At 37.1% G+C, this 125857-nt stretch overlaps 5 protein-coding genes, 1 long non-coding RNA gene and 1 other non-coding gene across 12 annotated transcripts; 4 read left to right on the top strand and 3 right to left on the bottom strand.

Annotated features, from left to right (window-relative positions):
- Positions 1–7331: 7331 nt before the first annotated feature.
- Positions 7332–7747, bottom strand: LOC105054339 (uncharacterized). Its single transcript, XM_010935834.1, has 2 exons — positions 7650–7747; positions 7332–7557 (listed from the first exon to the last, which is right to left on the bottom strand). Exons 1-2 carry the CDS (start codon positions 7745–7747, stop codon positions 7332–7334), a joined length of 324 nt encoding a protein of 107 aa, XP_010934136.1.
- Positions 7748–25034: 17287 nt separating this feature from the next.
- On the top strand, positions 25035–25141 carry LOC140852705 (small nucleolar RNA R71). The gene has a single exon (XR_012135607.1). It is a non-coding gene; the product is annotated as a small nucleolar RNA R71 (small nucleolar RNA).
- A 3656-nt stretch (positions 25142–28797) lies between these two features.
- Positions 28798–42113, top strand: LOC105053993 (T-complex protein 1 subunit alpha). Of its 2 annotated transcripts, none has more exons than XM_010935357.3 (17): positions 28798–29018; positions 29136–29200; positions 31161–31250; positions 31354–31440; positions 31554–31613; positions 31784–31834; positions 31951–32046; positions 32470–32535; positions 33192–33409; positions 34648–34744; positions 35634–35720; positions 39362–39496; positions 39604–39708; positions 40160–40288; positions 40372–40475; positions 41317–41407; positions 41726–42113. In XM_010935357.3, exons 1-17 carry the CDS (start codon positions 28946–28948, stop codon positions 41810–41812), a joined length of 1641 nt encoding a protein of 546 aa, XP_010933659.1. In that variant the 5' UTR covers positions 28798–28945; the 3' UTR covers positions 41813–42113. The 2 variants fall into 2 exon arrangements, with proteins under 2 accessions (XP_010933659.1, XP_010933660.1); XM_010935358.3 differs by lacking the exon at positions 41726–42113 and adding an exon at positions 41504–41641.
- Positions 42114–46853: 4740 nt separating this feature from the next.
- On the bottom strand, positions 46854–49138 carry LOC105053994 (uncharacterized). Its single transcript, XR_833541.4, has 2 exons — positions 48820–49138; positions 46854–47231 (listed from the first exon to the last, which is right to left on the bottom strand). It is a non-coding gene; the product is annotated as an uncharacterized lncRNA (long non-coding RNA).
- A 128-nt stretch (positions 49139–49266) lies between these two features.
- On the top strand, positions 49267–57243 carry LOC105053995 (uncharacterized). 3 transcript variants are annotated; one of them, XM_073245959.1, is made up of 4 exons: positions 49267–49603; positions 49690–49811; positions 51189–51273; positions 56956–57243. In XM_073245959.1, exons 1-4 carry the CDS (start codon positions 49455–49457, stop codon positions 57056–57058), a joined length of 459 nt encoding a protein of 152 aa, XP_073102060.1. In that variant the 5' UTR covers positions 49267–49454; the 3' UTR covers positions 57059–57243. The 3 variants fall into 3 exon arrangements, with proteins under 3 accessions (XP_073102060.1, XP_073102061.1, XP_010933663.1); XM_073245960.1 differs by lacking the exon at positions 56956–57243 and adding an exon at positions 55102–55398 and having other exon boundaries at positions 49269–49603; XM_010935361.3 differs by lacking the exon at positions 51189–51273 and having other exon boundaries at positions 49275–49603.
- Positions 57244–63908: 6665 nt separating this feature from the next.
- Positions 63909–65653, top strand: LOC105053996 (GATA transcription factor 4). The gene is made up of 2 exons (XM_010935362.4): positions 63909–64560; positions 64641–65653. The coding sequence occupies exons 1-2, from the start codon at positions 64228–64230 to the stop codon at positions 65316–65318; spliced, it is 1011 nt and encodes a 336-aa protein (XP_010933664.1). The 5' UTR covers positions 63909–64227; the 3' UTR covers positions 65319–65653.
- Positions 65654–67516: 1863 nt separating this feature from the next.
- Positions 67517–112509, bottom strand: LOC105053997 (uncharacterized). 3 transcript variants are annotated; one of them, XM_029267270.2, is made up of 51 exons: positions 112239–112509; positions 110086–110386; positions 109731–109959; positions 109275–109614; positions 109042–109155; positions 108826–108954; positions 108557–108739; positions 108271–108462; positions 107661–107798; positions 107397–107522; positions 107046–107290; positions 101299–101402; positions 100437–100531; positions 100114–100353; positions 99375–99551; positions 99130–99241; positions 98899–98996; positions 98650–98795; positions 98431–98539; positions 98192–98338; positions 97541–97588; positions 97330–97458; positions 96982–97221; positions 96771–96902; positions 96579–96664; positions 96374–96479; positions 96157–96252; positions 95839–95991; positions 91942–92124; positions 91613–91854; positions 91386–91515; positions 91174–91299; positions 89796–89840; positions 89529–89606; positions 89325–89441; positions 78319–78445; positions 78050–78153; positions 77842–77967; positions 77634–77720; positions 76739–76885; positions 76506–76655; positions 75139–75186; positions 74903–75049; positions 74767–74828; positions 73868–74021; positions 73574–73765; positions 73355–73459; positions 73003–73137; positions 72006–72254; positions 68073–68174; positions 67517–67917 (listed from the first exon to the last, which is right to left on the bottom strand). In XM_029267270.2, the coding sequence occupies exons 1-51, from the start codon at positions 112335–112337 to the stop codon at positions 67768–67770; spliced, it is 7320 nt and encodes a 2439-aa protein (XP_029123103.1). In that variant the 5' UTR covers positions 112338–112509; the 3' UTR covers positions 67517–67767. The 3 variants fall into 3 exon arrangements, with proteins under 3 accessions (XP_029123103.1, XP_010933666.1, XP_073101959.1); XM_010935364.4 differs by having other exon boundaries at positions 91410–91515; XM_073245858.1 differs by lacking the exon at positions 97330–97458.
- Between the last annotated feature and the right edge of the window lie 13348 nt (positions 112510–125857).

Here is a 125857-nt window from a genome sequence, read left to right as displayed (position 1 = left end):
ATTCTTTTTCTCTGGAGGTAGTTCTATCAGCTGCGGATGACTGAGGAACAGAGCATGCAGGAGCATCTCAACCACTTTCAGAAGATCCTCACCGATCTCCTCAGCATTGGCAAGAAAGTTGAGGAGAAGACCAGAGTGCTGGTCTTGCTAGCGTCGCTCTCCCCTTCGTATAAGTCCTTGGTGACTGCTCTTCTAGTGGAGAAGAGCACCATCAAGATGGATGAAGTCACCGCGGTGATTCTCCAGATCGAGATTCTCAAAAAGGAGAACCCAGCTTCGAGCTCAGCTGGCGGCAATTCAGCTTTGATGGTTTCTGAAGGAGCAGAAGATGGTAGACGGAGCGATAAGAGATCGCGACGAGGACGGTCCAAGTCTAGGACAAGGGACTTAAGCAAGACCAGATATTATTGGTGTGGCGAGTTAGGGCATCTAGCCAGAGATTGCTCTCAATTCAAAGATCGGATGAGGGCTACTGCAGCGACAGCCAGTGATGATTCAGAGAGTGATGCCCTGAAGATATCTGACGAAGTACCTACTTTTTTTCAGCAGTGAATTTTAGATTCTGCATGCATCTATCATGTATGTTGTAGAGAAGAGCAGTTTGACTCCCTAGAGAGCAGTGAGGGTATTGTTTATCTGTCGGATGGATCGAGCAGTGCGATCAGAGGTATTGGGATGGTCAGCTGGAGGATACATGATGGTGCAGTGAGAATATTGCAGGAGGTCTGATATATATCCAATTTCAAGCAGAATCTTATCTCACTGAGCAGATTGGATTCGAAAGGCTACAGGACGGTAGCTGGTGGAAAAATCTTAAAGGTGTTGCACGGTAACAGAATTATTCTGGAGAAAAAGAAGAAGATGAGAGAACATTATTACCTGATAGGGACCCCAGTATGAGATGGAGCTTCAGGAGCCAGGAGGAGTCCAGAGTGAGGTGAAGCTCCAAGCAGTATCGCAAGGTGAGATTCCTATTGCCGCAAGATGATACCCCGAGCAGGTCTCAGGTCAGGAGGAGCACAGCATACGACGGAGATGGGATCGAGCAGCCTAGCTCAACTCCTATGTTTATGCATCCATGATCAGCAGACGATTGCCCCAGGGCATGGGGGCGAGGAGATCCAGAAGCTCTCAGAGTTAGGAGGATGTCGAATGTCGAGTCAAAATGGAGATTGTTAAAATTTGATGTCTCAAGATTCGATCTATATTGGGCCTACAGCAAGGTCCGTGATGACAAACGAAGTCCAACGAGCCTAAGATCACCTCAAATGGAGTTTGGATGAATGAGATATGCTCGATTGAAGTTGACACGAAATTCGAATTGCGGCAGAGGCCGGCAAGACAGTGGTGGTGCCGCCACATATGGCAGCATGCGACCAGGCCGCAAGCGAGTGGCCCAACACACGAACGTGCGAGCGCATGTGCATGCGGAGCGCGGCCCAGGCCCATGCGCGCGGGCGCGGGCACGGGCACGAGCACGGCCCAAGCGCATGCAGGTGCGGCTCGTGCGTTTCTCTTCATGCGGTCCATGCGTAGTACGTGGATCGGCGGTCCACCGAGGATCTGCATGAATCGAGAGGGCATTTTTCCTCGATTTCTCACGGTCCACCATAGATCGGGAGCCGTTTCCTATTGATTCTTGCAGTCTACAAGGTTTTTTCGTGGATGCGATCGGACGGCCTGGGGCACTGCCGGTCAAGATTCGAGGATTCAAGAAAGTGTTTTGGGTGCTGAAAGGAGTCTATGGCCTATTCTTTTACGGATTTAAGGCTTTAAAAGCCCTGTTCCGTGAACAGAGAGATGTGGTGGTGTGCGCGGCTTCGTTCGGCAGAGAACCCTGAGAGCAGAGGCGAGGCACCGATAAGAGCAGAAGTAGAGGACTTCAGACAAACTGTTGGACAGCGGACAGCAGTCGCTTCAGAAATTCATGGGGTCTTCCTAGAAAGAGAGCTTTTGTGAAAGAGAGCTTTCTATGAGGAAGAGATTGGGTGTATGAAGGTTGAAGGTGTGATCTCCTCTTGTAATTTTTTTTCTCTTTTTTCTTAGTGAAGCTTGCATACCCCGTAGAGACAAGTCTTTTTTTGGCTGATCCATGTATTTGATTGTTTTTATTTTATTTCTTCTTTCTTCCTACTGTGACGTGCGGTATCGAAAAAGTCTTGAGAGGTGGTGTCCTGGTTAGACATCTACCAACAATACGTCCAAGATATCTTAGCTTTGTTGAGCTAGGCCGTGCTTAACTTTGGCGTGCGGATTTCTCCTGTAAACTACTTGTGAGAAATTCCAGTTCAAATTTGGTCTGAGCCCATCTTTTTCCCCGGCCTTTGAATTAGAAACACTTTTTTTTTTTTGATATCTATGGGCATTATATATTACCAAAAAGTTGTAGATATAAAAAAATATAAGATGGTCGTTTGCCTCGTATTATAGAAATACCAAATAAAAGCATCCAACGCAAAAACAAAAGAGTAAAAGGACCCTAGACACATAGGATACATAAAAGATAAGGAAATCTGGAGAAATTATTGGCTAGAACGGTTTTACCACATATATCTTGCACCATCCAATAACAAGCCAACACATCATTTATTAGTGTAAAAATTTTATCCTATTATCTAAATTTGATTGAAAGTTTTAAATGAAAATAATTTCCTTGTTAACTATGATTGGATAGTGGATAGCTTTTACTGTTTTAGAACGAGAAAAAGCTCACTTTCTTGAATGGTATGCTGGTTTGTTATTGAATGATGCAAGATGCATGTAGTAGAACTATTTTAACCAATAAATCTTCGAAAACCTAAGAACATACACAACAGTCAATAGAATTAAGCATAAAGATGTTCAGAAGAATGCATGATAAGCACACATGTTCAGAGATATGATAAGCACAAGCACAACACTAAAATATCCCAAGAGATTGGAGATGAAAAGCACAAACATGGCACCAAGACACTCGAGAGTAGTGGAGCTAGAAGGCGCCTGAGGTGATGAAAATTAGGAAAAACCTGTCACAAAAGCAAGCTGTGTGATAAGCAATAATCTAGAAACGTTATAAACTTAGGGCTCTGTGTAATTAGGAAAAGGGAGTGGAGTACCAATATATGGACCTGCTTGGAATTGTTCCCCTATACTCAATATATGAAGAAAAATTCCTTGCAGGCGTTATTTGGTCTCTAAGCCTCTGGAAGGGACATTAAAGCTGGTAGGACAAACCTTTAGTTAGGAGCGTTTGGTGTGATAATAAGTGGGGATGAAGATTACTGTATCTATAAGAATCGGATCTGTTGGCCCATCTAGCTTATATTTTTTAACAGCCCATCCAAACACAGTCTAGATCCTAGGATGCAGGCTGCAAGAAGGAAAAAAAATGATAAAGATCCTTTTTTTTTCTTCCTACATGATTTCGGCTGGGTGGAGCTTGGTTGATAAAGGATTATACTTGGATGGATGGCCTAATCTACGAATCCTACAAAATTCTCAACACAATTTTATAGAAATAGTTAAATAGAGACCCTAAGACATCCTGCAACCTGTATGATATTCTAGGTTTGGGGTTATCTTTTGAGCAGAAGAAGGATTCACCTTTCTTCGCATGAACATATATATGACACGTAAGTTTTGCTTCAGTTTTTGGGTGATAGTTTGCAGTCAGTTAGGCTCTTTGCTGGAAAATGGAACAATTCCTGCATCATCCGAACGTAGTCTACTTCTGATTTAATGCAAGTGGTAGAATTTGTGGTGGCCTAATTGCCTTTTGTCTCCTAGAGCTATATTTCCAATCAAGCAATCCAAAGTTGCAACCCATCATGATCAGGGTGGATAGCTTAGGATGAGATCATATGCCAAAAGTAAACTAGTGTCAAAAAATTATGACTGTCAATATGTTTGTGATAGAAAAGTGATATAAGATCTCATTCAGAAATTACTCATAGTTAGTATACAGTAGTAAATGAAGTAAAACAGATTTGGTCACACACATAGTTTATTAGTGTATTTTTAGTGGAGCAAGATTTGATGCTCGGTGGACTCTTAAGATTCATCCCAGCAAAAATTCATATTTGCACAAGTTTGCCTGCAAAATTATATGCATTATCTGCTAGGATGAATAGCAAATTGCCCTATATGTATTAAAACCACTGAATACCCAAAAAAAAAAAAAAAAAGTTTTGGACTGATCTTTTCCATTTCATACGTCAAGCTCAAATAAAAAAAAAAAAAAAGGATGCCATCACACAAATTAATTTACATGTTAGGGTGCTCTGGGGCTTGATCTCCAGTTTATTTTGTTTGCTGCGGTTTCTCAAAAATGGCCTCGAGAAAGAGGCTTTCAGTTTTGTGGCCGGCCAACTTTGTGGAAGAAGGACATAAGTATGGATGGTCCACCCACCCTCATTCGGGTAACAAGATTGCAAATATCCAAGGACTCGAGGGATCGATGATACAGTACATGAGGGGTTCCGGTTGGATCTTCCGGCCTAAAAATAATTGATTTCTTTCGCAATATCAATCATTAGATTGCACCTCGGTATGGCTTTCAAAGCATGGTATTGCTTCATGATCCACCATGGATGGAAGGAATCAAGGAAGAAGTTTGTTGTGCATTAATAACTGTACAAAATACGTACGGTCCGTTGGTGGACATCTTAATTGAAAAAGGGATCATGAGAGCTGTGAAGTGCTTACCAGTCTTCCTTTTCTAAAATTTTTCATATAAAAAGCTCTCTTTTTTTGGGTGAAAGCTCAAGACAGTCAGATAATATAATTTGATAAGATGTTACTTGAACAAGATGACAGGTAGGCAACTCTAACATAAAAAAGCTAAAAGATGACAAGAAACATAGGAAACAAACTTAACATCTACACAGTCTTTGAGGCCATCAATACGTGCTCTTACCTATTGAGACGGAGCTCAACCAAACCACCAGTCCTCGTGTTGTCGGCCGCACCCACTCTTCCATATGGCCATGAGACGTGCCAAACTTTTGTGTCCGCGTATAAAGTTAAAATAGTTGCAAGCAAAGATGTATTTTTGGATAAAATTTTTATAATTAGATTGATTATAAAAAAAATTATGATCAAATATATTTAAAAAATATTTATCAAAAAATAGATGACCGTACATACATAAATATTAAAAAAATAGATAAATTTTAAAAATATTTGAATAATTTAAAAAAATATCATATTATCATTTTTTTATTTTATAGATGTTCCAATATATGTACGTGGCAGACGATAATGGTTCAATCATAATTTTTACATGATCGATTCGATTATAAAAATTTTTTATGTATCCTTCTCGATTGAAATCTGCAGAACATGCAGTGTCGACAAAAATGTATTGAATTTTATATATAAAGGAAGAGAGACCTCTAATGGCTTCCCCCAAGGATGGTATTTTAGTTTTTATTTTATAAAAATTAATTATTATAATTTCCTGCATGGTTTTCGGTGAGTTAACCTGTTTCTTTCCATGGCCGTAGCCAGTTTCCTATACGACTTGATTTATCCCTAGTACTAGGGTGACCTCGCATAGCCTTGTTTTAAACCCGAAACATTCAACCTAGCTAGCTGAATTTGTCACTGGGATACGTCTTTATCCACTTATGGTTAAATGCTTTTTTGTCATTTGTTCTCTATGTAGCAACTTGATCATCTTAGTTCCATAATGTATCAACGTCTCCTATTTTCAGATTGCAAGAATATGCCGACCTCATTAATTGAACAAGTGCAGAAACCACGTGTGCTCGCTTCAAATCATATTTCAGTACTATTTTATTATAGAGAATATTTAGTTGGAGGGAGTAGAGATCCGGAATCGAAATGGATGACTTCTATTTTAACTGTTTGGTTAGTTGGGAGGAATCTCATTCTGATTTCAATTTCAGAATGGAATGAGAATGGCTCAATTTATATAGAACTCAATTTCTACTTTTCTTTATGGATTCAAATTTTTATTTCAATTTCGATTTGAATTTCGGTCACGAATCAAACGTTTTGGAAGATTTGATCATTCCGATTTTGATTCCAAACTATTTCGATTTTCATTTTCATTCTGATTTTAGTTATGAATCAAACACTTCTACAATGTCCTGATACGTGGTATGATATGAATATGCATGTTCGGTAACGATATAATATAGTATGCCCGATATGATACGGCAGTGATCAGTGTGACAAATTTTTCTTAGCAGCCTCCCTAATCCCACGGATGCATGTACAGATACATCAACGGTCGGGTATATATGCACATTTCTTAACAAAGGAGTGACAAATTTCTTTTTGGTTAAAAAAGGAATGATAATTTTTTAACACTCAAGAAACCAACATGGTAGATATTTGTCTATACGTAGCAAGCGCTCCATGTACAACGAACCCACGTGGGAAGCTAGAATCTACTACAGAATCCTGCATGGGGCGCGACGTACTTTTCAGGGTGGCAGATGGCCCCAGTATTTGCTGTTGGAGCCCCACGCTTCGGAGTAGAACCCGGCGTCTAGTTCTCGTGCCACATGACACCTATTTGTCGCATTTGTAGGGTTAAGCAGTGAATTAGCATAGGGTCATCAGTGATACTGCATAATTCGTGGCCAGGATTTCTTTCATTTTATTTGCAGCCAATTCAATCAGAACATAGATTCCGCAAAAGTTAAAAAGTGCTTAATTTCACTATTATAAAGTTAGTCGGTATAGAACTTCAGAATCATCGATCGACCCCGGAACATATGTTCTGTGGAAGAATGTGGGAGTGTCGGCACCAATAATGTTGTGCTCCTTTGTCTCTTAACAAGAGAGGTAGCATCATCATTTTTTTATGAGGGATGCTTTAATCTCAAGTATAGAATATCTTCTCTCTCTGGGAGATATCCTAACTATAGAATTAATGTAGATAAAGCTAGGAGCATGAATGGGAGTGATGAAAAGATGCTGCTGGATAATATTAATTTCTTACTCATTAAATAACGTGAGACGGGGAAAGATGAGGGGAAAAAGAATGTGGCCCAAAAATGGAATCGGTTTACCACATTTTGTAAGACTTATATTATTTATATACCCCTTCAAAAAAGATTTAGACCATTTAATTCTAGTCGGTCACTTCTTAGACAACTTGTTTAGAACAGACAACTAATCATGTCTAAGCCACTTAGAGTGTACAGATGTGATAACAAAACTATATACAATTTTAGTTCTGGCCGAGAAAGCAAAACTATGCACAACTATATATCTGACAGGATTTTTTCCTCTTCTTTTTCCTTCTTTTAGCACTCTTCTAAGTTGCATATTGAAGCTTAGAAGTACAGCAAACATGCACATCTTTGAGTAGGTCATCCTCAAGATAGCACATCTTTGAGTAGCTTGTACCTACGGCCAGCCGGCTTCGAAGAAGAAGCACTGCTCTTGCCCCGGCTCCTGGTCTCCTGCCGGTCTTCGTTCTCTTTGACCCTATCACCGCCGGCACCTGCCGACTTCTTGGAATATTGGAGCCTGTGTTTTTCTTCGCTCAGGCACCAGTCGCACAACCTAGTGGTCCTCTCACCATAGTAGTTGGTGCAGTAGCTGGAAGTTCACCAAGGAGATTATATATAAAGTTATGAAGTTTGGAAGAGCATCATGATAACAACAAAGCTAAAAGACGTGGGAATACATACGAGTGCTGGAAGCGGGAACAGCATCGGATGCATTGGAAGAGCTTCTCTGGGAAGCCGATGTCGCCGCACATCGAGCAGACGGTGTTGGTATTCGCCATGGCTATGTAACTTTAATTTGTAGCTTGGGATTGGAGAGATTTAGAGAGGGAGACACTTGGGGGGATGGAGGAAAGGGGGAGGAAGGAAGAGTAATAAAGCCAACAGAGGTTGCAGCAAGGGAAGGCAAATGTTGGTTGCTGTAGTAGATTAAGTAAAACATATCTGTTTGCATGGATATCCTCAGGTTGGAATAAGGAGTCTAGATTGCTCCATCTAGTCGTCAGAGAGAAAGCCTAAAGGTTGAGGTGGAAAGGCAGTTGGGTCTAATGCGGGTGTTGTACTACTATTAAGGTTCCAAGTGGACCTAAACAAGAGCCTGTGGACCTGAACACCTTTTATGTGCGCCGCAAGTTCGTTTGGTAGCTAGTTTCTATTATTCTTTTGTATAACAGCAGGGAAGCTGCAGGTTAATCCAGAAGAAGGCATCAGATAGATGGAAAGCTATATAGGTGATATACTTTCTAATCTGCCTCACACTCAAGTGAGATTGCCGGCTACGATGGAACTTTATAATCATGGATTGCTTGTTGTTCAAAATGAAAAGTTTATTTTGTTGAATTGGTGCTACACTTTTGGCACTTGTTTTATTTCATAAGGGCTTGAAAAAGCTATGTTTGTTTATCCATCCATCGACAGAACACTTGGCTTAATGAACAAAAATGAGCGACTGGACTGCTTAGTTACCTACTAAAATACATATGTATAAAAATAATATTTTTATAAAACTAATTTTTTGGTATAGTAATTCGTTAATTTTGACATAATACATTTGGATGCAGTAGATTTTATAAAAAAAATAAATAATTACTTCTAAAACTCATTTGTTTTAAATTATTTGTATATTCATTTTAATAAACTCATCGATCAAGCACCACATTAAAAAAAAAAAAAATCTGCATGAAAAAGACACATAGCTAGCATGCCTTTTTCATTGCTTGTTTTATCGACAATTCTTACCCTCTATGGTAAGGAAGTGGCACATTTGCTGTCCAACTCTTTTATGTCAAGTATGCCACGTTGAATGTTAGTAGCATTAGTAGTAGAAATATGCCATATCAAAGAGTAACATACAAGCTAACAAGAGATAGATGTGCAATATAAGTTGGGTCCAAAAAAAAAAACTAGCACCCATCATCTCCAAACGATCAATAGGCATCCAGCGAGCCCATTCCATTTGATTCATGTTTGATCCGGTCAAGTGAAGAAGGTGCAATGTCGGAGTCCAGAGTCACCCATTAGCCATCTAATTTTGCTGATGTTAGCTAATGCAGATCACATATACCATGAAGCGGCCCAACAACATGTTTGAATAGCATTCTCACATAGCTGCACGTAGCCAAAATTTCAACCCAAGTTTATGTAGAGATTATCAAATAATAAATCTTCTTGTTGAGCTACCCTAATTAAAGTACACTCATTGGGACTTGACCATGTTAGATGACCCTATGTGGCAAGATTGACACACCAAAACTTCATCAGTAGATTTACTATGACACCACAGTAAAAATTACTGGGAAAGGGGACATGACTGGTATTGGGAGCAAAACAAACTGAGAGAAGGAATGGGTTTTTGGCACCAAATTAAATGACAGATCCTCTGCAAGGACCACCAGTACCTACCAAGGACCCCTAGTTCCACTTCCCTGCGGGGAAAAGGTTGTCTTGGTCTCTGTGGTCTGCATTTGTTAGAGGGTCTTCCTTTCTTAGGGGTACTCCCTTCTTATCTCATGGGAGGGGGGCCCTGGTAAGCTCGTCTCTTGCCTTCAGCCTCTTTCAGCACTTGGTCGTGGTGGGCAGTCAATAAAACGCCTTTGGTACTGTCCTTCCTATTTCCTCCGGACTAGAGGAATGGGGGTCCTTGGCTGCTTTCTTCTTTGGTCAAGATGTCAGTGCTCTTATTTTACCATGTAGACGACTATATATCTCGGTTCTATGTTTTTTTCTAGGTGAGAGACACGGCATACAGGAGAGCTGCTTTTTTTTTTTTTTTAAATAATCAAATGTGGATCTTATCCGACTTACCAAAAGAAAAAAAAAAAGTGGATTGTACCTTGTTATGTTGCGTTCCAACGAAGTTTGTAGTGGGTTGTCCTCGAAGCCAAATCCCTTGTTGAGCAAAAAGGATCTTAGGAAAGATCGCGTTGATTCTTTTGAGAAAAAGCTATTAAACTCAAAAGGCCTCTCCGGAGTCTAGTCCAAATGTTAAAAGGGATATTGAGTGTGTCTACCAAAAAAATAAAAGGGGTATTGAGTGGAGTGCCAAACAAGAGGGACGTCATAAATAGAATGATCTCCCGTTGCTTTTATTTAAATATAAAAGATGATAGATATCATGGCATCGACAAGTCACCTACTAGAAGCAGGAGGATGGGAGCTAATCTATCTGAACCTTAAAATCTTGTACAAAGACTTTTTTTTTTTTTTTTTTTTGGGTCATGCTGCAAGCAATTTCGCTCACGTCTTCTTCAAAAGAATTTGATATACATAAGGGACGTATTTAAATCGAAATTGAAATTGTAGTCGAAATGATTATATTTTCTAATATATTTACTTTATTTTTATAATCCAGATCAAAATAATGATAAGATTTGAAAATCACATGAGAGGCTAGATTGAATTTTAAAATATCAAAATTTTTCATCATCCTCTAAAATTTAAATGAAAATAAGACTAACTCTAACAAAATAGTTAGAATGAAAGTTATTCATTCACATTTTTATTTTGAAACCCAATCTTTTTTGATCAAACACGCCCATAATATAATAACTGTGGCACTCTAAAGGCATTTACTATTAAATATAAATTTGAGCATATAAACAGCAGGGAGTGTGTATATAATTAGGTCTCCGAGAGTATCTATATATAGGTTCAAACAGCTACATGGTCTTGAGCTTTTGCTAAACTTGGCAATGAAATCTCGACTATCAAATACTTGTGGTGTCTCCCTAGATGGCTTCAATTTGATTCTTGGGAGCCTATTAGATTTGTTTTAAATGACAAGCATAGGTAAACGGCACTTGCCAGTGTTCATGGTTTATTCGTCTTCCAAATTCATGTGGTTTTTCTTACAGGTGGAGTAATGCAACAAATGCAACAGTAAAATATGGTCCATCATCAAATGATAGGAAAGAAACCTTAAGAAACATCCATAGCTTAACAAAATTACAAATTTTAAGAATAAAAGGACTAAGATTTTTTGGACAACATCACCTTTAAATTTAGGTTTACCTAACATTTATAAATGATCAAGGACTTATGGATGTGCCCGAGCCGACTTAATTGCAAAATATGCTGGATGACAGGAAAAAAAAGCTTTAAAAAACATTTAGAGCTTAACAAAATTATATATTTTTAAGAACAAAAAGATTACGACCTTTTGTGCACATCACTTGTAAATATAGGCTTGCCTTGCACATTAAGCAAGATTGGTCACATTTATAAATGACTAAGGACATATATATATGCGCAAGTCAATAATTGTTAATCAAACACCCAATACTTGATGGCTTTAATCTTATCAAGTCAGCATTCTATACAAACAAATATAAGATTGACTAAAATTCAATGCAACCTAACTTCCTAGTTGATTAATGTTAATTATTAACTTGGCCAGCCAAATTACTTTGAATACTCTTCTTCAATTTTTTGAAATAAAATTTCAAAAATTGATGGCAAAGAGATTAAAAAAGTAATGAAATCTAGAGTTTAAACACTAAATATCATCCTAAATCAAAAAGAGAAAAATATAGTTGAAACTCTAAAAATATATTAAATATATGGAGTTCCTTTTATATTTAGTTTTCGCTCTAAAAAGAAAGAAGAAGAGGGTAGAAGAGAGATATGGATGGCCTATTTGGAGCAAAGCACAAAGATTCTTCCAAACATTTTTGATAATTACTATTCAATAAAATTGTTTTCTTATCATCATCAACATCATCTTACAAATCTTTTGCATTAGATATTAGACTAACTACCAAGTCCAAATTCTACATGAAGAAAGCTCTATAAGAATGTTTTAATTGATTTTAGTATTTAGTTATCAACATGATGTCGGGCTATCAGTAACGTGAATGCTAGTTCTGAAAGGACCGACCTAAGGGTAATCGAGTACACTTCGATCCATACAGCACATAAGCACAGTGAAAACAAGATCATTTTGTAGAGGAAAGATAACTAGAACATATGTAGAATATAAAATATGAGAGATAATCAAGCAATAAAAATAATAGAAAAAAAACACACCAGATTTATGTGGTTCGGCCTGATTATTGGCGTATGTCTACAAGCAAGACTTCCTCAACATTCTTCTATTAATAATCCACGGCACAAAGAAGTACAAAGATTGGAGAAAAAATTTAGAGGCTCACACAGACTCTCTTCTACAGAAGAAAAAAACTCTTTTTTTTTTCAAAAGAATCTCAAATAAACTCACTATTTTTAAGCCTCTCGGATCTCTCTATTCACTCTACTGTTGCTTCTACCTGTGCCCTTTAAATAGGGCTTGGAACCTGGAGAAAACTGATCCAAACTGCAACAAAAAAGGACTCTGAATCAAGGTCGAAATCAAAGTCTTCTCTCTGTCGTCCGATCTGCATGAAATGATCCTAAAAAAATCTGAAATCAGTCCGAAATCAACCCAAAATGAGTCGGAGAACGTCATCAGCCATTCGATCAAAACTGAGAGAGAGAATAGCCATCCGATCGCACCATCGATCCACCAAAAATTTCATAAATCGTGAGAAACGTCGGAAAAACGGGTGTCGGTCCACCATGGACCATGAGAAATGTCCTGAAAATGGGCACTCGGTCCACGCACCCATTGTAGACCGCGATAACGTGGTGAGCCATGAAACGCTGCGCCATGTGTCTGTTGGGCCGGCCTACGTGCACTGGGCTGCGCTTGCACGTGGGTCTGGGCCGGGCCTGGCTTGGCTGCTGGGTCCAGGTCCGGGCTTCTTCATATGGGCTTCATCCTATCAATTTTTCCACTTGAAAACATGTGCCGAACTCAAACGAACATCGTCCTTGGAGGCCTTGCCAACCTCTTACTCCTCACATAGCTCCAAGATCAAGAAAAGCTTTGCTCCAATTAAATTTTCCCTGAGTCACCGACTTCGTCAACACATCCGTTAGATTTGCATTAGTATGAATTTTCAATAATGAAATTAGACTATCATCAACCACATCTCTCACAAAATGATATTGAATGTCAATATGCTTCGTCTGAGAGTGAAACGTCAGATTTTTCATCAAGTACAATGCGTTTTGACTATCATAATTCATCCTCATCACATCCTGCTTCACCTTGAAGTCTCCAAGAAGCCTTTTGAGCCAGATAGCTTCTTTGCATACGTGTGCCACTATAATATACTCTGCCTCTGTCGTTGATAATGCCACCACTGATTGAAGCTTAGACTCTCAGCTAATAGCACCGTCGCCCATGGAGAACACATAGCTTGTGGTAGATCTTCTCTTATCCCAATCTTCTGTAAAATCAGAATCAACATACCCAATACACTGCAAGCCTGCTAAACTGTAACAGAGTGAATGATCAGTCGTCCCCCTCAGATATTGAAGGATCCACTTTACTGCTGTCCAATGATTGCTACTTAGATTCGCCATATACCAGCTCACAACTTTCACTGCTTGTGCAATGTCTGGGCTTGTGCATACCATGGCAAACATAAGACTCTCTACTGTTGATGAATATGGTACCCGAGCTATGTCGCCTTGTTTGCTTTCCTACTGGATGATTGCTCTGCCGATAGTTTCAACTGAATAGGAAACGGAATAGACACCGACTTTGCATTCTGCATATTGAAGCACCGTAGAACTTTCTCCACATATCCTTTTTGTAAAAGCCAGACCTTCCTATCCTTTCTCTCTCGTAGCACCTTCATCCCGAGTATTTGGTTCACAGCTCCTAAGTCCTTTATCTCAAATTTTTTAACGAGCTGAGTTTTCAAATCTGATATCTGACTCCAGTTATTTTCTGCGACTATCATATCATCGACATACAATAGTAAGATATAGAAGCTCCGATCATCATAATCGCAGAAATATGTACAATGATCTGTCTTCAGTTGATCAAATCTCAAACTTATAATAAAAGAATCAAATCGCTTGTACCAATATCTTGATGCCTGTTTGAAATCGTACAATGATTTGTTCAGTCGACAAACCAACTCTTCCTTATCTTTTTCAATAAACCTTTAGGTTGCGCCATATAGATCTCCTCCTTCAAGTCACCATGCAAAAAAACTGTCTTTACATCTATCTGCTCGAGCTCCAAATCCATGACTGTCGCGATCGCCAAAACAGTCCGAATAGTAGTAAGACGAACCATTGGTGAGAAGATCTCATCAAAATCAATTTCTGACTTCTGAGCATAACCCTTCACCACTAACTGTGCTTTAAATCTCTCTATATTTTTATTTGTATCCTTCTTTACTTTATAGACCCACTGACATTCGATCAGACTCCTCTCCTCTGGTAGAACTACAAGCTCCCAAATCTTATTCTTTCGAAGTGACTCCATCTCCTCCTCTATAGCACAATGCCATTTTCTAGCATTGGTGAACTCACATGCCTCTTTGTATGAAGTTGGCTCGTCCTCCTCCATCAAAGCAATATAAGTACAAATATGATTAGCAGTAGGAATGAAAGAAGCGACATAGTCATCACACCTGACAGGAGGTCTAATATTCCTCTTAGGCCGCACAGACTCCGTTGGTGGCTATTTCAGTGAGATAGCATCCTCAGGTGATTGCAGAAACTCTGCGTCTAGTCCATTATCAACTACCTCATCATTCACTTGTGCTTGCTTTGCTTGCACCTCATCACCTGCATCAAAGAACTCAGTAGAAGTAATGGCTTCATCATCTTGCTTTTTCTTGATACTTTGAAAAGATTCTTCATTAAAAATAACATCTCAACTAACAACGATCTTGTGGATAGTAGGGTCCCACAACCGATATCTCTTAACTCTTTTAGTATAGTCAAGAAAGATGCACCTACGAGAGTTTCTGTCCAATTTTATCCTCTTCTCTTTTGGAATTCACATATATGCATCACATCCAAAAACATGAAGATGAAAATAATTTACTGACTTGTTGCTCTAAAGTTCTTCTGGTATTTCTAACCCAAGTGATTTTATCAGTGATCGATTGATCAAGTAACAAGCCGTGCTCGCAGCCTCTGCCTAAAATCGCTTGTCAAATTTTGTAGTGCTTATCATACTACATACCCTATCCATGAGTGTTCTATTAAACCTCTCTGCCACACTATTTTGCTATGGTGTCCCAAAAATCGTAAGCTGTCACCGAATTCCATATTCACCACAAAACTCATCAAACTTCTTGAAACAATATTTTTCTCTATTATCAGAATGTAGGCATGTGATTTTCAATTTTTTTTCATTTTTCACCGGAGCCTTAAATTTTTTGAAGGTTTCAAAGACATCGAATTTTTGCTTTAGAATATATATCCAAGCCTTTCGAGAATAGTCATCAATAAAGGAGATAAAGTAGGAACATCCGTCCGATGATCTATCAGGCAACTCTCAAGTATCTGAGTAGATTAACTCAAGAAATTTCTTACTCTACTACTATGATAAAGAGAAAGAGATCCTTCTTTGTTTATCATAGATGCAATCTTCACAAAATTCTAGTGGCATTGACTCGCACCCCAGAAGAAGCTCCTTATCTGATAATAATTGTAGCCCATGCTCGCTCATATGTTCCAAACATCGATGCCAAACCGTCGTAGACACCATCTTTGCACTTGCTACTGCTGCCTCTCCCACTTGAGTCTCGTCCACTGATTTATAAAGACCATCTATTTATACTCCCTTTATCACCACCAAACACCCTTTGGACACGTTCAATTGATCTTTCTATCCAATAAACTTTAAGCCTTACTTACAAAACTTTTCAAGTGACAGTAAACTCTTGTGAAGTACAGAAACATACCGTACATTAGAAACTATCCAAACTATATCATCAAACATCTTAATTGGAATATCTTCTACTCCAATCACAAGACAAGTTGTATTGTTTTCCAAATAGATAACTCCTCTATCTCATGATTTGTATGTATGAAACAACTTCCTAAAAAGAGTCATGTGAAAAGATGCCCTCGAATCCAAAATTCAATGACGTGCGAGCTCAGATCTCTCCAATACCGTCAATACATCCCCATCATCTGAAGTAGTTGAACCAATTTTACTTTCTGCTACATTGTCTTGGAAATTTTTCGATTCAGATTTTGTATCAACTCTTTTAGTCTAACAATCTTTCTTTACATGTTCTGATTTTTCATAATTCCAGCATTTCATCTTCTTCTTGCCCTTGGATTTGGATCTTGTCTTCCCTCGATCACCCCGTTTCCTTTCGAAAGGCCTGCCCCGCGCTACCATGGCCTCCCCTAAAGAGCTTTCTTAGCTAGATTTCCGTCTTATCTCTTCTGTAAGTAATGATGCAACAACTGACTCTATCTTGAGGGTTTCAATATGACTCAAGTTCATAACAAGATTATCCCAAGACTTCAACATAGAACAAAGTATAATGCTAGCCTTCTCTTCATCTTCAATTCTGACATCTAGGACTGCAAGCTTGCTCTCAATGAAATTGAATACACCCAAGTACTCTTGAACTGATGCCCCGTCCTTCATCTTTAGATGGTATAATTATCATCTTAAATAGATTTTATTTACCAAAGACTTTTCTTCATAAAGGTTCTTCAATTTTTTCTAAACCTATTTTGCAGTAGTCTCGATCTCGATATTGAACAATACTAAATCATCCAATGTCAAATAGAGATTCGCCATTGCCAGCTTGTCTTTTTCCTCATATTGTCCATCCGTCATCTCTTATGTTTGTATTTTTTTTCTTACAAAGCAATTTCACAACCATCCTTGATCAATACCGCCTGCATCTTCATTTTTCAAAGTGCAAAGTTTGATCTATCAAACCTCGATATCTCATATTTTGTTGTCATCACCTATTCCGTCATTATTTTAAATCAAATCAGCTACAAAAGTGTCTCTTTACTCTAATACTAAATTGAAAAGACCAGTTGAGGGGTAATCGAGCACACCTCGATCCACGCGGCATACAAGCACAGTGAAAATAAGATCGTTTTGTAGAGGAAAGATAACTAGAACAAACGTAGAATATAAAATAGGAGAGATAATCAAGCAATAAAAATAAAAGAAAAGAAAGTGCACCAAATTTACGTGGTTCGATCTGATTGTTGGCCTACGTCCATGGATAAGATCTTCTCAATATTCTTCTATTAATAATCCACGACGCAAAGAAGTACAAAGATTGGAGAAAAAATTTAGAAGCTCATATAAACTCTCTTTTACAAAAAAAAAATACTAGGGTTAACCTAAATCTATCCTAGGGTTAACCACTTTTTTTTTTTCAAACAAGTGAAACAATAAATTAAACTCAATCTATCCTAGGGTTAACCTAAATCTAGACAGCTCCTAACTTGTTCCAAGATGACCCTTCAAGCCTTCCAAGTGGAGATTGATCAACTAGTTAGCCAGGTAAGTATAAGAGGTGGGAGGTTCACTCATCGTTGCCTTTCTAGACACCAAACGAGTTGGCCAGGCCAGCAACTGAACCAATTTAACAAACCACCCTCAGGGACTTGCCTAGACACCAACTAATCAAACAACTCAAACTTGGTAGAACTCTTAGGGTTCCATGTCCTATTGAGCTCGAATTTCTTAAGGTTGACGTCTAATTGATTTTAAGATTAAAGGTCTAGGTAATGCAATATGATGGAGATGGTTTTTGGGCTAAGGAAGGGTAATGAAATTCCCACCTTATCTTGTTAATGGGTTGATGCCCTTAGATTAATTATGAAAATGCAAATGCAAATAAACAAGATGACCAAGAATGTAAAAGATTTTAATTTAGAAATTTTTTTTTTAATTTTGATATTTTACTTCACGATTATGAAATGTCTTTTGTTTTGTTTTATTTTATTATTTTTTTTTTGTGATTAAGTAAATTCAAATGATTAGGTCTAAAGGAAAAGTAATTAACTAAAAATAATAAAAGAGAAATTAGAAGCGTACCTGAGTTTTTCAGCAATCACCAACTAAATATAGAAACCTAAAAGAAAAAGAAAGAGAGTTATAAAGCATGAAGAACAAATATTTGAAAATAATTTAAAACGCCAAATCCTCGGCAACGGCGCTAAAAACTTGATGTGCAAATCTTAAAATTTGTAAATAAAACCGCAAGCGCACGGTGTGCAGAGTAGCACGACCAGCGAGTACGGGTCGATCCCATAGAGACTTGATTTAAAAATAATTTTTAAATCTATGCTCAAGCGAGCTTTAACGAAAATCAAAAGTCGAAAGTTTTTTGCTAAAGACAATAAGACTAAGGATCTAGAGTTTTTGAATCCACTAAATCTAGATTAGAAAATTCTACCTAGAATTTTTCTTATTGATCCTAACGACTACTCCTCTTGTCTTTCCCAAGCATAGATTATGAAGGGACTAAGGCCCAACAATAACCCATCAAGATTCTTTACAGGGGAGTAGTAACTAGGATCCCTTAGGATTTTCTCCTCCTATGCACTGAATCAAGCATGAACTATGAAGGGACTCTGACCCAACTGTAGTTCATCAAAAATTCTTGACAAAAGAGGAAGAAAAAGAAACCCTAAGAAAAAGAAAGAACCCTATATAAAATTTCTACTCATGATCTAGCTTCATCGCAAACCCTAGAAGGGATGCTTAGATAGACATGATATAAATCTACTTACAAAATTTAAATGCAGAAAAATAAACTATCCTAATTTCATAAATTAAACTATCCTAATTGCATAAATTTAAACTGCATAATTTAAACTAACCTAATTGCATAAAATTAAATTGCATAAATTAAACTATCCTAATTGCAAGAAAAATAAATTGCATAATGTAAAGAGATGAAATTGCATAAAAATAAGATTTTATATATAAAAAAATTTATTACAAAAACTTCAAAGCTCGAGGCTTGAGAAGAGAGCTAAAAACCCCACTATCTAGGGTTACAAGCTTGATCGGAAGGAAGAATACATAAAACAAGGGCCTTTGGGGGCTTTTTATAGGCATTTGGGGTTATAAGGTTTTCAAAACTTTAGATGTGGGACTAAGAGGTTTTAGAGGGTTGTTAGGGGGGTTTATGGTACGTCGATGAGTCCATGGTCCATGCGCCTGTTGCTGTGGATCAGGCGGCTAACCAGATCACCAAATTAGTTGATTTTTGACCAATTTTGATCTGATTTGACTCGAATTTGACCCAATTGAGTCTTCTTTCTTCATTCTTCAATTCCTGGGTCAATTTAACTCCATTTTGCATAAAATTTACGCCGTTGGAATCCTCTTTCCTTGTTCTTTCTATTGATGATCTCTTCTTCTGCAAAATATAATAATAAGTATCAATTTCTTAATAAAGTTAGATAATTTAGATATTAATTGATACTTTTTATATCAATTTGTGACATAAATCACACCCTCCAACTTAATCATTGCTAGTCCCTTAGCAATGTACCAAAATAAGATCATATTTCAAAAAGATCCTTCCTTTGCAAATTAATTTAAGATCGAAATTCAAGAAGTTTTCTAGTATTACTAAGTAATGTGCTTCGAATTAGAATCGGTAGTCAGTCTACTTAGAAGCTTTCTTAGAGTACACTTAAAGTTTTATAGCACTTGTGTGAGTGATAACTAACTTAGTATTTCAGTATTAACTTGTACAGGCCAATTGTATCATTTTTCATAACTTAGTTCGATTAATTTTCTATACACCCCAGATTAAACAAAGAACTAAGGTAGCTTTCACACTATTTTTTTTTTTTTTTTTTTTTGCTGAGCATCCTGGCCTTCCCACCACCGTTTGACGCGAATCTCAACACTTGACTTAGGTGAAGAGATCCAGTTACTAGGCTTAGGGTAATCCATATTTACTCTATGTTTTGTATTTTATTTCAGGCAGGTAGCTCTTTCCTTAAATTCAAATTTCTTCAATTGGGGTGTAGAAAAAATTATCTAATTTAAATAATACTCAAATCCTTAATTGGCCTTACAATTAACACCTACTTTACCTTGTTAGTGTGCATGTGCAATTGGAAGTGCTAATAGTCTTTAAATGACCTAAGCCACCAAGAGTCTAACCAGCTAATCTTCTCCGTGACTCACTACATTAGCAAATACTTTCTAACTTACTCTTATTTCTTTTATAGATTAATTTATTTCATATATATATATATTTATTTATTTTTTATTTTTTTTACATAATATATTAAATGCAAGAAATAACTCATAGTGGAAGGAAAAGAAAATGATAACACCTGATTTTGTTCAAGCTCTCCCCCCAACTTGACCGACATTGTCCCCAATAGAGTTTATCTAATTTATTTGTCCTAAGCAAACTGAAAACAAAGAAAGCATTAGAAATTAAATAAGCTGGGTTGCCTCCCAGAAGTGCTAAGTTTTATGTCTTCAGCCAGACCAAACCTCGAAGCAACTTAATCAGAATAAGTTGGTTCATAAAGAACCATGGCATCTTCAACAGTCTTGACAGGTAATTCCAAGAATGGTTTTAATCGTTGACCATTAACTTTAAAGATAACACCATTACTTGGGTTTTCAATCTCAACAGCTCCGTGTGAAAAGATTTTCTTTACTAAAAATGATCCTGTCCATCTAGACCTAAGCTTTCTTGGAAACAGATGTAATCTAGAGTTATATAAGAGCACATTTTGTCCGATATTGAAAGTTTTTCTTATAATTGATTGATCATGAAATGCTTTGATTCGTTCCTTGTATATCCTTGCATTTTCATAGGCTTCATTTCTAAGTTCTTCTAATTCATTCAATTGAAGCTTCCTATGGTTTCCAGCGTCGTTCAAATTTGTATTTAGTTGTTTGATGGCCCACATGGCTTTGTGTTCTATCTCAATAGGCAAGTGACATGGTTTACCAAACACAATCCTATAAGGAGACATTCCTAGATTGGTCTTGAAAGCGGTTCGGTATGCCCAAAGTGCATCAATTAATTTCAAAGACCAATCCTTTCTATTGGCACTAACAGTTTTTTCCAGGATCTGTTTGATTTGTCGGTTTGACACTTCAACTTGCCCACTAGTTTGAGGATGATATGGTGTGGCTAATTTGAGGGTGACATTATACTTTTTCATCAATGTTGCAAAAGGTCGGTTACAAAAATGGGTTCCCCGATCACTAATGATTGCCCTAGGAATATCGAAACGGGAGAGAATATTTTCTTTAAGAAACTTAATGACCATTTTGCTATCGGGTGTTCTACATGCAATTGCTTCTACCCACTTTGAAACATAATCAACTGCTACTAGAATATATTCATTTCTAAAGGAATTTGGAAATGGTCCCATGAAATCGATCCCCCAAACATCAAAAACTTCAACTACCAAGATTGGGTTGAGTGGCATCATGTGTCGCTTGGTGATTCGATCCATTTTCTGACATTGAGCACAACTTTTACAATATTCATGAGCATCCTTAAATAAATTGGGCCAATAAAAACCACATTGGAGAACCTTAGCAGCAGTTTTCTTAGACGCGAATTGACCCCCACATGCTTGATCATGACAAAAAGATAAAATATTCATGACTTCGTTATCTGGGATACACCTTCTAATAATTTGATCAGGACATTGTTTAAAAAGATAAGGATCATCCCAAATAAAATACTTCACTTGGGCAAAAAATTTATATTTATCCTGCTTAGTCCAATGAGAAGGTATCTTACCTATGGCTAAATAATTTACAATATCAGCAAACCAAGGTTCAGTAGACACAGACATGAGTTGCTCATCTGGGAAAGATTCATTGATGGGTGGTTCACTAGATGGTGTGACTGAAATTCGGGACAAATGATCTGCTACAACATTCTCAGTGCCTTTCTTGTCCCTAATTTCTAGGTCAAATTCTTGAAGGAGCAAAATCCATCTGATTAAGCGTGCCTTGGCATCCTTCTTTGCTAGGAGATGTCTAATGGCTGAGTGATCGGTGTAAACAATGGTGTGGGTCCCAACCAAATAAGATCTAAATTTTTCTAAAGCAAAGACAACGTCAAGGAACTCCTCAGTTGTGGTGTAGTTAAGCTGCGCATCATTTAAGGTTTTACTTGCATAATATATCACTCTAGGCAGCTTATTTATTCGTTGACCTAAGATTGCGCCCACAACATGATCGGACGCATCACACATTAATTCAAATGGTTCAGACCAGACAGGAGGATGAATGATTGGAGCTGATACAAGTGCATTTTTTAGAAATTCAAAGGATTCCAAGCACTCATGAGTAAATTCAAATTTGGTATCTTTTGCCAAAAGATTAGTCAGTGGACGTGCTACTTTGCTAAAGTTGGCAATAAACCTTCTATAGAATTCAGCATGACCTAAAAATGAACGTATTTCTTTCACAGATTTAGGTGGTGGAAGACTTGCAATTAGATCTATTTTGGCCTTGTCCACTTCAATCCCCTTTTTAGAAATGACATGGTCAAGAACTATTCCCTGTTTGACCATAAACTGATATTTTTCCCAGTTGAGAACTAGGTGCTTCTCCTTACATCGTTCTAGAACTAATTGCAGGTGATTCAGACACTCGGAGAAGGTTAGGCCAAAAACAGAAAAGTCATCCATAAAAATTTTTAAAAATCGTTCTATCATATCTGAAAACATGCTGATCATGCATCTCTGGAACGTTGCCGGTGCATTACATAGTCCAAAGGGCATTCGTCTATAGGCAAAAGTACCAAATGGACAGGTGAATGTAGTCTTTTCTTGATCTTCAGCGGCTATGGGGATCTGGTTGTAACCGGAGTATCCATCAAGAAAACAGTAAAACTCTTGTCCGGCTAGTCTTTCCAATATTTGATCAATAAATGGCAAAGAAAAGTGATATTTCCTTGTCGCAGCATTCAACTTTCTATAGTCTATACAGACCCTCCATCCCGTTTGGGTCCTAGTTGGGATAAGTTCGTTTGCATCATTTTGGACCACTGTTATCCCAGATTTTTTGGGTACTACTTGAACTGGGCTTACCCAAGAGCTATCAGAAATAGGATAAATTATTTCACTATCTAGGAGTTTCAGAATCTCCTTTTTAACTACATCCTTCATAACTGGATTAAGCCTTCTTTGGGCTTCTCTTGTTGGTTTAGCCTCTTCCTCTAAGTATATTCTATGTTGAACTATAGAAGGGCTTATTCCTTTGATATCTGCAATGGTCCAACCTATTGCCTCTTGATTTGCTTTTAGAACTGACAATAACTCCTCCTCTTGCTTGGGATCTAGGTTTGATGCAATAATTATAGGCAAAGTTTTTTTGGGTCCTAGATATGCATACTTGAGATGTTCTGGGAGGGGCTTCAGTTCTAAAATGGGTGCTTCCTCTATCGATGGTTTAGGTGATGAGTTCACCATCTCAATGATTGGTTCAGTAGGAAGTATCGATTCCTGATTAATCTGATTTTCTTTAAGTATTTCATTGACATCCTCAGACTCATGGATTAACCAGGGGTTAGACTCTAAGTCGACTTCATCATCACTAATGTCAATGGATTCATAAATACCATCTTGGACTACATTGACATCAGCATGAGAAGAGGATTCCTGTTCTAAGTTAAAAACATTAAGCTCAATGGTTATATTCTCAAAAGATAACTTCATTAGACCATTTCGACAATTGATTTCAGCATTGGCCGTAGCTAAGAATGGTCTTCCTAAAATGACAGGTATATATCCTTTAGGATTCGCAACTGGGTCTCTAAAACAATAAAATGTACAGAGAAAATGAAATTTTCAACCTTTATCAGAACATCCTCGACCATTCCCTTAGGGATCCTGAGAGATCTATCGGCTAACTGTAATGTGATCCCAGTAGGTTGAAGTTTTTCTAATCCTAGTTGTTCATACACCGAATATGGAAGGATATTCACACTAGCTCCTAGATCTAGCAAGGCCTTTTTTATATTGGTTTCTCCAATAGCACAAGAAATTGTTGGAGCTCCAGGGTCCTTATATTTAATTGGCACATGGCTAGATAGGTATGAACTGACACTTGCAGCCAAAAATGCTTTCTTTGGTACATTAGTGGTCCTTTTCCTAGTGCAGAGATCTTTTAAAAATTTGGCATAAGTTGGAACCTGATGGATTATATCTAAAAGAGGAATATTAACTTGGACTTGTTTAAATACCTCTAAAATTTTGTCTAAATGTTCAGATTTATTAGATTTCAGTCTGTTTGGAAAAGGAGCTCTAGGACTTTTAAGTACTGGACTAGGTGAATTTTCAGTTTCTGGTGCTTGAGGTTGAAAGGTAGTAGTTTTAGAAGGTGACTCGGCAGATGAGTCATCTATATCATCAAGTGCAACTACCTTATTGTCTATTTGTTTTTCTGATCTTAAGGTATGAATGGCATTTACACCATTAACTTGGTTTCCTTGTTGGGGTCGTGGACCATTTTGGTTCCTAGGATTTGGCTCATGTTGGCTAGGTAACCTACCATGTTCTCGTTCACTAATGGTCGAAGCCAGCTGACTTACTTGCATTTCCAGACGGGCTATAGCTTGGGTGTTATTATTTATGAGTTGACCCGTGGTTTGCATAAAGCTGGTATGTGTTTTCATCATGGCTTCTAGGCTTTTCTCTAAAGAGATAATTTTCTTGTCATTATCATGGAAGCCTGGCGGGTTGTTCATCACTGGGTTGGACCTTAGATTTTGCTGATTGAAATTTGAATTATCTACATTAGGATTCTGGGACCATGAAAAATTCGAGTAATTCCTCCAACCTGGGTTATATGTGGGTGCATAAGGATTGTTCAATGGTCCTTGATAGGTGGCATTCACCTGTGCACACTCATTCGAGTAGGAACATTCTTCTAAGACATGGTCTGGTGCATTGCACCCTTTACACATGGGTGCAGATATTTGATTTACATTGGCTGGTCTCTGTAATTCTAAGGCTTCCAATCTACGTGTTAAGGTTGCAATCTTGGCCTCTGATGCTAGGGTTGGTTGAATTTGATGCATTCCTCCTCTTGAAGGTGTAACTTTATCAGGTTCCCTAGTTGTTTCCCATTGTAAATTTTTCTCGGCTAGGTCTTCTAAGAATTGCCAAGCTTCAGTAGTTTCTTTGTCCATAAATTGGCCTTGGCACATGGACTCTAGTATGGTTCTTGAGTTTGAATCTAACCCCTCATAGATGATCTGGCATAGTCTCCAAGTTTCTATTCCATGGTGTGGGCATTGGGTCAAAAGATTCTTGAAACGATCAAAGTACTTCCAAAATGATTCACCAGCTAGTTGGTAAAATTGATTTATTTCATTCCTAATCCTAGCTGTTTTATGATGGGGAAAATACTTTTTTAAAAATGTTCTCACAAAGCCCTCCCAGGTAGTGACAGAATAGTTTGGCAGACTATAAAGCCACTTCTTAGCATTGTCCTTAAGGGCAAAGTTGATTAATCTAAGTTTTACCTCATCCTCTGTTAATTGCAGTTTCATGGTTGTACATACCTCCTCAAATTCTCTAATAAATATATAAGCATCCTCTAATCCTGTGAATTTTGGAAGCATATTTATGATTTGAGATTTGATTTCAAAATTGTTAGCTGTGGGTTGTGGCAACCTGATACAAGATGGTTGGATGGAGCCAACTGGATAACACAAATCCTTAAGAGTCATGGGTTGGATTGGTTCAGCCATTGGAACAACAGGAATTGACTCAATTCTAACTAGATGACCCGACACTCTTCTCCACACACGAGGTGTACGGTTCTCGATGTTTATACAATTTTTTTTTTTTTTCAAACAAGTGAAACAATAAATTAAACTCAATCTATCCTAGGGTTAACCTAAATCTAGACAGCTCCTAACTTGTTCCAAGATGACCCTTCAAGCCTTCCAAGTGGAGATTGATCAACTAGTTAGCCAGGTAAGTATAAGAGGTGGGAGGTTCACTCATCGTTACCTTTCTAGACACCAAACGAGTTGGTCAGGCCAGCAACTGAACCAATTTAACAAACCACCCTCAGGGACTTGCCTAGACACCAACTAATCAAACAACTCAAACTTGGTAGAACTCTTAGGGTTCCTTGTCCTATTGAGCTCGAATTCCTTAAGGTTGACGTCTAATTGATTTTAAGATTAAAGGTCTAGGTAATGTAATATGATAGAGATGGTTTTTGGGCTAAGGAAGGGTAATGAAATCCCCACCTTATCTTGTTAATGGGTTGATGCCCTTAGATTAATTATGAAAATGCAAATGCAAATAAACAAGATGACCAAGAATGTAAAAGATTTTAATTTAGAAATTTTTTTTTTAATTTTGATATTTTACTTCACGATTATGAAATGTCTTTTGTTTTATTTTATTTTATTATTTTTTTTTGTGATTAAGTAAATTCAAATGATTAGGTCTAAAGAAAAAGTAATTAACTAAAAATAATAAAAGAGAAATTAGAAGCGTACCTGAGTTTTCCAGCAATCACCAACTAAATATAGAAACCTAAAGGAAAAAGAAAGAGAGTTATAAAGCACGAAGAACAAATATTTGAAAACAATTTAAAACGCCAAATCCCCGGCAACGGCGCCAAAAACTTGATGTGCAAATCTTAAAATTTGTAAATAAAATCGCAAGCGCACGGTGTGCAGAGTAGTACGACCAGCGAGTACGGGTCGATCCCACAGAGACTTGGTTTAAAAACGATTTTCAAATCTATGCTCAAGCGAGTTTTAACGAAAATCAAAAGTCGAAAGTTGTTTGCTAAAGACAATAAGACTAAGGATCTAGAGTTTTTGAATCCACTAGATCTAGATTAGGAAATTCTACCTAGAATTTTTCTTATTGATCCTAACGACTACTCCTCTTATCTTTCCCAAGCATAGATTATGAAGGGACTAAGGCCCAACGATAACCCATCAAGATTCTTTACAGGGGAGTAGTAACTAGGATCCCTTAGGGTTTTCTCCTCCTATGCACTGAATCAAGCATGAATTATGAAGAGACTCTGACCCAACTGTAGTTCATCAAAAATTCTTGGCAAAAGAGGAAGAAAAAGAAATCCTAAGAAAAAGAAAGAACCCTATATAAAATCCCTACTCATGATCTAGCTTCATCGCAAACCCTAGAAGGGATGCTTAGCTAGACATGATCTAAATCTACTTGCAAAATTTAAATGCAGAAAAATAAACTACCCTAATTTCATAAATTAAACTATCATAATTGCATAAATTTAAACTGCATAATTTAAACTAACCTAATTGCATAAAATTAAATTGCATAAATTAAACTATCCTAATTGCAAGAAAAATAAATTGCATAATGTAAAGAGATGAAATTGCATAAAAATAAGATTTTATATATAAAAAAATTTATTACAAAAACCTCAAAGCTCGAGGCTTGAGAAGAGAGCTAAAAACCCCACTATCTAGGGTTACAAGCTTGATCGGAAGGAAGAATACATAAAACAAGGGCCTTTGGGGGCTTTTTATAGGCATTTGGGGATTATAAGGTTTTCAAAACTTTAGATGTGGGACTAAGAGATTTTAGAGGGTTGTTAGGAGGGTTTGTGGTGCGCCGATGGATCCATAGTCCATGCGCCTGTTGCTGTGGACCAGGCGGCTAACTAGATCACCAAATTAATTGATTTTTGACCAATTTTGATCTGATTTGACTCGGATTTGACCCAATTGAGTCTTCTTTCTTCATTCTTCAATTCCTGGGTCAATTTAACTCCGTTTTGCATAAAATTTACGCCGTTGGAATCCTCTTTCCTTGTTCTTTCTATTGATGATCTCTTCTTCTACAAAATATAATAACAAGTATCAATTTCTTAATAAAGTTAGATAATTTAGATATTAATTGATACTTTTTATATCAATTTGTGACATAAATCACCTGGCCTAGCTGCTGGGTCCGGGTCCGGGCTTCTTCACATGGGCTTCATCCTATCAAGTTCAGTTTAGCTTCAGAGCAGATTTGAGGAGTTTGCCAATATATCCAGAAGATTTTTTTTTGTACCAAACCTCATCCATCCCTTTATATATATATATATATATATATTTTTTTTTTTTTTTTTCTTTCAAGGGGCTGTTTAGTTGAAAATAATTTGACATAGGAAAATGATTTTCATGTCAGATTATCATATTTGGTATGAAAAAAAAAAGAGATGATAAAAAAGTTGGTAGACTTTATACTTATTTTTTGAAGACAGAAGGTAAAACAAATATCATGGGGGGTTGATATTTGATAAATTTTGGAGTGACAGTAATCTATACTTGACAAAAATACCCCAATAAAGCTGCATATATAATTATTGAATTTGTTCTTATATTTTTACAAATTCATTCAATAAAGAGCTTTTATAAAAAAATTAAGGTAGAGATGATATTATGTAAAAGATTATGTAATTATAGTCATTATATAAAAATTTATTAGAGATGACAATATCATCTTTATATTAAAAAAATTATTTTTTATGTTGAAAGATATATTTATAAATTTAGCTATATTCTTATGTGGATTTATCTCTAACCAAATGTAGTAATTTTTTTTCGATATCATTTTTTGAAGTAATTTTTTTACTAATCAAATATAATAAAAATAATTTTTTAATTATTTTTTAGATAAATAATTTTTAGAAATTAATAGATTATTTTATCCCAATCAAACGGACTTAAGTTCTCCAGGCTTCCGGAAATCTGAACCGGTCCGGTTCAGTTGCATTGATCCCATATGGCACTTCAAGCACCGGCACAGGATCATCCGCGCAAGCCTAGAGCCGACAGCTTCGCTCACAACGAGATTCCCCAGCAGTTCCCCGTCTTGTTGGCGGGGTCTGATGGTGGGCTCGGTTTGTTCTACCAATCGTAAGAGCGTTGCTACCAGAGTTTCTACAACTGGCGTTGCACGTTACCAACCTCTCACACCACATGGGTCCAACCCACTCTAGAGCCAGGAACCAAACGGCCAAACCCCACGATAAGCGCCAACCTGGCAACCTTCCTCTCCAACTCACCCGGGTCCAGTCCAGGCCCTCGTCTCCACTTTAGCCCTCTGCTCTACCATTTCCAGCGAGCCAAGCGCAAAACTAGGGTTTTCGTCGGAGACACCTCCCCCCTACCATCAGAGCTTTGGCAATGGCGATCGCGGGCCAGAGTCCCGACATCCTTGGAGAACGCCAGTCCGGCCAAGATGTCCGCACCCAGAACGGTACTCTTTTTCCCCTACATCCTAGGTTTGGTTAAAGCGCTGGGGCTATCCATTGTAATAGCTCCATTTCTTGGTCCTCCGCTTTGGATCATCTTGTCGATATTATTGGGGTTGCAGTGGTGGCGTGTCAAGCGGTTGCCAACATCGTGAAGTCGTCGCTGGGCCCGGTCGGTCTTGACAAGGTTAGTCTGCTTTTAGATTCCATAGTCATCATTGTTTGATCTGTTCTTGGAGAAAGAGAGAGATTTTTTACTTGTTGGATTTGAGATATCTAGGCTAGTAACTGGGATTCTCTTTGCGTTGCCGATATACATGGCATTGGATTCTTAAAGATCGCAACTCGTGGTTTGTGTCATGAACTTCAGCGGCCTAGGAAAAGTGTCCTTTAAGACAACCGGTGGAGACATCTCGTGATTTTTCGAACGGTTTTAATGCGTTTTTATTTTTTTTCTACCCAGAGATTTGAGTTATATAATAGCTGGAAAATGTGCATTTGGCTTAGTTTCGATTGCTGTTATTTTGTTTTGATTAGGGTTTAGATGGCGCCCCTTTATGTTGGAATTCACTCATGCAAATTGTCAGAGCATAAGTTGTCCACTCGTTGGATTTTTTTCTTTCTTGTGTTGCCTTTATGGACCTTATTTTGCTGATTATGTTTATTCTTTCTCTAGAAGTTTAAAGAAAGTAGGGGGTGCCGAGACTCTAATAAGTGCAAAGTTATATCTGATTAATATTTTGATATACAAATTAGTTGATTTTTTGAAAACTGAAAAAACTCATGCCAAACATTGCTTTAGATTATGTTGAAGGGCCATAGACAAAGAATAGATACAATTTGTATGGAAGTAGTGGAAGATTATATAGGACTCTCCATGTTAGAATATTTGGCCATTGCATAGGAACTAATGATGAAAGAAGATATATAAACTAATAAAACCAACCTTGAGTCATGAAAAAAGCTCATTATCTAAGCTTATTTCCACCATGCCATTTAGATCAGTCAGAAGGGCCAATTTCTTGCCCATACAGTTGTTTTAAGCCAAGCCGAAGAATCTACTTCTCATGTTCTTTTTAATAATTGTGAGAAACATATACATATAGAAAAGAAATAATAAGCTGGGCCATAGGGAAGAACTAGGAATTAAAGTTTGTACCATCTACAGTGGATACAAGCAGGCAATAACGAGTGCAAGATTTAGTTAGTAGACATTTGGAAGTTCCAGTGTTAGATTTTCTACGCTATAGGTCAAGTACAAGCCTTATGTTTCAGTATTCATATTATTAGTGCATAATTGCTTGTATGACGATGGGCCTTCATTCATGCGACTAGGAAAAGTGAACATGCAGGAGTTAAAAATCTAGAAATTGGACAAGACAGAGCAAACCTACTTGAACTGTGCTGGATGCTCTACCTTATGAAGAATCCAGTGGACCAACCCTTTTGGATGGTATTTTTATTCAAAATGAACCCTCTCAATAGGTGCCTTGAGGGAAAAACTTTAGAACCAGGGACTAGCATGCAAGGGTCAACAATGAGGGTATCTCACAACAATTTGCTTTGTTTAAGATTCATATAGAGTATAAGTAAGATTGGAATTATCAAAATATGTTTTTTCCTTGAATAATTTTTTTTTCCTTCGGCACTCTCTCCAGTTTCTCTAATTAGGTTGACTTCTCAAGAAGAGTTCTCCTTCCTAATTTCTCTCTTTTCTTCGGTTATTCTTCCCAACACCCATAGTCAGGTCCATTTAACATAGCATATCGTTACCATCTACTTTGTCTTCTAAGCTCATCAAATGAACTTGACCAATTGAATAAACACTGGGTAGATTGCACTTGCAGAACATAGTATGCAAATACTATTGATCTAACTCCCACAGAGACTAGCAAAGTTAGCACAGTGACAACGACATATGGTTTGAAGTGTAGTGTCAGCTGTCTCCTTTAATCTGATGGGACTGTGTGTTAATTTGAAACATATTAATCATATTAGTATCTTTGCAAGGTTTTTGCATTTAATATATCGAACACTCCTTTCTTTAGGCTGCTCATATATTCAATATATGTTTTTATATTAATCATTTTTGTTAAAGGTTCTTTTAGATGCTAGAAACTTAATTTCTTGTATCATGAACAAATTAGATGCTAGTTGATGACATTGGTGATGTGACAATTACTAATGATGGGGCAACAATACTCAAGATGTTAGAAGTTGAGCATCCAGCTGCCAAGGTAGACAATCTGAGATGTAATTATCCTTCTTACTTCTGTATTTTTCCTTGCTCATATTCACCAACTTAAATTCTCTATATTTGCTCCTCTTTTGGGGATCTAGGTTCTTGTTGAGCTGGCTGAGCTTCAAGACCGGGAAGTGGGAGATGGGACAACATCTGTGGTTATTGTAGCTGCAGAGCTGCTTAAGGTGACATGTAACCAGATCTTATGGTTCAGATTATGATGCTGTTATGTACCATAAGTCGTTTGGGAACATCATTCAGTATTTTGATGTATTTCCATATTTATATTTTGCCGCAGAGAGCAAATGATCTTGTGAGAAACAAGATTCATCCAACGTCCATAATTAGTGGCTACAGGGTGAGTTTTGTTCTTTCAATAGATGATATGTTGAGTATTGTTCCATTATCACCTTTTTTAATTTCATGTTCTTATGCTTAATTTTTTTATCTTATGGTTATGATCATTTGTGTTGAAGATTTATCTTTGTATCGCTAACATTTTTTTGATACCACTTGGTTGTCTATCAGCTTGCGATGAGAGAAGCCTGCAAGTATGTTGAAGAAAAACTGGCTGTAAAGGTATTAACTTCATTGTTCAATTAATATACTGGTACCTGTGATTTATTCTTTCTGAATTGAGTCAAAAGCTTGTGTAATGTTGTGACCCAGTCAATAATAAATGTACACGTCTTCAGGTTGAAAAGCTCGGAAAAGATTCCCTCATAAACTGTGCAAAGACAAGCATGTCTTCAAAATTAATTGCCAGTGACAGTGATTTCTTTGCAAATTTGGTGAGCTTGATGCAATTGCTTCACCTTGTATCTTAAGCAAGATGTTACCGTATTCTTCATGTTTTGGTCTTGTAATTTCATGTATCTTTTTTTATTTTTATTTTTTATTTTACATACTCCGATTGTTGGATCCCTTTCAACTGCCTTGCTTGATTATACTAGCATTTGGCTTCTCTTTTTTTCTTCCCCCACAGTGGGAAGGCATATCGGAGAGAGGCAAGGGATCCACTTCTGTTTCATTCATCAGGGTTTGGAAACCAAACACATAGAAAAAGGAAAAAAAAAATTATATCTCTACTATATATAGTCGAAAAAATTATTACTTTGTAGCCCTGAGGCTTGAGAATTAGTTTGCTTAGATTGTTTCATATTCAGGACTGGCGAACTTTTTGTTCTGTCACCCAAGCTTTGTTCTTTCTTTAGGTTGTAGATGCAGTTCAAGCTGTGAAGACTACAAATGCAAGGGGAGAAGTTAGATATCCGATCAAGGTTAGTTCCTAAAGAGCCATGTTTTCTTGTTTCATATCTTGCCTTTCCAAATGACGCTAATTGATATTAACAGTAAACAATCTGATGGATTTTGAATGATCTCAAGTTCTTCAGATTACAACTTTGGGTGATGTCTTGTTCATTGGCATATCTAATCGACATGCTTTCTTGGCAGTGTTTTTGGTGTTTCTTGTGCCAAACTTCAATGATTCACACATTTTGCTTCTCTATCAATCTACTTGAACTTGAGCTGCTATTTTTTGCTATGCAGAAACTTTTATTTTTAAGTCTTGAGCAGCCTGTTTATGAGATCCCAGAATCTCAGAATTTAAATATTGGAATTCCTAATACCTAGTCCTATGTGTGCTTTAAAGTTGTCATGGTGGCCATGCATGCTGGCTTGTTTTTTGTCTGATCTTGTACATTTATTCTAATCATGGTTCACTGTACTAGTGTGTACCAGCCTATATTGGGTGTAACATATGGTACCGTTACTAACAAAGACTTAGTACGGTGGGCGTACCGACTGTTGGTACATCAAACTAACCTCCGCACAGGGTGTACCGACACTGCACCAGCATAGTACTGGTACCAAGATGGTGAACCTTGATTCTAATACTATTACCTTGCATGTTTTTATTTTCTCCTTTCTGCAGGGCATCAATATCTTGAAAGCTCATGGGAAAAGTGCCAAAGATAGCTACTTGCTGAATGGCTATGCTTTAAATACAGGCCGAGCAGCTCAAGGAATGCCTACTAGAGTTGCACCTGCAAGAATTGCTTGTCTTGATTTTAATCTCCAGAAGACAAAAATGCAAATGGGTGTTCAGGTCTTAGTCACTGATCCTAGAGAACTTGAAAAAATTCGTTGGAGGTGAATTTTAGCTTGAATAGAATTCTTGTGCTTGAATTAAATTTTTGTGCTGCACCTGATTTAGAATGTTGTTCACAGCTTTTGTTCCACAAGTTATGCATCATGTAATATCTACACTTCTGTCTCTTTTCTCATTGGGTCTTTTGCTAATGCCATCTATTTTGCATTGCCGAATCATCTTTTGTTGTGGAAGTAGCCAATGGATGATAATATGACAGTAGGCAACTTGGCAAAGCCTATTGCAAAACCAGTTCTCTAGACCACACTAGGAATGAAGGGCCACATCCCTTTGTGGCAGGCCATGCTACAGGCATAATTGTCTTTTGGTGGGTGGAGATGAGTAACAATAAGTTTTTAGGCCATTTCACTGTTAGAATATAGTTTTAAACTGTGTCCAAATTGTAAAGCAACATAAAATATATGAGGTAAAACACAATAAATTCTACCTTATTGCAGTCCTGGTGGACTAAATGTAACTCAATGTCATCCACCATGGTTTCAGAAATACAAAATACTATTATTAGATATAGAAGTTAAACCTAATTAATTATATATACTATGTTGTGAGTTGGAACAGCTCGAAAAGAACATCAGAGGTAGTCCTAGATAGGAATGTTTGGTGAATGATGATTCATATAACTGACCCTCAATAGTTGGGATCAGGCTTGATGGTTATGGTTATAGCTACGATTATGCATCGACTATGTTGACTGTTGACTAATATTGTCATATGTAATGCTACGCTTGAGGGAGGTCTATGATCGTAATGCAAGCTGAGCATAACATAGCAATGTCGAAGCCTAAATTAAATCCACCAAGGTCATTATGCTAGTGTTTTTTTTTTTTTTTTGATTGTTTTAGTCATATGCCATATGTTTTTGTGGTATTACACTAGCAGGAGTTAGTAGTGAAAACAGCCAAACATCCATGGGTAAAGGAGAGTGGCCTTTATGATTTTGGAACTACACTCCAATCTGACTTGGTTGTCATAAAACTTTTCTTTGCATGCCATCAATGTGAGCCTCTAATCAAACTTCTTTGGTTCATACCTTTTACCAATTTCTTGCTATGAGTTTGCAGCCCCCAATTGGCTGTATTAACCATGCCAAGTATTTTTTATATGAAGTTGCTAGAACTACCTATTTTTTTTCATAGATGAATTTGTGTGTGCTTTTTACTTGCTTATTCAGTTTGTCATTACATCACTAGGAACCTTAATAACCTTTCCCTTTTTACAGAGAAGCAGACATAACAAAAGAGCGAATTGAGAAAATTCTAAAAGCAGGAGCTAATGTTGTACTGACGACCAAGGGAATTGATGATATGGCACTAAAGGCATGTTTTTTCTTTGGTTATTTATCAGTACAAATACATAAATACATATTTACATGCATGCATTTTTGTATTTACATTTTTTCCTGAAATTGGCAATAGTTCTGTCATACAATTGGACTTCACTTTGCTGCCTGGCTATTTAATATGTTTCTGATGCTGAGTATAGTTGTAAAAACTGCTTCAATGTGTTGAACCTTTGTTCTGTAAAAACTGCTTCAATGTGTTGAACCTTTGTTCTTCCATCCACCTCTTTGATGTTATCCCCCGAATAACATATGCTAAAGAAATGCAGTGATGCTTTCTGTGGCACAATCCATGGAAGCAATGAATATTTGTTGGGTATGATTTTGGTTGTAATTGTATAAGTTGTTGATGAGTGTATATGTTATTTGTGTATTATTACAACCCTTGGGCTACTTTTCTTGCATTTTACACCTGGTGAGGGGAAGAAACTGCATGTTTTCCTCCTAATATGTTAATAGTTTTGTTTTGCTACTTTTGGTGAGTTCTGCGAATGATTCAAGGGGCACTGTTTTTTTGCAGTCTTTGTTGAATTCCTTCTCTTTTTTTACTTGTTTCCCTTTTATCCTATTGATCTCTTTCTCTCTCTCTCTCTCATGCATGAACAGCCTCCGTGCTTCCTAAATCTCCTTTTTCCATGTTTATGAATAGCTGTTTACATTAGTAATGCCGCTTCTGAATCCTGATTGTTACTGTGGTTGTAAATGCAGACTTATTACCTACTATTTTACTTGGATAGATATCCATGGTGCTGCCTCATGAGTTTTTAGCTTTTGCCTTTCTGACTCTATGAACTAAGACACAGAAACATGCATACTTACATGATGATGCTTTTATGTTAAATGTTTTCACATAAATGCCATTGCAGTATTTTGTGGAGGCTGGGACTATTGCTGTGAGACGTGTTCGCAAAGAGGATTTGCGGCATGTCGCCAAGGCCACTGGTGCAACTGCGGTATTTTTCAATTCCTTCTGTTGCAAAGATACAAATTTTGATTATCTGATAGCTCCTATAATCAATTCTTGAAAGTTGGATTGCATTCTTAGAATGGGTACTCATAGGTTTTCTTTTACATTTGTTCTGCATATTTTTCACTGCTGCAGGATAGGTGCTTTTGTCTTTAAATAACTCTGCTGATGCTATGCAAATTTTGTCATTTGGTTGAGACATCATCTTCTCTCTATAATGACACATTATGGAAATCTTGTTCTTAAATATGCTACTATAGCCTAGTAGGTTTGTATTTGTAGGCGCTTAATGAAATAAATAAAACCTCTCTCTCTCTCTTTTTTTTTTTTTTTTTTTTCAATTTCAGATATCTTTTCAAGTCTTGTTGGGAATATTTTCTCCCAGTTTCATTTACCATGGATTTTTGAATGCCTTTTTTAAAAAAAGTGTCCTATGTCATATTTTCTTATTTTTGAGTAATACATTTGTTGTTCTTTTACTTGATAAGACTACTATATGCACAAAAGAGAGTTCACAAGATTTCACTTTAAGGAATCTGAAAAATCTATTCCAGGGTAGTTTCTGCCAAATATCAAGTCTTATGTTTTTATAGTTGTGGTTGCTTGTTGCTTAGAAAAAACATCAATGAGATACACTACATGGTAAGCTTTGTGAGGATTACTTAGCTGTGGTTGCTTGTTGCATAGAAAAAACATCGATGAGGTACACTACATGGTAAGCTTTTTGAGGAGTACTCAGCTTTCTTAGATTGAGATTTCAAAATATGTAGGTAGACTTTTTCTTTGGCATAACTGCTCTGCCTATGGTATTAAATATCAATCCTGCAATATATGATCTCAAATCTCATGCAGCTTACCTTAAGGACCCCGTTGCCTTCTAATTCTGCTACTTTTTGGTTTTTCTTTGCAAAACAATGAATATGTGCCTACTTGAGTATTGAATAATGTAATGGTTTGCTTTGTTTATTGATATCCCTTTATGAAGTAAAATTGATCCATTAAAAAATATTGTATTATTTTTTTGAAAAGTTTTTTTCGATATATGATAAATATAATGATTTAACATAAAATTTGCTTAAGTACAGTTTACAAATAAAATATATGATGGGAAGGTGATTTTAGGAAGACAATTAGATTTTAAAAACTAGCTGTCATTATTGCTTCATCACCTAACAAAACACTTAATTACTAAGTAGGAAAACAATGATCAGGTCATGGAATGCTGTACCGTGCCGAGCCGGTCGGTACACCCTGTACCGAGGCGGACCGGTAGGGAACCGGCACGGTTCGGCCGATTCAAATGGTATACTGATGGAGGAAGAAGGGAAAGAGAGGGAAAGTGAGAAAGAGAAAGAGAGAGAGGAGGAGAGGGAGAGAGGTGGGAGCCGCTGGAGGCCGGCGGTGGCCCGTTGTGGCCGGCGAAGGGCCGCGAAAGCATCCACAGCTCGTCGGTTCGTCCCATAGGGATTTGAAACGAGCGAGAAAGAGAGAGAAGGGGGAAGATCATTGGAGATGGGAGCGGGCGGCGTCGCAATCACGGATGCGGGCTTCACCGAGGCCGGGGGAGGGGGGTGGCGGAAGCGGCGTGGGCGGCGATCAACAATGAAGCCGGCAAACCATTTACCGACTTCATTGTTTAAAAGATTTTTTAAAAAAAATTAAAATCAATGAAGCTGGCCAACCATTTGCGGGCTTCACTTAAGTTTCGATTTTTTTTTAAAAAAATTGTGAAACAGGGGTGTCGCCTTTGTTTCACGGCCGCAGCACTGTGCGCGTGGACTGCACCGTTCGGTGGCCACGGCAGCTAGTCAGAGGCCGTCCGGCGGCCCCGCCCCCTCCTTCCCCTCTCTCCTTTTCTTTCTTCCTCTCTCTCTCTTTCTCTTTTCCTTCTCCTGGTTCAGGTCCGGTGCCTTCGTCGATTCACTGCCGGTTTGGTGCGGCATGAAATCATACCGAACCGTATCGTCAGCCGGCCGAAACGGCCGTCGGTACCGAGACGGCGAACCTTGGACCAGGTATTTAGCTACTTTCCAGTCTCTCAGCAATATGAATTAATGGCAATAATATTGAACATGTCGTATTGGGTGTTTGGAGTAACTGCATTGTGGTCTTTGGATTTGGTTAAGCTATTCCCTTAGTTATGCCGACAATTTTCTGCTAATCTCTAGAGTGGCATCACCATTATGTTCCTCCAAAACCTTAGAATCGATGCTCCACCTTATCATCCTGCATGTCTATGTTATTGGTGTTATACGAGCCTATACAGAGATTATTGGGTGAGATTTTCCAAACATAGAGAAATCTAACATAGTTAAGAGGCTAACCTTAGGAGCATTATCTCATCCTTAGAAACCTCATTGTCTGTGCAATTTGAAATTGTTGGATGTGATAAACCAATGCTGGAGAGGGACTCAATGCAATTGGATATTGGGTTATGGTTATGATATGAGTTTAGCAGGTTTGAGAGGGCAGATATAGGAGAGGGGGGTGGGAGATTTATTGGATGATATATATCTATAATGCATCTTTGAAGATGATAATACCTTCTGCCGAGAATGTTAGCCATCTTATCTTGTTAGAAACTTTCCGGTGTATATTTTGGTTTCATAGGCCATGGCATTGTGTAAAGATAAGATAATGTCCCATCCATGATTATTGCTTCTGTTATAAACTGCTGTCATGCACGTCTGTATTAACAGTCACCAGCAATATCATCAGCCTAATGGCTTACTGGTTTGCTTAGATAGCATTAGCCTATGCTGCTGTGGAAGGGTTTAGCTACTATGCTATCAATGATGTCTCTGGGATGACATTTTTTTCAAAATGCAAGGATGTTATCGATTATACGTACTTGAGGCAACAAACTGAATACCCCTTAGTTTGAGCATTAGGGCATGTAAGAAGGTCTTCTAAATTATTAAACATCATATTTGCTTCAAGGGAGAAAAAAAATGACCTGCTGAGGTGATTTTTTCTCCCTATGGGATTCGGGCCAGTCCACTCAAAAGGTTTCTTGAAAATATGAGCCTAATCCGCCTGTAATCCAATATTTTTAGGGTCTGTTTGGATGGCTGGACCCAAAATCCCATAGGATTCGTAGGTTGGGCTGGTACAATCATAAAAAATATTGAATTAGAGGCTGGATTAAGCCTATGTCTAAACCATCCAAGACTATCTTTTATATGGGCTGGTCTGAATCCCATAGGAAGAAAATAATGATCTGCCGAGGTCATTTTTTTCTCCTTATAGGATTCGGACCAGCCCACTCCAAAGGTTCCTGGGTATTGGGAATATAAGCCTAGCTCAGGCTTCTTTTTTCTAGCTTAGGTTCATGTGATTTTGGGCCTGGACATCCAAACAAGCCCTTAGCAGTGGGGCCATGAATCCTATGGGACTTTGGGCCCAACAATCCAAATAGGCCCTATGTTGTTTCTTAAGCTGAGCTTTGTGTCATAGTTTGCTTACAACACTTGCGTGTTCTGAAAACTTCAATACCTTTGAACTTTGTCATTGCTTGTACTCTCTGATTTTTTATTTAAATGTTTTATTTCAATCCATTATTCATGTGCTTAAATTGGCGGCCAGTATCTGGTTTATTTGTTAAAATCGGAAATTGATTCTCTACAGGTTTCCACATTTGCTGACATGGAAGGAGAGGAGACATTCGATTCATCATTTCTTGGATTTGCTGATGAAGTTGTGGAGGAACGAATTGCTGATGATGATGTAATCCTGGTGAAGGGTACTAAAAGTACTAGTGCGGTTAGTGTTCATTCACTTAATCTTTATCATTGACTTGGAGCCTGCTTGTTGTAGTCATGTCTGGACTAATGTGCGGCATTAAGCTCTTTGCTTTTCTTCTCCCTCAGGTTTCATTGATACTTAGAGGTGCAAATGACTATATGCTTGATGAGATGGATCGATCTTTACATGATGCATTGTGCATTGTCAAGAGGACCCTTGAGTCTAACACGGTAAACCTGACACTGATTTGCTGTTCCAAATTTTTTTTTCTCTGTATTTAAATACCAAAAGATTATTGGCCATACATGTAATATTTCCTCATTTAGAATCTGATAGAGAGAGAGGTGATAAAATCTAAAATTTATTTTTTTTAAAAGACAACATTTCTGGATTTTATGTCCAGGTTTACTTAAAAGGGTATGCCCCGTGCTAGTTGATTGCACTTAGTATTGTGTGTGAAATTGAGAGAACAGAAAATGTTCTCCGTTTAGAAGTTGATAGATCAGAAAAGGGAACATTCTGTGTGACCTTGCGTGCAATATTTATTTCAACATGTGTTTTAAAAACTGCTGTATCTGAGAGATTATTGAAGATCTAGGAGCATATATGAAGCACAAATATCAACTTATAATTTTTAGCATTCAACATTACAACAATTTCTCACATCAGTTGGTGATGTAGGTTGTTGCTGGTGGTGGTGCAGTGGAGGCTGCTTTATCTGTGTACCTGGAGTACCTTGCTACAACTTTGGGGTCTAGAGAGCAGTTGGCAATTGCGGAGTTTGCTGAGTCTCTTCTGATAATACCTAAGGTTATCTGCAGTTACATATCTGACTTTTTTTTTCCTGCCTTTGTTTTTTGATTGTAATAGAAGCATAAACTTGTCGGTCACAGGTACTTGCTGTGAATGCTGCAAAAGATGCGACTGAATTGATTGCAAAACTTCGGGCTTACCACCATACTGCTCAAACAAAAGCAGATAAGCAGCACCTTTCAAGGTATTGTGAAGCATCATAAACGCCCCTGCACCCCGGCGCCCGCCCCGCCGCCCCCGCCCCCCCCGGCCCCACCCCATCTCTCCCCCAACATAAAAAGAAGTAGATAAATTTTGTAGCTGGTGCCTTGGGGTAGTCTAATATGGATTTGGATGCAAGTTTTCTGCTCAAATACAAGGAAATGAAAAAAAATGAAGAGAATTGATAATATATTCAAGTTGCTAGTTTATTCTTATTTCTAATAATATGTTATGCCCCAGGTTTTATTAATCATGCAATTATAGCATATCAGACTACTTATATGAAGAATTCTAAAATTAAAAGGCTTGATCTTGTGTGAGCAACTGCAAGACCTGGTGGTTGGTTATCGTTAAGGAGTCTTATGTAATTTGCTAACAGCAAAATCTATTTTCTGATTTTTTTCCCCTGGAGCTGTGCTTGGGAAAACAAAATTATTGATCCAACTTGGCAATCTCATTGTCTGGAATTGATTGAAACGCTTGCACCCACCACCTTCTATCTGCAAGATTGCCTAGTCTTTTGATGCTTCCTTGATGTATTGAATTCATTTCACTTCATTCCAAAAATCATCTATTGGATTTGTTTGTGCTGTAATGGTGGGAATTTGAAAGCATCACTAGTGCTGAATGTGCACCAAAATCATGAAATTACTCATTATCCTGGAGAATTCAATCAACAATCAGTTCATTTTGGACTTATATATACATGAAAAATATCTTTGGTAATGTGTAGATTATCTAGACTCTAGAGAATATGCCATTCCTTTTATTATAACATTTATCTCTTTGCAAAGTTTCATTTGATACCTTTTACTTTTTTGCAGTATGGGCTTGGACCTATACAAAGGAACAATCCGCAATAACCTAGAAGCTGGAGTTATTGAGCCTGCAATGAGCAAAGTGAAGATATTACAGGTAAGCAAAATATTTCAGGCTGATGATGCTATAGACCATCAAGGATTAATGAGCTTCTGTTTATGAACAAATTTGTCCATGTAAAAATCAAATTAGGGATGATGCATATAAGTGAGGTGCTATGATGCCGCTGCTGGATTGCCACCCCAGTTCCAGTAATCGAACAAAGAGACTGACAACCATGTTGCCAATCAATTTGTTCCACAACCCTATTAACTTTTGTTGAAATACCTCATTCACAGCTTTTGGTTTAAGTGCACGGATACAATATTTTCTTGTCCCAGTTGTTGAGATTTTTTCAAAATGTTTTGGGTGCAGTTTGCAACTGAGGCAGCTATAACAATTCTGAGGATCGATGATATGATCAGGCTTGTTAAAGATGAGCAGCAGAATGAAGAAGATTAGATATTGGTTTGGTGGCCTTAAATGAACCAGATTAGCAGTTTTGTGGTTCTCGGTAGTTTGTTGTGATTCCACTTTAGAGATGGGAATTTTTGTGTCAGTGTCCGTCAATTTTGGTAATGATGATTGGGATGCTTATAAACTTACAGTTCCCATGCTGACACAGGAAAATGCTAAAGAAATCATCGCCATTTTTCAATTGTTATGTGAATCCTAGAAGTCACGGCTGAGAATTGTTCTGGTTGGTCTGTACTTCCAGGATTGTTATTGAATGGTTTCCTTAAATTGAATGATATTTTGGAAACTGTAATGCTGAATATATGCGATGCAACCTAACCTGTCAAGTCCCAACAAATTGACAATATTAGGCACGGCAACGAATAGGATTTGGATAGGATATTGTACTATTCATCTTCAAATTTGAACTTAATATCTTATATTTAAATTTTATCCGATATCCGATCAGATGAGAAAAGAGATATTCATATCGATACCCAATGAATTTGAAGATATTTATAGATAACTCATTTTTTTATATAAGTCTCGTATTCGTTTCATATTTAAAAAATAAATAATCAAAATAATTTTATACATATTATCAACTAAAATAGAATTACGAATTCAATATAGAACATAATTTATAAATTGAGATTTATAAAAATTAAATATAAAAATTGAATTATAATTTAATATAAAATATAATCATTAGATTTATTATTTTATTCATAAAAATTTAGTCTAGTGTTAAAAAAATAGTGAACTTGAATATCAAATTTTTAAATAATTTGATGAAATGACAACTGCAACTTTACAAGTCCTTCAAGACAAATAGTAGATTCTGCAACAAATAATCAAAAAAAATAAACATGTAATTAAGTAAATATATATAATAAAGTTAGAAAAATAATCATAAAGTGAAAATATTATTACCTGAATAATTCAAATGACCATTATCATCAACATCATCATCATCATCATTTGTAGCTAATGATCTATCTATTAATGATTCAAAATAAGATAAGTATATTAATATAATAAAAAGTACATAAATTAATAGATAATGTTAAATTTAATTTATCTTTCCTTTTAAAAGTCAATAATCAATTTTGAGCACACATCAATGCCTTAATTGTTTTTGCATGGAGTCGGCTTCGATGAAGACTCATAAGTCTACCACTTGTACTAAAAGCTGATTTAGAAGTAACTATGGACACAAAAATAGCAAGTATATCTCTAGCAATAGTTTGCAATATAGGACACTTGAGTCCATTTTGCTTCCACCACACCAAAATATTAAAATCATCAGACTAAGGCACACATCATTTTTTAAATAATGGTCCAACTCAGTCATAACTGTTATTTTAGCTTTCTTTTTATTTTGAATAAAAAAAAATAAAGCACTATCATCATAATCAAGTTTTGACTTAATGGTTGATTGTCCCTCACTATCTTTAACACTTTCTGTATTTGAAATGTTACCTGACTTGTAGCTCTTCAGCAAATCATTTAACAATGCCCGGATTTTATCAACATGCTTGGGAGCTTCTTCCTTTTCAAAGACTTGTTCAAAATAAAATTTAACCAAACTCATTTTATATCTTAGGTCTAAAATTGAAGCAACACTCATTATCTCATACACAATACCCAAATATTTATCATATTTGTCCAACATCTTCATTGCCATTTCATCAATTACTTCATCTTTAAACAACTATTCTCCTAAAGCCAACTTAATTTGATAATTTTTTTTAAAACACAAGTTGGCAGTGGGGTAGTTTGTCCCTAAAAGGAACTCAGTAACAGTGTAAAAAAGCTCCAATTTTTCACAAACTTTTCGAGTAAACTCCCAATCACTCTCACTAGGTGAATACTTATATTGAGATTCACATTGTCTCAATCAAACAAAAACACCCTTATATCAAATACTAATTTGAAGCATCAAATAAGTGGAGTTCCACCTTGTTAGACAATCCAAATATAATTTCTTATTAAAAAAAATTTTATAATTATCTAACAGTTTCTTCAAACTTTTTAACTCTTTTAGGAGTTGCAGTCCAATATGCTATACTATCCTTTATATTCTCAAGACTATCTTTTATCACATACAAACCATCTTTGACAATTAAATTTAAAATATAAGCACAACAACGCATGTGTAATATGGAATCAGATTGTAATAAGTAATCAGTTTGCAATTTATCTTTCGCAATACTAATCAAAGCATCATTCGTTGAACAGTTATCCAAAATAATAATTGACAACTTTGTATCCACATTCCAATCCAATAAACAATCAACCAAAATCTTAGCAAGAACATCACTAGTATGTGGACAAGGCACATAGATAAACCTATTAAAAATTTAATAATTCATAATCAAAAAACAATCACATAAGAATAAAATATTATAAAACAGCACTAAGAAAGTATTAAAGAATTCGGTACTTCAAAAGTTGGCTTTGTAAGGTCCACAAGTTATTAATAAAATATGTTGTGACAGCCATAAATCTCTTCTTTTGGGTTGAAGCTGTCCACATATCCGTTGTTATGGTAACTTTACTATCATTGTTCTTTAAGATCTTCATCACCTTGTTTCTTTGAAAATCATACATCTTAAAAATATCACTTTTTATAGTATTATGAGATGGACACTTGAAAAATAGTTGAAATGTATTGAAAAATTTTCTAAACAAATCATGATCCACCATCGAAAGAGAATATTCATGTACTATGATCATAGAAACCAAGTCTCTCCTTACATTTGCTTGATCAAAATTATGATTAACTATGTTCCCTTTAACATCCGTACTTAATAGTATTTGTCTTATGTCCTTTGTGCTTCTTTTTGGACAAGATTCCATATGTTGATATAAATGATTTATTTCATGCTTCGAAGACCCCCAGGTAACTTGTGACAATGATTACATTCTGTTTTGCCCACTCCATTGACTTTTTTCTTTATAAAGTGATTCCAAATCATACTTCTTTGCTTTTCATGCTCTACAGTTGAGTCATGTGTATCTACCATAGAAATCGGTTCAGATGAAGCACCCACGACATTCAGTGTAGATGTAGGAGTTATACTAAAAGTGAAAGTTTCTTGCAGTATTGAATGATTAAATCATTTTTTTAATCTTTGAGAAGAACCTCTATTTTTGAGATCATGAGAGCTAAATATTTCTTCCGACGTCATTAATAAACTTTCAATTTTTTATTTTAGAATCAAAGCTACTAATTACTTTTATTATAAAATATATGTTAATAATTATATAATGTAGAAATAGTTATGTATTAGATTCAATTGCTTTATTGGCTTGGTTGATGTATACTTGATGTATTTTTTTTTATTTTAAACTTAATTTTTATGAGATGAATTAAAAATAAATCACTATCATAGGATGAATTGAAATTGTCTATTTGAAGATAAAGCCATAATAAAAAAAAAAAAATTATTATTATTATTATTATTGATATTTTGAATAAATTTATTTCTTCATTTTATAAAGATGGAAGGGTATTATTTTTAAATAAAACAAGACTACCTCTATTAGGACTAATTCAAAAAGATAAAGAATTCAAAATTATAATATTTTTAAGATATTAAAATATTAATTATCTTATTTTATAATAAAAAATATTAAGGGGAAAAAACTTGAGATACTAAAAGATAATGAAAATGAAGAAAAACATATACAAATACAATTCAATAATTGATGGAACTAATATAATTATCACATTAACTATAAATTGAATATTTATATTTAGAGATAGATCATATATATATATATATTATATATATATATATATATATATATATATATATATATATATATATATATATATATATATATATATATATTCGGATATAGATTTGGATATTATCCATACTCATAAGTTCAGATCGGAAAAATAAATCACTATCATAGGATGAATTGAAATTGTCTATTTGAAGATAAAGCCATAATAAAGAAAAACAAATTATTATTATTATTATTGATATTTTGAATAAATTTATTTCTTCATTTTATAAAGATGGAAGGGTATTATTTTTAAATAAAACAAGACTACCTCTATTAGGACTAATTCAAAAAGATAAAGAATTCAAAATTATAATATTTTTAAGATATAAAAATATTAATTATCTTTTTTTATAATAAAAAATATTAAGGGGAAAAAACTTGAGATACTAAAAGATAGTGAAAATGAAGAAAAAAATATACAAATACAATTCAATAATTGATGGAACTAATATAATTATCACATTAACTGTAAATTGAATATTTATATTTAGAGATAGATCATATATATATATATATATTCGGATATAGATTTGGATATTATTCATACTCATAAGTTCAGATCGGATTTGGATAAAAAACAACACTACCCATATCTTACCTATACCCGTGCCACAGTTTTCGAGTTTCCCCAAATCCGAACCCAAACTCGATTAAACTTTATTTTTCGGATTTGATCAGATTTGGATAGAATACATACCCACCAGGTCGGATCGATTTTGCCATCTCTATTGATATTAAAAAATTTCCTCCAAATTTCATTTAACAGCATTATGCGACTGATTTGTTGACTGAATAGTTTGCTTTAAGTTTGTCTACCAAGTTCAGGGATGCTGTTAGAAGCCTAACTAATCTGTTGCTTTGCGAATGAGCGTGTTTGCTGTAGTGATTTTTCCAGATACGATTACTCATTTTGCATATCAATAGCCATCAGCAGAAGGGTACTTAATCACAGTTTTATTCAGCTTCAACGGTGGGATTCTAAATAAGTTTGAGTGTCCATTTGATGGTTTAGCTATAAATTATAATGGTCCTTTCATGAAATATATGTCAAGCAAACATGAATTGCCGAAGTACACAACAAATCATGTGAGCTTGGTTGATGAAGGTGATATCATTCAGATCAGCCACTTCAAATACACCTTCCAGTTTCGAACCACCATAGCAGAAACACTCCAAACATTCGTGCAATTCCAAGATAACTTCCACTTATAAGACTGTAGATCCCAAGCTTGGAAATCATCCTTAATTAACCAAGCAAACAATCTTGTGTCTTTATTAGTTTTCAGATGTGCAGCTAATACATAGAGATTCCCTTTTCTTTCTATGATCGAGGAACAAGCAATACGGTTCCATAACACCAGCAGGGAAACATCCAGCCAGAGATCCACCTCGACGTAAAGATTACAGCGGGTGGCATCATCACACAGTGAGCAACCCAAAATGCAAAACTCCATAACACCATGAAAAGAACACTGGACCCTCTTAATCCGTACCATCTCCTCCGTAAATTGAGCGCCTTCCTTCCAACATACAGCCTGCTTCTAAAGTGATACTTGAAGTGTTTTTGTGTTCTGTTTCAAGATGACAGCGACAAAAGCATGCCCAGCAAGCACTCCTAGATGGCCTGGGAGAAGGTACAACGAAATCAGTTAGCCAGCACCTCTTCAAAAACCATAGAACAATTTCTTGACAAATGAGCAGAGATAACAATTTCAAACATGGAACTTTGAAACACAAACTAAATGAAAGATACATCAAGTTTACAATTCTCCAACTAAAATAAAATAATGACATATTCCACGAATGCAGAGTCTTATGACAAAACAATAAGCATCATGAAACAATAACTAACTTGAGGTTTGGAGCCTAATCCTGGAATGAGTGTATCTACCAGAAGATCAACCAGCAGCAGGCACATGCGCGCCCATGTACAGCTCTTGAAATCCACAACTATAATCAGTCCCACCCCCCAACAACCACCCAAGAATTAAATACAATGGGCTAATCAAAAACTTGCACATATTTTGGGAATCAATATGCTAAAACTGTAAGTGAATGCATCTAAAAGGAACAGCAATTCTGTTTCCTCCAAAGAGATGCATACACTAAAATTTAAACTATAGGTGAGCCTACTACCATTCACATATAATAGCCTAGTTATGTGAATGGCTAACTAGCCACCAACTCTTCTTTAATCGAACAATTTGATTTAGATTTCTTCTTTTGACACTGTTGTTGTACCTTTTCAATTCAAAACCTATCATAAACTCTTCATTTTTCTACATATATAGCCTACTTGTTAAACTGTCCGTGGTTGCATCCAAAGGGAACCACAATTCAGTTCCCCCAAAGAGATGCAAACACTAGATTCTTATAGGTGACTTACTGACCATTCACACATAAAAGACTGCAATAAAAGCTGTGCAATGTGACTGGCTAATTAGCCACCAGCATAATTCATCCAAAGAGATGCATACACTAAAATTTAAACCATAGGTGAGCCTACCACCATTCATATATGACACTGTTGTTGTACCTTTTCAGTTCAAAACCTATAATAAACTCTTCATTCTTCTACATACATAGCCTATTTGTTAAAATGTGCGTGGATGCATCCAAAGGGAACCACAATTCAGTTCCCCCAAAGAGATGCAAACACTAGATTCTTATAGGTAACTTACTGACCATTCACAAATAACAGACAGCAATAAAAGCTGTGCAATGTGACTGGCTAATTAGCCACCAGCATAATTCATGTAAAAGATGCAATCTTTCATCTCAAAAGCCCATGTTCAAACTCCACATTTTTCTTTTCCCATCACCTGTTTGCTAAAATGTGAGTGTGTGCACCAAGAAGGAACCTAAACTAACTTTCCCTCACTGAGATGAAGACACAAAGGCTGTAGGTGAGCTCACCAACCACCCGCACAAAGATCACAGCCATAACATCCGAGGCATGTGACCGGCTAATTGGTCACCAGCAAAAGTTCTCCTGTTTTTCATAACTAATTTCTTCCTTTTAATCAATATCAATCAGAAAATCCAGTGAGAAAGTTGAAATCTTTACTTGTGTACCCATCCACTAAAGCTGATTGGGAAAAAGAAAAAGATTCTTAAAATCACTTGAAATCATAAAAGACATGAATTAAGAAGAAATAGAACTTTATGCTAAACAAAAGAGCCATTTTGCTCAGCGATAATTGATACCCTACTTTTCCTTCAGAACTCCTCCTTCTTGGCCTTGGCACTGCCAATCGATCCCCTTCCTTCCGTCGGAGCCAATGGGGCACCAGAAATTCGAGCTCGTCATCTCGGAATTCGGCAACGTATACGCATTATTCTACTCTTTGATGCACCGAGAACACGCCCCGACCTCTCGAGCACCCACGGCGACCGCACGGCTGGCGGGGAGGAGGTCGACCCGTAAATAACCATGGCGGCGCCACCGGGGCAGGCCATGAACAGCGAGACCAGGAGAGTCTCCCAGGGTTAGGGCATTATGATTTATAAAACGAGCACCGGGCACGTGCGTTTCAGGTGAGACTAAACGCGGACGGCCGTGATCCCATCATCTTGGCTTTTCATGTTATTTGATAAATATATTCTGTTATTATCTTTCCTTCTCCTTTTGTTTCTTGTCTCTTAACGTGTACCTGAAATAAAGGGGTGTGTATGTCAAAAAAGACAGCATCTGCCGTCCAATCTCTCCCGTGCTACAGCGGACTGCAGATCACGTCATATTCTGCGCTGTTGCTCCTTCCCGATCTCAAAGCTCTTCTCTCCATCTATTCGCTACATTCGACCTCTCTCCATCGACTGAACCCTAAACCTCAACCCTAATCTTCCAATGGCTTCGACCTCCATCCGATCCATAAACCGCATCGCTCAATCTTTCCGCAGTTCATTTGCCGCCAAATCGAAGACAGCCGCGCGATGCTTCTCTGGCGGATCCGCCGCCACCCCACCTCCTACTCGCCGGTTCTCGTCCTTCTCTAGGTCAGCGATTCGTAATGGCAGTATCCAGTATCTGTTTGATTTGTGGTCGTTATCCAATAAAGAAGTTGCGTTTTTTTTTTTTTAAGGTTGCCGGTGGAGTTGGGATGCTGCGGCGGATCTCTTTTGCCGCTGCACAGCGCCGTGGCGGCGGCGAGGTTGACTTCTCGGCTGAGCTTGACGTCTCGGAGTTGCCGGGCGCTCTCACAGGGTATCCTCTGCCGCATCTATCCCGGACTCTAATGATGTTGTTGTTCTATCACTATTTCGACTGCTCTGTGAGTAGCTCTGCTTTGAGCTCTTTGTTCTCCCATAAAGATTCCTGCTTGTCTCTTTCTGGCCAATGAGTGTAGCATTTCTCTTTGCTTTTGATATTTTTAAGTGAAAAATGGAGAAAGTTGCGTGCCTGTTAGGTATAGCACAGTTTTCGGTTGGATTGTGGGTTTACCTGGGTGGCAGATTGTTTGAGTCTTGAATTACGAATAAAATGGAGGTGGTAGATTATTAGATCCTTGGTAATTGTAGAATCCTGGTTGGATCATGGAACCTGAGTGCAATAGGTGAATGTTTGGAGATGATGATATGAAAAATATATGGACAAGACCTGAGGGATGTGCATAGTGGTATGGGTAGAGTGCTGATATAGGTGGGTCATCATTGGTTTGGTAGTTTGCAATTTTGCGCACACCAATTTGGTGTTTCTTTTCTCCTATACCAATGAAAATGCAAATTGCCTGGCATCAAAACTAAGTATTACCCCAATTCTAGCTAATGTCTCTTGCTGCTTCTCTGTTTTGGTTTATCGTCCAATTTGGTCACTTGCAGCACTTGGGGAAATGATCCTCCCCGACAGCACCCCTCAAAAAAAAAAAGAAAATAAAAAGGAAAAAAAGAGAAAATAAAAAAGGTAATCAGAGAGAAAAGTATCAGAATAATGTAAATAAAATTGTAAAACATAATGTAACAATTTTGCAATTATACATGTATAAATATACAAACATAATATCTCCTGTAGGTAAATGATCCTTCACTCATTATTATTTTAGCTTTTTAGAATATAGTAGTTTGATAGAATGATTTCCAAGGCTATGGAAGTCATACATATCATTTGATTTTTTTTCAAGTTTTTACCATTTTTTTTCAAAGCAATCATTCCTTTCATAACATTAATGGAAGGGAAGTAACTTGTGTTTACCTTGTTTGAGGTAGGAAGGAAAGAAAGAAAAGTCATAAGAAAACTTTAGAGCTTACCCTTTGATGTGTACATTTTTGGTTCTAGTACTCATCTGCATTGGAAACTTTTAGATAGAGAGAAGTAATTAGAGTGATGGGTGGTTGTGGATGTTAGGTTTAGGTGTTTTGTGTATGTAGATTTCAAAACTTTTTCATAACAAATAATGAAAGACTAGATTAAAACATTTTTAATCTAAGCATGCATAGATCTAATCTAAACACCTACAGATCTAGTTTATATGATGAAAATAAAAGAAGCATGCATCTGATTTCAATAAAAATAAACTAGTGATTGAATCACCTACTTGTAGCGCTACTTTTTTTCTTCGAGATCTGAATCTGAAGATGTCTGCAGGTTCCAATGAAGCCACATACGTCTTCGGTCTCTACAGGTATTCATACGGGGCTAATGTAGATAAAAAACATCTAAGATCACCGAGGTACTAGCTCTCTTTCAGATCTCGCTCCTTTGACTTAGATCTAATCTCTTTTTTCGACTCTTCGTCTCTTCGTAAGATCGAAGGAAGAAGATCTAATTTGGAAAGTTGTGTTCGAACGCCTTTCGCTAGCTTTGATCTCTCTCTCTCTCTGTTGGTGCACCAGGGGGGCGCTAGAAGGATGAGGCGCAGAAGCAGATGGGGCGCGTTAGAAAATTATTTCTGCGTAGGAAAAATTCTACATAGAAAAATCTTATTCCTTCTCTCTTCCACGCTTGCTAAATAGAGGTGTCCAATAACCTCTAACCACCCCAGATAAGATTATCAGATAAGATTATCCTTATCTTTGAATCAAATTCAAATCTAGATAAAGATAAAGCCTTATTCGGAGGAGAGAGAAGATCAGAGAAGAGGTTGGGTACCCTCTCTCTCAATTACGCAGAGGTGGGTGCCCTTTCTTTCAATTACGCACGTCAAAGAAGGGGACATGCATCCCCATCGCATCCCTCCTTTCTAGCACGAGAGAGGAGAGAGAGTCCTAGTAAATCTAGGACTTTGGCATCTAATCCAATTCGACTCATTTCGGATTTAATTCGAATCCAATTCGAATCCGGTTCGAGCCGAATTCGAGCCAGACTTAATCCTAATCTAATTAGGACTCAAATCTGAAACCCAAATATCTAATTAAACTTAATCAGGTCAAGTCTAATCAAATTAAATTTGATTTAATTCAATTAGGACTTGAACCTCAAATTGATCTCATCAAATTGTATTGCAACAATTGCAATTAAGTCTTCATTGCTAACTATTAGCAGATCCTTTACTTGTAACTTTTACAAATTGATTCAAATTATCAATCATATTGATAATTTGATCATAATCCAACCGTTTAATTTAATCAAACTCCTATTGTGTGTGACCCCATAGGTTCTCTCCTGTCTAATAGTGAGACGTATCATGATTTCTATCATAGTATCATCGAAACATCTTTTAATGGGTTGGAGTAATTTCAATTTACACCTATCAAGGATCATCCATCCATAATGATCCTAGTGAGTTCTCACAAGCTCTTAGTGATATCTAATAGCATGTGGTGGCAATACAGCAGAACAGAATAAATAGAATCTCTAGGTGTAGTTACCGTGTGATTCAGTTTCTCTATCGTGAGTTCTAACAAGATAGAGGTTATGAAAAATTCGTCAAACCCCAACATCTGTCACATGCAAGATTCAATTAGCTCGAATCCAAATCATGAAACTCATAAAAACTATTTTCGATCAATCATCTTGCTGTGGCCACAGACTTGAGAACTTAGTTTCTCAAATCCCATAGAACTACTCCTTATCTACTAAGGTCGATATATCCCATCTAGGTGCGCATCCTACTCCTATAATAAATCTATTGTAGTCAACATATACTATAAGGATCTAAATAGCTAAGAGACCATGTTTATGTGCAGTCAAACTACAGCAACCCTTCTGTGAGCAGTCGACGCATCGTAGGTCAAAGAATCATTCACACTACTACAGCATCGAGAAGATCAACTAATGAGTGAGTAGACATCCATCTATGTAATCTCTCGTATAGTCACGTTCGGTACCAATATTCTCCAACAATCATCCGTATTCTCGCTCAGTATCCCCATACTGTAGACTCGAGACTAGTCTATTTCGAAGAAAACGATCCGTACACCGATCTAACCGGATCAATCACCATCCCCGTGATGATCCATCGATCGAAAGTAATTTAGGAATTAATCACACGTTTCAAATTCTCAATTCTTGAGGATTTATGTCTTTAAGTTATTAATTCCTTCGATGATTCAAGGACACGTTACACAAGAATGAAAATGAAATTGCCCACTTTATTGATAAATCAATATTTTAAGTACAAATTTATGTCCTAAAAAATTACAATGTGTCTGCCATATTGGCTTTTAGGGCATACAATTGATAGTGGATTGTTGGTAATACCTACATGATTTAGAATGAGAAATTCTTTTTCGCTAGATCAGTTCTCAAAGTCCCCTTTTAGAAGAAGATATAACTACCCAATAAGATGATGATTACGTATTGTCATGAGAAATGTTATCTGTGTTATCTAACATACACGAAGAAACTGGAAAAAGCACGGAAAATTTAGTGATTAATCAGAAGAAAAAGCAGGATCCTCATTATTTTTATGTTTGAACAAAATGCCCACTTGTCATGAGGAAAAGATGGGTTGCACTTCGCCACGATCTAAGAAAAAATAGAGAATGAGGATTTACAGATTAGGAATAGAGAAAGCTCAGCAGATTAGGAATAGAGAAAGCTCAGCATGCATGATTCGTCAAGGTTTTCCGCTTACAATCTTAATTTTTATGCTAAGATTTTGAACTTTTGTGTTTGGGCAAATTTAACTTGACTTGGACCAACATTTTGATATATATTTGCTTTTGGATAGGTAGACTTAAAATTAGGGGTGGCAATCGGGTTGGATTGGACTGGATATGAGTTGGGTTAGATACAAGATAGATCAAAAATCTGTCAATCTGAACTCAATATGTTTATTAAACGGTCAAAAATTCAAACCTAAACAAGGCTATTTTATCAACAGGCAACCTAATCTGATCAACAATGAGTTGGATAAAGTTAAATGGGTTAAATAGGTAAGCATTGCCACCCCTACTGCCAAAATGATTAAAATCAGCAAAACAATATTTTTAAAGCTAAATGATGAAAAAAGAAATTTGTCAAAATATGAAAGATTTGCAATTTTAATTGAATATGACTAAAAGATCAAAGTTTGAATTTATGATAAATTAGCATTATTTGGTTTACTGTTAATTGATGATTTTTTTTCGCATAAAGTAATACTAATGTTGTTGAAACTTATACATATTCTTAATACTCTATCAGAACTTAGAAATATATGAAGTCTTCTATGGTGATTAGGACTACGCTAATAGGTTAGATATAAAACCACTAATATAGATGTTATCCTTGTTGGACAATTTCTCACAGAATTGTTTCTCAGACTAATGGAAATAAGTTCGATCCCAAACAGGCAGGTCACTTGAAAGTGGTCCAATCAGGTGGATGCCCATACCAGCTTCCCATAAGACTTGAGAGCAGTATGCTCTTTCTAGCTGAATATTCAGACCTTAGCATTGCTGGATATCCAGCACTAAACACTTTTCATTATGTTGTCACAAGTAACCAGTATATCTTCAAATGTAAGATCATAAGTGGTTATTTATTCCTAAAGTGTGTGCAGCTTAAATACAGTGATTATTTTGTGGTGTAAATTGTGGTGAGGCAGTTCGAATAGATGTATTAATAAGTTATAGTTTTCCTGTGGCATCTCTAATTTCTGTAGTTTTGCAAAAACTACAATTGAATATGGATATTAAACAAACCTGCATGACTCTATAATAACACTCAAGATGCTTCAAATTTCGATCAGTTATTTGTCATCTTTAGGTAAATGCATTCATCAGTCCCTCTTGTCTCCACGCTTGCCTATCATTTTATAGTCAAGTGTGTGAAGACTATTTGACAACTATAGTGAAATACTGTTATCTAATGTATTTTAATCTGGCTCAAGGAAGCAGATTAGTCAAGTGCACCTTGTAAACCTATGCTTCCGCAGCCTCAATATGCCCATAAACACATTATAAGATGTTTCTCTGGTATCATGTCAAACTTCTGATATGGACTTCTCGTCATGATCAAGGGCAAACTGAAATATAATGGGTCTCTTGTAGTTATATTGGAGATCACAACTTATTCAAGCTATTTCCTTCAGCTTGGAAGACCAACTTGAGTATTTACTATTTAGTTCCTGCAGGAACGTGAATTTGCTACTACTTGAAAGGAATAAAATGGGCGCTTGAATGCTTGCCAGTTTTTCTCCGCAGAATTCTCAAGCATGAATGTTTCTTTAATATAGCGGATTGACTTTGTACACATGTAACACACAAGTGAAAAAGACTAGTTGTGTATTTCATAATTAATCCAGCTTTTTGTGGGATTGTATCTAGAATGAGTTGTATTAAAATCAAGATAAGGATGCGAGACATGCTCTATTTTTTTTTTTTTTTCTGGGGGGAACAATAGCCCTAATTATTGCTGTTCTTTCTTTTTCTATTTCAATCTTCTGTTCATATAGATCACCACATACGTGTTGCACTGGAAAATAAATTTCACTACTCATTCATTCTCTAATGGAATGCTGCATAGCGTACTGTGGTTAGCAGAAAATTTTTTTGTAACTATAATTTGCATATGCCTACTTTCTGAAGGAGCCCATGTAAGATAATATATAACATACCTTCATTGCTTTAACGAGGGCATCATGTTTTTAAGCTTCTATGATCAAAGCTTATTTCTGTAATTATGAAGTCATTGTATGCATAAAATTGAAGGACGGGACTTCCATCTTCACTTGTCATACAAAATTCATGAAGTCTATGAAGGATCATTGGTCATCCTTATCACATTCTTCTTACTAAAGAATTTGAATCCATCCTCCAATGCCAATCCACTGTGATAAAAAATGTGCATTTTCAGAAAAAAATAAGAGTGCCTCAGAAGTGTCGCCACTGATTTTCAGTAATACTTTGTCCATTTTGCCTCACAACCTGCAACTCAACGTCTAAACTCTTCCATTCTTTATACATGTTTGATGTAAAAGCATGCTTCTTCTAGAAGAATCTTTACAATTTGAATAGTTATGTTACATTTAAGTTCAATATTATGGTCTATCTTCCTGATAGATTTTGCCCGTCCGACTTCTGGGTCACTCTCCTGTCAACTCACAGTGGGAAATGATGATAGCCCTGTAAACCTGTTGACCTTGAAGGTGTCTGACTCGGCACATGATGTGGTCAATGGATGTTAGGATTCTTTCTGAGGAAAGTTTATCATCTTTGACTACTCATAGCATTAAGATATTGGGAAGCAAACCAAATTAATGAACTTAGAAAATTATTTTTTTGAATGGGAGAAACAATCGGGTCAGTTTTTGAATGTTTGAAGGAGTAAGAGACAGTGACATGTGATGCATAGAGAGGATGTTGGAGTAACTTGGACATTAATATACACTTACTAGATTAGTTAGGACATAAGATACAAGCAGCTATGCAAGTTGCCAAGTGCTCGGGACGTGTAGAGATAGCCTAGGTCATAATTGTTGACTGGTGTATTCATAATTTAAGCAAGACAACTTTATTATAGCTAGAATTCTGTAAAATACAGAAGGATGTTATGATTTTTCTTCTTAAAATATTACCAGATCTAGAAAAAATTGATTAAAAAAATTTCTGGAATACAAAAAATGTTAGTATCAATTTATTGCATATTTATCACTTAATAAAGCATTACAATATTGTCCTTCTCCCAGATGAAAATGATGGTATGTGAAATGTTTTGCTTCACTAGTTTGCTGTTCCTAAAGTTAGGTCTGTTACTGTTTCCTCAACATTCATCGTGATATCTTTGAGTTCCATCTCTAACCATTTATTTCAACTGAATATAGACTTTCTTATTTGGATATGTATATTTGTTTTGCAAACAATCAATATGCCCTGCCTAAACCCCTTTTGTAATTTTCTTACCAAGCACACTAGAGTTGTATCTTCATGTTCTACTCTTATCATTTAGCTTTTCTTCTTCTAATGCATGTATTGTTTGTTCCATTTAGAGATTGGTCTGTCATCTCCAAGGTGATAGCTAAAGCTGATAAGCATGGAAACATTTTTTACTTTTGGACATGGAACAATTTTGTAGTGCCTCTCCATTGCTGATCGTGTAAGCAAAATCTACTTGTTCTAATCTCTGATGTCATGTTTCTTAGAAGCATCAAACATTATGAAATTTTTTATCTCAAGTGATCAAACAGAAGAGAAGTTTGTCTCATAGGCATGCATTCCAGCAGTGCCTTTATCGTGTGGCCTTTGTCATTAAATATTTGTTGTGTTTGTTTTTCCAATTTGATGCATTTTTTGTTTGGTCATCCACTATGCTTCACATTTCGATCTACTTATGATGACATGATGTTGGAGTCGAGAATAAAACTGGTTATGGGCTGGGGGAGAAAAGGTGACAAAAGTTTTCAATAAGAGAGTGGAAGGCCAATTATCATTCTCATCCAGGATAATAAAGAGATCGAAGTTTTATAAGGTATTATAAAAGATGCTGAAATCGGTCTTTGGACAAAACTGGGCGAATCCAAGGGCACAATGGATAATTTTGCCGTCATGACCTGCAAAACCAATTTTCTTAGTAACCACCAGTTATCCAATCTCCAACCCACCAAGAAGCATGGAAGGTTCACTCTGTCATACCTGAACCTTGATTTGCACAATATAATTCTGAACACTACATTACTTCATCTCATGGTCATTTTATAAGCTTCATCAAGTAATCCATGCTGTACTTTTCTATGGGGCACCATGATCTTGCGTAGTATAGGTTGTCTCTTTTCTGCAAGCTGTATTTCCTTCTGGAGTTATTCCTTTGCTAGTGTTCATGGTAGAATTAGCCCTCATGTCACCATTAATCAATAACTTGGAGAATAAGTTGCGTGACATCTAAAGCTCCTGGTTTCATCATCTGTTCATGTCCTACGATCCAATAATTCCAATCTCTTCCGTTCTTGGGGTGGCTGAATTCCCATTCCATAGCTGATCATTACAGTTTTTCCCCTTTGTTTTTCCTTAGCAATGAGAAGGACGCAAAGGCATAGCAGGTTAGGTGGGACGTACACACTGTTTTTCATGGTTATCAGAGGTGGATGCCAAGTTCATCATGTGAGGCAAAGAGAGATTGATTCTATAATCCATAAACATTTGATTGGAATTAGACATGGAAAGTGATATATATATATATATATATATAGTTTTTCATGGTTATCAGAGGTGGATGCCCAGTTCATCATGTGAGGCAAAGAGAGATTGATTCTATAATCCATAAACATTTGATTGGAATTAGACATGGAAAGTGATCTCTCTCTCTCTCTCTCTCTCTCTCTCTCTCTCTCTCTCTCTATATATATATATATATATATATATATGAAACAGGAAGTTTTCATTCTATGATAAGATACAGATAACAACATCAAATGTTTAAGGAACCTAGCTCAACTCCGTTCTTCTATTAAAAGCTGGAGATATAATTTAATGAAGAAGGTGATGGGTTCCTCTAATCCTACAACCAGGCTCTCTGTGCTTCTGTTGGCTATGAGGTTTTGCCATTTATTCATGCGGCATGCGGGAATTGATAACCGGAATAATGTGTACAATTGGGAGTAAACCCAGATGCTGCTTTTTCATCAAAATGTGATCAGGTATGGCCTTCTTGATCTTAATCCATCTGATGGCGAGAACGTATGGGTTAGGCCGAAATTTAAATCATTGCTGTCAGCATCTTTGTTTTTTTTTTTTTCCTTCTCATGTTTTCGCCCGAAAACAGAAGTGTGCTGCTTCTCTTGAAAATGCTTATTGATGCCTTGATGTTTATGTCAAACTGTGTAAGAATCTTCATGCATTGAAGGTGCCAACTAGGCCAGTTGATAAGACTGGAGGTTTTTTTTTAATGAATTAATATCTGATATACTATTAAGATACTGAAATCCTAGTAAATATTGTGACAACGAGATTATCAAATTTTAATATTATTACGGTGGTTACCGTGAGTGCCCCAGATCAGCATGACAATCAATAGGCATCTTAGATTTTCAAACTGTGATCGGAATTAAAGTGTGGAATCATATGCAAAGCAGAACTACTTACGTTTTGATCGCTATATGATCTACCTGACGTATCTCGTTATCTTGACAGATCAATGTCTTAACGCGTGGGCTATTTTTGTTATCACAGCTGGTTCATCTCATGATGTGCATAACAACTATCCATCCCAAGTGGATAGATTCATGCGTAATCGATTCTTTTAATCTCGCGAACAATTGAAGACTAAATTATCTCGTCTGTAATGACATGTTCAACGATTCTACGATCTCGAGATCGCATGATTTCACAATTATTCGATCAGCTATTCGACAGTTTTTTATATAAGCAATCAAAATTTCAAAGATTAGGTAAGTCAATCAATTTTTTTCAGAGAATTCGTAGTTGTTAGTGTTGTTCTCTGAATCTGACTTATGTATCTGAGAGTCTTCGTCGGAATAAAAATTTTTAATTTAAATTTATTTTATAGGGCATCTTAGCACCATCATTTTTGCCCAGGTGTTTTATCTCTGATTTTAACTAAATCGAGCAGCAACAAATACGAAACAGTCTATGCTAGTGCAGAAGAGTGAACTTAATCAACCTTTTCCGTGGATGAAGTCATTCCAGGCTTAGTCGGGATTTTAAATTAAGAAGGTGGCACCGACCATATTTAAATATTTTGGCAATGCCCTTTACTCCCTTGTTCGGAAAAAAAAAAAAAAAAAAAGGACAGAGAGAGAGAGAGAGAGAGAAGCTGTTTACCCGTCGCCTATCCTGGATAGCAAATGGTCCACATCCCAATCCTACAGAAGTTATTCCCATGCCTTATTCCCCCAACCACGGCTTAAGAAATAGATAAAAAATCTAAAGTCGTCTCTTTTTATAGAAGTTTATGTACTTTGGCATGGACCAGTGACTGAAACCGATGCAAACTAATATCTCAGTTGGGGTAGGAGCTGTTCACAGCCCATATGACCGTGATATCTCCGAATCATTTATCTACGTTTACCTTAAAACGCGTTCAGAGTTAAGTAAACAAAGTACCTTCACGTGGATCGAGGACTGTGCATGGATGTCAACTCTGGCTTGCCATGGACGGCCGACGCCTTAGGTTACGGGTTGGAGTGCAATCAGAAGGCAGCCAATCCGGGTTGCTTCTTTCGTTCACTAAAATCTACGTCAACTTTGTTTGATGGTGGTTAAGAAATGGAGCTTTGACTTGGATGGTGCATGGCCATAGATACACGCCACCATATCTCCGGTTTCAAGGAGTAACGTTGGGTTTGCCCAAGCGTGGATTCCCATGGGGTCAGCCTCTCCTAGGATGTGAGTTTCTTTAGCTTAGGATATTAAAAGCATCCCACGTGAGAAGTATAGGGGTTTCGTTTCTGGTCTTCTTTTATATTTAGGTAAGTGAGGAAGATTTCCAGAGATTGGCAAAAAAGAAAGAAGAGGTCAAGGAAATTCGTATGAAGATGGGGGTGGATTTTGATTAGAGAAGGTAGGTGACTTATGGTGGTTGTATTGGTTACCTGATTCTGAAAGCATAACATGTACTTTTCTGTGCTCCCACTTGCTGCTTCACCATAGATAGCTGTGAAACTTGCTACCAAAAATAATCAGTCAAATTTTTTATCCAAAAGAAAAAATATCAGTCAAATTTTGTCTGCATGGTATGTGCCATTCTGTTTCTCACATGCCACTCAGCAGTAAGTAAAACCTGCCAACGAAGTAGTCAACGAAATTTGTATCGGTTTGTGTAGTACAAAGTTCTGCAGACGAAGCGATACCAATTCCTTATGGTAGCAAGATTTTCTTTTCCTTTCTTTCTTTAAAAAAAAATCTTTCTTTCTTTCCTTCTTTCTTTCTGGCAGGGACATTATTTCAGGTTTCACACCCTTCCTCAGATCTTTGTGTATGCAATATAGTTCAGCTCTTGTGGCCAGATTTTACTATTGGGTGATTAACTGCATGCAAACCCTCTATAATCCTATTCATAGAAGATTCCTAAAATTGAGATGTGTCGATTTTTTATTGGTTGTAGAAAAAGAATCTTCATGAGATACTCTTCTGTTTTTGGCCGTTCATCTACTAGAGTAGAAGTTTAATATAACTTTGGCCGAATATATAGTGACATTTTTGTTGCCGCAATACGTATCTATGCATAAAGACTACTTTATAGTTTATGTCCCTTTTGTGACGAGAGGCTGGAAGATGATAGCCAGCCATTTTTTACTCGTGTACTGCACTATCAATTCAAATAAAGCCGTTTGAAAACGGGTTGAATGTAGCCTTTCGAAAAATATATGGCTTGTGTTGCATAGAATCTGGCTTCATTAAATGCAGTTCTCAATTTTTTACATGAATTCCAATTGGATTGACTAAAAATGGCTGAAAGCATAGTTGGCTAGTATAGTGTTTTGGTTCAGAGATATAAGTTTGAACCTTGCCACCACAAAGGTTGGATAGTCTAGAAGTATGCGGGAAGTTTGGTAGGACTGTTGTTGTATAACCTATGACATGTAGGCTCTTCTAAGAAGCAGAGAATAGAAGAAACATTAAAGAATCAACAATTGCATATAAATAGAATTAATTGGACCTGATAAGAATTAGTAAACCAATCCTGATCCAGTTCTGTTTCAGTTAAACACCTAACAACAAATTTCTATATAGCTCAAAATCTTGGGCACGGCTTCCATGTTAACCCCCCCCCCCCCCCCCCCAAAAAAAAAAAGAAGCATTCGACTGTCCACTGGCACACCCCAACGTTACGTTGCCGTCCAAGACGATATCGACCGTTGGCACTTTCCAAACGTGGAAAGTGGCACCGATAACGTAAATAAGAGGGCAAAAAAAGAAGAACAAATACTGTTTTACCTGACGATTTATAGGCTGGGAAAAACCAAGGCTGGGCCGCGAGGTCTGGGAGGTCCGTCCTAACCCTACGATAGCTACGGTGCGGGACGAGCGGTCCCTCCCACCCTTCGTCCTTCCACCGGCAGCACGTGCGCCCCACATGCACCGGCCCTGCTCAGCCGCAACTGGTCCTCCCTTTCTCCGGCGGCATGCGTCGCGTGACGCAAGCCACGTTGGGCTCGGTCCCGCGGGCCCACGCCTGGTAGGGGCGACGCCAGAGCGCCGCGTGGGGCCCTCCTTTCTCGCGTCGGCAGCTCCCCCGCGCCACCCGGCCGACACGTGTATTTCATGCAGGTCCTTTTTTTTATTTTTTTATTTTTTGAAAGAGACCGACACGTTGGGCCATAACCCCTGCCCATCCCTTCCCTCCTGCGTAACCTGACTCGCGGAGCGGCGGTACGCTTCTTAAACTGTTTCTCCGTTACCCATCCCGGTCAGGATAAGCGGCTCGACAAAGTATATTTTTTTGAAGTTGATGGTTGTTGAGCTCGAGCAGCTTGTTATGTTCGATCACGTGCATGGGGTTTGTTATGGGCACGAGGGGGCACGTGCTGGGGGGATTCCGCCTCGGGATCCCCATCGCCATCACGTGCTTCGATTCGCTTCTTTTATATCTGGGGGGCGTTGTAATCAGCCATCAGGCCTCCGTCGCACCGCGACGCGCCACGTGCGGGTCCCACCATGCCCGCCGCCCAAAACTCCCCCTCTTTCTCTCTCTCGTGATCCCACTATTGGATTCTCTTCTCCAACGGCTGGCGATTTTTTCACTTCAACTTCTTTTTTAAAATTACCCATATTTATACCAATAATAGCGTGAAAAAAAGAAACGGACAGAGAGGATGTGCGTGGTCCTGTGCCGTACAGAGAGGCGCGGCGAGTACAGCTGGCGGCCGCTGCTTCGGGATCGCCTGGGGGGCACGTCGGGCCGGAATATTCCGTACGGAAACTCGTGAGTGTGTATGTGGGTGTGGGTGAGCGGAGGTGGGGTCCATGTAGTGCGACGATAGCCGTCGTAGTACGGGAACGTGGGAGCAATTCCTGCCGTATGATTGGTGGAGCCCCATGCTTCACGTAAGAAAGAAATTCACAACTGTATCCAGTTGGCACGGTGCCGTAATTTGTTTCTTCGTTTTTTTTAATTTTACCTGTTTGGTATAGACGAAGAGAGGGACGAAAAAGAGATGACGGAGAGGCGGCCGCGCACCGGGAGGGGTGAAAGGAAAAGAAAAGAAAAAAAAAAAAAAAAGTAAACGGAACGACGGACCAACGTAGCGCGCGCAGGTGGTCCCCACGAAACCCGACACAACACGTGTCCTACCGTCAATACCACTTAACGGCGGTAACAACCACGCCGCGCGACTTCTGTGTGCGGTCCGGACAGCAGCGGACCAACCTCCTTCCGTCATTGGATGAGCAGCCTTAGGTGGGGCCCGGCCCCTTTCCTTGCTTGCCCTTATCCTTACCAATAGCAGTACGACACATCAGCGAACAAAACCGACAGCTGTTTCGGAACAAACAGCTGATCGTTGCATGCGTTGTATTAAGTAGCATACCGGCGGCAGCTGACTCGTGTAGGAAGTTAAGTATCTTTATAAAGTCACTCCCAATCTTTCCCGTGGTTGCACTCCTGATAAAGATAGGAACCAGAAGCACTTCACAGGAAAGGAGAGAGAGAGAGTGCATCCAACAAAGGAGTCGAAGGTAAATATCATTTCTCGAGGATAATAAAAAAAAAATGACGGTGGGCTTACTTTTTAGTTAGCATCAATAATGTCAATGATGAACGTTAGTCACATGAAGTATATAAATTCCTCCTCCCTCTTCAAGGTCAGAACTCACTGTCCAAACTCTAGACTCCGTTTCCCAATTTACCCTTAATTTTTTATGGCTTTTTTAAAGAGAAAAGGCCCGAGATAAATACCCAACATCATGCCCAAAAAGGAAAAAAAAAAAAGGAAAAAGGGTGGGGGGTTGAGAGTTGAGGGTAACGAGGCTTTTAATGCAGGAGAGTGGGAAGGTTAGAGGATGATGGAGGAGTAGGGTGGGATTGAGGATGGAATTGGATGCAGTGCGTGAGCCACTTCATCACTCCCGTTTTCATTGATTATTGTTCTTGTTACCCCATCGTTATTAAATTATTGTCTCTATTATTACAAGAGTGCAAACTGGAAATGAGTCATTGATTGACCCCTCCCCTCGTATACCCCACCCACTATTTCTCCTTCCCAGCTCCCTACCACTCTCTCCCTCCTCCACTCCCACTAGAAAAAGAAAGGAAGGAAGCTGAAACGGAGAGGTACCACCTTGATTCCTTGCTTCCTTCCTTTACGATGGCAGCTGAGTGGGAGATTGGAATGGGAATGGATTTTGGAATGGGGATGGGACCGGGAGCTTCTGCTGCTGCTGCACCGCTTACCGCTACGGCTGCTCCCGCTTACCTCTACGGACTTCCCTCCGCCGACACCCTCCGCATCGACGATCTCCTCGACTTTTCCAACCATGACCACTTCCCCTCCATGGAAGCCCACCTCCTCCCCCCGCCTGAGCCATCCTCCGCCGTCACCGCCACCACCCGTCCTCCTTTCTCCGGCGAAACCGACTCCTCCTCCGATTTCCAGCCCCACCACCACCCTTCCTCCTTTCCAGACGACCTTTACATTCCCGTAAGCACTGCACTGGAAGCACCAATTTAGGAGTATAATTCTTTTACTTTGCTTCTAATTTGGGCTTGATTAATTTGTAGAGCGAGGAGGCGGCGGAGCTCGAATGGCTGTCCAAGTTCGTCGAGGACTCCTTCTCCGACATCCCCTACCCCCCCGCCGCCACCGGCGTCGCCACCCCAGCCGGCGGTGCTCACCTCCGAGCGGAGCCCTCCGTCCCCGGGAGGGGCGCCAGGAGCAAGCGCTCCCGGGCCCCTACCGGCTCTGCTGCAGCCGTCGCCTGGTCTTCCCTCCAACCGCCGTCTCAATCCTCGCCATCGTCGTCGTCGTCGTCGTCCGATTTCCCGCAGTCCAAACCGAAGGCGAGCGCCGGCGATAATAGTAACAACGGGAGGGGAAAGAAAGGTGGAGGGGAGATCGTGGAGGGCGGGGTTCGGCGGTGCACGCACTGCGCGTCGGAGAAGACGCCGCAGTGGCGGACGGGGCCGCTGGGGCCGAAGACGCTGTGCAACGCGTGCGGGGTCCGGTACAAGTCCGGCCGCCTGGTGCCGGAGTACCGGCCGGCGGCTAGCCCCACCTTCGTCCTCACCCAGCACTCCAACTCCCACCGCAAGGTCATGGAGCTCCGCCGCCAGAAGGAGATCCTCCTCCGCCACGAAAACCCCACCTCCCCCTCGTCCGCCTCCGCCGCCGCCGTCTCCGTCACCGCCGCCACCGCCCCGCGACCGGAGCTCCTCTTCCACGACTACGGCGTCTGCTAACCCTCGCCGGCGCCGCCGCCTTCGCCGCCTCTACTCTTCTCATCGGGAATTAACTTTTCCCCTAATTTCCTGTTTCTAGATTTCGGCTCCCCATATCGGACGGTTGGGATTTATCAAGATCTTTTCGTTTTTTTCCACCGCCCCGCGACTGGAGCTCCTCTTCCACGACTACGGCGTCTGCTAACCCTCGCCGGCGCCGCCGCCTTCGCCGCCTCTACTCTTCTCGTCGGGAATTAACTTTTCCCCTAATTTCCTGTTTCTATAAATTCTTAGATTTCGGCTCCCCATATCGGACGGTTGGGATTTATCAAGATCTTTTCGTTTTTTTCCGACAATATTCGTTTCTTTTTTTTTTTTTAAATAATTTGAGTTGTTATTTTCTCGTGTGGTACGATAATACGGTCGGGGAGCGGGCAGGGGGATGGTGATGTTAGCGCGATAGGGATGGGAAGCCACGTGACATGCGGCTGCCGCTGCATTCAACGCTGGTAAAAAGCGAAAAGATATTCTGGTCACGTGACAGGACCGTTGCATATGATGATGATGAATGGTTGCAAAGATGGGAACCAACAGCAGGTCACGTTACACCCTCTCTCCCATCATTAACTCTATACCATTCATCACCAACTTTATTTTGATGATGATGATGATGGTTGTTAGGACAAAGAAACAGACATCCCGGGTTGATTCTTTTACAAGCATTGGAACTAAACTATTTTGGAGGCAAAAAAAAAAAAAAGGTGCAATGGATCCGCTAATGGTTGCATACGAATGCAAGCTAAAATACTTAGATGACAGTCTTTCCCAAATCATGCACCAAGCTATGTTTGGATCCTTGCAGTCCTTTGTCCAGTTGAATCACCCTCCATCTCTTTAGGCAGGTCCCGCCAATAATTTTAGCCCTAAGCAATGTTCCACCATGGTTTGGAGAAGCATGACTAACCTTGGTTACCGTTGCTCCGTTACTCTATTTACTTTGTCCTTGGGGTGGACACTGGCACCTGTTTAACGGCATCAAATTTCAGTTTCACTCTGGTGCCTCTTTTCCCCAAACTCTGCATTCGCAAGCAATAAAAAATTCTGATCAAAATTCTTTTTCTTTCCTCTGATAAAAGGGAAAAAGGAAAGACCTTTTCTTTCCCTGACATTGTTGACGTTCGTATTTTAAAAGCCAACAGGACCATCTTGGCGTTCCCATTCTTGGACATGGCCATAGTATTATTTATAAGATTTTTTGGAAAACGATGCAGTCTATAAACTAGTTTGTAAAACTTGCATGCCTTGCTAAAGGATGGCGAGGAAAAATTGCTGTTACACCAACACAACCATTCCCTATTAATGGAGCCTGAAGCTTTAGGATGTACCAAGCTTCGAGTCCAGAATCTCTTGTTTCTAAGTAGAGAGGTGTGACCATCGGGATGTGTCCCAATTCATGCTAAATTATAAGTTTATGACTGAATAAGCATCTATGACAGATGTGATTTACCTTCCCTGATCGAGGACAAAAAATGTATCCTTTGCAAACACGAGAAATGTAGAGGAAAATGTAAAAATAGGGCCGCCACTAATGGCTGAATTCATATTGGTTTCCAAGCCATTCCTGCAGCATTTCCTGAAGCTCATCGGCAGACGAGAGGGAACTGAGGTGGACTGTTCATGACTTCAAACACTCCCTAACACGCTTCTCACAAGAAAGTGATGATGAATGGGTTTACATTCAAGGTTTTTTTGCTCTCTTTTCAAACATTTCTTGCTTCCTTTTACCTTTCTTGCTCCTCTTACGTGGACACGGGCAACAGCAGCAACGACGATAGCTTGTCCACCATCAGCGAAGAACAAGTGGTAAGACCGAGCAACAAGAACCGAAACAACCTCACCGTGCCTTAGTTGCGTATCCTCGGGTGGCAAGGCAATCAATTCCTCCAAATTGTATGTCTTTGGCTTTCAATCTGATTTGGGTCTCACAACGTCCGAGTACGTGATGGAATGCGGATAAAGATGATGGGCACCGTAGTAGCACCACCGGAGACAGCAACAACTACCACATCGGGGGATGACAGAGGAGCTTCTCGGGTCGATGACACGCATGGGAGAGGCCTATCCACAACTTTGCAGCTCAAACCAGAAGGAACCATTTGGAATTCAAGGAACAAAGTTCCGCAGCATTTGAAACTTTTGTCCATAATGCATCACTCAAATTTGAAAAAAAACAAAAAAAGTCGATGCTTGTTCAGACTATTACAACACGATGAATTCAATTACTTGAATGCAACGCTCATTCAGATTTTGTAAGGCCACAGAAATCAAGAGGTAGCTGTAAAATGACAATTGTACCAGAAATACTATTTAATTCATCTAATGTACAGACATACATCAACATAATGCCATCCAAAGAAGTATAGACATGTTCATTTGTTGCAAGAATTTACACTTTAGTCTGCAGTGCAGTTCAATGGTTGCCATCGGAGATGCCGCTGGAGACCATTCCATCGTCCACAGCTTTTGGACCACCGCAAGATCTCGAAACTGATTCAAATAGCTTTTCAATCTCTGGTGCACAGCGTGTGAATGACTTGTTCCAGAAGCTGTACCGTGGATTCTGCATATTACACATATCGGGGTATTCAGGTGGCAGAATATAGATAGCACTTAGAAACAGGATAAATGCTTTTCCTATAATAATAATAATAAAAAAAAAAAGGATAAATGCCAAAGCAAGAGACACGTCATCTGGCCACAAATTTCAGAAGATACCTTGATCAGCTCGATGAAAGTGACAAGCACACCCCATGGGTGAGGACGGTAAGCCATCAAGCGCTCTACCAGCACCCGTGTTATCTGCTCCTGGATGATATCCTGCAATCACATACATGAATCAATTACCCGAGACTGCAATGAAAACAAACAGACTCATGTCCATAGCCATCTCCCAAATAGCTCTCTATTGCAGGATTTCAGCCTCAGATCTTTGTATGATGAAAAATCTCTCAATTGGATGGAAGTAATCACAAGCCACTAGCACACATGCACCTAGCAAACACGTGACAACTATCTTAGACAAATTGAACACATCACCACTCTAATATGGACAACCTCTACCAGCAAACACCACCAGAGCAATCCTTGGTCAACCTTCAAGTGAACTTGAGATACAGTAGTGGTGATCTTCCTAATGCAATGGAAATCAATGAAGTGTGTTAATTTCATTCATGGAAGACATGACTCCTGTCTATCGGAATAGCACCTTACCTATGGTAGATCACACAGACAATATTCCATCGTAAATCACTGACCAGAACCCTAAACCCTCCAGAAGCAATAAAGCTATAGTTTATTACAGTACTAGCCTCCAGCTGTTTCATCATCTAGTAACTATATTTTATCTAAATAATGCTAAATATCAGCATCAGCATATTCAGCAAGCTTTTGGCATATACTGTGTCACATGTACCTCTCCAACACCTCATTTTACCACTTGCCAATGACATCTTTAGGGTTTGCAACATTAGCTGACATCTATCTGCTATCTACCTTGGGTCACATGATTTTCAGTTGAGCTAGAAAGTGCATATGCAAATGCAGTTAAGTGGTCTCCTTATTTTAATAGACATGAAGATGATTTCATCTATAACTCTTAACGTTAATAACATGTCAATCACATCAAGCAGGCCTGAGATGTATGTTGACACGCTTTCATCCACAAAGCAATTAGGTAGTAGAGCATTCCCATTGGATGTTGTTAACAGAGTTGTTTTGCTATCAGAATTCTAGATTTTGTCCTTAATTAGGTTTTTTAAAGACAATCTTTACTCTCCTCTTACCATGTGAATGTGCACTCAGCAACATTCAAATGATGCTAAGAAAGATTACTACAACTAATTGAATCATCAACATCCAGCATGTGCTAATTTGTTCACCACAACATCAAACAACATCCATAATCGTAATAAATACAGGTATCTTGTGAATTATTGACATATTCTGTACCCCTATTGTGCAACTCGGAAGACATCATTACTATCCTCTCGGAGGTAACTCACCAAAATTTAAATGAATCCAAGCAAGAGAACCTTTACTTCTAGCATGGTCAAAGATGCTAGAACCATACCTTTCCCCAGGGTTGCAACATGGGGAGTTTTGTTCTAGTTAATGGCTAATCTAGACTTAATATGATAAACAAAACATTCAATCCGACTATAAAACCAACCACTGAACCACCCAGGACTGTATCCAAGTCTCCAATTTTTAACTTAGATACATGGGTGAGGTTAGTTTACATTTCCATTCCAACCCAACATGATGCAATTTAGCCCTATCGGACCTAAACTACAGGTTAGCTTACACTGGGTTCAGGCTAACCTATCCCAAATTCTTCCAACCTCCTAAACTTCAATGCTACAGATGTTGATTCATTACCAGCCATACACCATGTAGGGCTAACCAATTCTCGCTGCAAAGATGACCCAGAAATGATCTGGTGCATTTTGAACCAAAGTTGGATCAGGCTTGGTTGACTTACTGCTCATAAAAACTTTATGTAGGTAATAATCAATTTTTTTTTAATGACTGACATGTTGCTCATAAAACTTTAGATAGGTAATCGTCAATTTTATTTTCTCTGACAACTTACAAATGATTGCTCACTAATGTACGTTAGCTGGTTTTTTAATCATGCCTACAGGTAATTACCACTGATCCTAAATGACATGTTTCAGATACAATTAAGCAACCCACCTTACTTATGTCTCTTATGGTTGTCTTTTGGCTTATCCAGTCCAACTGGATGGAAGTACAATAGATAGGGATTCAAATTTGACTCCATCAAGGATTAGAGTGTCCATGATGGAAGGCAATCAGCATCGTGTAGGGGTGCACCGATTTGTACTATAATTGTCAGCCATAATTGCAGTCAAAATCAACAAATCAGATTGTATCAATTTGCATCATTTCCATAGATGAAGGTCAATACTTTAAACCTGTGCTTTCCCATGTGAATAGTCTTCATTTCTGCATTAGACAGAAATAGAACTCTTATATATTGACATTTTTCTTGTTCAATGAGGATTTTCAAATACTATAGATTTTTTTTGATAGAGCCCAGTCCACAAAATGATAAACTATCTAATCAATGCAATACAGTGGTGCATGATACAAACTTCTATCACTATCTTATATAAGCCAGTGTCCAATGGTTCATGATTTCTCATCAATATGATCCACAGAGTGGCTTATTTTGGATCAGAACTGTTTATTGCTCAAAGATCGATGAGCATGCAACAAAAGGTGCTAACTGGCCTGCTAATAAAGCCTCTTGTTGGTTGTACCAAAGACCCTGCAGCAATGTCTGCCTTCATAAAAATTGCAGTAGAGGGGGAGATGGCGGTGTGGTCGTGCATGGAGGCAGGGGTATCACTGTATCAGTGATAGGCCTGTTTTATAGCCCGAAATTGAATGCAGGACTTCTTCCTTCCTAAAAGAAAAACAACACAAAAAAATACTGACCCTTTGACATTTTTAACAAGCATGTGCTACACAAAATTCTGACTCTTTCTTCTCAAGCTTAAGTGGGTTTGGCAAGGTCTAATCAGGACATCTCCAGTTTTACTAGCATTATAATCTGAGTTAAAATTTCAAGTTGAAACCGAAAACATAGTTTTTAATGTCTGGTACAGATTAGAGCTGATCATGGGCCGGGCATCGGGCATCAACTATAGTTGGGCTTCGGGCAGGGTCTGTTTAAAATTTAACATTTTTTTGTATCCAAGCCTGGTCCATGATCAGCTCTGGTACAGATTGGTGTCAAGCCTGCAGCCAATCCACCTGCACCCCTAGCTTCAACTGCTTAGAACTAAGACCATCTGCTTCACATGAAATAAAGTTCTTTAGAGCTGCATACTGGAAGATCTCAAGCAACTGCATGGAGAAAATATACAACCCTTCTGCAAGATCTTAAGCACTTCCACTACTTTAGTGCTTTTTGATAGAATACCCCAGAAAACAGGACCTAGGGCTAATGCATATGGCTGATGTAAGCAGATTTTGGATTGCAAATGAGTGCAATGCTGCATCATGTCACCTTCAAGCATCTAGAAGTGCTGACACTTTAGAATTCCTAAAAGTTGGACTGTTCACATAACACTGAAGGCAAACCTCCATAATGACAGAATTGTCCAAGTTTTGCAATGGAACAGGATGCCCTGGTACTGACACTGAGGACGATGGATGTCTCATATGACCCTAGTCCATTTCCTGACTCGTTCTGTTTTGATACTCAGGACGATGCTCCACCTCGATGCTCAAAATGGTAGGATGCCCAGCCATCCCACCAGCATTTAAGACCTTGGGTCAGATCTTACCATAGAGAAATCTGGTAGTTAGATACTGAAAATAAAGGTAAAGTCCAGACACCACTATAAAAGTCATATCTGTTACATTTACCTTGACCTCAATACTAGTAAAAGGAGACTAAGGGCAAATGGTGCTACGATCCTAATAGCATGTAATATCTTAACCTTCGCTATACTACATTTTACAGGATGTCCTAGCATGTATCGTCATCTAAATAAAACTATCAATTACCCAAAACTTATGGTGATGCTTCACAAGATTCTACGACCACAAGTCATAGAACCTACCATGCTAGAAAACAGAAAGCAATGCCACAAAAGATGATGCAATCAAACTTACCTCGCTAGCCTCTGCAAACAAGTACAGAAGGACAAACAAGAAGTAGTGTGTATGGATGTTTGGGTAGCGCAACTGGTTGGCAACTGCATTAAGAAAGAGGTAGCGACCTTCTGTATCCAAGTTTTTTATTAGGATCTGGAATATATCCATAGCTGCTCCAACTAGAAAAATATCCATCAGAGGGCTATGGGTCATTTGCTGTGCAGGTGCATGATGAGCGGTAGACTTGCTCTGCAGTTGTTGTATAGCCTGCAATGTCAAAAAGAGGTGTCAAGCAACAATACTTGAACTAAATACAGCAAAGGAGAAAGAAACAATCAATGGCCATGACAAAAGGCTGTTGGTTAATTTGCCATAATCTCATCCATATGCTAATAATTATAATAATGAGAAAAATCTCAGAAACCACTTCCATATTCTGGAGAAGGGCATCATGCATGATATAATGCAATAACAGTAAATAAATAAATTAATAACATTGCAATTCCATTGCTTCGAATCGAAAAGAACCTGACGTTAAACAAAGGATCACTTCAGTAATTAGGCATGCATTTAGCCTATATCTTTCTTACTGTTTGTACCAAATGAAACCATGAACCAATCTTGAATAGACTTTTGTCCTTATCAAACAGTCACCTATCACACAGTAAGACTCAACAGGGATATTAGAATTGGGGCCTCAGGACTCATCAATAAAACTAGAGATCTAATACATACAAGTATCAAATATGATTTCTTGAATGCCTTAGAAGTTCAAAATGTTCATTCCCTGCATACTTAGTATAAGATTAAATATATAGTAATGAATTTTAATAATCTAAAACAAAAGGGATATATGCCCCAATCTAAAACAGCAATTAATGTGTATGTAAATCGTTAGAAAGTTTCTTTTCTTCCTTTTTTTTTTTTTTTGAAACTTCCAATGTTAAAGAATCCACATTTTATTAGTAATACATGCTAAAATAAGGGAAAGGTCCAAGTGCAAAATAAAATATACCTGCATGCCAACATAAAGCACAAGTGAGTTGATCAGAGGTACATTGTAACGGGTGCCTGCCAGGTTCGCCTCATTTTGAGGGAGCAGCAATCTTTGCTTCAGTTCAGTTAAAAAGGGAGATCCTTCTGATCTTGTCTGCAGGATTACATAGGCATCGTGATAAAACTAATCTAAGTAAACAAGACAGCATAATTAGTAATACTGTTTCTCAGGATACAACTAAGACTAGGCTGAGTAAAAGAAGAATTACAAAAAGCATGCCCAGGAAACTAACATTTCAGCAGTTTTACAAGACAGAGACATGTCAAAGGAAATTCGTCCCATAAATGCAAGCCTGAGGACGGAAATATACCTTGAGATACTCATCAATCTCGGCCTTAATCTGCTTAGCCTTGAGAGCACCGTCAACATCAGATAGAATGCGTGGGGATTGGCTAATTTCAGCTAGAAGACCAATCTGTGTTTGAAGTTGTAAAGTCAGTAATTAAATCTGTATACTGTCATTTTTTTCTCCTACACAACAAAAGAGTGTATATCAGGAACTCCAATGAATATGTCACACAGCAGCCACCTTTAAGTTGGGGGTGGAAGGTTCAGGAAGCCTCATATCACAAGGGAATGCGCTGAGAATAACATTCCGCATTTGAATGCAACTAGGAGGGATCACATCGCAAAAACTGAAGTGATAGTCACAGAGAAACTCAGGGAAATCATGAAGCAGTACAAGCAGCACCCGCAGTGTGCCTTTGTACAGAAAACGAACCTGTCCCAAAATAAAATAAAAAAAAAAAATCTTTAATCCAAGTACTTCAACTTCAAAAAGTCAAAAAAGTCAAAAATAAAATCAGGAGGTAAAAAGACAAACTGGTTCTCCCAGCTCAGCATTTCTCAAGTAGGGCTCCATAAATTTGAACAAGTCAACAAGCAAACGCTGGAAAAATGGCCAACCCTTGGGAGAATTGCATGTCAGCAATTTTGGCATGAAGTTTCTGTGGCTCACCAACTCGAGCCATGCAAAGCTATAAAAACACTTTAGTTAGACATAAAGGCCTTGGCATGGAAAGGAGGAAAAGAAAAAAGTGAGCGTTAAATTCTGGACTTATTCAGCTGAAGCCACTTTAGAGAAAAGGGAATGAGGATATAGGTTTTGTTCTCATATCTCAGATTAGCTTTATGAAGTCTTTCATTTCATGTGGCTTAACAAAGGTTGTCAAAAATACAAGGATGCTGCATCTAACAGGATCTAAAAAAATGTATAAATTCTATCCATAAGCTCCTAAAGAGCTGGTCATAACAAGAAGGAATTCATTCATGTTAAAAATATTGAACTAAAAATTTAAATTAGCATGTCAACTGAAGCTTTGCAGCAGCGACAGTTGAGTGGACAAAAGTATTTATCAATCCTTGAACATGAGATTTAAGAAGACAGAGGACATGAATTAAGATTCATAGAATCCAGTAAATGAAACAAGGTTTAAGATAACATTTCTGATGCAATCAATTACAAATAACATGCTTCTGCTTACCAACAAGCTCTGCTATTTATTAACACTACTTTAGAAAAGAGTTGTTAGCAAATAAATGCATAATGAAGCTTTGTGATTGCCTGCCAACTAGGATCATGAAGCCATGAAAATTGAAATTCGATAGGGAGCTCATATAGACAAAGCACGTGATGGACTTATCGGGGGATGGGTGGAGAGGGGAGGGGGAGGGTGAGGGGGAAAAGAGGGGGCGGGTGTGGGTTCAGGAAAAGCAAATAACCTCCAACCAGGAACCTTCATGGGTTGCAAAGCATGGAGAGCATTTGCGAAAGAAGTCAACACCTGAAAGAAGCAGATCGATATTAGATAAATAAGAATCCACAAGCATGATCACAAATTATTCTAATACCACATACCTGAAAGTTGGCACTGTCAAGGACAGGATCTGGAGAAGCAAGGTCCAAAAGCCAGTTAATAAACAGCCTGAAGTATGGCCTTGGGTTGAAAGACAGCTTCTTCTCTTCTGCATCATTTTGGATGACTCTTACAGTAACTGACAGTATCTGTTGACGAAACAGAATCAGAAGAAAATTCACTTATAATAATGCTCAGTGAAGCAAAACAAAAGTCACCAAACTTCTTGAGATCCAACCTTGGGGAGAAGTATAGCTTTACTTGATCCTTGATCTACTGAACAGAACTGAAAACAAAAGTAAAAGAAGTAGATAAAAGGAATCGTCATGCAAGGAATAAACAAAGAAAACAAATCAGAACAAGATCAACCAGTGGTGGATTCATGTTTTATTTCCAGAAGGAGCCAGCCTATCCCATGTGCACAGTATTTGAATCAAGGGAGTATGACTCAATCATGTGTGTCTGGAGTCTAGGTCTCTTTTGATTGTGCAACAGATTAAAATGAGGACTAATAATATGACTTTTGCATGGGATAAATAAGCCGGAGTCTACATAAGCATCAGCTTAAATTTTAACACTTTTTAATAAATTAGTTAATAATTCCTGTGACTATTCAAGGGTTTGTGTATATACAAATTTTTGATGAAAACTAGTTTTTTATTCAAGAACAAAACAAAACAAAGATGAAAGTTGTTGCTCTCTTCAAAAGCAAACTGAAGCAGCGAATTTTAAAAAGTGGGAAATTGAGGTCCAATGCCCACCTACTGGATTGACTTCCATTTTATATTTAATCCCCATCGAATGGAACTACCATCCCTCGTACATGATCTTAATGTGTATTTTATGCTTAACCCTTGTGTGTGCATAAGAGTGGGCATAACTGTGTAAGGGGTTAAATGAACAAGCTAAATTGCATCACAACTCTATGTAACTTGCCGATCAAGCAAAATATTGGGTGTTAAGGCCCCCTACCCAAAGAGAGAGAGTAATGTCCAGGGTGCACCCATTCCACGCATAAAAGAAGTACCTCATGCCACATGGCACCAAAAGTCCCCCTCTCTATCATTGTTTGCCCTCTTTTGGTTCTTTCCAAATCCATGCACCTAAATAAGTGCATTTCACCAAATCAGAAGAATTTGACTAAAACTTCCCCGTTTCCTAATCCAATTTGTGGTTTTAAAATTCAAATTTTATGGCAGCACTCTTGTCATAAAACTGAACCAAATCCCAATATCATAGTCAGGTCAGGTCACAGGACATGACAGAATGTATATTGAAAATAAAATTTTTTAGAAATCTCAAGCAGGGCAATTGCCCCTTTTCACATTTCCGGCTCTGCCTGCAGATATAACTGAAAATTACCATGCAAGATATGACACAGCATATATATATATACAGAAAATAGAATTTTTAGAAATCTCTGGCAGCATAATTGCCCTTTCCATATCCCTGGCCCTGCCTATTGATATAACTGAACATTCCTACACAGGAAGTATAGACCACAGATGCATGCATGCGCACACATGTATACACAAATATCTGCGCAAACGTATGCAATCTCAAAAATGCATAGGTTTGTGTGCATGTAACAGATGTTCAAGCTACCTTCAGAACTAGCGCCACAAGCTTTGCAAATGAATCAATGGAAAAGTAGGGGAGCTGCTGGAGTTGTTGCAGCTGCTGAACTGATTGGAGTGACACTGGGCCTGGAGAACTGACTTGCTCAGGAAGTATACAATGTGAAACAGAATCTTCCTGAAATGTCACAAAAATTAGCAGCTTAACCATCTAGAGGAAATACAAAATTAGTATGGTCTCCAAATGAGTATCTAGATCACCATCAGAATACGGAAGAACCGGTCTGTAATATCATCACCCTCAAGCAGACCACATTGTTGCAACTGTGAGATGTAATGACTATATGCTGAATCATTTGTAGCTGGAAGATCACAAATCTGACACCAATCACTAAAGAGAAGACCAACCTACAAAGTAAGCCAATAAATTCCCAGCAGTCAAAAAAAAGTGGTTCACAAAGATTAAATGAAAATGGGCAAATAATACAATGAACATGATAACAAGTGCTGCAAAAGTTTGAAATATTCCAATATATACAGCAGTTTCTAAACAAAACACAGATTCAAGAAAAACATATGGTAAAAGTACTGACAATAGTGAAATTTGGGTTGAAGTGCCAATGAAAAGTTTTGAACATTACGGATAGACATCATAACTAACCCCTCCTCATGCTCTTCTAGATAAGCCTTTTTTTCCAAGTAAGAATCACAACTAAAATCTGGTATTTAGGCCCACAATCATTGTCTGACAATTATTGGTCGACCTGTTCAATATGAAAATTCCTGCACCTTGCAGCCATTCTTTCCCATTTCAATTTCATGAACTCCTTGTGGAAAAATTTCATTCATAAGTGCCAATTCAGATGCGCACTTACTTCCTGAACATATAACTCAAGGTTCAATAAAGGGCACCATTAGTGTGGGCTGGTGTCCCAGGTCCGGTTCTTCATATATTTGTATATTACACAACTTTCAACAGGCACCGAAAACCAACATACAACCAATATATGTACATATACAGTATGTAAACATATGGAACCAACATGTATAATTACATATAATGTATATGTATATGCATGTGCATATACGTTCATACACATTTTACAATTTAACATCATAATCAACTGAATACATTTAAAAAAAAATTGTGAAGGACCTGATCTCGGAAGCCAGCAGGCTCTGCCACTGTAGGATCATTAGCATTATAATCCTCTCTATTTGCCAAGGAACGACCAGAAAGTACCTGTCGCAATTAGCATATTAGATCAGGTTAATTTTCCACATCCTGAAAATCAAGCTACATATATTATACTAAATTCAGAATGAAGATATTTAATAAATTGGCCATGAAAGTTTTTATTTACCTTTTTATTATCCCTAGATTGCCTGGGCTTCTCGCTAGCAGTAATGTTGGGAGCAGTGTTCATGCTATTTCGGGCAATCTCAACTAGCTGCTGCAATGACTCCCGTGACCCTGGCCTCATCGCTACCTGCTCGCTCAAATGTAATATTAAGTACAAATAGTTGACAAGAAAATAATAGCATCATCTAGCAATTTTAAAACATGCATACCTTGGTCAAGGCTTCCATGAGATTGTACAGTTCTGATGCACGGACTACAGTTTCCTGAACTACCAATGCTTCGAAAATGGATATCGCAAACTCCGTAGCAACTTCTGTGAATGAATGCAACTTGTTGGTATTTCATTAGTTAAATGAATGCTTCTCAGACACAAATCAAAAACCCCACAAACTCCAACTTTCAGATGAATAAAGAAATCAAGTTAAACAGTTCGGTAACATCCAAAAGTGAAAAATAATATATATTTTTTACAACATACTATTCCTCCCTCCATCAATAAGTTTTGCCAGATGGACATCATACTCCGCAAGATTTAGCAACTCAGAACGAATAAGACCAATTGTTACATCTTTATTGAACTTCCGCTCCTCATCCGAGTATATAACCTGCAACAGGACAATCAACAGCAATGATTAAACATAATAGAGAATCTGAACTACAAGATGAAAAACAGAATGAAAAAAATAAGGAAATACTCAAGAATAAAGTTTGAGAAACAATGTCCATCAAAAATGATTTTGGCATGTAGAGCAAGAAACAGCAGACTTGCACTGAGAACAAATTAAACCACAGTAACCCTACAAATGACAAACAGCTTGAAAAGAACTTGACTGAATCAATGCAATAACTATTCATCAAATATTATATTTTCTGAAAAAAAAGCAGCTGGAACATCGGTGATGTCCCAACAAATAAAAGATATGGGATTAATATTAAATAGCATGAGTGGAACTTTTTTTTGGTTTTCGAGCTTTGCATGCATCAAAAATTTACTAAATGGTAATCAGTACCAAAGGTAGATCTGGAACACAACGCCCTCCCTTAGCCTTCCCTGTAGTTCAAAATCCTAAAGGGAGGGTGGGGGCACCCTCACCTGATAAAAGGATTTTTTACCGATTTACAGTTAATTTTAAAAAAAAATTATCAAAATAATGTCTTCCTAAAACTATTTACCAAAATGCTGCCCAAAGGAAAGTCACCCTTTGATAGGGCAACTTTCTATGCCACCTCACTAGCCTGACCGCCAGCTGGGGACAGGTGAACCAGAGAATGAGTCGCCCTTTGATAGGTCGACCCTATAAGTCGCCCTACGGTAGGGCGACTCTATATATTATCTAACATTATATATTATTATATTATAATATTATAATATATTATAATGTAATATAATAATATATTATATAACTATTATATTTTATTATTCTATATTATATCATTATAATATATTATCATATATTATATTGTTATATTATTATTTATAATATTATATTATAAAATATTAGTATATTTATTGTTTTATTGTTATACATTATTATAATATTGTATAATATAATATTATATTATTATATAGTATAATATATTATAAATATTAATATATAATATATTATACTCTATTATTATATTATTATAGTATTATATCAATATGTAATATAATATATTTTATTATTATATATTATTTTATTTATTGCAACAAATTATATTATATTGTTATATTATTACTTACAATATTATATTATAAAATATTAATATATGATATTATTTTACTGTTATACATTATTATAATATAATATATATGATATTATAGTATTATATTATATCAATATCTTTATTAATATAATATAATATATATTATATTATATAATTATATATAATAATATAGTATAATATATTATATTATTACATTATTATATTATTATAATATATTAGATAAATATTATATTATATTATGGTTAAGGGTACATTAGGAATCAACTAGTTATCTTAGAAATGATGGACAAAGATAGTAAGAAATATCAAAGATAGTAAGAAATATCAAAAATGATAAATAACCAACATTAACAACAGGATCATTTCATATATTTTTTCAAGCATTTACCTGATATGATTACATAATCAAAATAGTTTAAAAAGAACATAAGTGTTCCATAAAGATAGTACATATGAAAAAAAAGATAAATCAGTGCTGGTGGGGACATCTACGCCGATTGTGCCCTATCTCCTTGCATAATCCAGACCGTATAATATTTTGACGCTCTATTGCGTCCATATCATTTCGAATGCCCTTTGACTGTGGATGCCCCTTTTCTTGTCTTTTTGTGGACAGGTGTGGTATGAATCTCAGTGCGGTCCACTCAAGCCAATAACATGGACTTTCTGAAGGATGGAAGGTAGGTGCATATGACTGCTCATAATGTGCAATAATATAACAGTCATCAACGAATTGCTTCCAGTCTAAGTTCTCACTGGCACAAACAGCAAACAAGTGGGAGCATAGGTAATGCAGTAACTGCCACTTCCTGCATGTGCATGTGCGTGCTCCCAAGTCCACTATCTGTGTATAGTCAGGTTCATTGAGGCTATAATGCCTTCGTCTCAACTGAATCTCATACAAATCTGGTTGGTTACTATACTTAACCACACAATGCTCCCTAAACTTCAGCTGCCATCTATTTAACTTTCGTTTAATCTTATCTATGAATATCCTGCCGACCTCTCTTCTTCGTGCTGCAATTGCACATCTGAAGCTGAACCACTTCGGCAAGCGTTCGAAGAAAAGACGAACACAGACGATAATGGACAATGAGCGAGCCCCCTTTAACACCTTATTGAAGCTTTCAGATAGATCGGTATTCATTATTCCATACCTACATCCACCTATGTCGTGCACCAATGCCCATTTACTCAGATCATCAAGTGGATATATTATCAGATATTGGAAGTAATTGGGCCATGTTCTCTCAATGTATTGCATGCTTCGATCAAACTTTCAGGCATGGTTCGCCGTACCGAACCGAACCGCCCGGTACAGGGCGTACCGAGCCGGACCGGTCCTTTACCGATCCGGTTCGGGCCTTTTTTTCGGAACACAACCCTGAACCGCACCGAACCGCCCGGTTCGGTGTGGTTCAGGCCCATACCGCCCGAAACCGGGTGGTACGGCTCGGTTCTGGACCGATTCGGGATGAACCGAACCGTACCGCCCATGGGAACGGGGGAGGGGGGAAGGTGGGGGTCTTTTCACGTGGTTGGGGGGAGAGAAATGAACGTGGCCCACTTCACATGGGGAGAGGGCCTGGTGCTTTAATAAGCACCAGGCCTTCGATGTTCTTTGAGAGTTCTCAGAGAACACCCATGGCCCATTAAAGCACCAGGCCTTCGGTGTTCTCTGAGAGTTCTCAGAGAACCCCCATGGCCATGGGCAACTTAATCGTTGAGACCTCCAAAAAATTAGAAAAGAAGGCAAAATTTTGTGAAATTGGAGTGATTTGAGAAGAGGCTGATCTTTGGCCGGAGGTAAGATAATCTGTTATTTTGTTAGTAAATATTTTTTTTGTTTATATTGTTAGAAATAGGATAAAAATGAGAAAATAAAAATAGGAAAAAATCATGCCAAAATCTTATGATTTTGGTATGATTTAATTATATGTGATAGATCTTTGGAAGATCTACACGATGACACCAAAATTGATAATTTTCGTTAATTATATATTTTTAAATATTTTTAAATATTTATTTATTTAAAAATTAAAAAAAAATTAGGGAAAAAATTAAAGTTTGAAAATCATGTTTAGAATGATTCAAGCTACTTAAATCTAATTTCAAATTTTTTTCAAATATTTGAAATTAAAAAATTATTTTTTTAATTATTTAAATTAAAAATTTTAATTATAAAATAAAAAATATATAAAAATAGTGTTATATTTTAGTTAATTTAAAAATATTATTTGAAGCATATAACATATTTATTTTGAATTTATAAGTTTTAAAATAATTATTAAAATTATTTTAAAATTATATATAATTATTTTAATTATCATTAAACTATCATGTTTTGTTATACTTGCATATATTTTAATTATATATATACTGCGGACGATCTTGCACGTGGAGTAGGGTCCATGGATATATCTGGATCATCCCGCATTATGGATCCTATTATCTACAGCCACCTTATGATCCATATGCATATGGTGCATCCGAGACATCATCTTCTAGTGGTTACTACCCTATGCAACTTGGAGCATCTTACGGATCAGATTTTGCTACTGGCATATTTGGATGGGCTCCTCCACAACCGTACCATCATCTCGAGAATACTTTTCAGAGTCAGAATTTTAGCAAGAGGTCTGAAATGTCTTACAATCCACAGAGGATGCCTTATGGGATAATGAATATTCGAGAGTACGGTGCAGCTTGGATAGAGGGTTGGACTGATGTCCCTTCAGACTATGCTGATGATCCAGACATCTACGAGCGTCACAGACACTTGACAAAAAATTAAATGCAGAGTACATCTTAAGGTTCGTATATCAGTTATTGCGCTTTGTATTTAAATATTTAGATACATTTTAATACATATTTTATATATTTTTCTTTAGTTTTAAGATGACACAGTTGAAATATAATGTAAATAAATATATGTTTGAAATTTTGGATCAAGAATCTTTATACCGCAACCTAACTTCAAATTGAACCAAAATATGTCAATAATATGCAATATAATACCATATTGAGATTGTATATATCAATTATTAACTTCAAAAATCCAAAAAAAAAATGAAAATCGAAAAAAATAGTGTACCGATACCGGACCGGTACACTTGGGCGTATCGAGTATCGGTACGGTATGGTACCGATACCGTACCGGTCCGGCACCGGCACACCGTCCGGTACTGGTACAGCGAACCTTGCTTCCAGGACTGATTTTGCTTTGCAGTTTGATGAAAATAAGCCAAAAATGTAGCATCATAGAATCGACCGTTTAGATTAGCCTCAATATGTCTAAAGATATAATCTATGATACCCATATAGTGTTGTCCATCCAACAGATTCATTTGAAACAGCAGCTAATATTCCTTTATGTCGGTCTGAAATTATGCCAATCTCCATACGATCACGTGCCACATAATAACGCAAATGCCATAAAAACTATGAGCAACTATTATGATTCTTGTCTTCACAAATAGCAAATGCTAGAGAATAGATACTCCCATTTCCATCCCTTCCCACAACTATCATGAGAGTACCCTTATATCGACCGTATAGATGCATTGCGTCGATAATAATCAGTGGGCGACAGAACTGGAAGCCTTGAATGCATGGACCAAATATCCAAAAAACTCGATGAAATACCGCTGTGTATGCCTCTGTTGCAGAAAATTTTACAAAATCTACGACGATCCCCTCATTGGCACGACGAACTGCAACTAGCTAAAGACCCAATGTATTATAGGACTGTCCAATTTTCAAACAACTCGCCCATAACAAGTTGTTTAGCCATCCACGTCTTTATGTAAGATGCCTCGTACCGCCATGCATCACATACATAAGCCTGACAGACTAATATGGATATGAATATCTCTATCCTAATTGATCCTCTAATGATATCGGCAATTATCCGTGCATCAAGTTGTGGATGATCTCGCATGACATCTGCATTCAAGCATGTGTGTGGCCTTTTATATACCGTTATCTCCCATCGTTGCATCTTGATCCGAAGAAATGCACAGAGATGCTAACTACAAGTATCAAATTGTTTACACACAACACTCCATTTAACTCTATCTGACTTGACGACTTTGAAAGGATGGTGAATGCGAATGGCATATTGTTTCATAACATGTTGGACTTGTTCTTTCGATCCAAATACCATTCCCTTTCTTAACTCTTCATTCCTACAAAAAAATGGATGTTCTGGCAATACTCCATGGGATGCGGTCTCATCATCGTCAGATGCATCAACTAGTCCGAATTCAAGAACAAGGGGTGCCTCATGTGATGGAACATCCTCTTCTGCATTAGACTCCCCACTATCACTACCATCAGACTCTACATCATCATCCTCATCTTCGTCATCAGTAGGATTAGGATCATAACTAACAGCGGCTTCATTTTTCAATAAAGTTGTATCAGCCATTGCAGTTCCCAATCCTCCAAATCCAATGTGTTGTATGTGGCTGATTAAGTGATACAGGATCGTAAGATTCGTGCTCCACAGTAACTGCCATATAACTAGGATATTGATATGCAGACTCTGCACCTACCATATACAAAAGACTATTAGTTACGGATGCTACTGATCCCCCAATGGTACATACTGAGGTGCCTCCGTACTCATACCCAGCTTCATCGGCCATTGAAGCTGCATCAGGTAGAGAACCACCCATCCCCGACTGCGTAAGTGGGGTAGATACAGCCTAAGACACTAACATGCTGTTCACCACCACCCGAAACTCCTACCGCTGTCGGCTCAATAAAAATTTCAACCGCTCGAAAAACCCCCCCGATGGGATGCCCAAGATGGTGTTCGTGTTCTGATCATCTTTAATAGGTACAGTCAAATATTGTCCAACAGTATGCATCGAAAATCTACATAATAAGAAAACTCCACAGTGATTGGGGTTCCATCCAGTGACAGCATAGCAGATTCGCACAAGTTCTAGGTATGTTGCGTTACGATCCACCATGGTCATCTAGATCCTTCCACCATCATAATATGCACCGTTAGCCTTTTGACTGATCCTCCCGTCCCAATGAAAGATAACAGTGACAAGACTTGCATCCATTTTGTTGAAAATTATTGTGAAAAAAACTGCATGAACATATAAACAGATATTCACTAGGAGGAAGTACTTAACATTTAAAATGACTTACATAATAAATGCATCCTATCACCGTCTAATAGGTAAGGTTAGATCCTATTCCATTTAGGAATTGCTTTAATTCTATAGATAATTACAGTAATCAAATGATATGCAATAGGGGCCGAAAAAAATTTTGACAGTATTTTTTCTTAGTTCTCCCCATATGGCTAAAAATGTATGGTGAGAACTAAAGAAAAATACTGTCCGAAATTTCTCTCGAACCCTCTGCGTATAGTTTGATTACTATAATTACCTATAGAATTAATTGCAATTCGCAAACTGTTCAAACTGGACAATCAATTGAACAATATACATAATTCTACCATCTGTACAAAAATATATAAATGTACGGATCCCGTGGAATATGTACATTAATCAAAAGACAGGTCTATGATTCTATGCAATGCAAATTTTTAATGTAAATAATGTTTACTTATAAATAAATTATCAAAATAATTTCCTACTTGGGGCTTGTTTGGTTGGCTGGGCCCAAAATCCTATGGGATTTGTGGCCCAACCACCATAAGTATTGGATTACAAGCCAGCTAAGCCTATGTTTTCAAGCATCCAAGGCCACCTTTTAAGTGGGCTGGCTCGAAGAATCCCATAAGAAGAAAAAATTGACCTGTTGGTTGGGCCACGAATCCCATGGGACTTTGGACCCAGCCAACCAAACAAGCCCCAGATAGAAAATTATTTTGATAATTTATTTATAAATAAACATTATTTACGTTAAATTGCCTTCCTCCTGTACAAATTACCTTCCATTATAAAAATATAAATTTATAATAAACATAAATTTATAATTCGTATAAACATAAATTTATAAAAATATAACATAAATTTATAAACATAAAAATATAAAAATATAAATTTATAAACATAAAAATATAAACATAAATTTATGTTTATAAACATAAATTTATAAACATAAAAATATAAAATAATAAATAAACATTATAAAAATAAATTTATAATTCATATAAAAAATTAAATCATAAAAATAAAAATAAAATACCTTTTGCCTCTCTGGATGGGGGTGGGGCGGCGCACCGAGGACCGCCAGCGGTGATACGTTGGGGAGGGGGGCGGGCCGAGAGGAGGGAGGACCGTCAGGGACCGAGAGGGAGAGGGAGGGGGGTTCTCATGCCGCGGACCATCGAGAGGAGGGAGGGGCAGCGGTACATCGAGAAGGAGGGGGACGGGCTGAGAGGGATGACTATCGGGGACCGAGAGGGAGAGGAGGGTTCTCGCGCCGAGAGGAGGGACGGCCATCGGGGACCGACAGAGAGGGTTCGTCTACACCAGAGATCGAGAGGAAGAAGGGAGGGTTCTAGCACCGAGAAGGAGAGGGGAGCATCTGCACTGGGGATCAAGAGGGAGCGGGGGGCGTCTGCGCTGGGGACCAAGAGGGAGAGGCGGGGATCGCATGGGGAGGAAAGGGGGGATCGAGAATCAGTTGGTTTTGGCTTTTTTTTTCCTCAAGTCATAGAGAGAGGGGAGGGAGAGAGGGAGTTATGTAGGCCACTCTATGAGTCGCTCTTCAGTAAGACGACTCTACAAGTTGCTCTATAGAAGGGCGACTCATATAGTCACTCTTCCATAAGGCGACTATGAGTCGCCCTTCTATAGGCGACTCGTTTGCTGACTCACATTTCCACATGGTGTGGAAGGTGGTGAGTTGGCATCTAAAGTCGTCCTACCATAGGACGACTTTCTTCTGTATAGTATTTTAATAAATACTTTTCAAAGAACATTATTTTGATAATTTTTTTTAAAAATAACCATATTTCAGTAAAAAATTTCTGATAAAATCTTAACCAATTTTATGACATATAAGTTCATAAAGCAAGGCATTCTCCTCTCTCTCTCTCTCTCTCTTAGATGGTGTATAAATTGATCCATTTAAAAGAAACACCACTCCACCCCCCGAGGGAACTAAAAAAAAAAGAAAACTAATATCTATATCACTTCTCATTATTTGCTATTAAATCCCATGTTTGATCCACTAGTTAGGGGTGGCAAAATATGGCCTAACTTGCCAACCCAACTCACATTCGACCCATCATAAGCAAATTTAGGTTTGGACTAAACATATTCGGATTATAAATAGGTTGATCCATTTAATATTCGGGTCAAGTTCAAATTTCAGACGTCTGATCCGTTTAACCCATGTAATATTCGGATCAAGTCGAGCTAGGAAACATGTTTTAATTTTAAATGGGCTGAGTGCCTGAACCTAGGTTATCGCAGCATCGCTTTCGTTTAAAATTCAAATAGACATCTAGTCCAGATTCTCCCAAATTCCATTCTTGCTATCTTGGTCAGTCAAGTCCCGTGATTGATGCCACATCGCCCCTTTCCCTTTTTCCCACCCACCCCATCCCACCATGATTTAAGGCGGCCATTCTCATCCTCATCACCAACATCCCCATTGCCCTCATCACCTCCCCCGAGCACTCCCCCTCCAAGTATCACAGCCTGGATGACTTCGCGAGTATGCCAAGTGGGATGCATTGAGCCATCGTATCCTTGTCTCCACCCCCCTCGACAACATCATCACCGAAATCCCCATCCCCGATGCTATAGAAGTAGGCGCCTTAGAGGAGCGGACGATGATGGCGATGTGGCTAGGAACATGTTGCTAGGGATCATAATGGATCGGCCAAGGTGGTGGCTCCTGGTGGTTGAGGGAGAGCAAGAGGAGAAAGAGAAGAGGGTATGGGGGATTACCATAGCCATGGTGGTGGGCGGGGACAGGGGTGCTGCCCCCCGATGGATCTGTTGTGCTCGGAGCCGATGCCGTTGGTCCAAATCATCATTCCCATCGAGTCTGCTCACCTCACCATCTCCTACGTCGGCAAGCTTGGCCCTCTCCAATTCAAAGATGTGTGATTCTTTCCTATTCTCCCCCTTAATTATCTATTTCTTTATACTTCTCATGGATTTTTGTGAAGTTATATTTTTGCTGTAATTGTTGCCATGATGAAACCCTAGTGTGATCAATTGCCAAAATTTTTTTCTTTTTTAAAAAATAATATGTTGTTTGTGGGGTTGGATTTCTATATACTCCTTCCTTTTCCTGAGTGATCAGAACATGTGATATCTCCTCTTTCTAACATTGGGCCGTGTTTTTTTCTTGATAAGTTCAATCGATGATGGTTGATGTGCCTTGGGGATCTTCCTCTCTCCATCTGTTCTTATTTTAAGATTAACCCAACATGTTAAACTAATAGGTTGACCTGATCTGACCTAACCTATTTATTAAACCGGTTAAGCAGATTGGGTCGGATAACCTGTTTATTAAATAGTGCAGGTTCAAGTTTCAAATCCTGACCTATTTAATAAACAAGTCAAGTTCATGTTTGACTTTTTTTTTGATCCGATCCATATAAACTGACATGTTTATGACCCGACCTGACACATTTGCCACCCCTACCCTAGTTCCCTCCCATAAGGTCTCTCCCTTTTTCTAGGGTGACCCTTTCACACACACATAAACACCTGTACATTCACCAATCTCATCCTACTGGTTTACATTGCCCTCATTTCTCAATCCACGGTTCCCATCCACACAATCTCTTTTCCCTTTTCAACCATGTCCTCCCTAGCTTCAAGCAATTCCACAACAAATAGTTGTGTATAAATGCTCCAATAGGATTTTTTATTTAGATAAAAAAAGTAGCAATTTGTTTATTCTCTTTGAAAAAGAAAGTTCATTTAGAAATTGTAGAAACTAGATACATAATCTATACTTCCAAAAACAGCTTTTGATTCACATTTTTTAATGTGGTATAGTTAACATAAGTATATGAGATATCCATTGTGCAATACACAAGGAATCCTAATACTAAGATAAGCTCAAGAAAGTATATCTGTTACATTACATGAAATGGTTTCATTTAATATGATGATGAAGTTTGTTTTGTGTCCTACAACGAGATGTGTCATACAACTCAAAGTTCAAATTAACTATGTTGATTCCGAAGAAATATGAAAAAAAAAATAGTTCATACTCCTCAAAAAATGCATCATTTTCCTCATACAACTCACTTAAGCTTACATGTGAAATAGAAAGAGTTAACACATAAATACATGCTCATACATCTAAAATTCTCATGTCAATATAATTCCATTTTAGAAGTTACCATGTCAAGTGTTGCCATTAGATACCAGTCTTGTGTTGAGAACATCCTAACAAAGTTGACACTGAAGCACTTAAAATAAGAAAATAATTGAGTGGAAGATGCCCTTAATTTTATGAAGGATATGTTACAGCTAGAAAAGAACTTCAAGGCAACAAATTGATTGCGTGCTCAAATAAATTAGCTCCTTTCTATTCTCTCGCTTTACATATATAGAAAAAATTAAATTCAAAATGTTTATCATCTAGTGAAATTATGAAATAAAGGACTTGGAAGAAAACATTGGTAAGCCAACTACATATGACACATTTGAATAAAGGCACCAACTTTGACCAGATAATAGAGACAAAAGGGAGTTACCCCCGCCCAATAAATAAATAAATACACATATATATGGGCTTTGGTCACACTGTTCTTGACAATTAGAATAATTAATGGTTGCAATGTTAAGCATTTAATGGTTATAGAGAACATACCCAGCTTGTTAGTTCTTTGACAACAAGCTTGCAAACATCTCGTATGGCAGCAAGAATTGCTAGGTAGGAGGCAACATGAGTACCATTTGATGCATTCTCATATAAACTTTTGAAAACCTGTATCACAATAGATTTCCACAATAAACTACCAAGACAACATAAACTAGAGAGTCGTACTCCATCTAACATGGTAGAACAAGACACCTTCTGAGAAACAGCCAGTGCAGCCTCATCTCGGCTAACGCATCTGAGTATGATATCTGGAACCTCAGCAACAATTCCCTTCATACAAGTATGAAATCAAGGTTGGGCAAAATGAATCCCCTCAACATTTATGTTCTTATAACTTCTAATTAGTGACATCAATAGACAGGTAGCAGATTGATGAATAGATAGATAGGCACATGCCCATGGTAGAAAGGTATCCAGCTTGAGAAGCAGAAGAGTTGGGAATTGGCAGGGGTATCTGACCTGAATATCAGTATCTCTGTCATCATTGGCAATCAAAGCTTCCAGCTGAAAAAGAAAAGCATTTTATAAATTATATTTTTTTTAAAAAAAAAAGAAAGCTGCAGAATGGAATTTTTTGAAAACAATTTAGAATTCAGTATTTCAGATTACAAAAAGGTATGAGCTGACCAGAAAGAATAAGATGCAAGATAGAGGTAATATGTTTCAATGCCAGGGAACATCAAAAGCAAACGTGGTCATGATAATGTCATAAGTTATGATAGATTTTCTTTATTTATTCTAAATAACAAACTTAAAAATAGTGGGGAAAACGATATCGCTTTGCTCAACTCCCAATCTCTTTAAAAGAAAAAAGAGAAAAGAAAATTGTACCCTACCCCCGCAAATCCTAAGAAAAATGCAGCTCACAACCTTCAAATCCATTCACTTCACACCACTAGCAACAGAGGCACAGTATAATAACCAACATTGTTACAATGAGAAATTCCAAAAACCATACACTAGTGCATGGTATTCCGTACCGGCCCGAACCGGCTGATACACTCCATACCATACCGTACCGGCGGAGAACCGATCCAGTTCAGGTTGATTTTTCGAAATATGCTCCAAACCGTACTGTACCGATCGGTTCGGTACGGTTCAAGGCCGAACTGCGCGAAACCGGATGGTTTGGGTCGGTTCGGTACAGTTCAAGGCCGGTTCGGTCCGGTTCGGCCTAATTTTCTCTTGTTCCTTTTTTTTTTTTTTAATGCTGCTAGGTAGGATTTTTTTGATTTTTTTTATCATTGATACAATACAGTACCTTACCAATCAAGAACCGGTATGGGTCTCGGTACCAGTTCTTGAAACCTTGCACTAGTGTATTATCAAAATTATTCTCCATAAGCTCACTGTTCCAACATTGAAGAGACATGCCTTTGAACAGATGTTCATGAAGGCATGATATTTTTCTGAGAGAGGCAACGTTTGGGTCTTTCCATGCTGGCGCAGGCCATCACTCAGCATGATGTGCAGTTACAGAATTGTGCAACAACAGCATGATACGTGATAATCTAAACTTTGTCCCAACTACTAAAAAAATAAATGCCCTTAATCACCTCCACCTTCTATTTTTCTCTACTCCGAAGTACTGTCAAAATGGAAAATCACATGGCATGTATTTACTTTTAAAAAGCAAAAATATAAATTCTGTTACAACTGCTGGACAAAGTCTTTATGTTATTGTGAATGAAATACAAAGGTAAGAGTTTAATGGCTCCGACGACTGAAGAACCATATTCCACAGAGAACTCAGATCCATGAAGCAAATGGTACAATAAAGCCAATAATAAAGCATAACAGTCAATACCAAAAAGAAACATAAGCTAGGGTTTTCTACCTTTTGTGCAACTTGTTGATACTTATACAATGCATCTCCAGTATTCAACATTGATTCAGGTAATACAGTTCCCAGTCGATCTGCTGCAGAAGTTGCAGGTGATGATGGTACGACAGATCCCAGAACCTGATAACAAATTAAACGCACACATTAGCATGCAAATTCAAATTTTCTTTTGCTTGCAGGTGAAGCCAATAACTAAAATTGCTGACTTTGGTAACAGATGATCTTTCCACCTGCAGATCAGGGCAAGTAGCAGCGGGAAATGACACCGCAACAGAATCAACTTCGCCACCATGTTGGATAACATTATCATCTGCCCCAATATGAGTTTGAGAGGCACTAAAAGTATAAAAGATAATAGTCAACTATCAATGAATCAATGTATGAAACTGAATATATACAAGTGTACATGAAGAAAAAGATCAGGAAAGTAGACCTAAGAAGTTGTGCTGAACCATGATCTGATTCTTCTGCAATCATATCCAGGTGCTCAGCTACCGATCTGAATGGAGGTACTTGTGAAGTTGAGTAGGCACTGGAATTCAGCGGGGCTGAACTTGAAGTATAAATATGAGACAGGATTTGGTTGCTTGAGCTACCAGCCAAACCAGGCGGACCAGAAGGCACAGCACTTGAATTTTGACTAGATTGATTTTGCCATATATTCTTGATAAAGTCCTGGATACAGCAAAGAACAAACACATACTAATAAAATTTAATAAGACCACCTCTAGAATTTTAGTAAATATTGGCCTTCTATTTTACATTGTAGACTTGCTGTTGGGCAAGGGACAGTCGACCAGGCTTGGGGCGAAGTGCCTCTGGCACACGTGCAAATGGACCTTGAGCATAGGTACCGGCGTCATAGTAAGCAGAGCCAGATGTTTCCCTCTGTTTCCTTAGTGCAGCAAAAGAGGGACTTATCTCACCATCAATCAGCTCCACGGCCTGCCATAAATCCACTAGACATCAACTTTCATGCGTCAAAAGTTTAATGGTGATTGGTATGCATAAATGATTAAGCAAAAATAGATATATGATATCAAGGAGGCAGTTGCTATACGATATTCAGGATTTAGGAAGTGATCACATAGTCACCCTTAAACTATTAAGGACATATCAAATCTTAACCTCAGAAATTCACTAATAGACATTGTATAAGTCTGTTTCTGCATCTTAGTGTCATGTGGTTGATCCAAATTTTTTAGAACTTACTATTAGTATCTGATCCAAAATAACCTTGATGAAGATCTGACTTTTATAATATTTATTTTTACTCCTTAAATTTGAAATTAATGATCAGATATAGAAAGCAAAAAAAAGGCTATAAATCTAAGTCCACGTTGATTAGCTTGAAGGGAGAACCCTCGATACTCAAGATTCAATCCAAAATCAAATGGTGGAGGAGAAAAGACAGAAAAAATGATGATTTAATCCCTAACTTCCATGAAAAATAAGTTAGAAGATGTCACTGTCCATGGATAAAATTTGCTTCAGAGAATTCAGAATAACATACTTTCCAAGAAGGTACCATCGAGAAAATCTGATCAGCACACCTGATTCTACCTAGCCGACTCCTCTCAGGTGACCCTATTTGTACAAAACCTATTAAGCAAAAACACGTAAAAAAAAAATCTAGAGCACAAGATCAGCCTCAAAATGAATATTCATGCATCTAAAATGCATGAGTACTGTTTGTTCCATGCCTAATAAACAGCAACTACTTTTTTTTTTAACCACCTTGATCCTAAAAGAACCCCCCCCAAAGTCTAATCAAATGTAACCAAAAACCGAAAAAATGTTTCGATTGTCATAGAATAGACCAAGTAACACCACTGTGATGATTTATTTCAAGATCAAAACTTCAACAATTTATTGCCTGGTTCCCCATGCTATAACACACAAATTACTTGACAAGTTTTGATGTCACCCTCAAATTTACCATCATGCATGTCAGATTCAATGGTTCAGCAACAAGTACCACATGCAACTAACATTGGTAAGGATATGAAACTTAGCATCGAATGGTTTATTTACCAGAAATCGAGCAAAAAAGATTTTAATGAATGAAAAGAAATTACGATATATAAAATCAAGATCCATCAAAGTGATTTAAAAAAAAAAAAAAAATATGCACGACTGGTTGCTCAAAGGACAGTTCCATCACAATTCCTGCTAATACGGAATATGAAGTCAGAAATAATAGTGTGTTATGTTACAATATTGAGATAGAAGTAGGACATTTGACCACTGGTCATGATACACTCAACCAGATCTTACAGAATCAAAAGAATTCAAAATATTAGAGTAAGAAGAACATTAAAAATAACCCAATATATTAGAAATCAATTTTTAAATGATATCTGACAAAGCAGTCTTGCTCAAATTACAACAGCGTAACACATTATAGCCAACAGAATTATACCAAACCGGAACATGTTGTTACTTATCATAAAGTGTAATGAGATAAAGTGATGGATGCATGGTCTAGAGTCTAGTTAAATTTCTAATGCCCAAATACATAATCCATCTGATTCTGAAGGCCGCTTAAAGATTTTTGTTTAGGGGAATGATATACAGTCTGCGTGACACAGCAAAAAAAAAAATACTCAAACTGAGATGATATATGAAAATAAAATCCATACCATGTGCTGTATGTATGCTTACACACGTAAAAATATGCTTATATATGTAAGAGGTATCAGTCCTTAATGAAACATCAAAATTTTTGGTCAAAAAGAAAAAATAAAAGCCATATCTCAAAGTGATCTCCACCTCACATAACACAAAATGTCGCTGACAGGTTAACAAAATAGCTGAGAATTGCTAATTTTTCTAGTTTCTACTCTCTTGTCCATTCTTTGTCAAAATGCAACTACACCACATAATGGGATTTCTATCCCCCAACTTTAATCGACACTTAACAAACTAGTTTACCTTGATCTAACCAGAGAAACCTGGAATATAGCTTGTTTCATGTGTATTAGAAAAAAAATAAAAAAATAAAAAAAACTCATACAAGAGAAGTATCCTTCTTCACAGATTAATCTGCAGCTAGAGATGACATAGTTAAAAAATGGTCGCACTGATGAATTGTAATCCAATCCATGTCTAGCCTAGGCACCACAGCAATCATCATCCAGTTATTTGTAGTTACCGGTTTAGTCTTACCAAACCATAAAGCATTGCTCGAACTTTTCTCTAAGGGGAACACAACTAAGTAAAGAAATACATAAATAGAACATCTGCCTGGTGCCCGGCCTGCATTGAAGTCCTCTTGTGTCTCCTATTATGTAGCAAAAGGAACTTAAACCTTCACTTTTCCTTCAAGGAGACCCTAAAGAACAATTTTGAAGAAGTAGGTAAAGGAGTAGCAAGTAATGGTTTTACATCCCACTTTAGATATACTCTTGACGAAATGATAGATTCTTCTTCTTGCTGTTAATCACAATCACTAGATTCTCCACAAAATTCTCCTGTTAGTTTTGATCTTGTAACTGTGATAAAAAAGAGTAATACACCTATGATATGATCAAGCAAACTCCCTATATAATCATGTCTTCAACTTGAAGGCTTCAACTTGTAAATTTTTGTGGCATTTGTTGCAATTTCTCCCTTACATTAGTTTTCCAGCATGGACATGATTAATGGATCAGGGCCTCTGATATACAAAGAGGCAACCATGAAATATGCTCTAGTCTCCTTAAAATTTGATATCAGATATAAAAAATAACATGTGAAGGTTCTTCTAGATAAGATACAACTTTAAGCACACATTGGTAAATGCTCCACGATCAAGTTGAAAGAAAGAGAAAAACATAGAAAATTGATAATCTTCATAGTTCTAACTTCTAATCATTCAGTTGGCCTGCATGTGGATGTTGCTAATCCTACACAAAAGCCACTAACAATTATATACTTGCCAAGCAAGTTACCTTCTAAGAACCTTTCTATGGAAGAATTACTAACAGCCTGTTTGGTTTCACAGAAATGGGCTAGGCCCAGCAATTTTCCAGAATGTCATTTCCTAGCTATTTGTTCACCCAGAAAATGAAAGAATATGGACTAGTAGTTCCCAAATCCTTTGCAATATGAGCTCTCTGTTTTTTCCAAAGAAAAGGATTAAAACTCACTAGCCATACAACCCTTGATCCCGCATTTTCACCATCTGAGGGATGTTATCTTTTTCATGTCTACTAAATAAACTAAAGAAGGATATATAATGATCCATTTCTTGTGAAACAAATTAATAGAAAATTGAACCTTTTCGTTAGAGATATTTTTCCTTTTACTTTAGTAGAATATCTGGCAACACTACAGGCTCTAAATCTTACTTTATATCAGACTCCTATACTATTTGTTTGCTTGGATTTCAACCTAGTATTCAACAAATAAACAATAGACAAAATCTGCTGAAAAAGTTGCAAGGCTCAACATTTTAATAATTAAACTTCATCCCAGTCAGCTGGTCAGCAAACTGGAAAAGGATAAGGTATTAGTAAAAGATACTACACTGAATGAGAACAAAAAACATAAAGGGGAACAAAAAACATAAAGGGAACATCTATCGCGCATAATGCATTTCAGAAAGATTATCAAATGAACACCAACAAATAATGGCATGGAAGAAGAGAACGAAAAACGATAAAAGATAAAACAAACCTTCTGTGATGCAACATTTTCAATCAAAGCACAGCCAAGATCTAGATGATCGGTTGTAAGAATCTGAATAATCTGCTCTATTCGTTCACTAGTAATATTTAAGCTCTGAAGTAGACTTCGAAGGTGACTTGATAGAGCAGCACGAAGAGGCTCCTAGCAAAGCCCATGCCAAATATTTTTCAGTGTATTCACAACATTAACTTGCTAGGGGAATTAAAGATTCTCTAGGATATCTACAAGCAATGATGCACTCTCTATCACATCTATGAATATCTTGTAATAAAACTAAATAACTAGCAATACAGAGAGTTAAGAGACCTTGCATGTGACATGAGCTAAACTTCCAGCCAAAGTGCCAACCATTAAATGTGCCGCACGAGATATAATACCATCATCTGACTCCATAGCATAGTCCTATCATTATGGCAAAGGTTACAGAAAGACAATGACTCAGCTGAAAAGGTAGAGCAAATTTGCTAATATTAGATAGTCAGTATAAGAATAGTTATTAACAATAATAAATGAGGGAAAGAACCTTTAGAACAAGTTCTTTAGTTGTCCGACTAGCTATTGTAACACTGCGCTGAATGACAGGAGAGAGAATTTCTTTGATGGCCCTATCCATAGCAGCTTGAATAATTCTGTGCAAGTTACAAATATCAGTATCATACAAGCAAAACCACTCAAGGGAAAAGGCAATTTAATTGTCTAAGTTAGGAAGCTAGTTTTTGAAGTGGAACCTGTGAAATTGCAACTGGGAACCAATAGAACTAAGCTTGGGATTGATATTAATATAGGAATCAGAATTTGGAATTATTGTCAGAAGCTGCCAAAAACATAGATAAAAAATATCATAAACATGGTAACTAAGTAGTGACAAAAATAATTCACCTATAAAGAGTGAAACAAGTGAAGTGGAATTAAATATAAACCTGACTTAGAGAAAATGGTGATGGTGTAACTTGACTTAGTCCCTGACCAGATGGAATGCGTTCAGGTTCAATTAAACCTCCAGCTTTGTCATACTCCACCATGGTATTTGAAGCAAGATGGGGAGAAGTATACTACAGCCAACAAAAAAGTAAACATAAAAAAGCATACAAAACCATCACTATAGTCCAGTAAAAACAAATAAACCACAACCTGAGCCAGTATCTTTGGATCGGTTCTTGGATAAGATGCACTGCTGACATCAGGTTGCATCTCAACATGATTCAATGTTGGCATAATGCCTGAGTTAACTTCAGCAATGACTTGTGGCCGGGATGCAGCCACATACTTGTTTGAAAAATCTGGATTCCCCTGCACTTCACGAATTCTATCTTTAAGAAGAGAAGTTGGTTTAACTTCTTTCATGTCCACGCCCAGGTTCTTAAATAAAACCTGTAATTTCAAAAGGAAAGAAAAAACAGTTGACAAAGATACCAACCTTGCATTAATAAAGCATAAATAGTTATTCTGAAGAAAATGAAGAGAAAAAAGAATACAGACCTCAATGTCAAATTTTAAGTTCATTTTGAGGTTTGGCAGGTTATATATCTCAGCAAGTAAACTAAGGATGCCCATAGTCCATGGATTTGGAGGTTGATACGCTAAACTGGAATGGCATGGTTCCAGAATCTACAGTGTATTCTCTTGTATTAACATCATATGTAAAATAGAAAATGGTCAAAAATGGCTCAACCCATGCAAGTGGCCTCACCTTAGAGGTAAATGGAATCACCGCAATCATCAATCCCTTTTCATATGCCTAACCAGAACAACCATAAAAACAGTAAGATTGAGGAGAAAATAAGTCTTACAAAGAGGGAAAAAATTTTCAACAATAAAATAATTTTTTCTACGGACTATCATCATCAGGCATGCACAGCCTATGATAAAAATGGGCAGCCTGGTGCACAAGGCTCCGGCCATTGCAAGATTTGGGGAGGGTCAGATGTACATAGCCTTACCTCAATATGTGAAGAGGCAGTTTTCATATATCAAACCCATGGCCTCCAGGTCATAATGGAGCAACCTTACCATTGTGCCATTTGCTAGTTCAAAATTCTAATAACTAGAAACCACAAAGTAGTTCAATTTTCTATCACAGAGATAGAAATGATAGGAAGAGCATTATCCATAAGTAAGAGAAACCAAAATTTTGCTTGTTCTCAAAATATTCCACCAAGTCAAATCAACATGTAGACAAATAACTTAATATGCTTCATTTGTCCTACACCTTATGCCTGGTGCAACATTCTGAATGGTGAAGGAAAAGTAAACTGACTTGGATAAAGAAAAGATCAAAAAAAGAAAAAAGAAAAAAAACACATAAGTAAAAGAAAGAGATAATAAAGCATTCTCATGTTACCTCTATTATTAAAACTTTTGGATCTATTTCTTTGGCTCGTAATGCTTGATTTTTACCAATTGTGAACTTCCCAAGCCAGCTACCGAGATTTTTAAGCAAGGAACGCTCTTCTGAACTTGATTTTATAAGATCCGATCTCAATAACACCTAAACGAATTCAAAATTATTACAAAAATAAATCCATTTCAACAACAAAGGCATGAAGAAAACAAAGCAGAAGAGCCACTGAAGGGATGAACCTTGCAGTTTTCATAAGTAGTTTTAACAATTTCCTTATTAAGTGATTTTGAGTTAACTTTGTCTAGGAACTTCAAATACAAGTTGTGAAAATTTGGTTCAATGCTTGCTCTGCAACCAAAATTTGCATTACAATCCATATCCAAAGTAAGATAAAATTAATAATTGAAGTAAACAAATGATGTTCTAACTAATTATTTTCATATGGTTTTCACTTTCACCTTTTCATCACCATATACTGTGCAAACCAAGGGTAGTACTGCTCTTTGACAACCTCATTAAATTCTTTTGCTTTAGCATCCATATTTGAAGTTGAAATGTTATTTATCATGAATAATATTTTATCCTGAACTTCTGGTGCAGGAGCCTGAATCAAAGACAAGAAACAAGTAATGAGTTAAAATCTGCCGCAATACAAGTGACAGACATGAAACTAGCGACAAAATAGCAATAACAAAAACACAAAGAACCTCTATTGGAGTGTCTCTTCTTTCAGCTGCTGCAACAAGTGTTTCAATGTTCAAGGCAGCCCCAAATCCTGTGATGTAAGAAGGTTGCCGAAGCATGCCTAAACCAAGTGAAACATATCAAAATATATCGGGTGCATCCCCACCTTTCTTTTTTTTTGGTGCATGTGTGGTGGTGGTGGTGATTTGGGTGAAGTGAGGGGAATAGTTGTTAATGTCTGTCAGTTAATTTACCTGCAGGTGCAATACTTCGAGCATGTAGAAAACTAGGTGAGGATGAAACAGCAGTTGTCACACCAGTGGAATGATGAGAATTTGTGGTTTGCAAAGATTGTGAAACAGTTGCCTAGAGAAAAAAATATTTATCAAAAAATACTGAAGAGAAAGGGCAACTGAACATTTCTAATAGCTTTACACTTCCTGAAATTGGCAGGCAGAAGTAAACTTCTGCTGCAAATCACCAATAAAACTTATGATACCTCTTGATTAGCGACAGAATCAATAGGCACAGAAACAATTGCAGGTTGTAAAGTATGTGATAAAGGTGGTTTTGGATTAGCAGACACCGTCGAGCTTTTTTGCAACCGCAAAGAAGAAAATTGCTGCGCCAACTGTGTGGAGGCTGATCCCATCAATTGCCATGACACCTCAGATGCCTTCAAAAACCAAACTACTTTAGTAATTAAGGAACACTCGAAAAGAAACTAAAATACAGTAATTTCACATACTAAATGATATATGGATTTGAATGATCACAGTAAGCATTTTAAATAAAATGAATAACCATAGCAAGCATTAAATACTTGAACTTTCAAAACTTTGCAGACACCATGGTACGAATGATCTTGATGTATAAAAAGGCAGGTCATTTGATACTTTCTGTTTCTACAAAAAATGTAGTAGTATTTCAACCTATAAGTTCATAAATCTGCAGAAGCAAACTGAAAACTCAGAAGTCAGAACTAAAAAATAATAATTTAAAAAAAAGAAAATATAGCTTATATTAAATTTTACTGTGCAAATTAACTGCATTTTATAGTTCTTTTCCGTATGGCAAAAAAATAAAACAACAAAAATCAGATCAAAAAATTATTATGACCTCTCCCTCCAAGTTATTAATGATAGTTCTTTTCCATATGGCAAAATAAAAGAAAATACAGATCAGATCAAAAAGTTATTATGACCTCTCCAGGTTATTAATGATACTCCAAGCCATACCTCCACGCTCTCTACAGAAGCTGCTCCAGAACCTTGTTGCTGATCAGTAGATAGAGAGTAACCACCAGTTGACTCTGACAGACTGGACGAAGATCTTGCAAGTGCCCGTTCAACGGTAGAAACCAATTCAGCATGTGCTCCACGCAAATGGGATATCTGCAATATATGGTTGCAGTATTGTGGCAATTCTACCAAACGATCCATGAACTGCTCCAAGGCCTTGGTTCCAAACATAAACATCTGCAAGAAAGCAGCCTTTCAGATAAACATAATTTTAAGGTTAAACTAGAGGAAGTCATTCAGAATTTCAGATCTTTACATACCTTTGAATCAACAGATTTACGCAATGCATCAAGAACTCCACGCAAAGCAATACCAAGTGCGAGATGACTCACAAGCTGGTGCTTTATAAGAGAACCTGTGCCAGTATAAGAACCACACAAGGAGTCACAAGCACAAGCACCAAACTATGAGCACCCTTTCAAGTAAATAATCACAGTAGTAGAAGCATGTGGAAAAAAATACAGGTATATATAAGTTAAAGAAGGTCCATGAATTCATTGCTTCTCAAATCAACTCTGTAGTAAACTACATATAAATACCATTTGATTTCTTGGTTAGCTTGTTTAAGTTATTAAACAGTAGGATTATCAGGTAGAATTAATTCAGGTGGTAGTATCTTTAGGTGAAGTTTTACTTATTATACATACACACCTCTCCTTGCTCTCATCGGTCACCAGGTAGTACACTAGTCCAACATAAGGCCAAAAATTGTTAATTTTATAGTGAAGTTATCTGCAATGGAATAGAAGCTTGTTGCAACTGCAAAGCTTCTTTTCTAAGAAAATTGAAAAGAATAAGGGATCTGGTTCATTGATTATAGTGGCGAAGACCGAAATTCTCATACATAATGTGGCTTCAGATATATATATCCATGCACAAAACTAATAAAACACAATCTAATCTGTTGAAAAAATATGTGACCATGATTATAAGGCTTTAATTACTAAAATTAATTAAACCTTGTGAAATTTTGAACTCAAATTCACTTCAGATAGAGCAATGTTGAAATTAACCACATGCAAAAGAAAAACAAAAGCTGAAAATTAAAAGTGAAAAATTTAGAGAATGTTACATAGCAAAAAGAAACATCCAAGGACTGAGTACAGCATAATTATTGCTCACCAAAAAGCACAGCAGCTATTTTTAGTTCCCTATCTGGATACTTGGGGAAGAACTTGTACTCTTCAAATAAATTTGCAATCATGCAATCAAGTATCATCTGCTCCCTGCATAGTCATTAGACAAATAAATACATTATGCATTGTACAAAAAAGAATGCTAATTATAATATGCCTCTCAACATTGGAAACACTAAAACCATAGCAAGCATTGTGTGTAGAATCGATTTAAGTGCCAGTGGTGATGGGCATGCAGGCCAGTGGCTGGTGCAGTACATAAACATGCTGTTCCATGCCAAAACAATGAATTATTTTTTAAAAAAATAAGAAAAAAAAGAAAAAGTGGTATTCGGCTGTATCGTCCCCTCGCAAACTGAAATGGGTCATTATGGACTTGTACAGGTCAATACTCTGCAACATACAGGTAATCGTGGCAGACATGCGTGCCCGATGCCAATTCTCTGTTAACATGGCACAGCACAGTCATCACTTGAATCCTGCTCTGTTGGATGTATTCAACCCTGACTTCATGGGATTGGGGCAAAAGGTGGAAAATAACTGCTACTTAAATTATATAGGACTCCTGAATACATGCAAAAAAAGTACTGCTGCAATTCCAGCGATTCTTCTAAGAGCAAAGGACGCAGCTAAAATAGGATATCCTGATATTTGATATTTATCATACATTGTAATTATGATGCATGCATCCATAAGGAGTTGAGGCCGAATTATTAACCAGTTTGTTGCAAGAAAGAAGTACATAAGATAAATGTTACACTAACAAGTGTTGAAATGTTGAAGAGTGTCCGGTATAGAACTTTGAAGGAAAAAGGCAATACTTGAGTGAATAAGAGATGTCAAACTTTTTGCAGAATTGTTCAGGATTGCAAGGATGTAAAGGATTCATCGATGAGGATGAAGATTATAGCCTAAATGGAAGTCGCAATAGAATGGTAAGACATGTTGCTCATACAAAATTGCATGGTTATGGGGACATCACACATAAAAGGAATACAACAGCATTATGTTCCAGTATGTCAAACAAAGTGAGTCAGTTATGGCACACAAACACGATCACGGTAATGTGGATATGTGGCAGAAAGCAATGCAATATCTACTAGCTATTTTTCAGCACAGATGCATATTCTAGTGGCCCTCTCAAACTATGGTACCTCGACACCATAACATTCACTCAAACTATTTACAAGCTTGCACAAGATAAGTGCCATAATTATATGCACACTCTCATTTAGAGTAGCCATATTATTAAATTTCTATTCTCTCAAGGAATGTTAACTTTTACTATGGACCCAACAGGGACAACAACAGGAACATCTTTCATAATATGATAGGTAATGGGAAGACCAAGTTCATTCTACACTTCAACTCTCCCTACGTCATTGTTCTCTTAAGTTTAGAGACTCAGGATTCAATCATGTAGAAGAGTATGTTCGTTGAGACAATTTGCATGGTAAAGTATTCAATTACTTGATGACAATTGTAACCAAGCAATATATTCAGATACTGCAAACTATCTATGTCCCCTATTTTATTGTCAGCCCAGCTAAGGAAAACATTCAAAAAAAATTTTATTGGCTGCATAGCAATAATATGCAAGGGGTTAATGTAGTGTGGCATTTTTTTTGTTTGTCTTGTCCGCTTTTAAGCAACTATAAGTGTTACTTATGCCCAATTGCATCAATTATTGCATGTATAAAGAGTTCGGTTTTTTGTATGTATACCCTCCTAAACATTCAAATTTGCATGAATATCCTTTCAAAATTGATATTTGTATGTATACCCTCATAAAATACTTGTTTTGCATGTATATCTTTTTTTTTTAATTTTTTGCATAGGTACCCACATCATTTAATGCCGTTAAAAAATTAATAATTTAAAATTTAAATGACTAAAATATCCTTATGGGTAGATGTGCAAAAAGAAAATTTATAAGGGTAAATACACAAATAACAATTTCATAAGGATATTTATACAAATTTGAATGTTTCTAAGGATACATATGCAAAAAATTCTAATTTAATTTTTATCTATTTCATTTAGATGGATTCAGCTCCTCTTACTCTATAATGTAGTAACATATTATATAATATAACAATACGATGACGATATTATATAAAATTTTATATATTAAAATACTATATTATATTTTATTTTTATGTAAGATGGGATGATTATATCCATCTTATAACAACATGATATACCTTATACATTTCATAAAAATATTTTTGATAAATATTTTTAAAATAAAATAAAATAAGATTATAATTTTTTATTGTTACATAATGCCCAAATCCACAACTATATCCATTGTATGCAAATGTACAAGCTATTCATCTAATATCAGGTTTAGATACTTTTCTTAAAAGTATATTATTATACATTAGAAGAAACATGGATGGTTATGATCTATTTATTTTTTACATAAAAAAATTTTGATTTATCATTTGATGAAAAAATTATTTTATCTATACAAATTAATAAATTAAGTAAATTTATTATTTTAGTCATATATGTTAATTTTTCTCTATTAGAATAAGGAAAGAATTAACAAACCAAGAGAGGTATATTCATGTTAAGGGTTTTTTGCATGTACACCCTTCCAAATATTCAAATTTGCATGAATACCCTCATAAAATTGCAATTTGCATATATATCTTTATAAATTTTTCTTTTTGCACGTTTATCCATAATGATATTTTAGTCATTTTAATTTTAAATTGTTAATTTTTAATAATGTTAGATGATTTGGGTACATATTAAAAAAGATAGTTTATAAGGATATACATGCAGATATTAATTTTGAAAGGGTATTTATGCAAATTTGAATGTTTGGGAGGATATATATGTAAAAAATCCTAAAGAGTTCCAAGATATGTTATTAATGGAAAGATCAAATGTGGCCACTTCAGGTCTCAGTAGGCCATTTAGCTTTTTCCATAAGAAAATATGATTATTGATGCCCTAGTTAACCCCTTGCTGATTGCCAACTGGAGTTCACAAAGCTCTTGAATGTGGATGTATTTGTTAAGGAAAAGTTGCAATATTGTGGAGAACACAGTGATAAAGTGTGACTAAGAACATCAATATAAAAAGTCAGCACAATGTTCCAGTGCACATTCATGTCAATATTTAGCCTAAAATCACTCTTTTAAGTATGGAACAAGAACATCCTTCACAATGAGTCAACCCAGTCCAATTATTCAAGTTAACCTTTCCAAGAGTTGTGTATCCAATCAACCATTTGGTAGTAAAAGTACAAGAAATTAAGGGCCCATTCTTTTGAAAATAAAAAATTTACCTAGGAATCTGTATTTTTCTGGATAAGTATTTTCCATGCAACATTTAGACAAAATAATAATTTATCCATGTTCTTTTATAAATTGAAAAATGGCTCGGGAATCTGTTACCTTTGTTCGTTTGCATTACTAATTTTCCAAATAAGTTGCTAAGATCTATCCATATTTCCCACAACACCCTTTGTTATATAACTATTATTATATATAATATAGTATAATATATTATATTTTGTATGTTATAATATATAATATTATATAATATATATTCATAAATGTAGATAATATATGTTATATATATAATAATATTATATATTATATTGTACATACAATAATATAAAATATATATTATAATATGGTATATAATATTAATATATATTAAATAATGCATTATTACATTATATTATATTTTATTATAGTAATAATATAAGATATTAATATTATATTATACTATAATAATAAAATAAAATATTACACTATAATATTTATTGTTATAATAATATATTATATTAAAATAATAAAATATTATTGTCCAATAATAATGTTATATTATATCATATATAAGATAGTATTATATTATTATAGTATTCTTATAGAGTTAGGGGTATATTAGTAATGAAATAAAAGAGTTATTTTTCCGGTTGACGAGAGAATGACTTACCCACCTTCTAGACGGATAAGACTTTTTCCCATTTTATAGGTAATATGCTATTCATAGAAAAATAATTTACCCACCTAGAGAAGCGTAGGAACATGGATAAGTTGATCAATGGGAAAGTTGACCAACTTGCCTATGATATTACGCACCAAAGAATGGGACCTAATAGGGCATCTGGAAAGGATCTGGTACATAAGATTGTGAGGCACCAAATGTTAATGGGAGCATGGATATAAGTTTCAGCCAGCACAAAACATCCAAAGAGCTTCGCTAAAGCAAATCAGTCTCCTCAGCAAAACAATCACCAATTTACGAGCAGTTTCAGCACAAACAAACTGATACCACCAGTATGGTGAAACTTGATATAGATATGGATCACATGCACCTATCTTAGGTCACTTTTCTTGTTCTCTTTGCATCAAGTTTAACAAATCCAGCATTTAGGAGGCATAATCTCCACATTAAAATCAAATTTTATGAGCTTCAAGAAGATTATTAAGCATGTTTGGATTCCAATATATTCAGGATAATTACTATTCTCAATTACATCTCCATATGAGTGGTTAAATTAATGCAAACTAAGCAAGATCTTGAGGATCTATTGGACTTTCATAGAACCTTTTAAGGGTCTTTGATAGCATGGTTTTAGGTGCCTGCTGGCATGCAACATGCCAAACCAGTACCGGCGTCCAGCACAGGCAGGGCGTTCTAAATACTTGTTTTATTTTTTTTCCCAGCACAGAATATGTGCTGACACATCTCATGCCACCACCACTTTAATCCTTGGAACCCAAATTGGTGAATGAGAGTAGACAAATGGTTTAATTAATTCAGCAAATAACCAAGAAAGTGACACTTATTCATTGTCTATTTTCACAATTACATCAGACATGGTATTCAAAACTCTAGATGGAGATCATCAGAACACTGATGGAAAGTCCTGAGATCTTAAGATCGGCATCTTCCATGATACAAATGCAACACCTTGTGGGACACCAATAGTTTCTCAACTTGAAGTAGCATTACATTCCAATTTGACGTTCAGCAGCAACAATCAAAAAACAGCGATACACCAAGGTTTCTCGCTTGGCAGGTGTCTGGATAAAGGAAGAATGTCATGATGTTTCATAATTGGAGTTGAATTCATCCGTAAGACACGAATATAAGCTAATAGTCAAACCGAGCACATTAATCACCAAAAGGGGTCCTTTCTAGAAGGCCACAAATTGTATGATTAACAGTCGCAAAAAAGTTCTCTACATCTAAAACTTTGTAAGAAAATTTGTAGCTAATTAGATCAATACCCAGCTTGATCACACAGCAATCAGGATTCAAAATTAGCCTGACAGATTAGATAACCAGGTTCTAACAACCATTCCATCAGTGATGATCTTGGAATTGCTTTGGATATGTATGCAATTATATGGGAAGCAGATGTCGCCTATGGAAAGAGTTTTGATGTGTTATACACTCTAGAACTTGTTAGATCATCAATACATAGAGCTACTATTTGACAATGAAATTATGAGTCTGCGGCCTTTGAATGCATGGCACTACAATGTGGTTTATTAACGTAACAAAGACTGAAATTCATTATCTATTTACGCCTGTATTTGCTCAAATATGAAGACATGGCAACAAGGAGCTTAAATAACAAAGTTAAAGAGATATGGGATGCCCGAAAGAGCAGAAAACCAGACAAAGGCACAAAGATCAGAAATTTATTAAAAAAAAAAAATCAGATGACCAAATATTTGCACATTTAGTTAGTTAGCCCACCTCTTATCAGATGATTCTTTAAAGTGTCCCAGCATTTGAACCATTGCATCGATGGATAGCTGTCCTGAGAATATTTGATGGAAGTAGGTGTTTGCCTCTGCTTCTATAGCATCTGAGCTTCCATTAGAAGTTGTTGCATCTGTTTTTACAGCATTTTGAATCTTTGGATTGGATGAAACATGCAGCCTCTTTATACCTTCAATGAGTTGGTGAGAAATATCCTGCCCAGAATGAGCTTGAAGAACCTGCATATTGACAACAAGAGCCAGACAAATCTCATGCAGGGAAAAATAATTAAATACACAACTGCAACAATTAGTATGATTAATGTTTTTATGAATTTTGCAAAACCTTGAAGAATGTAGAGCACGTTTCTTGGTAAACATTCAGAATAGCAGCTTGGTGTTGTTGCACAGAACTATATGTATCATCATTTGCCTCATTACTGAGCACTTCTTTTAAGAATTTAAAGCAATCCTGAGAAGATGAAATACATCCTCTCATTGGTATGTTCGAACATTCATACTTACAAAAGAATTTGAATTACCTCAACAAAAAGGAGTGGATCACAGAATCATTATGGACATGATTAGAGAGAAAGGACATTTGTATTACCTGATAAAAAGCATCTTTATACGTACTCAAATGTTCATTTAACCATTTCTCAAGATTTATCTGGTCCTTCCGAGAAGCAATTGCAGCCAATTTAATGCTGAACAGAAATGGAGTTGCACCTAATACTGGTAATAAAATCTGTAAACAAAAAGGCATTATCAGGAAAAAAAAGAGATTGCAGACACCATGATCAGGAGTAAACCAGCAGAGCAAACCATGCATGATGCACTAAGCACATATGCAGATGCATAATACATATCTATATATATCTATTTCCATATGTACATTCCATTAGCAGTTACATACATTATAAGGAAGATTCATTCAAAAAATAAGGATTCAGATAATAATTAATGGAAATATCATGTAAAAGAAGATGCACTTAGAACCACATAAATATGACAGCTCAGACAACAAGTGTAGGTTTGAGTCATGGGGTGGCAACTTTGTGCAAAAAAAAAAAAAAAAAAGGACCAAAGGTTAGGACTGTCCCCAGTTCACCCTTCCAGGAGCCCAGATCATTGGGAGCATAACTGGATGGTGTCCTTTCAGACAATAGTGTCGGACATTCACAAATAGAAAGCTGCCATCAAAACTTCACCAACATTACCTTCAGCTCCTGACAAATGTCCAGAATTCTTAGTAGATTACTGGGATCCGTATGTGTGTCTATGAATCCTCGAAGAACAAGGTTCGGATTAACACGCCAAAGATAATGGATAATGCCATTCTTTGTAGAATCTTTTAATATCACAGGAAATACAGTGGAAGATACTTCATACTGGAGGAGATTATATGCTGTCTGTGAAGAAAGAAATGAATCATTATCTATAAAGAAATTACTATTACTCGAAAGTGGTAAAGAATGGATTGTTACTCAAAAGCAGAAAACCTACATTTACATGACCAACTCCAACAAGTAAAAACTCAGGACAGTGAGTAAGGGGGTGTTCAAGCATCAGTCGAACTGAACTGACATGGCCTCTTTCAGCAAGTTGACATAAAACCTCCAAAAGATCTAGACAGAACCATGCCTGGTTTCCTTGTTTGCTCATCAGATATGATGAATCAGCAAAAGTCTGAAAAACAACTGGATGTTAATCGCCTCAAGGATTATATATACTGATATTAATTTTAAAAAAGGCAAGGAAAGACACAAAAATACCAGTTGTCTTGAACTATGTGCAAATGTAAATACATCAGGTGGTGCGGACACAGCATATTTTAAAAAAGATAATTGGCCTTCAGCATTCTTCCAAGCAGACCCACATACAGCATGGAGAGGAAACGGATCCTGCATGATTTATTTCCATTTGTTGAACATATTGTCAAGGCAAGCAGCTTTTAGATCCAGAATGAAATGCTTGAAGTCTATAACTACCTGGGACGCCTTAGAATATATAGACATTAGAAGATAAAATGATTTTTCATCAGGAATATTAAAGCTCTCGTGATCCAGGTTTTCCATGACACGTGTCCAATTTGTCTCTGGAGCCTACATTTGAAATGCCATGAAAGGGGAAATATATAAATGTTATCGCACAACAGTCTTCTTCCATTTTATTACAGCAATAGCTAGCAAATCAGAGAGTAAAAGAAGAGAATTTATCTCACAAGTTGCTTAATTGAATCTACAAGGACATCAACATTCCATGAATTCAACAATGAGGAAGCACTTTCTGAGCTGCTACCAACAGCTGCGCAGAATGTTGCATATGTGTTCTGAGCATCTTTGAGACCAGAATGAGTACGAGCAATTGTACCAAGAAGCTTAGAAAGTGTCACTTCATTGAGGGGATGAAAAAGAGAGAGTATCTCTTTACAATGCACAGTGTTAATTGTACACCCATAGCCCAATTCTGTCATAACATCAGCCATGTTCATTTCCTTCTCTATCTCCGCTAAAACAGACTCAAAATCATTACAATAACATCCAGAGAATAGATCTGAATGCCTGCAAGGAGAAATGGGGCAAACAACCCATGAATTATTAAAATTAATCCATGGAAGACAGTCAGCATATAGAACTCTTTGCAAAACATATTTATATATATAAATAAAAATAAATACCTCCAAGAGTTGACCACAGATATATCATTTGTAAGTATTGTGGTCGATAGAAAGGAAGTGCTATCTTTGAGCTGTAATAAAGACACGATTTTGGTAAAAGAATCAATATGCTTGGAAAGGCCCTCAGACTGATAAAGAAACATAACAATATCCTGAATTCGCTCCTCAGAGAGAATGGAAGTGGGGTTTGCACATAGTTCCTCAATCTGAGAAACACAGAAATTTTTCCCTAGCAATACAAATGGAGCTGTTACTTAAAAGCATGAGAATAAAATGGACTGTTTGGAGAGAGAAAGCAACCTGCATAGCTTGTCTTATATCTTCAAAAGAGTATGAAACTAAACAACGAAGATACCTCTCATTTTCAGATCCGGAATTTCTGAATCAGCCAGAGCAAGTCCAATGCCAACTTTCTCCGCTTCTGAAAGATTTAATGCACTTGAAAGATCTTTTAGAAAGCCTTCACCCATCGGTGTACCTTTTAATGATTCACTAAAAATTGTGCTGAAATTCGGTCTATCCAGCAAAAATTTAAAAATTGCAGATACAAGATTCCGTTTCAGCTGCAGGTTCTGAACCTCTTCACCATTTAATTTCACTTGATCTAAGCATGTTTGGACCAACAAAATGCTGCCTTCACTTCGATATTCTGCAAACTGGGGAGAGAGGGAGGAAGAGAGAGAGAGTATAACATTAACAAATGGTCTCATAAAGCCGAGTAAGCTTAGATTGGAAAAGTTGAACGAGCATATTAGTCCTCAGTACAGTAAACAGCAAAGAAGTCATTAGTCTTGTAAAAGCACGGTGCTCACAGAAAGTAAGTTCCTCATAGTGCTAAACAATCATGCACAGGAGAGGGGAGGGCAGGTATCACTGCCCACATTAAGGAATCTCAACCTAATGTGGAAAACATACTTAATATGTGTGTGTGTGTTCTTCAAAAGGTAAAGGTAAGTTTCATATTACAGACCATGATGCAATCCTTGAGATCTAATTATGCAACTCCCCATATCATCATCAATGCAAAATATATTTAGAAGTTACTCAGAGGGATAACCTGCTAAAATGATTAACTTGCACGAGCAAACATATTAGTAAGGACATTAACAACATTTGTGTCTTGCAAGAGCCAAGTGATGGTTACCAGTCAGCTGAATTTTCAATTAACATATTTTCCTGAGCATATCTTGATCTCAGTTGTTGAAAAGGACTTCAGTAGGAAGTCAAACTTTCAGTGAACTTGCAAAGTTATTGCACATATAGGTATATATAATTGACAACAGAAGTTGCAAGAACAAAAGGGCTTTAGTTGTCCAGTGACTTGAAACAAGAACCTCGGTCTTTCAATTTGAAACATTATGTGAAGTATAGAATATAAAGTTTTATGTATTCAGTGTCAAGAAGAAAAAGATGTATCAATTCTAAAACTATCAGACAGATCAATTATAAATAAAAGATTAAAAAAAATAAAGACGCTTGGCATAATCATAACCAAAATCACCAATGATGTCTTCTACTAATACATATAAGTGTATAAACATAAAATCAGTCCCACCCCAAATGTGATTGGTAAAAGTAGAACCATCCTCCTTGACATGTAACCTTTTTCCCTTGCATTAGATAGGGGAGAAAATCCAAACTGGAAGCAGTCATTGTCTAATGGTTATTTCTCAAAACAAAGTCATATTTTCAATATGTACGATGTATATTTCACAGCTTAGAGTTATTCTAAATCAGTCATCCATTACATGTTAACCATTGAATCACCACGCAAAGTCTGTAAACAATTGGTTGACCAATTCAAAAACATATTAAGGCAATGAATATGTGTGTGTGTGTGTGTGTGTGTGTGTGTGTGTGTGTGCAATGGTAAACAAGATGAATGGATATCATAGTCTCCTTGCAGTGTCATACTGAAGGGGTCAGTTCAGCATGAATCTTCAGCAAATGGGGGGGAAAGGACAAAAAGACAATCTTGCCACGAAAACCTCAGAGCAGTCAGAAGCTTCTCCACGACTAAGGTTAAGTCTTTCCTTCCTTCAAAGACTAAAGCCTTTGTTGACATCAGGGCCCCAAGAAGCCCCTAAGACAGAGATCCACACCTCCAAGCCCAAGTGGTTTCTGCCGTTCCACTTATCCGTACAGAACGCAAAGAAAACAATTTTGGTGTGCAGAATTACAGCTATGCAGCATCAAGATTCAGAATTCAGAGTTTGCACGCCGCATACTACACTTCGCCCAACAATGGGCAAAAATATCACAAATCTATAATTTTCTCCACCAAGAAAGAAACCCTATGACTTCTAATCGATTCTCTGTTATCTTCACGAACGACAGATCCACTGAACCCGCATCCAAATTCCACGCAAATAGAAGATGATATCAAACGGAACCGGGGAAGATGAAAACTCTCTAGGGTTCTTAACCGCGCTATAAAAAAGAACAAAACTAACAAAAATGTGAATATCCTTTGCAGATTAAATAGATAAAAGATGAAGAATAACAAACCTGACACAACTCGCGGAAGATCAAGTCGAAGTTGGAATCGTTCAAGCTCTGCAGAAGGAGACGAATCTGGTTGGAGATGGTGGCGGAGAAGGGAAGCATAGCGACGGCGAAGAAGAGAAACGCCCTTCTAGGGTTTCTTTTCTTTGGACAGAGGGGGAGAGAGAGGGCGCGGGGGAGAAGAACCGACGAGGGTTCAGGGCGACAGTCCGGGAGCGCGGGTTCGAGAATAACGGAAGAGAGTCCGGACTCCGGAGTCGGAGAGCAGGTTAAAAGGCCGAAGAGGACCTCCCTTTTATACTGTGGACGAGACGTATTATGCGAACGGATATAGATAACCTCCGGTAAGCCTAAGTTAATTATTACTAAGATTCCCTATATTGGACCGACGGTTGTGATTATACGTTGGCACCACGGAATTTAGGATACTATTTTGCGTAACTATTAAGCATACGAGATGACCACTACGTCGGTGCACGAGAGAAATTGTTTGTGTGCGCTCGTGTATGGCAAAATTGACGTAAAGCATATCGTTCAATTATGTTTGTCCATGTAATATAATTAATATAAAAATAAATAAAAATATTATTTTTTATAAAATAAAAATAAAATATTATATATATATATATATATATATACACACACATGAGACATCTTTAACAATATATATATATAATATTTTACAACAAAAAATTATAAAAAATATAAAAAATTATATATATTATTTAAAAAATTATATAAAATATTAAAAAATCATAATAGCCAACAAGATATCATATAAAAGTACAGAAAATCATATATATTATCCAAAATATTATATATATTTATAAAAAATTATATATATTATTTATATCATATATATATATATATTAATAAAAAAATTATATAAGATATATATTATCCAGAATGTCATATATATTCATAAAAAATTATATATATTATTTAAAATATCATATATATTAATAAAAAAATCATATAAAACATCAAAAAATATATATATTATTTAAAATATCATATAAAAATATAAAAAATTATATATATAATCATACATATTTATAAAAAATCACATAAGATATTTAAAAATAATAATTCTGTTTTTTCTTTATTTTATTTAAAAAATAAATTTTTTTATCAAAAAAAAATACATTGAATGGCTGTCTTATTATTAATTGCACTGTATAGATCAATTGGTTACCGCTTTACACTTGACACCAATTTTATTATACTACACATATGATACATAAAAAATTACTCGAAAAGCCCTTGGGTTCGGCCCACTTCAAAAGATCGGAACATGTTCCCTAGGGTGACTCACCAATCTGGTCACGTGCATCCCAACCTGATCCTTGCAAAGCATTTTTGTTTTTTTTTTACTTCCTTTTTTTTTTCTCGTCAAATGTGTATATATGTTGATACCAAGATAATTGGCCACCTTACTTTTATAATAGATATAATGGAGCTATGATTACATATATAGCTTGCAAATATTTTGGAACAGTATATTAACAGGTAATAATAAAAAACAATGACTTTTACTTGATGGTGTAGAAATTAGAATTTGAAGATGAAAGTTATTTTTTTTTGGTAAGTTAGAATACATTAATAAATCACACAAAACTACTGCTAGGAATACAAAAAAAAATATTAACAGAGAATGCTGTCCGTGTGAGGTAGGAAGTAATAAAGAGTTGGGACTCAATAATTTTGGCATTATTAGTGCAGAAGAAGAAGATACTACACCACAGTAAGAAAGATGAGTGGCAGATATGATAAAAGAAGACAGCATATGAATGGACCAAGTCCCTGCTGGTAATCTGACAGAACCACAAATCCAAGTTGCAGAATAAAAGGAGTCCAAACACCCAAACTAGATTACAGCTTTGGAAATATATACCACCAATCAGACCAATAACATTACCCAGCATTATGAGGCTATAAAGGAAAGAGATCAACACAATCCTGTCCCTCTGGCATAGGATATCAACAGAAGAAAGAGGAGTGCCACAGTCAAATCTCCACACAGACGCCCAAACACCCTGATACTTCTCCTCAAAGATGCACCAAGCATATTATATCAGCATCAACACTGTGCACTAAGCATATTGTATCAGCATCATAACCATAGCTTTATTAGCCAGGAAATCTACATGGGGGCAAGTAAGTTGAAAGTAACTCAAAACATTACCACAAGCCCGCAGAACAATGATCAACATCTGCAGATGAATGATCAACCCAACACAACAGAAAATCTGCATACCCAAACCCCTATCAAACCTATCTACAATATGCAGTTCCACGAGCATCAGCTTGCAAAATATCAAAAAACTGATTGGGTAGTGCATCAAAATGATCAAAAGATAAGTCATTAAGCTCCACATAAGAAGCCAACCAATCAGCTGCCTGGTTGGCTTGTCTATAGACATGAGAAATTCTCCACAGAATCCTTCCCATTTGGACTTTCCATGCAAATATATTTTTGATTAATGGTAAAACAGTATTGCTGGGGGACTAAGTATGTGAAATCCAGCCAATAACTAGATCAGAGTCCCCTTCAATCCACAAGTGTTCAGCATGCAAGGAACAAACAGCCTCATGAATCTCCATCCACAGCCCCACCAGCTCAGCATAAGGGACTGAAATCTTTAATAACTGACGAGCGGCAGCTTTAATAAGCCTACCTTGATAGTCCCTAATCACATATGCAGTAGCAGAGTCATTAGTCTTTACTACCTCATCAAAATTGATCTTCAAAGCTCCAAAAGGAGGGGGCTGCCAGCTCATAGAAATAGAGGATACACTCTCCTCGGTGAGAGGAAAAGGGCAGCCCCAGTATCTTACAGGAGTAGAAGACATGTTGTGATGGCCCGGCCCGATAATAAATCCCAGCCCATGTAACAAAGCCCAAAAAAAAAAAAAAATAGAAAAACAGGAGAGAAGACTTCCGAAGGGAGTCTTCTTCCTCCTCTCGCCGACTCCCAATCGGAGTCGGAGACGAGCTCCCTCCGGCCCTATTTAAAGAAGAGATCCCTCCTCTATTCCTTCCACCGAAGATTCTAAGTCCGATCGGCGGCAATCGCCGAAAAATTCACCACGAAAGACCGTCCCTGTGCCGTCCAATTTCTCGTCGGAAAAGCTTCGCCGGCGACGGAGGTAAGCCTCCTCCCCTTCCTCTCTTCTCCCCCCTCCTTCCCGTGCCGATGTGCACGCTCGCCAGCGACCGGAGTCGTCGGATTTTGTTGCGGAAGAATCTTTCTTTTTGCCATTTTTTCCGACGTCGTTGGTCACCGCCGACCACCGGTTTGGCCCCCTCTTGCCGTCGGATCGCCTCTCCTCCTGCCGATGGCCGTCCTACGTCGGTTGCACCGCCGGCCGGCCAGCCAAGGAGGGGACCTCACGGTCTCCTGTTTCGGCCCAAAAGGAACCCACGGGAAAAGAAGAAGAAAAGAAGAAGAAGAAGAAGAAGGAAAAGAAAAGAAAAAGAAGGAAAAGAAAAGAAATAGAAAAGAAAAAGGGAAAAAAAAAGAAAAAGAAAAAAAAAAGAAGAAAAATAAAATAATAATAATATAATAATAATAAATAGGATTTTCTCTCCTCTCTCTTTTGTGAAGAAAAAAAAAGAGAAAGAAAGAGAGAAAGAAAAAAAGAAAGAAAAAAAATTATTAAATTAATTAATAAATAATGATATAAATAATAAAATATGAGAAAGAGAGTTTCTCTCTCTTCCCTCTCTCCCTTCAGCCTGAACTAGTATTTTATCTCTCTAGAATTGGACTTTCTCTCTCTATTTTCTCTCTCTAGAATTCTCCCTCTGGATTATTTCTTTCTCCTAAGATTTTTAGAATTTTGAGAAGAATAATGATGAATTTAAATGATCTTCGTGATGGATTTTTGATCTGTGATCGTCGGACGGTACACCGACATCCACTTTGATCAAATCAAGTATTTTTAAATTTTATTTCTCATGATTTTATTGAATTGTCCACATGATAATTTCAGCATGATTTGATCCGATCAATCGGATTTGTTGAATCATATCATCTGAGGAGTCTAAGATGAATTTTTCTCTCTAAAATTTTCTCTCTCTAGAATTTTCTCTCTCTTGATTGATTCTCTCTCTAAAAAGGTTAGTGAATGAAAAAATTTCTTTTAATAGTCCTGATCTGATTTTAATGAAGAACCATGATCCATGGTTGTCAGACAGCGTACTGGCACCCACCTTAATCAGACTATGAATCTTTAGATTTGATCATCCATGATTTCGATCTAGCCATGACTTGATTTGATCATGTTGATTTCATCAATCGAGATATTGGATCAATCGTAATGTTGGATTGTGTCGCCTGATCAATTTGAATTGTACCTCATGAATTCTCTCTCCTCTGATTTTCTCTCTCTACTTGATTTTATGAAATCGATGAAGAAACCTCGATCCTATCACTTCGAGTCCGATTTGATCTGATAGTCAAACTTTGGATCATTTAGGTCCTAATTAGATTTTGATTAGATGAAATTAGATGATCGGACCCAATCTAAATCGTTGAAATATGGTATTCGTATTCTTTCTAATTATTGAAATTGATTCTGTATAGGATTGTGGATGTTTGATCATGGGATATCGCGATATGATCTACGAACAGAATTTTTGAAAGAAAATTTATAGAATTATGTAGATTTATTGGAATGCGTTCGAGGTAAGTAATGTTTCATTTTTTCTAGATTTATCGATAAATTATAATAAATTTTTCTGACATGATTTGTGAAACGATGCATGAATTGGATGAATGATATTTTGTTATGAAAATATCTTATTGGAAATGTTATGATGAAGCATGATTGAACATATTGATTCTATGATGCATTATATTGATTGATTTCGATACTATATGATTTTATGTTTTATTATCGAAATTAGAATATGAAATATGATTTATGAAGAATTATGATATAAAAATATTATAAATTGACAACCTGACTATGTAAAAAACCCTGCCAATGGGGGCATATATGTTGGCAATTGATTGTCCTAAGGATTTATGTCGCCAGCGAGACCAGCGACATGTCGCCAGAGAGACCAGCGACAAACCGCCAGCGAGACCAGCGGTTCCAAAGGACATGACTGCCAGATGATTCGCAGCCTACCGCAAGCAGATACACGGTATTATGACCCTGCCACAGGAAAAATATGGTCATAGCTCATGGTTGACGAAAAGATTTGAAGAACAAAAGAAATTGAAATATGAAAAAAAACTTGAATTTTTGAAAAAGAAATAAATTTGACATGATTTATATTGCATAATTGAAATTGATTTCGAACTGATGAACTCTATATGTTTATTTTCTATAAATGATTATTTACTTAAATACCTGATGAAATCTGTTGGAAAAGTGATCATTGCTTACTAGGCTGTCTAGCTCATTACCTCCTATTTTACTGATTTTATAGATGTTGAGGAATTAAGATAATACAAGATATGAATGGAAGAGTGATCAGAAGCAGAATCTTCATACTTTTATTTTTGGTTGAAAGGCTTATTGAATTTGATGTAAAGCCTTTGAATTGTTGTTGAATTTATTGAGATATTAAAGAAAAAAATTTAGATCATTATATTTTGGATTTAAATTATTGACTAATTATTTCGCTGTTGTTTTAGGATAGTATGATAAGATGCCTTGCATGCTTATGGAAAGAGTTTTTTATGAGTATGCGGCGGTTGCCATGACCCTCGATTCACAATCTTGGATCGGGGGCGTGACAATTAAAGTGGTATCAGAGCATAAGTGGATGAATTATGAAACATAGAATCAGATATAGAATGGGTGTAAGCAGATAGACACCAGGGATATTATAGTGTAGATCTTTGATGATTGTAGTGGGAGAAATATTTAAAAAAATTTTATTAAACATTGAGATTTTGTATAAAAGGATCACAAGAGATTATAACATATAGAATTTGAAATATGATGGATGATCTATAGATCATGATATGATTGTTAGATCTTGATCGAAAGTAATCACAAAAGGATTGGCATAAAATTTTATTGTACATTGTGGTTATTAATTGATCATTGGTTATTCAAGTGAATCGTAAGTTCAAATTCGATGTGAGAATAATACTATGATATTACTTCTAGTTGAGAAGTTGACTATTATTGGCAAGATTAAGATTTGATAATAAAATATTGTTCCAGAATGGGCTAAGAAAGTCTCTTATGATGCTTGATTGGAATATTTATCGAAATTGAACTTGGTATGTGGATCATATATAAAGTGACATATTAGGATGAATGCATATTTGAGGATATTACCAAGAAACCTATTTCTTATTGATGAAATCGATTATGAGGTTATAGAATATTCATCGTACTAGAATCTTTAATCATCATCCTTAGATCTAGATAATGGATCTTATTATGTCTCTTGCAGACTACATGATGTGTATGAAATTTCAATTTAAAGATTTCGTATCTAAGTTGATCAAGAAATTTTCTCACATTATTGTTGAGATTGTTAATGAAAAATTGATATCTTCAGATTAAGATAAAAGATCTAATTTATATTTATTTCAGATTATAGGATCCATGTGAATTTACAATTTAGAAATTTTAGATTTAGGAATTGATATGGAGTTTCTTTGCTTTTGTTAATGAGGTCCCTAATTGAATCTACTATTAAATGAAGATATGATTTTTTTAAAGTTTGTATGATTGTTATGAAAGGATATTTGATAGATATTGAAGATCTTGATGATAGAAATTTTAGAAAAAAAAATAATGATTTGAAATTCATATATATTCTGATTATGTCCAAATTTGATGGAGCATCGAAGGATTTTTTTTATTGATTTGACTTATAAAGATTTTTGGTTTGAAAATTATTGAATTGAATTGATATGGGAATTAAGATTTGATTCATATTGATTATAGTAAATCTATATGATGGTTTAAATATGATATTAGACTCAAAGGTTAATCAAGATTATTGTACACCAGTAAAAGTATGAATGAAAATCGAAAGTTAATTTTGGACTTCAATTGAAATTTAAAATTTTAGATCTTTTCTATTGATAAGATAAAAAAATAATTTGATCAAAATTTTTTTTGGTGAACCTAAAAAATATTGATTGTTAGATCAGAGTGCGCAGTGGAAGCATGGTAATCTGGATTACTTTGAGTAAGTTAGGAATGTTGACTTTTTGAGTTAAAGAATTACGATAGATGATATGGTTTGATACAAAAAATTTATTGATATTAGAAAGAATAATATTTTAAAATTTTGAATTATCTTAGATATCCTAATGTGATTTTTAAAAGTAGTGCTTCCACCTACTATGCTACAAAAATATTTAACATCCTAATTCTAGGATGAGTGGACCCTTGATTTTTGATTTTAGATTTAGAATATTTAGAGATAAATTTTCTCTATCCTAGAATTAAATTTTATAATTCTCTATTTATTAGGAAGAATTTGAGATTGTTTATCGAATGATGATTTCGATCTTAGATTATTATACTCAAATATTTATCTCCAGGGTATAATAAAATTTGAAGTTTGGACTCTTTTGATCATTATTATTTCTCTGACTGAATGAAAAAGATTGAGGTTATCTATTGATATTGACGATTGTTGTACAAAAGATGGATTGGAGTTATTTATAATTTAATTTGATAATGAATCGATTAATTAAGAGTTGTTAATGTTTAGATAAAGAAAATTGTTATATTTGGCTCCAAATCTTATTTCCTTTTTCCGTCTCCCGTGATATCAAGGAATTCTACACCGATTGAAACTCTATTTTTTGAGAAAGTTTTCTTCCTTTATAAAGAGGCCCCTGGCATCCTTTCTTGGTGAACAGAGGTAAGAGCGAGCGGAGAAATTTCTAGGGCTTCCTGTACGGGATTTTTCCTTGCTTTCTCGTGTGCGCAGGCTTTGTTCTCGGGTCGACCTCTCACCTGTGAGTCGACCTCTCACCTGTGCCTCTTGTGTGCGGGATCTGTTCTCTGGCCTGTGTCATCTCTTGTACGCATGCTCTGTTCTCTGGCCGATCTCTCTTGCTTGTTCTTCGGTGCTGGCCTGTTCTCTGACCGATCTCTCGGCTGTGCCTTGTGCGCAGGTGCTTTCTGGCTTCTTTCTGTTGGCCTTCGGGTGGTGATCTACCTGTCTTCTTCTTCTCGGTTTCACAGATACTTTGTGCTGCTACGACTGGTAAGGAGGTATCATCTTGATTTTTTGCCGAGGGTTGAGGAAGGTATCTTCATCAGGTATTGTTTTTATCTTGATCTATTGCCGAGACTGAGATTGGTTGATCCTTTTGGATCTTGGTTGCCTTCTATTCGATATATTGTTGCCTTCTTGTGGGATTCAGAAAAAGGTATTTTATACCTTATATTGTGCCTATTTTTCGGGACGGATTTATAGTGGAATTGCTCCTCCTCCCCGTGGATGTAGGCCTTTTGTGCCGAACCACGTAAATCTTGATTCTTTGTCTTTGTTTATTTATGCCTGCAATGTGTTTGGTGAATTATCTCAAAGAAACTAGATATTAGATCACAAGCCCAGATCGATCCAATCCGGTGCGCGTTGCTCCAACAATTGGTATCAGAGCATCTGGATGGCTGGTGACAAGAAACCAAGTTTCTCAATGGCTAATGATCCGGTGTCTGTCTCACACTCCACCACCGTCAGGCATGAAGTGGCCATCTTTGATGGCACGGGAGATTTTTTACTATGGAAGGTAAGGATGAAATATCTGTTAGTTAAAGAAGGTGTTGCAAAAGCCCTTAAGGGTATAAATTCAATTCCGGGAGATAATGAAGCAGTTAAAGAAGAGATTAACGAGAGAGCCCTAGGAACCTTATTTTCAGGTTTAAGTGATAAAGTCCTTCGTAATGTTGTGGAACTAGACACAGCCAAAAGTGTATGGGAAAAACTAGACAGTTTATACATGGCAAAATCCCTGACCAATAGATTATATTTGAGGGAAAAATTACACACATTTCGTATGACAGAAGGAACTTCACTTAAAGATCACTTGGATGAGTATAATAAGCTCCTACTTGATTTAGTAAATGTTGGTGTCGATGTAGATGAAGAAGATAAGGCTTTGATTCTAATTTACTCTTTGCCCAAGTCCTTTGAGCATATTACCACTACCATGCTTTATGGAAGAGAAACAATAAGTCTTGAAGAAGTAGAAGCTACTTTCTTATCCAATAAACTTAGATTGAAAGTACAGCTTCAGCATCAGGCTCAGACTTCAGCTCAAGGTCTTACTGTTAGAGGTAGAGATGAACAGAAAAAGAGTGGACAAGGTAGGAGTAAGTCCAAAAATAGATCAAAGTCTAGGCCCAAAAGACCAGGTATTTGTCACTACTGCAAAAAGCCAGGTCACTGAAAATCTGAGTGTAGACTTCTACAATCTAAAAGGGAAAAGGAACAAAAGGATAAAGGAACAATCTCTGATACAGCATCAATTGCAGTTTCTTCAAGAAGTCAAAGCAGTATATCAGATGATGCAGTATTCACAGCTGCCTGCAGTGTTAGTCATACTGACACTTGGATAGTGGACTCTGGAGCATCTTTCCACATGACACCTCACAAAGAATGGTTCTCTTCCTTTAGATCTTGTGAAGGTGGTACTGTTCTTCTTGGAGATGATGGTATCTGTAATATAGAAGGTATTGGAACAATTCAAATTAAATCAAATTCAAATACCATGATGATATTAGATGATGTTAGATATGTTCCTAAATTAAAAAAGAACCTTCTCTCAATACATGCCTTTGACAGAGCAGGATATGAGGGCAGATGGGGTAGAGGATCTATTACTATCAATAAAGGGGTATTAACTTTATTGAAAGGTAAATTAAGTGGAACCCTTTATTACCTGGATGGCAGTACAGTTGTTGGTCAGGCATCAGCAGTACAATCTTCTCTTGAGCAGTTGACACATTTATGGCACCAGAGACTAGGACACATTTCAGATAGAGGTCTACAGGAGCTGAGCAGACGTGGTCTGCTGAGAGGTCAGAAGATTGGTACACTTGGATTCTGTGAGCACTGCATATTTGGAAAACAACACAGAGTCAGCTTCATTACAGGCGTGCACAGGACAACTGGTATATTAGACTATATTTATTCTGACCTATGGGGACCTGCCCCAATTATATCCAAGGGTGGATCAAGATATATACTCACTTTTATTGATGATTACTCCCGAAAAGTCTGGATATACACCATTAAAAATAAGAGTGATGTATTTGAAACATTTAAATGGTGAAAGTCTATGGTCGAGAGGCAAACTGAAAGGAAGGTGAAAACTTTTCGGACTGATAATGGTTTAAAATTTTGTTCTACAGAATTTGATGACTTTTGCAAGACAGAAGGCATTATCAGACATAGAACAACAGTGGGTACACCTCAACAGAATGGTGTGGCAGAACGCATGAACCGGACACTATTAGAGAGAGTCAGATCTATGCTATCTAGTTCAGGATTAAGTAGAGATTTTTGGGCAGAGGCCGCTCACACAGCCTGCTATGTTATAAACCGATCTCCAGCATCAGCATTAAGTATGAAGACTCCCGAAGAGATGTGGACAGGAAGACCTGCAGACTATTCGAAACTCAGAATCTTTGGGTGCCCTGCTTATGCATATGTAAAAGATGGGAAGTTGAACCCTCGGGCTAAAAAGTGCATATTTATTGGATATGCATATGGGGTAAAGGGCTACAGATTATGGTGCACAGAATCTGGATCTCAAGGATTTCTAGTCAGCAGAGATGTGACATTCCATGAGACAGCCATTGATTCAAGGCAGCTACAGCCTAATTCTTTTCAAAGTGATCAGGATCGGGGTCAGCAGGATAGGAAGGTTGTAGACATTGATTAGACTGTTAAATCACAACAACAACAGACAGATGCACAGATTCAGACTCAGGAGGAGGTGACATTACAAGATCAGGATCAGATTGAGAGTCTTGCCACTCGCAGACCAAAGCGTCAGATCAGAGCACCTCAAAGGTATGGTTTTGAGGATTCTGTTTGTGCTGAGTTAGTCTATTATGCTCTAAGTGTTGCAGACACCATTAGTGATGAGCCGACCACATTTCAGGAGGCCATTAGTAGTTCACGAGCTGATGAATGGACCATGGCTATGGTTGAAGAACTTCAGTCTCTAGAAAAGAATCAGACTTGGGAGTTAATCAAATTACCAAAAGGTGAAAAAGCAATTGGCTGCAAATGGATTTTCAAAAGAAAAGAAGGAGCCACTCCTCAAGACTTAAAATATAAGGCCAGATTGGTAGCAAAGGGATACAGTCAACGAGAGGGTATTGATTACAAGGAGGTATTTTCTCCTGTAGTCAAACACTCATCTATCCGGGTGTTACTTGCTTTTGTTGTTTCTCAAAATCTGGAGCTGGAACAACTAGATGTTAAGACAGCCTTTCTTCACGGTGATTTAGAGGAACAGATCTATATGCAACAACCACCTGGTTTTGAGGTTCCAAATAAAGAAGATCATGTATGCCTACTCAAGAGATCATTATATGGTCTCAAGCAGTCTCCAAGACAGTGGTACCGCAAATTTGACAGATTTATGGTCGACCATGGATACAGTAGATCTCCATATGACAGTTGTGTGTATCACCAGCAGCTTTCAGATGGATCCTTTTGTTATTTGTTATTATATGTGGATGATATGCTAATTGCAGCCAAAGATATAACAATCATCCAGAAACTGAAAGCCGAGCTTAGTACTGCATTTGATATGAAGGACCTTGGACCGGCAAAGAAGATACTTGGGATGGAGATTATTCGTGACAGACAGTCAGGTAGACTCTTCCTTACTCAGCATAGTTATATTGAAAAAGTCTTGGACATATTTGGTATGTCTACAGTCAAGCCTGTCACTACCCCCTTTGCCAGTCATTTTAGACTTTCTGCCAGAGACTCTCCTCAGACTAAGGATGAGGAGAGATATATATCTAGAGTGCCATATGCGAGCGCAGTTGGCAGCATCATGTACGCGATGGTCTGCACTCGACCTGATATTTCACAGGCAGTAAGCGTAGTGAGCAGATATATGGATAAACCTGGAAAGGCTCATTGGTCAGCTGTGAAATGGATACTTAGATATCTGAAAGGCACTTCTAAATTGGGATTGATATTTTCTACACAGAGTAATTGCATAGTTACAGGATTTTGTGATTCAGATTATGCTTGTGACTTAGACAGGAGAAGATCTTTGACAGGATATGTGTTTACTCTTTCTGGATGTGCAGTCAGTTGGAAGGCTACTTTGCAGTCTACAGTTGCTTTATCTACCACTGAAGCAGAATATATGGCATTGACAGAGGCAGCAAAGGAAGCTATTTGGTTAAAAGGGTTAGTACAGGATTTGGATCTCAAACAGGATTGTTTAGACATTCATTGTGACAGTCAGAGTGCTTTGCACCTTGTCAGAGACCAGATGTATCATGAACGAACAAAACATGTAGATGTCAGATATCACTTCATCAGAGACCTAGTAGAGAAAGGTGATGTCAGACTTCAGAAAATATACACTGCCCATAATCCAGCTGACATGTTCACTAAACCAATCCCTGCAATTAAGTTCAGGAATTTTCTGAACTTGATTGAAATAAATATTTGGTAATGCCCTGCGGGGCTTGTGGTGAGGAGGAGGCTATAAATTTTTCATATGATATAAAGGTACAATATTTGTCGCAAGGAGGAGGATTGTTATATTTGGCTCCAAATCTTATTTCTTTTTTCCGTCTCCCGTGATATCAAGGAATTCTACATCGATTGAAACTCTATTTTTTGAGAAAGTTTTCTTCCTTTATAAAGAGGCCCCTGGCATCCTTTCTTGGTGAACAGAGGTAAGAGCGGGCGGAGAAATTTCTAGGGCTTCCTGTACGGGATTTTTTCTTGCTTTCTCGTGTGCGCAGGCTTTGTTCTCGGGTCGACCTCTCACCTGTGAGTCGACCTCTCACCTGTGCCTCTTGTGCGCGGGATCTGTTCTCTGGCCTGTGTCATCTCTTGTACGCGTGCTCTGTTCTCTGGCCGATCTCTCTTGCTTGTTCTTCGGTGCTGGCCTGTTCTCTGGCCGATCTCTCGGCTGTGCCTTGTGCGCAGGTGCTTTCTGGCTTCTTTCTGTTGGCCTTCGGGTGGTGATCTACCTATCTTCTTCTTCTCGATTTCATAGATACTTTGTGCTGCTACGGCTGGTAAGGAGGTATCATCTTGATTTTTTGCCGAGGGTTGAGGAAGGTATCTTCATCAGGTATTGTTTTTATCTTGATCTATTGCCGAGGCTGAGATTGGTTGATCCTTTTGGATCTTGGTTGCCTTCTATTCGATATATTGTTGCCTTCTTGTGGGATTCGAAAAAAGGTATTTTATACATTATATTGTACCTATTTTTCGGGACGGATTTATAGTGGAATTGCTCCTCCTCCCCGTGGATGTAGGCCTTTTGTGCCGAACCACGTAAATCTTGATTCTTTGTCTTTGTTTATTTATGCCTGCAATGTGTTTGGTGAATTGTCTCAAAGAAACTAGATATTAGATCACAAGCCCAGATCGATCCAATCCGGTGCGCATTGCTCCAACAAAAATT

The sequence above is a fragment of the Elaeis guineensis genome, chromosome 11, assembly GCF_000442705.2.
Source record: "Elaeis guineensis isolate ETL-2024a chromosome 11, EG11, whole genome shotgun sequence".
In the NCBI taxonomy this organism is placed as follows: Eukaryota; Viridiplantae; Streptophyta; class Magnoliopsida; order Arecales; family Arecaceae; genus Elaeis; species Elaeis guineensis.
The sequence above is the reverse complement of the archived record's forward strand: the minus strand, read 5'-3'. Positions and strand labels throughout refer to the sequence as shown.

What these genes read in the sequence shown, in the direction of transcription:
- LOC105054339 (XM_010935834.1), bottom strand. Translation starts at nt 7,747, where the DNA reads ATGGCGAATACCAACACCGTCTGCTCGATGTGCGGCGACATCGGCTTC. An exon ending in TGTTCCCGCTTCCAGCACTC is followed by an intron (nt 7,558 to 7,649) that starts GTATGTATTCCC and finishes GTGAACTTCCAG; the next exon opens with CTACTGCACCAACTACTATG.
- LOC105053993 (XM_010935357.3), top strand. Translation starts at nt 28,946, where the DNA reads ATGGCGATCGCGGGCCAGAGTCCCGACATCCTTGGAGAACGCCAGTCC. An exon ending in GTGATTTCTTTGCAAATTTG is followed by an intron (nt 32,047 to 32,469) that starts GTGAGCTTGATG and finishes TTCTTTCTTTAG; the next exon opens with GTTGTAGATGCAGTTCAAGC. An exon ending in GGACCCTTGAGTCTAACACG is followed by an intron (nt 39,709 to 40,159) that starts GTAAACCTGACA and finishes TTGGTGATGTAG; the next exon opens with GTTGTTGCTGGTGGTGGTGC.
- LOC105053995 (XM_073245959.1), top strand. Translation starts at nt 49,455, where the DNA reads ATGGCTTCGACCTCCATCCGATCCATAAACCGCATCGCTCAATCTTTC. An exon ending in TTGCCGGGCGCTCTCACAGG is followed by an intron (nt 49,812 to 51,188) that starts GTATCCTCTGCC and finishes AGATGTCTGCAG; the next exon opens with GTTCCAATGAAGCCACATAC. An exon ending in AAACATCTAAGATCACCGAG is followed by an intron (nt 51,274 to 56,955) that starts GTACTAGCTCTC and finishes TGTTCCATTTAG; the next exon opens with AGATTGGTCTGTCATCTCCA.
- LOC105053996 (XM_010935362.4), top strand. Translation starts at nt 64,228, where the DNA reads ATGGCAGCTGAGTGGGAGATTGGAATGGGAATGGATTTTGGAATGGGG. An exon ending in CAGACGACCTTTACATTCCC is followed by an intron (nt 64,561 to 64,640) that starts GTAAGCACTGCA and finishes ATTAATTTGTAG; the next exon opens with AGCGAGGAGGCGGCGGAGCT.
- LOC105053997 (XM_029267270.2), bottom strand. Translation starts at nt 112,337, where the DNA reads ATGCTTCCCTTCTCCGCCACCATCTCCAACCAGATTCGTCTCCTTCTG. An exon ending in CTTCTGTAGAGAGCGTGGAG is followed by an intron (nt 99,552 to 100,113) that starts GTATGGCTTGGA and finishes TGGTTTTTGAAG; the next exon opens with GCATCTGAGGTGTCATGGCA. An exon ending in ATTCTGTCGCTAATCAAGAG is followed by an intron (nt 99,242 to 99,374) that starts GTATCATAAGTT and finishes TTTTTTCTCTAG; the next exon opens with GCAACTGTTTCACAATCTTT.